The sequence below is a fragment of the Plecotus auritus genome (genome assembly GCF_963455305.1).
Source record: "Plecotus auritus genome assembly, chromosome: 5".
Classification (NCBI taxonomy): Eukaryota; Metazoa; Chordata; class Mammalia; order Chiroptera; family Vespertilionidae; genus Plecotus; species Plecotus auritus.
In genome coordinates, this window is record NC_137776.1 from 116,357,394 (window position 1) to 116,478,690 (window position 121,297).

Sequence of the window (121,297 nt, forward strand, 5' to 3'; positions counted from 1 at the left end):
AAGCTATCATTCAGAATTGAAGGGCAGATAAAGAGCTTCACAGATAAGAAAAAGCTAAAGGAGTTCATTACCACCAAACCAGTATCATATGAAATGCTGAAAGGTATTCTTTAAGAAGAGGAAGAAGAAGAAAAAGGTAAAGATAAAAACTATGAACAACAAATACATATCTATCAACAAGTGAACCTAAAAATCAAGTGAATAAAAAATCTGATGAACAGAATAAACTGGTGAATATAATAGAATCAGGGGCATAGAAAGGGAGTGGACTGACAATTTTTTGGGGGAAAGTGGTGTGGGGGGTGTGAGAAGAGAGTGGACAAAAATCGTACACCTATGGATGAGGACAGTGGGGACGGGGGGTAAGGGCAGAGGGTGGGGTGGGAACCGGGTGGAGGGGAGCAATGGGGGGAAAAAAGAGGAACAATTGTAATAATCTGAACAATAAAGATTTATTAAAAAGAAAAAGAAAGAAGAATTTAAAAGATGAGGATAGTTTAAGAAGCCTCCGGAACAACTTCAAGCATACCAACATTCACATCATAGGAGTACTGGAGAGAGTCAAGGAATTGAAAATCTACTTGAAAAAATAACGACAGGAAACTTCCCTAACCTGATGAAAGAAATACACATACAAGTTCAGAAAGCACAGAGAGTCCAAAACAAGATGAATCCAAAGAGGCCCACATCAAGACACATCATAATTAAAACACCAAAGATTAAAGACAAAGAGAAAAATCTTAAGGGCACCAAGAAAAAGACAGTTACCTACAAGGTAGCTCTCATAAGACTGTCAGCTGATTTCTCAACAGAAACACTTCAGGCCAGAAGGGATCAGCACAAAATATTCAAAGTGATGAAAAGGAAGGACCTATATCCAAGATTATTGTACCAAGAAAAGCTATCATTTAGAATTCAAGGACAGATAAAGAGCTTCCCAGACAAGAAAAAGCAGAAGTTCATCACCACCAAACTAGTAATACTAAACTAGTATTACAAGAAACATTAAATGGTCTTCTTTAAGAAATAGAAAAAAAAAAGATAAAAAATACAAATAAAATGGCAATAAATACACACCTATCAACAATTACTTTAAATAGAAATGGATTATCCCTGGCTAGTGTGGCTCAGCTGGTTGGAGCATCATCCCATTCACCAAAAGTTGGTGGGTTTGATTCCCAGTCAGGGCACATACCCAGGTTGTGGGTTCGATTCCCAGTTGGGGTGTGTTCGGGAGGCAACTGATTGATGTTTTTCTCTCACATCAATGTTTCTCTTTCTCTTTTTCCCTTCCCCTCTTTAAAATCAATAATAAATAAATGCAGATGGATTAAATATTCCAATCAAAAGACATACGGTGGCTGAATGGATAACAAGACCCTTACATATGCTGTCTACAAGAGACTCACTTCATTGAAATATACAAACTGAAAGTAAAGGTATGGAAAAGATATTTTATTAAAATGAAAAGCAAAACAAACTGGGATAGCAATATTTATACCATATAAAATAGACTTTAAAATAAAGCTATACAGCAAAAGAAAAAGAAGGACCGAATAATTCCACTTCTGGATATTTATTTGAAGAAACCCAAAACATCAAATAAAAAAGAAATATTCATCCATATGTTCATTGCAGCATTACTTACAATAGCCAAAATATGCAAGCAACCTAAGTGTCCATCATTAGATGAATGGATAAAGAAATGATATATATATGAAATATGACTTAGCCATAAAAAAAAAAGTGAAATCTGCAACAACATGGATGGACCTATAGGGTGTTGTGCTCAGTGAAATAAGTCAAACAAATAATGCCAGAAGATATTACTAACATGTGGAATCTAAAAAACAAAATAAATGAACACGTAGAACAGAAACAGATTCACAGATACAGAGAACATTTTGGTGGTTGCCAGATGGAAGGAGGGTTTGAGGGCTGGGTGAAAAAGGTGAAGGGATTAAGAAATACAAATTGGTAGTTATAGAATAGTCATAAAGATGTAAAGTACAGTGTAGGGAATATAGTCAATAATATTGTGATAACCATGTATGTTGTCAGATGGGTACTAGATGTATCAGGTGATCATTTATATAAGTTACATAAATGTTGAATCACTGGGTTGTACACTTGAAACTAATATTGTATGTCAACTGTACTTGAAAAATAAAAATTTATTTGAAAATAAATAAAATAGATTACTACAATACTTTGGTACGAAGTCCATCTTGATTTCATCTTACTTAATTTCATCTAAATGTTATTTGCAAAGGTTGTTTATGTTGGTTACATGTAGCAAAAGGAAAGAGCTACAGGGAAATTGAACAGGGGGACAGCACCTACCGCTGGAGCACTAGTAACTGGTGTTTCTTTTCTAGTGTGAATGGCATTACTCCATTCTCTAATCCTGTAACCCTGAAATGAAATTTATACTGTATTTATTTTTTGTTTGTTAATCCTCAACAAAGGATATTTTTTCCATTGATTTTAAGGGAGAGTGGAAGGTGGGGAGAGGGAAAGAGAGAGAGAAACATTGATGTGAGACACATGGATTGGTTGCCTCGCACATGTGCCCTGATTCGGGCTGGGGATGGAACCTGCAACCCAGATAGGTGCCCTTGACCAAGAATTGAACCCATGACTCTTCAGTGCAAGGGTTGATGCTCTAACCACTGAGTAACACTGGCCATGGTAAAATTTACACTTTAACATGAGAGCAGAATATACAAATAAAAGACTCCCTGGTTAGTGAAAAAGTATCAAGAACTCATGTTTATTTATTGATAAAGGATAAGGATGGGAAAAACACGACTTGCTAACTTTCCCATGTTGATCTTTAAAAAAACAACAACTACTCAGCATGTTTTTTCAGTCTGCAGCTTCTTTTCACATGACTTACAAGGTGTTATTTTAACAGGAGTGGAACTCACTGAGCAATGTGACTGACTGAGGAAGAGCCGGGTCATGCAGATAGTAGCCTCCAGTTCTATCCTAGCAGAGAGAATATTCTTGTTGGATTTGTTGAAAAGTTCTGAGAGGAAGGAAGAGACATTAGTGAGAATTTCCCTCAGATAACACATGTTTTAGTTTAAAGAAATCCTGCTCAATTATGTTCCCCAAATATCATACATGAGTAATTTAGAACGGAAGTTGGAAACCTTGCTTTTTTTTCAATAAATTTTCATTTTTTTTCTCTGCCAAACTTCCCATTGCTAAAATGGAAACACATACTGTATATTTAATGGATAGACTATCTCTCTCTCTCCTGTTGTTTTTTTCTGGGTGAAGATTGGTTCAGTTCTAGTTCGATGACTACACAGTTGTCTTACTATCATATCTCCTTTCCACCAGCTAAAGTGCTAACTTATTTGAATTTTTATTGCATTTCTAAGTAGTATTATGTAAATCATAGATAATTATGGAAGTACCAAAAAGTCCAAGAAAAATTAAAACCCCACAACCCTACCACTCAGGAAAAAAATCTTTATTATTAATAGTCTAGTATTAATATGCACTTTTTTTTTAACTTATTACACATTTGCATATTAAGGGCTCTGAGCAGCCAAGAAGAAAGAAAACAATTTACCTTTTTTTTTTTTTTTTAACACAATGAATCTCTTTTATTTCGGTATGCATCCACATCTCAGCAATTAGTGGTCCTGAACAGAAAAGTGGAAAAGTGCAGCAACTGGTCAGGAAGTCAAGTCCTCCAATTTCGGGGTTCTGCCATGCACACCGTGTTCTTTCTTCATCCCTGCTGAGGACCGTGAGAAGCTGCAGCACCGAAACCGAAGTATGCACCGAATTCAACATTCTTTTTGTGACAGTTGTCATATTCCAATGTAGACCCAAATGGACTGCAAAGATGACCACCCGAGAGCCCTGTTTAAAATTTCAATTTGTAAAAGCAATGATAGAAACACACAAAATAATTCATTCACAGGGAGCATGTGTGCTTACAAGTGTCTTCTGTGGCCTTCCTGAGCTAAAATAAAAAACAATGTATCAGCTGATGATGACAGCAGAGTGTGGCCAGGCTGTGGACCCATTTATTTCCTGGGCTGGTGGAGAGTAAATGAATGTGGTTCCCAAAGTAAATGAGGGAAGTCAGACTCTTTCCAACCTTACCTGCTGGCTTCTGGCCAAAGCAAGGGAGTGTCATGGAAAGTGTTGGGTGGTGATGGTCCAAGAAAGGGACTTGAGGAGGGGGAAGGAGAAAGCAGCACCCTGTGATATAAAGGGGGGTGGGGGAGGGAAGGACACGGGAAAGCCCTGAATTTTCTAAGGGGAGCAGAGGGGGTTACAATGGATGCTTTGGCCAAGATGGTAGTAGAGAGTGGGGAAAGGATGATGGCTTGGAAGTGGGAGGGCATAATTTAAGACTTAAAAATTAAGAAACCGGGGGTGCAAATGAAGTACCCCCACACCCAGCAGTAGTCCCATAGGCAGTGACCTGAAACCTTCACATATACTCTAACAAGCCACCCCAAGCTAGAAAGCTGTTGCAGGGAGGAAGTGGGGGTGGGGGGGAGAGGGAGAAGACAGAGCCCCAGGCCATATAATCAGCAGCAAGGTGATTGTCTTTTCACAGTTGAGCTAGATGTGCCCCACATGTTATGATGGGAATTGATTTAAATATACAGTACTTTCTTGATCCCAGAAGTTCAACTCTGTGAACCGTGGTTACACTTGACAGGGCGATTTCTTATAGTACAACTTACATATTTCAAAAGGACAAAAATTAGTATCATTTACAGTATCTTAACATCAACTGCCTTTGAATGGGCACTACACTTTGATGTCTACAAGACGTATCTAGAACATTTACTGCTGTGGAAAATGAAGACTGCTCAGATGGAATGGGGGAGAGTGGGCCTGTGGTTTTCTTGTTGATTAATTGCTGTAACACTGTCCTTCGGGTGGCTGAGGGAGTTTCATATTTTCTTTAGACATCATTAGGCACCGAAGCCCCTGAAGGACAACTTCGATGCTACGTGAATTCTGCCATTTCGTTAGCACTGATATGGCTCTTGGTCCACCACTCCACTGGAACTATTAACTCCATTCATATTAATTTTTGTTACAAATCTTACAAGGGGGGATGCTTCTGGGTATTTAGGTCCATGCTCTATTTTAAGGCTTTATGTTTGGTTTTCATAAATTGTTCTTGGAGGCCCAATGATCATCCCTATGCAACTTGTAAGTGTTCTGTCTTCCTCATCTAGACCCCAGCTAACTACCATCTCCTAGTCCTTTCTGGCCTTCTTCGCGTTCTTCCAACAGTCGAAAATTGCGAGGGACTTTTACTCCCCAGACCGTGGTGGTTGCCATCTTGCATTGCTGGAAGGCTGGCCAACAATTTACCTGTTTTTTTAAACAGTGTTTCTCAAACTTCGACCATGAATCCTTTGGTAGAATAACCATTGTGACCTGAGTAATTCAGGATCTGAGGAACACATTTTAGGAATGCCACCTTAATGGACTTATCACTGCCCACAATCTTCAGTCACATTAGTGATCCAGAGTTAACCAAACTCACCAATGTTCACCCCTCTACCTCAACTCACACAGACTAAAGTTGAATAATTTAATGTGCTAACTTTACTTCAAGAAAGTAACACGCATAGGTAATTTTATATTATGTAAATTATATCTCAATAAAGGCTTTTTTTTTTAAAGACACCAATATGCTTGCATTTTAGGAATACTGAGTAGAGTAATCTGATGAACACAAGAAACAGAAAACGATAGTTTTCAGGGCTATTTTATGAGGATCAAGGTGACTCATTCCTACCCACAAGAGAGGATAGATACATCTTTAGTTACAATGATGTATCCTGGATTCATACTTAATAATTACATCTCTTCCAACTTTTCCTTTCAAATGTTCTGGCAATGTTTGAAAATTAATCTACTTAAGTTCTCCTACTGCACAAAAGGGTAAATGCATATACCAGGGTAAAAATGAACAGCAACAGCTATATTCCAAAACTGCACACTGTAAGTGCAGTATTTCTTTTAAACTTCATAATTTTCCCAACATATACATGTAAGGAAATATATTTAAAGTGCAGAGGTTAAATGTTTTAAATTTCAAATCTTTAGGAATAACTGATTTATAAAGAATATGTGTTATACATTTACCTGTGCCTTTATATGCCTTAAAACACATCAAATATACTCTATTTAAGCACTGCTCAAAGCTAAACACCTCTTTCTAATTTTACCATCTTTTTCTAGAAGCAAAAATTGACAAGGTTGATATAAGTGCTGAATCAGAATCACACTCCATGCATCCCTCTAGAGTTGACACATGAAAAGATATCATTTACTGCCATAGATCAGCAATGTTTAGCTGGTGAGCTGCAAGAATTTTTAAAACATGCAATACCTGACTATTTAGTCAGGGGCACTGACTTCTTTTCCCTTAGATTGTGAAATAAAAAAATAGCAACAGCCAACACAACACTAGCCATCAGGTGTGCATGCCCTGTCTTAAACCATAAATATATAGGTTATATAAGAGTTGTATCTTATTGGTCAGGTTGCATAAGTTTGTACCTGACTGGTTAATTCCTGCATGTGCCAGGGTGGGGGGGTGGGGAGGGGAGTAGATGAGGCCAGGGGGAGGTCAATGGGGAAAAAAAAAGGAGACATATGTACTACTATTTGTAATACTTTAAACAATAAAATAATTAATTAGTTAATTAAACTTAACAACAAAAAAGAAATCCTTATATACAAGTATAGGCATCTGATTTTTTAAAAAGTCAGTTTGAAGCAAAAAGGTTAGGTAATTACCATTATTATTTTTCTGTAATTCAATCAAATTATATCTATTTTTTGTCAGATCAGCAAAATAATGTTTTTGGTTTTTTTTGGTGTGCCACAGAATTTTAGTAATTAGTTTGTGTGCCATGAGATGAAAAAGATGGTTGAAAATTGCTGCCAAAGATGGATTATACCATCTAAATGACTCTCAATAACCACTTTTAGTTTATCTCATCACCCACACAAAACAACAATATCATAAAAGAAGATCCTTTTAAAAATTTTTTATTGATTGATTTGAGAGAGGGGAGAAGAGACATCAATTTTTTTCTTATCCATGCATTCAATAGTTGCTTCTTGCAAGTGCCCTGACTTGAGATCGAACCCACAACTTTGGTGTATGGGGACGATGCTCTAACCAAGCTACTGGACAGGACAGAGATGATACTTTTTAAATGCAAACTGTTTACTGAACTATTATACTATTTAAAACATCACTCTTCAAAGAGGCCACAAAAAGTATAGCATTCAAACATCTTAGGTAAGATCTTCAAGGGTAAGCTTTTTTATTTTTCAGTCAGCTTGTTTAAAGTTTAATAGCAACAGGATACTTCTGTAGAGACGTGCAGTTGGTTCAGACTCAGTTTCTGCTCATGCTACGCAGAGCATCCATGATGGTTTTATTGTACTCTGCAATCTGCTTGTTCACATTCTTCATAACTGTCTGGTAATCACTCTCTTGACTCTTGGTTGCTATGACTAATTACATGAGTTAAGGGGGAACACTACCAATAAAAATCTATATATATAAGAGCCTAAGCGACCGTTACGGCAGAACGACTGGAACAACCAGTTGACCAGTCACTATGATGCGCACTGACCACGAGGGGGCAGACGCTCAATGCAGAAGCTGCCCCCTGGTGGTCAGTGCACTCCCACAGGGGAGCGCTGCTCAGCCAGAAGCCGGGCTCACAGCTGGCAAGTGCAGCTGCGGTGGCAGGAGCCTCTCCTGACTTCGCAGCAGCACTACTGAGTGGCAGCAGCAGGTGCACGAGTAGTGCAGCTCCTCCCTGGCCGCCTGCCACTTGGCGCACTGCTACATCCCTTTCGCAATCCGGGACCCTTCGGGGGCCTAAACCGCAGTCAGACATCCCAGATTGCAAGAGGGCACAAGCCAGTCTGAGGGACAACCTCCCCCCACCCCAGTGCACAAATTTCTTGTACCGGGCCTCTAGTCCTATATAATAAAGAGATAATATGCAAATTGACCATCACGCCCTTGCACAAGATGGCCACCCCCATGTGGTCACAAGATGGCCGCCACCATGTCATCACAAGATGGCCACCACAAGATGGCTGGCAGGGGAGGGCAGTTGTGGGCGATCAGGCCTGCAGGGGAGGGCAGTTGGGGGTGACCAGGCTGGCAGGGGAGGGAAATTGGGGGGGACCAAGCCTGCAGGGAAGGGCAGTTGGGGGTGACCAGTCTGGCAGGGGAGGGCAGTTGGAGGTGACCAGGCCTGCAGGGGAGGGCAGTTAGGGGCAATCAGGCCGGCAGGGGAGCAGTTAGACGTCCATCAGGCTGGCAGGGGAGTGGTTAGGGGGTGATCAGGCTGGCAGGCAGAAGCGGTTAGGGGTAATCAGACAGGCAGGCAGGCGAGTGGTTGGGAGCCAGCAGTCCTAGATTGTGAAGGGTCCCAGATTGGAAAGGGTGCAGGCTGGGCTGAGGGACAACCTCCCCTCCCCCCGCCCAGTGCACAATTTTCGTGCACCAGGCCTCTAGTAGTAATATAATTGTGGGTCAGAAAGGAACCAAATAATACTAGTATTTTCCTTATTGATAAATGAAGATGGGACAGGAAAAGCACAATTAAGCTATTTTTTAAAAAACATATATTAAACAAATTAAGCTTCAATTGAAACTTAAAAGGCCAAGCAGAACTGGTTTCAAAAAAGTTCTCTTAGGGGGAGAAACCAAGATGGCGGCATAGATAAACACCTAAACTGCTGCCTCGCACAACAATTTCAAAACTACAACTAAAAGACAGAACGGACACCATCCAGAACCACAGGAAAGCTGGCTGAGTGAAAATTCTACAACTAGAAGGAAAGAGAAAAACTCACAGAGAATTGGAGGTACGGCAAAGGGGCTTTGTGCGCGCAGAGAGGAAGGGCGGTTGAGAGCCTGGCTGACTTTCTCTGGCGGAAGGGGGAAGGAAGCCTCCGACCGCATTGAACCCCAGTTCTGACTGCACTGAACCCCAGTTCCAGGCGAACCCCTGGGGACCCACGCTCTTACGGGGGGAGTCTGGACTCTCGGGCGGAGACTCGAGCTGGGAAAGGCAGAAGTCTGAAGGCGCATGCGGGCCAGTGCGCACAAAGGCTGCGGAGGTTGCCACAGGCTTTCCCTAGTGGAAGGGAGTCAGAGGATCCTGACTGCACTGAGCCCCAGTTCTGACTGCAGTGAACCCCAGTTCCAGGCGAGCCCCTGGGGACCCACGCTCTTGTGGGGGGAGTCTGGACTCTCGGGCGGAGACTCGGGAGCCGGGGAAGGCGGAGGACTGAAAGCGCGCTCGCGCCAGTGCGCACAAAGGCTGCGGAGGTTGCCACAGGCTTTCCCTAGTGGAAGGGAGTCAGAGGCTCCTGACGGCACTGAGCCCCAGTTCTGACTGCAGTGAACCCCAGTTCCAGGCGAGCCCCTGGGGACCCACGCTCTTGTGGGGGGAGTCTGGACTCTCAGGCGGAGACTCGAGCTGGGGAAGGTGGAGGACTGAAAGCGCACATGCGCGCAAGGGCAAGGCTGACAGGAAGCCAAGACTGAGACTCCACCCCATCCAAGCTGAGCACAGAGGCTATTGCAATTTGGCAAGTCTAATCCTATAAGGCTGTCTCCAGCACCGAACTTCTCCCAGCATAGACACAGCTGATCCTTACAGCCAACTGGCCTGGAGGTCAATTCTTCCCAGTGATACCAACAACAATAAAGACTTAATTACAACAAGGCTGTACACACAGTCCACAAAGGGGTGCACCAAGAGTGTCCACCTCAGGTTAACTGGGGAAGCAGACCCACTGGGCCATATTGGAAACCTAGCACAAATATCTACCTTACCAACTCAGGGAATGAGTGAAAATGCGGGGTCAAAGAATCAGATCACAAACGAAAGAAATGGAGGAAAACAAACGACTGGATATAGAATTCAAAACCACGGTTATAAGACTTTTTAAGAATATCCTAGAAAAGGCCGATAAATATAACGAGACCCTCGAAGATATGAAAAAGGACCAACTAGAAATTAAACATACACTGACTGAAATAAAAAATATTATACAGAGACCCAGAAACAGAATAGAGGAACACAAGAATCAAGTCAAAGAATTGAAATACAAAGAAGCAAAAAACACTCAACCGAAAAAGCAAAAAGCAAAAAAAAAAAATCCAAAAAGTTGAAGATAATGTAAGAAGACTCTGGGACAACTTCAAGCGTACCAACATCAGAATTATGGGGGTGCCAGAAGAAGAGAGAGAGCAAGATACTGAAAACCTATTTGAAGAAATAATCACCGAAAACTTCCCCCACCTGGTGAAAGAAATAGACTTACAAGTCCAGGAAGCCCACAGAACCCCAAACAAAAGGAATCCAAAGAGGACCACACCAAGACACATCATAATTAAAATGCCAAGAGCAAAAGACAAAGAGAGAATATTAAAAGCAGCAAGAGAAAAACAGTTAATTACCTACAAGGGAGCACCCATACGACTGTCAGCTGACTTCTCAACAGAAACTATGCAGGCCAGACGGGAGTGGCAAGAAATTTTCAATGTGATGAATAGCAAGAACCTACAACCAAGATTACTCTACCCAGCAAAGCTATCATTCAGAATTGAAGGGCAGATAAAGAGCTTCACAGATAAGAAAAAGCTGAAGGAGTTCATCACCACCAAACCAGTATTATATGAAATGCTGAAAGGTATTCTTAAAGAAGGGGAAGAAGAAAAAAGTAAAGAGAAAAATTACGAACAACAAATACATATCTATCAACAAGCGAACCTAAAAATCAAGTGAATTAAAAACCTGAGGAGCAGAATAATCTGGTGAATATAATAGAATCAGGGGCATAGAAAGGGAGTGGACTGATAATTCTCAGGGGGAAAGGGGTATGGGGGGTTCATGAAGAGAATGGACAAAAATCATACACCTATGGATGAGGACAGTGGGGGGGAGGTTAGGGCAGAAGGTGGGGTGGGAAATGGGTGGAGGGGAGCTATGGGGGGAAAAAGGAGAAATAATTGTAATAATCTGAATAAAGATTTATTTTAAAAAAAAAAGTTCTCTTAAAATAGAAAGCTTTTTTATAGTTAACTAGAGGCCCGGTGCACAAAATTTGTGCATGGGGGAGGTGTCCCTCAGCCCAGCCTGCACCCTCTCCAATCAGGGATCCCTCAAGAGATGTCCAACTGCCCACCGGGATCGGGCCTAAATGGGCAGTCGGACATCCCTCTCACAATCCAGGACTGCTGGCTCCCAACTGCTCGCCTGCCTGCCTTCCTGATTGCCCCTAACCGCTTCTGCCTGCCAGCCTGATCAGCCCCTAACCACTCCCCTGCCAGCTGGATTGCCCCTAACTGCTCTCCCCTGCAGGCCTGGATCCCCCTCAACTGCCCTTCCTTGCAGGCCCGGTCACCCCCAACTTCCCTCCTCTGCAGGCCTGGTCACCCCTAACTGCCCTCCCCTGCTGGCCTGATCGCCCCCAACTGCCCTCCCTTGCAGGCCTGGTCCCTCCCAACTGCCCGCCCCTGCTGGCTATTTTGTGGTGGCCATCTTGTGTCCACATGGGGGCAGGGTCTTTGACCACATGGGGGCAGCCATTTGTGTGTTGGAGTGATGGTCAATCTGCATATTACTCTTTTATTAGATAGGATGTTATGCATCTCAATCAAATTCTGGTCTTAGAACAATCAAATGTTCAAAACAACCATGTTCTCTAGAGTATCACAAAGAATTTCAGTCCAGTCTCCAGACTTCACTTGGTGCTGCACAAAACTGGAGTGCTGTGCATCAGCATATTGTGAATGGGAGTCTTTTGCTTTAAAACTAAGTTGCATGGCCACTGGGAACAGAGCCCCTGATGCATCTCATTTGGAAGTACTCTGTGGTCCATGCTGCCCTGAGCAGTGTCCTATAGCAGAACATATGCTGCATGGAGTCAGGATCTAATCCTCCAAGCAGAGATGTCCTTGAAAGGGGACAGGGAATAGAAAACTACTTTGGGGAAATGTTTCTTACAACTCTACAATGCATGTCCTCAGCAGCTGCTTCCTCTTATAGGCATTCAGAAAGATAAGCAAGAAGCAGGGACATAGGTACCATTTTGGTAGAAATAAGATGAAGTTGAATTGGCTGAAACAGATGAGCTTGAAGGTCAAATGTCTCATATGACTACTTAGTTTATCTCCTTTGCTGCACAGATATACAAGTACAGCAGTATAAACAATGATAAACACCCCACCCAACACACACATATGGGTATATATAATTCTCCCAACAACTCTATGAGAGGAACTATTAACTATGTTTGAGATGATAAAATTGAGGGTTAAACAAATTAAGTAAACTGTCCAAAGTCCATAGCATTTAAAATTAGATCTACTGACTCAATATCCTGTATACTTAGTCACTATGCCACACTGACTTTAAGTTACTTTGCTACACACACACACACACACACACACACACACACACACACACCCTAACTATTGTAGAGTGGAAACTAAGTTTTATTCCTCTATTCCCACATAGTTTAGCTCAGTGTTTTGTACATATTAGGTACCTGAAAAAAATGTGCGTTGAATTATTTCATTTCAGTCTGTAAATAAATTCCTAGAAAATAATCACTAGATCAATTTCATTTGCAGCTTTTTAAAGGATACATTCTTTCATCACAAAATTATTTTGTTCATGGTGTTGCCACTTCCTTTCCAAATTTGTAAGCTAAAAACACAAAATAAAAATGTTAACCAGCGTCCCTATTCACAAAAATTATTATACACACTTTTAAGAGGATAAGAAAAAAAAACAAAACACAACTTTAAATCTTATCAACTCTTTGCATGAGATAAAGCTATGGTAGACAAAAAAAGAAATTTAGGGAATATTAAATAATAGTAAATACATTAATAAATACAATGTTGCCTTCAACAATAGGTTTAGTCTATGTTTATTTTAGCAGGAATATATTTAAAATATTTATTATACCAATGAACATGTCAACCGAAAGACAATTTAGTATTTATACCTTTCCTAAAAGAACTTAAAAAAGAACGAGACATGATGGGAATGTCTCCTTAAAATCTGGAAGTCTAATGCCATAAATGTAACGTATATTCTAACACTGTCTAAGGTTCAGCTATATAGGAAAGACTTCCTTATTTCCAGGGCTCACTTCCTGTCTAGTTCTACAAGCTGTGATAAGAGCAGAGCTGCAGTGTGAAGATTATAAGAGGGCTGGTGAAATGCTGGCACTGTTACAATAATTTCTGCATCAACAGGAAGCTAATGTGGATATTATATTGATGGTTGCTTCCTCAGAAGACAATTTTACTGTTATAGAATTAAATTGTTTTTCTGATTTAATTAACCTTGTAACTCTGGGTTACGGTCTTTCTTTTTTAAGACACACATAGTTTGTGTGTTTTTTTCCTAAGCAAAGTGCCTTCTGAAAAATAAAACACAAAATATTCTGCCCAGACATTTCCAAGAAGTAATAATTGTTTTTTAAAGTCCAATAATTAAAGCAGCTTTAGTAACATTTCTTCATACTCTCATGATAAACTTATTTTCGGGGCATAAGTTCAGACTTAATGTAGCATCCATCCTATTGTTTCCTCCAAAGAGATAAATCTAGTTATTAGGATGAATCATAACTAATAAATTATGTGAACCTTATGTGCTGTGAGTTAACACTACTAAATCAGATCTAGCTCCTCGACAGGACCTTGAAGTGATGGTGGACTTAAGGAAGCAGTCAGCACTTTCTGACAATAAATCTAATAACCTTTTGTAAAGTCAAATACCAAACTTTTCCCTCGTTGTTTTACACAAAGAAGTGGCCTTCTTATAAAGCAGCAGATCTCTTAAGTGCTACACGAATAATGCTATAAAGCAACACTGTGCCAGATGGTCAAATTCCTCCCATATTATACATCTATATTTGAGATTTGCCTTTAAATCTCCAAGTCTATCATGAAGCACAATTCTGTTTTTTTTTCTACAACTTATTTAAAACATCTAGTATAAGTTCCTTATATATTCTAGATATTAACCCCTTATCAGATATATGATTTGCAAATATTTTCTCCCATTCCACAAGTTGCTTTTTTATTTTGTTGATTGCAAAAGGAACAGAAGCTTTCTAGTTTGATGTAGGTCACTTATTTCTGCTTTGTGGCTTGTGCTTCCGGTGTCATATCAAAAAATCCTTGTCAAGACTAATGTCATCTATGCTTTCTTCTATGAGTTTTACAGTTGTTCCAATATTAATATGTTTAAATGATTTCAAATAATAGGAATTCATTCAAAAAATAGTCTGTGATGTAATATTGTTTATAGATGTCAAGAACTAGTTTTCCATGAAATACTGTAATAGATAGAGAGATCAGGATTTGATCTGATTATTTGGGATTCAAAAAAGGCAACAAAAGAATACTGTACAGTGTGTCTTACAGACAATGGGGCAGTGAGGGCCTGGGGCAGGGGGGGCGGGGGGTGAGGCAGGCTGGAGGGGGTCAATGGGGGAGAAAAGGGGACATATGTAATACTTTCAACAATAAAAAATTATAAAAAAGGAAAATAAATGCTTAAAGACTGTATGCATAAAATGATTTCATTTTTTGGTAAAAACAATGTAATTAATATGGGTGTATAACTGTAAAGGAAAAAGTCTGTAAAACGTTATACCAAAATGTTAATGATTATCTGTCATGATCACATTATTATATAAAGAAAAGGAAGAAAAATTTTAATGCATTTAGCATTAATAAATCATAGTTGCAAACAGTTACATAGATGTAAATCAAGAAGTTCAAGGATAAGACTGCTCTTTACAGCATTATTTGAGTAGTTATAAAAATTAGAAATAACCTAAATGTCCAATAATATAGAATTGGTTTAGTAAATTATGCTATATTCATGTAGTCAAATATAAAGAATCATTTTAAAAAATGTCTATAGATAATAAGTATTTATCTATAATAATAAAAGCATAATATGCTAATTAGACTGGACAGCCAAACAACCTTCTGGACATCATTCCGGACGTCCTTCCAGATGAAACTGCGGTGAAGGGGGCCGAGGCAGAGGAGGTTAGGGGCGATCAGGCAGGCAGGTGAGCAGTTAGGGGTGATCAGGCAGGCAGCAGAGTGGTTAGGGGTGATCAGGCAGGCAGGTGAGCAGTTAGGGGCAATCAGGCAGGCAGGTGAGTGGTTAGGGGTGATCAGGTAGGCAGGCAGGCAAGCAGTTAGGAGCCAGCGGTCCCAGATTGCGAGAGGGTGCAGGCCGGGCTTAGGGACCACCACCCTCCCCCATGCACAAATTTCATGCACCAGGCCTCTAGTAGTTAATAATGAAAAACTGGAGTGAAATGACTTCTCATTGTAATTTTGATTTGCATTTCCCTAAAAGTTACTGATGTTGAGCATCTTTTCATGTATCTGTTGGCCATTTTTATGTCTTTTTGGGAGAGGTGTCTGTTCAGGTCCTCTGCTCATTTTTTAATTAGATTGTTTGATTTTTTTGGTGATGAGTTTTTTTATATATTTTGAATATTAACTCCTTGTCAGAGCTATTGTTTGCCAATATCTTCTCTCATTTGATTGGTCCTCTTTTTGTTTTGTTGGTGGTTTCTTTTGCTATGCAGGAGTTTTTTTGGTTTGAGATACTACCTTACACCTTTTAAAATGGCTATTATCAACAAAACAAGTAATAACAAGTATTGGAGAGGTTGTGGAGAAAAAGGAACCCTCATTCACTGCTGATGGGACTGCACACTGGTACAGCCACTATGGAAAACAGTATGGAGATTACTCAAACAATTAAGAATACAGTTACCATTTGACCCAGCAACACCTCTTCTGAGTATCTAACCCCAAAATTTGAAAACATTTATTTGCAAAGATATATGTACCCCTAAGTTCACTGCAGCATTATTCATGGTGGCCAAGACATGGAAACAACCAAAGGATCATCCTTCAATAGTTAACTGGATAAAGAAGATGTGGTACATATAGACAATGGAATACTACTCAGCCATAAGAAAAAATGAAATACTGCCATTTGTGAGAACCATGGATGGATCTTGACAATATCATGTTAAGCAAAATAAGTCAGAGAGAAAAAAGTCAAGAACCATATGATTTCACTCAAATGTGGAATAAAGAACTGAAAGCAATGAGTGAACAAATAAGACAAACAAACAAAACCTCATAGACACAGACAACAGCATGGTGGTTACCAGTGAGAAGAGGGGTAGAGGGTAATAAAGGGTAAAGGGGGTCAAATATATGGTGACAGAAGATTTAACTTTGGGTGGAGGGCACACAATACAATATACAGATGATATATCATAAAATTATATACTTGAAACCTATGTAATTTTATTAACCAATGTCACACCAATAAATTTAATTTAAAAAATAAAAAATAAGTTTCTAAATAACATGTACAAAATGATAGCATTTCTATAAGTATATAGAAATAAACGTGTACATATATATGTATGTATAACGTGTATGTACACATCTATACTAATTAAAGGGTAATATGCTAATTAGACCAGGTCGACTGGACATCTTCCAGTCGTCCAGTCCTCCTGCCAGACAAAGCCACGGTGGCGGGGGCTGAGGCAGAGGTGGTTAGGGGCGATCAGGCAGGCAGGGGAGCAGTTAGAGGTGATCAGGCTGGCAGGGGAGGGCGGTTAGGGGCGATCAGGCCGGCAGGGAAAGGTGGTTAGGGGTGATCAGGCCAGCAGGCAGAGGGGTTAGGGGGCAATCAGGCTGGCAGGCAGAGGGGTTAGGAGCAATTAGGCAGGCAGACAGAGGCAGGTAGGGGCGATCAGGCAGGCAGGCAGGTAAGAGGTTAGGAGCCAGCAGTCCCGGATTATGAGAGGGATGTCCGAGGGGTCCCGGATTGGAGAGGGTGCAGGCTGGGCTGAGGGACCCCTGCTCCGTGCACGAATTTCGTGCACCGGGCCTCTAGTATACATATAGATTAGAAGGACCCACACAAAAATGACAAGAATTACCTCTTCTGGATGGTGGAATATTAGTCATCAGCTTTTATTTTCTTTATAGATTTTATGAGTTAGCAAAGTTTCTGCATTAAAAATGCTTTTACTTTTGAAAAAATTTTAAATTATTATCCTGACCAGCTGGTGAGGCTGAGTGGTTGAGCGTTGACCTACGAACCAGGAGGTTAAAGTTTAATTCTCGGTCAGGGCACATGCCTGGGTTGTGGGCTTGATCCCCAGTATGGGATGTGCAGGAGGCAACTGATCAATGATTCTCTCTCATCATTGATGTTTCTATCTCTCTCTCCCTTTCCCTTCCTCTCTGAAATCAATAGAAAAAATAAAAATAAAACTATTATCCTAATGGCTGTGCCCTGAACAGTGCCTAGCATAAAGAAGGCCTTCAATATAGGTTTATAGAAGACAGAAGAGCAGAAGTAAATTCACTCTGAGTGGAGGTTATCTGGCTATCTACAAAGCCATAACATTTGGAAGGTAAATAAAACAGATGGGGGAAAAAGGAAAGGATCATTTTGAGGTGAGAATATTAAGAGAACAGGACAGTTACTCTACAATTAAAATTAATAGCAAAGTTTGTTTTTTTCTTTTTACCTGAGAATGTGTCTCATTTTCTTGCAAGTGTGCTTTTAGTGTCTCATATTCTGTGTTTAGCTTCTCCGTTATTTTCTTAAAGGTATTTCTGCGGGTTGATAATACTGCTCTCTCCTGATGTAATTTCTAGATAGATCCAAATAGAAGTAAATAACAGGCTTTAGCAATATCTAGTAAGTCAATATAAATTGAATTTGACAAATACTTTCAATGATATTCTGACAAAATTCTACCAAGGCTATAATTACTCAAACTATTTGTAAAAACATCCTTTGAACTATAACAAGCTAAATTAATATTAACTATTTTAATAACTCTCTTAAGGCTTCCATATCTATTCCTGCCCCACCAAATTTATATTAATGTAAATGCAATAAAAAGCCACTGACAAATCTTAAACAGGGAAATATCATAATCAAATCTGCATTTAACAAAGTTCATATTTGTTGAAATGCTCTATCCCTTGTTTTTCAATTTGTGCCTTTGGTTTAAAACTTAAATCATACCAGCCAGGCTGGTGTGGCTTAGTGACTGAACATTGACCTATGAACTAGGAAGTCACAGTTCAATTCCCAGTCAGGGTACATGCCCGGGTTGCGGGCTTGATCCCCAGTAGGGGGAGTGCAGGAGACAGCTGATAAATGACTCTCTCTCATTATTGATGTTTCTATCTCTTCCTCTCCCTTCTTCTCTGAAATCAGTAAGAATATATATTTAAAAATAAAAAACTTAAATCCCTCTAATCTCCTACTATATGTGTAAACATCTTTATTTTTTCTTAATACACATCAAATAATCAACTGAAAATAATATATATTAGGTTTGATAAAGAAAAAACAACTTGAATAATTTTGTAATACTCTGTTTACCTTTTTCTTTTCTTCACCTGAAGCTTTTAAAGCTGGCAAATCATTAAATGTCTCTAGATCAATCATCATTTGTTTAATTTTGCTTTTTAGAGAATGTTGCTCCTCAGTCATCTTACTTTCCAGAAGCTCCATTTTCTGTAGATCCAACTGTAGACGTTGACTGTCTGAAACATGGAAAAATTCAAGTTCATAATTAGTCAAAACTTTATTCCTTTCACAAAAGGAAATGCAACGCAACCATTAAAAATCATGTTTTATAAGAGTATTGGCAAAAAAACAAACAAACAAACATATTCACTGCAACCAGTGAGACAATACAAAGATAAATTAAGAAAAAATATACTCATCCCCCAGGTAATCAACGTAACCTGATATAAAATGTGTATTACTTATACCTGTTTCCATGTTCATATGAACATGGAAAAGAGACAGTTCTTTTTTTAATATTATAACAGATGGGATAAAGAGTCATTATTTTAAACTGGAGGCCCGGTGCACAGTTTCGTGCACAAGTGGGGTCCCTCCGCCTGGCCTGTGCCCTCTCGCAATCCGGGACCCCTCAGGGGATGTCAGAGAGCCGGCTTCGGCCCGAACCCCAAAGGCTAGGCCGACAGACCCCACAGGGATCAGGCCAACTTATGTCTGAAGAAAGCTTATCTCCATAAAGCATATCACATCAGGCCTTCTTGTGCTCAGGAACACTAGCCAACACTTACGCACTATGCGCGGGGGGCATTTTAAATAGCAAAATCACCACAAAAAGCACAAAATGTGGGGAAAAGTGGCACTAACTATACCACCAAAAGGACAGGTTTACAGTATGAGAATTACAGCAAGTTCTTGCCTTATTTTGCCTCCATTTGAAATGCTCATGTCAGGCAATTCAAATTTTTCACCAGTCTACACATGTGCACAAATGACCATGAAAGTGCTATAAGTGTTGATTTTGGAATTACAAATTAATTTTAGTGAGTAGGTAAATTCGTAAATATAGAATCCATGAATAATAAGGATTGACTGCACATATGTTCATGTGTGTGTCTCATTTTTTGTTTCAAAAGCATTGAGCATCTATCATGTGCCAGCTGCTGAGGTATAGAGGAAATCAAATAGAGACATTATTTGTGCTCAAGGAGCTACATTCTAGAAGTAAAACCAGGCAATAAAATAAGCATGTACATTAAACTGGATAACTACAGGAGTCCTTCCTTATCCGTGGGGAATATATCCCAAGACTTCCTGTGGGTATATACTGAAACCTCGGATAATACTGAAACCTACATATACTATGTTTTATTTCTCACACATACATACATACCTATGATAAAGTTTAATTTATAAATTAATTTTAGAATTTAAGTTATAAACAAAAACTAATAATAAAATAGAATGCTTATAACAATAAAATAAGGTTTATTTGAACATGAGCATTGCCATACCAAGACAGTTGATCTGATAATGAAATGGCTAATAAATGACTAGCGAGCAGGTAGGATAATACAGGGTGAATATGCTGGACAAAGGGATGATTCATGTCCCAGGCCAGATGAAGGATAGTGCAAGATTTCATCACACTCTCAGAAGGGTGTGAAATTTAAAACATAAGAATTGTTTATTTATGGAATTTTTCATTTAATATTTTGGACCACAGTTTACCCCAGGTAACCAGAATCATGGAAAGCAAAATTACAGATAAAGGGAGACTTCTGTAGAGAGTAATACAGGGTACCATAAGAGCATAGTCAAAAGAGCTCTCCAAGCCCTGGATGGTTGCTCACTGGTTAGAGCACTAGCCCTTGATCGAAGGGTCACAGGTTTGATTCCTGGTCAAGGGCATGTACCTGGGTTGCAGGTTCAACCAACCCCCAGCCCAGTCAGGGGCACATGTGGGAGTTAACCAATCAATGTGTCTCTCTCACCTAGATGTTTCTCTCTCTTTCTCCCCCTTCCCCGACCTTTTCACTCTTTCTAAAAAAAAAAAAAAAAAAAAAAGGAAAAAATATCCTTGGGTGAGGGTTGACAAAAATAAAGAAATAAATAAATAAAAAGTAGTAATAAAGAATTCTCCAAAAACCATCCTTTTTAACTGAGGCCTTAAGGATTGGGAATCAACCAAACAAAAGAGAAAGTAAAAGTGTTCCAGAGAAAACAATCAACACGTGTGCAATGTCCAGAGGTAAGAAAGCATGGTATCTTCGAGTAAATAATAAAGTTCCATGTAACTAGAACTCAAGAGTTTAAAGGGGGTGATGGTAGGAGATAAAACTGAAAAATTAGATGGATTTCAGTTCCAGAAGGGGTTTTTAAGTTAAGATAGGGCACTAGGACTCTGGGCTTGGAGGACAAATCATCAATGAGTTTTAAATCAGAGTGTGGCATAATTAAATTTTAGAAAGTTAATTCTGCTTGCAATGTGGACAATTAGAATAACGTAACTATGTACAGAACAACTGGTTAAGTGTTGGTCCAGCAATCTAGGCAAGAAATCTTAGACTTGGTGTAAGATTGGGAATTTTTTATTAAACAATATTAAATGCTTTTTATGTGCCAGGCAAACTTCTAGGCCTGGAGAAGACAGCAATGAACAAAGCATAGGACTACATATCTGAAATATACAGTTATAGCAGATGGAAATGAGGAAATAATGCAGGAGAGATCTCAAGGGACTCAAGACATAGTAGGTATTTGGGATTAATGAAATAATTGGACACAGTGGTTGAGCAAGGATCAATTCAGAATTCAATTCAACTTGAATAAATGAATGGATGGTGGAATAGGCAGAGAAGAGGCACAAACTTTTGTTTGGGGAATGGAGTGAAATGATGAGTTGAAGTCAATTTAAAATATATTGCATTTGGGATACCACAGAAACATCCAAGAAGTAAGATGTTGATGTATAGGCCTGTTGAAGTCTGAAGACACAGATTTTGAAATCATCAACATAGAGATAACTGAAGCGATGGGAATGGTTGAAATCATTAAGAGAAAAGGATTCATGACGAACTTATACAAATAAATTGACATGAAGAATCCTATAAAGAAGAATAAGAAATGACCAAAGAAGAGGAAAATCAGAAGCTTTAGGAGAAAGACATTTCACGAAGAAGTGGTTTGTAGTACATAATACTACTTAAGAGATTTAAAAAAGAAAAGGCTGCAAAGTATGTGTTGGACTTACTGACTGGGAAGACCTTGATCTATCTGTTGAGAATAAATTTCTTAGAAAGAAACAGGTCCAAGAGTGAGAGGAAGGCTTAATGAATTCTGGCTGTGAAACCTGTGAAAGGGAGTGATGGTAGCTGGGCAGAGAACACTTGGGAAAGGCTTTTTCTGTTTTTGAAGAGGGATAAAATATAGAAAAAAGACTGGAAAGATAAATACCAAATTTCTAATAGTAATAAACTATTGATAATGAGATTAGAAATATTTTTTATTTTATTTATGCTTTTCTGTATCTCCCAAATCCTCTATAATATGAGCTACATTTATAATCAGAAAATATTTAAAAAAATATTTGATTCTAATAAAATTATATCATACCTACCTTCTATATTTCAAAAACTTAACTTTTTGATTCTGACTTTAAAAGTCACTTTTTAAAGGGAGAGAAGGGTATAAGAGAGAACCAGTATTATGGAGTCCCTAAAATGTGCCTGGCTTTACCTGCTATCTGATTTACTTTTCATAATAGACCTAGGAGGTAAATGTTATATGAAGAAACTGAAGCTTAGAAAGGTAGTTTGCATAAGGTCACACAACCAGTCAAGGCTTTGGTGCTCAATTATATTATCATCTTTATCAAAGGTTCATTTTTTTTGTTTTGTTAATCCTCAGAATATTTTATTCCATTGGTTTCTAGAGAGTGTGGAAGGGGGCAGGGGGGAGGAGAGAAAGAAATATAGATGTGAGAGAGACACATCAACTGATTGCCTCCCACATGCACCCTGACCGGGGCTGGGGATCAAACCTGCAAACCAGGTACATGCCCTTGACCGGGAATTGAACACTTGACACTTCTGTGCATGGGCCGACACTCTAATCACTGAGCATACCAGCCAGGGTGAAAGGTTCATTTTTAAGATAGCAAATACTACTTTATGGTTAAAAAAAAAAAAAAGAAAAAAAAAGATGCTTCTATGAGCAACACTGAGCTATGGGAAGAGAAAAACAAACACATGGTCAATTTTGCTACTTCATGCTTCTTTCCTCAAGGCATCATTCTTTGTTTGGCTTTCCTTATATTCAAGTAAAATCAGATTAGAGCTAACTCAAAAATGGGTACTAATATGGAAATGAAATACCTATCCTGCATATTCGGATGAAGAAATCTGAATTCAAACATGCCTTGCCAATTTCCTTTTCTCTTGTGTGCTGTTACACATGTTAATAATCCTATACATCCAATAACTACTTATTGTACAGAGGTATACAGTAGTAATACATTTTCATCTTAGAATATTTTGCCTTCACTTTTCCTCTATTTCAAAGTAGGAATACAAGTGCCCTCAGAAAAATAATGATGATATTTTTACAGTGTCAAAGTCAAATGTAAATATCTTCCTTTTATTATGTATAGATTTCAGGATAAAATATTTTTATATTAAAATAACTTTTTTACAGTAAAATTCAAAATTAAAATTAATGTTTAATGATAAAGTTTAATCTTGTAATGCAATGTATTGTTCCCATATATATTACTCTAACTCCTTTCATTGGTTTCTTGTTTGTTTTTGCATTTCAGCAGTTTGAGTATGATGTGCTTAGGTGAAGGATTTTTATATTAATCCTGTTTGAGATTCAATAGCTTCTTAGATCTATAAAATTAAATTTTTCATCAAATTTGGGAAATTTTTAGACACTATTTCTTCATCCATCTTTTCTCTCCCATTCTCTGTCTCTCCTCTCTTTCTGTTTGGGACACCAATTACATTTATGTTAGATTGTTTGAAATTGTGCCACAGATCATTTAGGCTCTATTCATTTTTATTTCTTCTTCAGACTGGATAATTTCCATTGATTTATCTTCAAGTTCACCAACTCTTTTTCTGCTGTCTTCAGTTAAGGTCAATCAGTGATTTTTATTCACTTACTTATATTTTCAATTCTAGAATTTTCACTTGGTTCTTTTTTTCTAATTTCATTTCTCTGTGGGATTCTCTATCTGTTCACTTATTTTATTTTCCTTTAAGTCTTTAAATATATTTATAAAAAGTCCTTTTTGTTTCAACATTTGGATTATCTCAGGTTCGATGTATAGTGACTGCTTTTCCCTTAACTCACATTTTTCTATTTCTTCACATGTTTAGTAAGTTTTTATAACATAATGGACATTTTAAATGACATGTTGTAGAAACTCTACTGCTCCTTTCAAGAATGACTTGTATCATAAATAAGCAATAAAGTTCACTGAACTAAAACTCTTAACTTTTCTCCTTTGGAACGGACAGCATCTGAAATCTCCATATCAGGTATGTCAACTTCTAGCTGCTGCTTTTTCCTAAGTCTCCTAAAGTCTACCCAGTGCATACATAGCTCAACAGTCAGATCAAAATCTGGGTAGAGTTTATACAGGCATACCTTGGAGATATTACATGTTTGGTTCCAGACCACTGCAATAAAGCAAATATCACAATAAAGTGAGTTACACAATTTTTTTGGTTTCCCAGGACAGATAAAAGTTATGTTTATACTATACTCTAGTCTATTAAGTGTGCATTAGCATTATATCTTAAAAAACAATGTTCATACCTCAACTAAAAATATTTTATTACTAAAAAAAGCTAACCATCATCTGTATCTTCAGTGAGTTGTAATCATTGTGTTGGTCGAGGATCTTGCCTAGATGTTGATAAAAACACAGTATCTGTGAAGTGCAGTAAAACAAAGCACAATAAAACAAGGTATGCCTGGCACTCAGTCTCCTTCTATGTCTCCCTAATATGTAGGCACACAATGATTAAGTTAGTCCGTTTCTTCATATAAGGTTTACCAAAATTTACTTGCAATTAGTTTTATTATCTGTATAGATTCTCTAACTAAAAAATCAAATGTAAACCTTTCCCTTCTATCTAATAAACCAAAAAGATTATTTGATTAAAAATATATCAGGAAGGTGACATTATAATACAAATGTCAAGTTCAAAAATTGGGTGACTCGAATCACAAGTGTAACAATTATCACACAGAGTTTAAAATATCAAATAGTAAAAAAAAAAAAATGCTTCAAAAGATATTGATTTAAGAAAGAAAGCTCTTAGCAACCGAATTTATTTTAAGTTGGTATAACTAAGATTAAACATTTTTTTGTTGCTTTAAGAGTCTTACTAGTAAGACTCAACCATATTGGCACATGTTACTAAAAAACATATATATGTATATGGATTTAAATGTTGTTGACAGAGTTTTGTTTAGTTGGTTTCATATCTCTAAGGTCAAAAAGAGTTCAGACGAGAATTAAAGTGCTAAAAAAGTCACTTAAGCTTATGGTTTCAATACTCTGAATAGGAAATGTACTTAGCTTGTATATTTTGACTGTTGGGTGAAAACAGTTCTGCAAATCTAACTACAAGTTTAATTTGAAGATACATTAAGGAAATATTTAGGAGGTACACAAACTGCTTTTCCTAGCAAAAGGGAGAAAATGGTGGTTGGTATAGTAAAGTTTATCTTCCTGTAACAGCAAGTCCCCATGAAAAGCTAAAGGCTTCTCCCAGGGAAGAGACAGGAAGAGGATGCAGACTAGTTCCTTCTGATATGCTATGAAGTTGCAAAGTTTACCAAGCAGTGTGTACACAGTGGCAAAATCTCAGAAGGAACCACTTTGACCTGGGGAAATGTTTCTCAAATATTCTGCCATCAGTGCATTTGTTTATTCCCTGGAGTTTCCTTTCCAAAAATATAAATAAAAATGATTGCTGTCAGATACCTTGCCTCTTTACTCATGCAATACACCAGTGTTTCTCAAACTTTAAAAAAATTTATTGAATTTATTACGGTGACATTGGTTAATAATATGTTTCAAATGTACAATTCTACAATACATCACCAGTATATTGTATTTTGTGTTCACCATCCAAAGTCAAGTCTCCTTCCATCACCATATAATCCCCCTTTAGTCTCTTCTACATCCCCTCAACCCCTTTCCCGCTGGTAATCTGTAATCACCATACTGTTGTGTTTATGAGGTGGGTTGTTTTTTTTTACATAATACTTTCACCTTTTACATCCAGCACCCAACCACCCACCCCTCTGACAGCTGTCTGTTCTCTGTATCTATCAGTATGGTTTCTATTATGTTTATTTTGTTCATTAGATTCCACATATGAGTGAAACCATATGGTATTTGTCTTTCTCAGACTGGCTTATTTCAGTTAGCATAATATTCTCCAGGTCCATCACACTGTTACAAAAGATAAGATTTTCTTCTTTTTTAAAGCCCAGTAGTATTCCATTGTGTAAATGTACCACAGCTTTTTTATCCACTCATCTACTGATATGCACTTGAGCTGCGTCCAAATCTTGGCCACTGTAAATAACACTGCAATAAACATAGGGGTGCATATATTCTTTCAAATTAATATTTCAGGTTTCTTTGTATATATTCCAAGAAGTAGACTCGTTGGGTCATGAGGCAGTTTCAATTTTAATTTTTTGAGGAAATTACACACTGTTTTCTACAGTGGCTGCACCAGTCTGTATTCCTACCAACAATATACAAGGGCTCCCTCATGGGTCCTCTTACATGAAACACATAGACCAACTGTCCAGGATCTGAACTGTTAGACCACATAAACGTGATTTCAGTAGGCAGGCATACACATATGTAAGACTGAGTCTGCATGTGACAGAGAGAGACAAACTTAGAGAGGCAGAACCTGAGAGATAGCCACTAAGCTACTCATGATAATCACCTGTGCAGTGGGTCTTACAAATCTCTTATCTTCTAGAGGAGATATCTAAAAAAAAAAAAATTTAAATAGAGTGGGGCTCTGCTCTGTGGGGAGGAGAGAGAGAGTTGTCATCTCATTCAAAGTCAGGTCAGGTGGAGTCCATGAATGAGGCTGCCATGATGGGCCACAGTCAGCAACATACTGCTTGTCTGTCCAGAAATGGGAACCCCTAAGCAGAGAACATAGGTCCTCTACTGGTATCCAAACATACACACACACACACATATATATACTCTTAATCCTTAACAATGAGAAAACAAACAACACAATATGAAATGGGCATAAGGGCATAAGGTACCTCCCCACAGAAGACACAGAGATGGCAGGGATACAAGATAGCGGTGGAGTAGGGGAAAGGTACACTCACCTCCTCCCAGGACCAAGTGCAATAGACAACTAAACTACATAAAAAAATCAACCTGAATAACCAAATGAAGACTAGCTGAACAGAAGTCTTATAACCAAGGATTACAGAAGAAGCCACATCCAGAGTAAAAGGAAGGGTGGAGACACAAAAAGGTGCTAGACCTGCACCCAAATGTGGCAGTAGAGAATCCACAGGGACCTCTCAGCTGCAAAAGTACTTTATGAGAAGTGAGGGGTCTCAACCCCATGCTGGGCTCCCAAGCCTGGAGTACCAGAGCCGAAAACAGGTGCCCACATTACATCTGGCTGTGAAAATCAGTGGGAATTCTGTCTGCCAGGAAGAGACAGGGTTCTGGTAGAAAACCAAGTGCCCTTTCAAAGGGTGAGCACACAAAATCTCAGTTGCAGGCACTCATCCCAAGTTCTGGCAGAGAAACAGTGGCTCAGAGCAGAATAGAGTCATACAGGGAAAGGGCCTGAGGACAGCTGCCAAGGTCCCTGTGCTGAGTCCATGTCCCACAATTCCCACAGATGACATCTTTCCCAGTTGAGCACTCCCCTCCATACGGCATCAGCCTGAGGGAACACATTAGGCCCACCCTCCCAGCTCCCTGTGGCCCTGACCTGCCAAACTAGTGCCCTATGGAGGAGTCAGCTGGCTGTGGCCAGCTTGGGCCCACAGTGCAGACTTTCTTGGAAGGCTCTGAAGGAGATCCAGGCAGACTCAGGGGGTGGCAGAGGTAAGCAGTAGGTTAGATGAAGCAGAGGATCAAATCAATGATTTAGAAGACAATGTAGCAGAAAACATCCAATCAGAGCAGCAAAAAGAAAACATCTTCTTTAAATAAGGGTAGCCCTGACCTGTTTTTCTCAGTGGTTAGAGTTTGGCCTGGGGACAGAAGGGTCTCAGGTTTGATTCCTGTCAAGGGCACTACCTCAATTATAGGCTCAATCCCTGGCTCCGGTCAGGGCACATGCAGGTAGCAACCAATCAATGTTCTCTCCTCACATCAATATTTCTCTCTCTCTTTGTCTCTCCCCCTCCCTTCCACTCTCTAAAAATCAATGGAAGAAAATATCCTCGGGGGAGGATTATCAACAACAAAAAAATAAAATAGCCCTAACCAGTTTGGCTCAGTGGATAGAGCATCAGCTTGCAGACTGAAGGTTCCCAGGTTCGATTCCAGTCAAGGGCATGTACCTTGGTTGCGGGCACATCCCCAGTAGGGGGTGTGCAGGAGGCAGCTGATTGATGTTTCTCTCTCATCAATGTTTCTAACTCTCTATTCCTCTCCCTTCCTCTCTGTAAAAAATCAATAAAATATATTTAAAAAAATAAAATAAAAATTAGGGTAGTTTAAGGGACCATTGGAACAACATGAAGTGTAACAACATCCACATCATAGGGGTACCAGAAGGAGAAGAGATAGAGCAAGAGACAGGGAACTTATTTGAAGAGAACTTCCCTAACTGGGTGAAGGAAAAAGACATGCAAGCTCAGGAAGTGCAGGGAATCCCAAAGAGGATGAATACAAAGAGGCCCAAACCAAAACACATCATAATCAAAATGGCAAAGTTCAAAGACAGAGAAAGAATCTTAAAATCTACAACAGAAATAAAGTTAGTTATCTACAAGGGAGCTCCCATAAGACTGTCAGCTGATTTCTTGACAGAAACATTTCAGGCCAGAAAGTGATTAAAAACACATTTTTCAAACTGATGAAAAGCAAGGACTTACAACCAAGACTAATCTACCCAACAAGGGTATTTTTTGAAATGGAAGGAGAAATAAAGAGCCTACCAGGCAAGAAAAAGCTAAAGAAGTTTGTTACCACTAAACCAGTATTACAAGAAATGTTAAAGGGACTGCTTTAAGAAATAAAAAAAGAAAACAGATAAACATAGTGAAAAGAATGAAATGGTAATAAATACGTATCTATCGATAATTACTTTATATGTAAATGGCTTAGATGTTCCAATCAAAGGACATAGAATAGCTGAATGGATAAGAAAGGAAGACCAATATATATGCTGTCTACAAGAGGTCCACCTCAGAATGAAATATACACACAGACTAAAAGTAAAGGGATGGAAAAGAAATTTCATGCAAGTGAAAATGAAGAAAAAAAAAGGTGGGGAGAAATACATATATCTGACAAAATAAACTTTAAAACAAAGGCTGTAGTAAGAGACAAAGATGCACAGTAAAAAATGACAAAGAGAGCAATCCAACAAAAGGATATAACCAATATAAATATTTAGGCACCCAGCATAGGAGCACCTAAATATGTAAAGAAAATCTTGATGGGCATAAAGGGTGAGATTGACAGTAATACAGTCATAGTAGGGAATTTTAACACTTCACTGACATCAATGGATAGATGCTCCAGACAGAAAATCAGTAAGGAAACAAAGGCATTAAATGACACACTAGATCAGTTAGTTTAATCAGAGCATTTCAAAGCAGCAGAGCATTTCAAAGCAGAATACTAGTATACATTTTTTCAAGTACATATGGAACATTTTGTAGGACAGACCACATGTTAGAACACAAAACAAATGTCAATAAATTTAAGAAGACTGAAATTATATCAAGCATCCTCGCTCATCACAATGGTATGAAACTAGAAATCAATCACAAGAAAAAAAAAAAAAAACAGAAAAATACACAAAGACATGGAGGCTAAATACCATGGTACCAAATAGTGACTGGGTTAACAACTAGATCAAGGACAAAATCAAAAGATACCTTGAAACAAATGAAAATGAGAACATAACAACCCAAAACCTATGGGACAGAGCAAAAGGAATCCTAAATGGGAAATCCACTGCATTACAGGCCTACCTCAAGAAACATGAAAAAATCTCAAATAAAAAAATCTAGCTCTACACTTAGAGAAACAGGAAAAAGACAAACAAATCCCAAAGTGAATAGGAGGAAGGAAATAATAAAGATCACAGCAGAAATAAATGAAATAGATTCTTAAAAACAACCCAAAGATCCATGATACCAAGAGCTGATTCCTTGAAAAGATAAACTAGATTAACAAACCTTTAACCAGACTCATCAAGAAAAAAAGAGAGAAGACCTGAATAAATAAAATCAGAAATGGAAGAGAACTACACCAAAAAATACAAAGGATTGTAAGAAAATATTATGAACAACTATATGCCAACAAATTTGGCAATCTGGAAGAAATGGATAAATTCCTAGAAACATACTATCTTCCAAAACTGAATCAAGAAGAATCACAGAATATGAATAGACATATTACTACTACTGAAATTGAAGAAGTAGTAAAAAAAAAAAACACCAAAAAACTTCCAATAAACAGAACTCCTGGACCAGATGGCTTCACAAGTGAATTTTATTAAACATTCAAAGAAGCACTAACACCTATGCTTCTCAAACTATTCCAAAAAAATTTAAGAAGAGGGAAGATTACCAAGCTCATTTTAAGAAGCCAGAATTATCCTAATTCCAAAACTACATAAGGATACTACAAGCAAAGAAAATTACAGGCCAATATCTCTGATGAACATAGATGCTAAAATCCTTAACAAAATATTAGCAAACCAGATTCAGCAATACATTAAAAAGGTTATACATCATGAACAAGTGGGATTCATTCTAGGGATGCAAGGTTTGTACAATATCCACAAATGAATAAAACTGATATACCACATAAACAAAGTGGATAAAAACCACATGATCATAACAGATGCAGAAGAAGCATTTCATAAAACTCGGCACCCATTTATAAGAAAAACTTTCAGCAGAGTGGGAATAGAGGAAACATACCTCAATGTAATAAAAGCAATATATGACAAACCCACAGCCAACACCATACACAATGGACAAAAACTAAAAGCATTTCCCTTAAGATCAGAAACAAGAGACAGGGATGTCTGCTTTCACCACTCTTATTCAACATAGTAATGAAAGTCCTAGCCACATTTCAATTGGAAAGAAAGAAGTCAAACTGTCATTATTTATAGATGACATGTTACTGTATATAGAGAACCATAAAGATGCCACTAAAAAAAACCCACTAATATAACTGATAAATGAATTCAGTGAAGTAGCAGGATACAAAAGAAATATCCAGAAATCAGTTGCATTTTAATACACCAATAAAATTGATCCCATTTACAATGGCTTCAAAAACAAACAAACAAAAACACCTAGGGAAGAGTAGCACCTGATGGTGGGAGGTGGTAGCGTCCCCTTCCCTTTTGCAGGCAGGAAAGTTAGACAGCCACTCAAGAAAACACCATGAAAAATACTGGTATCAAGAGACTACTATATACCCATCTTTTATGTATATTCTCAATTATCCTAAGCATTTTCATTCCATAATTCTTCTTGGAGAGGTTCTAAATATTGGAAACACACCTGATGTGATTGTACATCTGTCCTGTTTTTGTAACTGCCATCAATCTAGCATTATATTTAATGGTGAAACCAAATGCATGCACGAAAAGAAGTTCATTATCATATAAGGTAACCATATTTTTGAAATGCTGTATCTACTTTCTTATGTCTTATTTCATTTTCCATGTAATTTCTGTTCTATGTTGAGCACCATTAATAGAGTTGGTGTTGAAAATATTTTTATTTGTAGTAATCTTGTCTACTTTTACTACTGTATCTTGTTTGTGTTTGTCAGGACCAAATGTCAAAGCATGGCTAAGCGTTTTCCGTAGAAATGGAGTTATATCCGTTTGGGAGAATAGTCTAAAGATCACAATTTCTAGTTTTCTAGGAACATGGTTTGGAGCCTTTCCTATTCCACTTGATTGGGAAAGACCATGGCAGGTATGGCCCATCTCCTGTACGCTTGGAGTGACCTTTGGCTACATGGCTGGCCTTGTTATTTCACCCCTTTAGATATACTAGAATAGAAAGCAACTTACAAATAAGAACAGTTAATTGGAACAAAGTAAGATTTTTTGGGGTGCAGATTCCATAAAGACTGTGCAGAAATGTACTAGTATATGGTCTAAGCCAGGCAGTTCAATTTACAGCACTGTTTCTTTTTTTAAAGCAGTTACATGATGTGATTGTAGCTTTTTAAACTATGAAACTGCTTCTAGTTTAAATAAGGCATTTAAAATAAAAATATCTATGAATAAGTTGAACCATGGATGTAAAAGGCCTGTATTCAGAAAACTATAAGACACTGAAGAAAGAAATTGAAGAAGATACAAGTAAGTGAAAACAAATACCATGTTCATGGATAGAAAGAATTAACATCAGAAAAAAAAAAAGAAAAAAAGAAACAAAAAATAATGAAAAAATTAAAAAACACAAAAAATGATAAAAAGGAAAAAAAGAATTAATATCATTAAAATGTCCACTCTACCCCAAACAACCTATAGATTCAACACAATTCCTATCAAAATACCAATAGTGTATTTCACAGAACTAGAAAAAATATTCCAAAAATTTATATGGAACCACATAGCAGCAGCATTCTTGAGAAAGAAGAACAGAGTTGAAGGAATCACATTATGTGATATCAAACTATACTACAAGGCCGTAGTAATCCAAACAGCAAGGATTATAGGCATATAGTTTAGGAACAGAATAGGGAGCCCAGAAATAAACACACACCTTTACAGTCAATTACAACGGGCTAAAGATAATCCATTCAATAAATGCTGCTGGGACAATTGGACAGATACACTGAGTGGCCAGATTATTATGATCTCTGAACGCATAATAATCTGGCCACTCAGTGTATATCCTATATAATAAAAGGCTAATATGCAAATTGCCCCCTCGACCAGAAGTTCGACCAGCAAGCAGGCTGCCCAACCGCCCATGTCCCCTCCCCCTGGCCAGGCTGGCCAGACCCCACCCATACACGAATTCATGCACTGGGCCTCTAACACACACACACACACACACACACACACTGAGTGACCAGATTATTATGCGTTCAGAGATCATAATAATCTGGCCACTCAGTGTATGTGCCGAAGAGAAAAGGAACTAGACCACCTTCTTACACAATACACAAGAATAAACTCAAAATGAATTAAAGACTTAAATATTAGATTCCAAACCATAAAATCCTAGAAGAAAACATAGGAAGTAAAATATCAGACATTTCTTGTAGCAGAATTTTTTTCTGATAAATCTCCTCAGGCAAGGAAAACAAAAGGAAAAATAAACAAATGAGACCTCATCAAACTAAAAAGTTTTTGCACAGCAAAGGAAATCAGCAACAAAATAAAAAGACAACCCACTGAATGGGAGAACATATTCACCGATACCTCTGATGAGGGCTTAATGTCCAAAATTTATAAGGAACTTATACAATACCAAAACAAACAATCCAATTAAGAAATGGGCAAAGGATCTGAATAGACACTTTTCTAAAGAGGATATACAAATAGCCAATAGACATAGGAAAGATGGTCATTGTCACTAATCATCAGAGAAATACAAATTAAAACCACAATGAGATATCACCTCACACCTGTCAGAATGGCTGTCATCAATAAATCAACAAACAACAGTGTTGGCAAGGATGTGGAGAAAAGAAACCCTTCGTGCACTGTCGGTAGGAATGAAGACTGAAGTAGGCATTGTGAAAAGTAGTATGGAGTTAACTTAAAAAAATTAAAAATGGAACTGCCTCATGACCCAGCAATTCTACTTCTGGGAATATATCCAAAGAAACTCAAGATACTAATTTGAAAGAATATATGCACCCCTATGTTCATTGCAGTGCCATTTAAAATACCCAAGATTTGGAAGCAGCCCAAGTACCCATCAGTAGATGAGTGGATAAAAAAAGCTGTGGTACATTTACACAATGGAGTACTACTCAGCTGTAAAAAAAGAAGAAAATCTTACCTTTTTGAACAGCATGGATAGACCTGAAGATTATGCTAAGTGAAATAAGCCAGTCAGAGAAAGACAAGTACTGTAAGATTTTGCTTATGTGTGGAATTTAACAAACAAAATAAACTAACGAAGTGGAGACAGACTCATGGATACACAGAACAGGTGCCAGCTGTCAGAGGGGAGGAGGTTGGGGGCTGGTTTGAAAGGTAAAGGGATTAAGCAAAGAAAGAAAAAAAAAGACTCCTGGACACAGACAACAGTGTGGTGCTTTCCAAAGAGAAAGGGGTGTAGGGGAAGGTAGAAGAGGTTAAAGGGGGTACATGGTGATAGGAGATTTGACTTAGGTTGGAACACACAATACAATATACATGTGATGTAGTCTATAATTATATACCTGAAACCTATATAATTTTATTAACCAATGTAAAGAGGTTTAAGTTTCAGGTTTGCAAGATGAAAAAGTTCTAGAGACAATGTGCGTACAGTTAACACTTCTATACTGTACACTTAAAAGTGATTAAGATGGTAAATTTTATGTGTTTTTCTCATAGTTATAAAACACTTGTCATCAAATCAATAGTAGGTAATAAAGTTAGAATTTCCTCCTCTAGTGTTTTGGGTACAATTCAAATACACAAATAAAACTGTGACAAAGAAACTCTAAACAAATCTGGGCAGATAAAAAAATACTTAAATATGTAGAATAACAATTGTCCTCTTATATCATCAATCTAGATTTAATTATATATTAACTAGTGGCCCGGTGCACGAAATTCATGCATGGGGGGGTGGGGATTTTCCTCAGCCCAGCCTACACCCTCTCTAATCTGGGACTCCTCGAAGGATGTCCTACTGCCGGTTTACAGGGATCGGGCCTACACCTGCAGTCAGACATCCCTCTCACAATCCAGGACTGCTGGCTCCAGCCGCTCACCTGCCTGTCTGCCTGCCTGATTGCCCCTAACCACTCTACCTGCTGGCCTGCTCGCCCCCAACTGCCCCCCACCACTGGCCTGCTCGCCCCCAAATGTCACCCCGCCAGCCAGATCACCCCAACTGCCCCCCGTGCCAGCCTGCTCACCCCCAACTGCCCCCCCTGCTGGCCTGCTCACTCCAAACTGCCCCCCAACTGACAGCCTGCTCACCCCCAACTGCCCCCCCTGCTGGTCTGCTTACCCCCAATGGCCCCTGCCATCCCATCCTGGCCTGATCACTGCCCCAGTGACCCAAGATCCCAGCCCCTCCTTTTTTTGTTTTTCTTTCAATGCCTCCTTGAGCAGAGGCCAGGGCCGGCTGGAAGCAAGTATCTAGTATTTATTTATCTTCTATAATTGAAACTTTGTAGCCTTAAGTGGAGGCCAGGGCCGGCCAGGGTGGGAAGTTTGGCTTCCTCCATCGTTGGGGCAACCCTAGCCTCCTGCTTGCTCCAGCTCTGTGGCTGGCCGCCATCTTGGTTGGGTTAATTTGCATACTCGCTCCTGATTGGCTTGTGGGTGTAGCAGAGTGATGGTTAATTTGCATGTTTCTCTTTTATTAGTGTAGATAGCATTCAATGTGTATTTTTAGGTGCATAATCCCAGAAATAAAACTCCTAGGGAGTTTGTGTTTTAGAATGCAGAATCCTTCCGATTTTAGAAAAGTAATACAGCACATGTACTGATTCATATATAACTCCCACAGCAGGATCTGAGGCAGCATCTTGACATCAAGTACATGAACACTGTTGCAACAAAAAGTATGAACAGTGACACTAGGTAGGGGAATTAACGAACATAAATGGCTTCATGTTAGTTCAGGTCAGATTAGGTTTTGCTGCCAAGAGCATTTTAGATTTTGGGGTTTCAGATAAATGAATATTATGGATCCATTATTATATTTCAAGAATCTTTCAACATTTTTAAGTTAGCAAGTATTAAGTTTCATTCCTCATGATTTCACTAACAGAGGAATTCCAAGTAGATAAAAACATAGCTAATGCAAAGTTACCACACATGTTAGCACAAAGAATACCTGTAGTTAGAATCCAGTTGTTCAAAACCCAAAGATTCAAGCAAATTTTTATATGACTTTATCCTAGGCTCTTTAAGCTCAATTTTGCGTATTTGTTTCTAACCTCTGCCTGCACTATCCAAACGACAGCCAGTAGCCATATATGGCTTTTGAGCATTTGAATGTGTCTAATACAAAATTAGGTCACGTTTATATACTGACTAGTGACCCGGTGCACAAAATTCGTGCACATTAAAAGGGAATTAGTTAGAGGAAATATTTCAATATTGCTATTTGCCCTTTCTCTATAATAGAAGTGTCAGCAATGAAAGAAAATTAGTAAAATGTATATTGAAAATAATATATAAATTTATTAATAATCACAACATAACAAAAACATGATATAAAAACAACAAAAACATGATGTAAAAATAACACTGATACAAACAATGACTGATAAATTAATTCAACTCATTCTAATATCTCCCTGTATACCACATTAAGAGTGAAAACACTTTCACAGTGCTTGACTAATTTCCCTTGTGATCAAATATTTACAACTTTAACGTCACACGCTCTTTGAACTCGAGAGAAAGCAACATATAACTGACCATGTGCGAAAATGGGTTCAGGTAGGAATATTCCTACTCTGTCTAGAGTTTGTCCTTGTGATTTATTAATAGTCATCGCAAATGCTGGCGTCATGGGAAAATGTCTTCAAATTAATTTAAATGGGAGGCTCGTGTCAGATGGGGACAAATCAATTCTTGGAATCAGAACAACCTCTCCTTCTGCAGATCCTGTTAATACTTCAGCTTTCATGTTAGCTCGCAATCTTTTGATAATAAATCTAGTACCATTACAAAGACCCCATTTACTATTAAGATTTCTCAGTAGCATGATGATTGCACCCACTTTCAATTTCAATTTATGAAACAGCATTCCCGAAGGAGTAATACTATTAAGAAATTCGATGGGAAAATTTTCCTTTTCAGCATCACCCGTTGAATCAATGGAATCATCACTCAAATATGTGTGAAAATCTCCATCAAGTATATCCAAAATTTCGTCATTTAATTTATGAACGTGTTCATTTTTAGGACAAAGAATCGCATGTTTAGATATATTTTTAATATTATCTATAGATATAGTATTTCCAAAGGTAGCTTCAGTAATAGATCCGTTACAAATCATTTCACAGGGGAGTTCAATAACACCCATTCCTAAATGAAAACTGCTATCCAGTTTGCCATCTCCAAGTTTTATTAACCACTCACTATAAGCAGAATCCTCTGATCTCATATTTGTTTTAAGAGACAACTTTCTGAAACATCCCCAAACATTACAGTACTTTAAACTCTTTTGTACTATGGCTAATTGCATAGCATGCGGCACAATACTTAGACATTGTCGAAAATCCCCTCCGAGAAGGAGAATTTTCCCACCAACTGCAACATTCAAATTCATAATTCCTCTTAGTAATCTGTTTATGGCATTTATAGCATGAATGGATGCCATGGTGCATTCATCAACAATTAGAAGTTGGGCCTTTTTAATGGTTTTAGCAACTTCACTCTTCATAGTGAGTCTAGAAATTGAAGTTTCATTTAATGGAATCGGTAATTTATATTGGGAATGAAAGGTTCTTCCACCGAGAAGTACATTTGCAGCAATTCCTGTAGACGCTATGGGTAAAACAGTACCATCCCGACCTCTAATATATTAAAACTTTATAAAGATATGTTTTTCCACTACCACCTGGACCAAGAAAAAGCATTTGGGGTGTACAGTTTGATCTTCAATGGCTGAAGTTATAGTCTGAAAGGCTGCCAACCATTCATCATTCAGAGAATTTATCAAAACCTCTGCCTATTGTTGCTCGTACGATTCATTACATGTATTTGTATCCATTAATAAAGGATAGTCTGGAAGTTTGAAATGTGAATATTTCATTCCATGCAATGTGAATACCTCTTGAATTTTGTTAAGGGCATGCATTGTTTCCATGTCTCCATCCCAGTCTCTCCCAGTCACTGTCTCTCTTTGTTTTTCTCAGCAGTTCTCCAGTCCTCCCTGCCTCCCTCTCTCCCTCTTCCTCTTTCCTGGCTGGAAGGGGGTGGGGCCAGTGGGGGCAGGTCCAACCTCTGCCTGCCCTGGGGCCTCATTCTGAGAGAGGCTATGAGCTGGTGGGTGCTGTGTGTGTCTGTGCGTATGTGCGGTTGTGAGTGAGTGTGAGTGCCAGCCCCGCCTCCCCTGGCCCCGGCCCCGCTGCCACAAGTCCCCACCCACCAGAGCCTGCTGGGCACACGCAGCAGTCCGGGGCGTTAGGTAGAGCCTTCGATAGTTACGGACCCTGGCTCTTTATATATGTAGATTACATGTTAAAATGATCGTATTGTGGACACTGGGTTAAATGAAATATATTATTCAAATTCATCTCTCTCTTTTTACTTTTTTAACATGGCTTCTAGGAAACTTAAAATTATATATGTGGCTGGCATTACATTTCTGCTGGCCAGTGCTGTTCTATTCTCAGATTAATCATCATCGCTGAAACTAATTATAATTAAAACATTACCTCCTCTAGGATACTTCTCCTAACTACCCAAGACTGGGGTGAACATGAATCTTATGTATGTACTTCCATTGCTCCTATGCTTCTATCATAGCACTATTTCATTATATTTTAACTAGAGGCCTAGTGCATGAAATTCATACATAGGTAGGGTCCCTAGCAGCTGCCAGCTGCTGGACAGGGCACCTTCCTTCCCCAGCTGCCTGCTGCCACCGGCCCCGCCCCCTGGTCGAACTTCCAGTCAAGGGGACAATTTGCATATTAGGCTTTTATTATATAGGACTAGAGGCCCGATGTACGAAATTCGTGCAAGAGTAGGCCTTCCTTCCCCTGGCTGCCGGCACTGGCTTCCCTCTGGCACCCAGGACCCAGGCTTCCCTTGCAGCCCCGGCTTCATCTGGAAGGTAGTCCGGAAGGATGTCCGGTCTAATTAGCATATTACACTTTTATTATTATAGATTGTTTACTTTCAATTCCACCAGGTTGAAAGTTCCTTGGGGAAACAGAGTGGATTTTTTTAAAAATATGGGAATAACCAGGTTATAACACAGACATAGAGATTTTAATAAATGTTAAATGAATGATACTATCCAATGAAATACTATTAAGTTGTTGTGAAAAGTCACACAAAATTCTGAGACTATAAATGATTTGAAGCAATAAGCATTCATAAATTATGTCCTCACTCTTTAAAAAAAAATCAAAGAGAATAACAGTAGGTTTTTTTGTAATTTATTACAAAAAAAAAGCTTTTTAAAATCTAGGTTGTTTTCTTACCTGAAGTCAAATTCCTAGCTGTACTTTGTGATTTCTGCATTTCGGTAGATTTAAAATTGAGATCATCCTGCATTATCTTCAGCTCTTGATTGGTGATAGAGGATATCTGTTTCATACGATTTATATTCTGTATTTGAAGAGAAATAAAAATAATTAAAAAATCCATACATTTAACTCTTCAATAAAACTTGTAGAAAACACTGCTAAAGGACTGGATGTTTTGAATAGGTATTCTTTTTTTGAAATACATCATTTATTACATATGTTTCACAGAAGAACAGAGTGAGATGCAAATCAGGTTTTCTCAATAAGGACAGGCTAAATTAAAATTCAGAATTTTAAAAAAGATTTGCTTTATTTCATTGCACAAAAAATTCAACAACACTATTTTAGGAACTGATTTGAGTCTTAAAACACTAAGAATATTGAAAAGAAACACGTATTTCTCCTCTCTTGGTACCAAACACCAGTGGCTGCTCAATAAACATGTTTTAGTGAAATAAGACACTCATTAGATATCTCGTACCTTTTTGTTTATAATATGTATTACAGGGTAAAAATATATTTAAAAAACATGTTAACGTTTTCCAATATCATATATCTGGATTTTGAAGTTTGTGCAAATGCTACTTCTAAAAGTTCAGATAAATTAACAACAGAAGAAAATCTTAATAATTACTCTGAATTAGTCCCTCACTTACTGCTGAATATTGACATCATATATATATATATATATATATATATATATATATATATACACACACACACATATATATATACACACACATATATATACACACACACACACGCATATATATATATATATATATATATATATATATATAATATTGATATACATGTCATCCTTTTCCCCATAATTCAACTAATTAGCTGAATTTTGCTAGAAAGACAAAAATTAATAGCTTAGGGAAACAAAATAACAAGCAAGAGAATTTTAAAGAAACAGTTTAAATGAACAAATGTAGTAATGAACCATGCATTTTTTGAGTTGGATTGAAAGAGGTCATCACAGTAAAAATAATGAGGACACCAGGACAGGTACATGGTACTTACCCGACTACTGTGCTCCAAAAGTGCAACAATGTCGGCTTCTATCTGTGCCTTCCGTTCCAGTTCCTGATTCTTATTTCCCTCAAAAGCCTCAATAAAAGCTGCCAATTGAGAAATATGATGAGAGGCTACTCTTGTTATAGTTCACACTATATAAACTCTGTAGGTCTTAAGAGTAGAAATTAAAAGCAAATTTTAAACTATGTTTAATATTTTATTCCAATGGTAATTACTCAATAAGAACATCTCTACATTCAAACTTTTAAAGCTTAATTGTTATAAACTTATAAGATACAAGTAAAGTAAAAATTTATATAGGCCCAGAAGTAACAGTTGATTTAAACACATCAGAAAAAACCTGTGTTTACATAGGCTCTCCTTGATACATCTACAATTATTAACATCTATGATTAGCCACTAACTTTACTTATGAAAATATTACTAATTACTATATTATCTGGAAATCAGTATGTTACTTATAATGCTGAATTAATCTCAAGTAAATAAATTTAATAATTTGTTCAGATTATAAATATTCTAAGAACGCATCTTTCTTCTTGTCTAATACAGAACCAGTACACAATTTGCTCTTATTTACTTTCTTAAAGTATTCCTACAGATCTTCTAAATATAAAAACTTATAGTTAAAAACAATTTTACTGCTAACATACAACAATGAATTAACCATCAACAAAACAACAAGAAAGCCCAATGCATGGGAGAATATATTTGCCAATGTTATCTCTGATAAGGGTTTAATCCCCAAAATTTACAGGGAATTCATAAAACTTAACAAAAGGAAGGTAAACATGCAATCAAAAAATGGGCAAAGGATCTAAATAGACATTTTTCAAAAGAGGACATACAGAAGGCCAAGAGACATATGAAGACATGCTCAAAGTCACTAATCATCTGAGAGATGCAAATCAAAACGACAATGTGGTACCATCTCACAGCTGTCAGAATGGCTATCATCAACAAATCAACAAACAACAAGTGCTGGCGAAGATGTGGAGAAAAAGGAACCCTCCTGCACTGCTGGTGGGAATGCAAACTGGTACAGCCACTGTGGAAAATAGTATGGAGTTCCCTCAAAAAATTAAGAATGGAACTGCCATTTGACCCAGTAATGCCACTTCTGGGAATATATCACAAGAAACCAGAAATATCAATCAAAAAGGACATATGCACCCCTATGTTCACAGCAGCACAATTTACTATAGCTAAGATTTGGAAACAGCCTAAGTGTCCATCAGCTGATGAGTGGATTAAAAAACTGTGGTACATCTACACAATGGAATACTACTATGCTGCTATAAAAAAGAAGGAACTTTTACCATTTGCAACAGCACAGATGGACCTGGAGAGCATTATGCTAAGTGAACTAAGCCAGTCGGAGAAAGATAAATATCACTTTATCTCACTCATATGTGGGATATAATGAACATATACTGATGAACAAAAATAGATCAAGAGACAGAGAAACACTGAACAGACCATCCAACCTCAGAGAGAAGGCAGTGGGGGGTGGAGGGTTGGGTAAGAGATCAACCAAAGGACTTGTATGCATGCATATTAGCATAATCAATGGACATGGACACTGGGGCGGTGTGGGCTTGTCCTGGGGGGTGGGAGTGGCTGGGGAGGGGGGTCAATCAAGGAAAAAGGAGACAAATGTAATACCTTAAACAATAAAAAAACACACAATGAATTAATTTTGATACTTGCTAATATTTTAAAGAAATCTTGGGAGATTGTTAAATCAGAGTTGGCAATTACTGCTTTACAGCATGCTTCTATAAAGGTAGCTATTGACATCAGGCCTATAATACTTCAGATTTTATAGGTCTAGCAAAATGACACTTTAAGAGAAAACCAGGAATAGATAATTTATATCAATTTTGAAACTTTCGTAATGTACAATATAAGTTTAAGTGAAGATCAATCTACAAAGTAAGATTTTTTTTTAAAGTGAAGAGAATCTACAACTAAAGGCTACTAAATGTGATAGAACTAAGTAACAACAAATAAATATTATAAAAGCTAAAAAAAAAGGTGAAATATATTAAAGTTGAACATAGTGAAGCATATAAAAGAGAACATTCAATATTCAATCAGTAAGTGGTCTATAGTCTCTCTATCTATATATATATAAAACCCTAATATGCAAATAGACTGAATGGCAGAACAACCAAACAACCAATAGCTATGACATGCACTGACCACCAGGGGCGCACGTGGAACATGGCGGGCGTTGGCCACAGCAGAATGGTGGAGCAGGTGAGCAGGGGTGCCAGACCAAGGCGGGGCGCCAGTTGCTGTCATCAGAGCGAGCCTCTGGTTATTACTGAAAGTTCTTTGCTCCCATGTGCTGCAGTCCCACCCGGCGCTCACACCTGCTGCTGACACTGGCCCCGCTCACACCCACTGCCAGTGCCAGAGCCGCCACTTGCACTCGCTGCCAGCGCAGCCCCACTCACACCTGCATCCGGCGCCAATTGCCCCTGAGGTCTTCTCCACTTCCCCCTGCTCCTGAGGGGCAATCGAGGCAGCAGCTGCTGTTCCCACCTGCTGACAGCGCCGTCCCCACTCGCACCCACTGCCAGCGTCAGCCCCAATTGCTCTGTGCCGTCAGTGGGTGCGAGCGGGGCTGGCACTGTCAGCACATGGGAGCAGTGGCAGTGGAAGCGGGGCTGCCGGCAGACAGGGGACTGGGAGCCACAGTGGGAAGAGCCAGGTGGGAGCGCGGAGGATGGGCCAAGACCTGCCCCTATGCCCACTGCAGCCTCGCGGCCCAGAGTTCCTTTCAAGGTGCATGAATTCATGCACTGGGCCCCTAATATAGACTATAAATAAATACTAGATTTAAAATCTGTCCCTAACATACACTAATACATACACTTACACACATACAAACCTTCTTAGAATTCTCTACCTATCCCCTAACTAGGCTAGATATTTATATAATTTCTAGAGGCTCGGTGCACGAAATCTGTGCATGGTAGGATCCCTAGGCCTGGCCAGAGATCAGGGCTGATCTGTGGGGCGACCAGCAGGGCAATTGGGGGGCCCCCGCTGGCACCCGCCTTGGCCGTCCTGGTACTGCCCACTCATTGGCTCCACCCACCGCCACCACTGACACCCACCTTGGCTGGCCTGGGGTCTGCAGGCTGGGGGAAGCTCCTGCATTGAGCATCTGCTTCCTGGTGGTCAGTGTGCATCATAGCGGTCATTCCGCCATTTGGTCAATTTGCGTATTAGGCTTTTATTATATAGGATTCAAGGCAAATACTTTGAATGTCCACACTTCTGCATTTATTAGCCATTATTTCTTCCCAAATGAGATTTCTGATTTGGTAAAATGAACAGTTACCTAAAATTGTAATATTTTCATATCTATAAGACTAACACTTACCATCCATAGTTTCCTCCCTTTTTTTTAGCTCCTTGTACTTCTGATTCATTTCACCTATGATACAAAGTATAATATTAATTTCACAAATTCCAGATACAATATTCTAAATTAGAAACATCTCTTAAGTACTCCATATGTGATTATTCATTGAATATTCAGTATTTTCAATTAGGTGTAATTTTTTTTAATATATTTTATTGATATTTTACAGCGAGGAAGGGAGAGGGATAGAGAGCTAGAAACATCGATGAGAGAGAAACATCGATCAGCTGCCTCCTGCACACCTCCCACTGGGGATGTGTCCGCAACCAAGGTACATGCCCTTGACCGGAATCGAACCCGGGACCCTTCAGTCCGCAGGCCGGCGCTCTATCCACTGAGCCAAACCGGTTTCGGCTAGGTGTAATTCTTATACATTGACTTACAGAATCTTTTAAAACCGCTGTATTTGTATGTTTGACTATTTGGAAAGGACTTAAAGGCTTTCCAATGGTTCTCTATCTCAGTCTCAACTTTGAGCTATTCAGCCTACACATGAACACTCCTGGTAATGGAAATTTAAGCTCCAAGGAAAGATCATTCCACCTTTGAATAGTTCATAGCGGCAAGCAAGATAGCAGGTTACCTCCCCAACAGAGCTTAAAGTCTAGGTATTTAACAAGTAATTAAAATTAAAATGTACTAAGTGCTATCGTATGAAAAATAAAGGGTGTTATAGAAGCATACAACAAGGACAACTAATTTAGTTGAAGGGCTCAGGGAAATTTTCTCTAAAGAAGTAATTATTAGGCTGCATTATAAAGAAAAAATGAATAAGAGTTACCTGGTCAAAGAACAGAAGATTAATTTCAAAGTCAAAGCATTACAAGTAGAAAAATTTGAAGGTAAGGGTGACTATGCCACTGAAAGAGTAATATGGCTAAGGCAGAGAAGGTAAGTGAAAAAGTGGCACAAACATAAGGTAGCTTATGAGAAATCTTGTAAGACACATATAAAAGTTTGGACTTCCTTCTAAGGACAATGGTAAAATCACTGAAGAATTTTAAGCAGGGGAATAAAATAGTCTCTTTGCATTTCTGAAAAAGATTTCTGATCTGGAGAACATAAGAGAAGTGAGATGGAGGTTATAAGACTAGTTAGGCGCTTGTTACAGTAATATGGGTGACAGATGAAGGTTGCCTGGAGTACAGTGGTGGCAAGTTAGGATGTAAGGTGGTAAATATTTGTTTGAGACATTTAAGAGGCAGACAAAGGATTCTGGTGATGGTTAAACAGGGAGGAGTCAAATATGACTCCCAGGTTTCTCCTTGAGTAACTACAGGACATGGTGGCATTATTAATTAAAAAGAGAAGCAGTAAGTTGAAGAAGTTGCTTACAGCAATTTGGGACATGTTTCATTTAATATATGTAAAAAGACATGTTTAAAAGGGCAAAAATCTGAGGACCAGACAGCCGGATGAAATCTGACACAGGCTGCATAAAAGGATCATTAGCAGAGATGGATTATAATTACTTTATACAAACAGGATTTCCAGTGTAACCAAAACTGAGTTGGAGGCACTTGGTATTTTCTTGGGCTAGTGAGACAGCTGCAGCCATGTTTCCCCAGGGCCCCGGGGAGAGTAAGCAGAATAAATTTGGGTTTGCTTCATTCTGGAGAACCTAGGGAAGCTTATTAGGATGATGCCAAGCAAAGAAGGAGGGGATAAAAAGCTAAGGGGGTTCCTGATAAGAAGCCAGCATCTAGGAGGACTTTAGGAAGAAGAGTTCAAAGAAAATGAGGGAGCCACAAAGTCACTAATTATCTGAGAGATGCAAATAAAAACGACAATGCAGGACCATCTCACACCTGTCAGAATGGCTATCATCAACAAATCAACAAATGACAAATGTTGGCGAGAATGTGGAGAAAAAGGAACCCTGGTGCACTGCTGGTGGAATGCAGATTGGTACAGCCACTGTGGAGAACAGTATGGAGTTTCCTCAAAAAACTAAAAATGGAACTCCCATTTGACCCAGTAATACCACTTCTAGGAATATATCCTAAGAAGCTAGAAACATCAATCAGAAAGGATATATGCACCCCTATGTTCATAGCAGCACAATTTACCATAGCTAAGATTTGGAAACGGCCTAAGTGCCCATCAGCAGATGAGTGGATTGAAAAACTGTGGTACATCTACACAATGGAATACTATGCTGCGCTAAAAAAGAAGGAATTCCTACCATTTGCAACAACATGGATGGAACTGGAGAGCATTATGCTAAGTGAAATAAGGCAGTCAGAGAAAGATAAGTATCACATGATCTCACTCATTTGTGGAATATCATGAACAACATAAACTGATGAACAAAAACAGTTCCAGAGACAGAGAAACATCAATCAGACCATCAAACCTCGGAAGGAAGGTAGGGGAGGGTGGGGGTAAGGGGGAGAGATCAACCAAAGGACTTGTATGCATGCATATGGGCCTAACCAATGGACACAGACAACAGGGGGGTGAGGGCATGATTGGGGGGGTTAGAGGGGTAATGGGGGAATAAGGACACATATGTAACGCCTTAATCAATAAAGAAATTAAAAAAAAAAAGATGGAAAAGAAAAAAAAAATGGGGGAGCCAAGAGACTTGGAGACTAAAACCCAGAAGGTTAGCCGGTGCTCCATATAACTTCCTATAGCATAAACAGATCTTCCCAGTACTGGCTGGAGTAGCAATGAAGTGAGGGAGCAGAGGAACATAATCGGGTAGAGCTGCTAATTACACGGAGGCAGGATTTCCACTTGTACACAGACTTGCTTGGTAGGAAGTGAGTTAGGAGTACACAAAGCTGAGGGCAGTCAGAGACCTGGGTCAGCAAACAGCTTTTTTTTTCTTTCTGGTCAGAAAATGTTTTACCCAGGCTCATTCTGATACACAGAAAATCTTGTCAAGGCCCCCAAACAGTGCTGGTAATAAAAAACTGAACTGGAAAGCTACTGTCTACATACCCAGTGGTCATGAATTCCTAGCTAGGGGACACCAGGACCAGCAGGGAACACTGGGTTCACTCAGGCTAAGGCTTTGAATGCATTAACAACTTTACTAAACTACTACTCAGTTTAAAAGATCAGCAATGGTCTCAGAGCATAACTAGTTGTGAGGGGAAGGAAAAGAGAACATTTGTTACCAATGACAAACTTTGTAAATTATTACGTTTTTTAAAGATGGATTAAGATTAGATCTATAAAAATGTCACCAGTCACTTAACCTTATGGCAATGTATTTTGAGTGGGAAACAGAGAAAGAAGTGGCATTTGTAACACACATGATCTGGAATACCCTCATAGGAAGGTGATGTACATGTACTAGTAAATGTTATAAAAACAGCTGAGAAGCAGCAGAAAAGTTAGTATCTGCTGAACCTGTCATGGCCAGGTTTCTGAGTGCTGGTTCCTTGTTGCGGCTGTCTGAGAAGTTGCACTCTTGAGAGATGAGTCAGGCATTAAGGGATTAGGAGGAGGCCTGAAACCTAGGCTTTACAGGAATTTAACTCCTCATATCTTTCCTCTTCTAAAGTTAAGAGAATCTCCTACACATGTTTCCAGTTTCTCATCTTGCTATAAGAAGACATCACAATGAGGCGTCGCCTCCTGCCATTCCGATGAAATTGTTCTCAATAACATTATATTATTCTTTAATTATCAAATCCAAGAGTCAGTTTTCAACTCTTACCTTATTCTGCAATATTTGACACTATTGATCCATCCAGCCTTCTTTCAATTTTTTCCCTTATGTATTTTGTTGGGGCCACTTTCCGGGTTTTCTTACTCTTAGATAATTCCTTCTCTGTCGTCCCTTCATGGTGTTCTCTTTTTTCTTCATTTAAATTTTGAGTTCTGCTATTAACTGACTTCTAATGTTACATTACACCCAAGGAAATCCCACCGATTCTTATAGTTTAAGAACTCTCAACTGTGATTTTTTCCTAATTTTCAGATTGTTTTATCCAATTGTTTTCTAGATATACTCATCTGGGTACCTTTCAGGACATCCCAATACTAGTATAGCCATAATTAAACTCACAGTCTGCACCCCTCTGTATTCCCTAATACATTTGTAAGTCCTTCACCATACACTTATCATGCAAGTCAAGGGAATTCCTCCCTTCTGCTCCCATCAAATCCATGCTCCTAGTCACCATCAAACTGAGCTGGAAAACATATCTGCTCAGCGTCTCCAGCTATACAGCTGCCAGCTGGATTAGATAGGACAGAGATCCAGTACATCTTAGCAGATTCCCAAGCTTCATAAAATCTCCTTCCATATCACTGTTGTCAGGAAAAGAGTTCAGGGCACTAGTGAACTTCACTATTTTATGATTTCTTAATGTGTGAGGGGCTCATGTGGGCAGTCCTAAGGTAAGGGAGTTATCAAATCTGTCCTTAGATTTGCAATCACAGGAGAGGACAAGACATTGATACGGGAAGCTGAAGTATATCCTACTGGAGGTGCAATGCAGGCAAGCAAAGGGCCTAATGTAGTAAAATCAAGAGCAAGGAGATCAAAGGAGAGGAAAAGGACCCAGGGAATTTCAGAGCTATCCTCAAGTTCTGAACACTCGATGTGATCATGGTTGCACATAATATATTCCAAACTTACCGAGTACCTAGTAGTGCCAGACACTGTAACAGGCGCTACAGATGTCAAAATAAACAAGATAGCTACCAGTCTATGCTAGAAGGGTGTACAATTCAAAAATAAAAAGTTAAAATACAATATAAATTATGTATAAAATAATATGGCAACTAGATGGGTGAAAAGAGTTCAGGGTTTTGTTTTTTTTATAAAGAATCATTTCAGCAAGGCACTTTAACAGGTAATGTAGAAATTACAGAGATGCGTAATATATATTCCTTCAAGAAATGTATACACTGCATAGCCAGTGTGGCTGAGCGTCAACCTATGGACCAGGAGGTCATGGTTCGATTCCCAGTCGGGCACATGCCCAGGTTGTGGGCTCAATCCCCAGTGAGGGTGGCCATGCAGGAGGCAGCCAATCAATGATTCTCTCTCATCATTAATGTTTCCTTCTCTCTCTCCCCCTTTCCTCTGTGAAATCAATAAAAATTCTTTAAAAAGAAATGTATACACTACTAAGCAAATAACTCAAAATTTACTCTATAAATACAGGCTTTCTGCCCCCCCCCCCCCCTTGAGGGAGGAAAGAAAAAATGAGAATGAACTGTTATAAAAGAGTTGGGATATTGCAGAAAAGACACTATTGTTCTCTGATACTCTCTGCTAGCCAGCCAGTGAAGTAAGGGAGATATACAAGTAATCCTCTTGCCAAGAGGCTGAATACCACCACAACCACCTTTGTCTTCACTGTCAGTACGCTCATCTGAGTCTTTACTTTTCTTCCATCAAATGATGTTCTCTTGACTCAGGGCTTAGAGTGCTACCTTTACTGTTATACTCTAACAGCGGTCGCCAACCGGTGGTCTGCGAACCACTAGTGGTCCGTGAGGTCCGAAAGGTTGGCGACTGATGCTCTAAGTAGTAGTTCTGACCTTATAAAAGGTCTGATTGCCATTTTCTGGAACAGGTAGCTACCCCAAACTTCTCTTCTGATCAGTATCCAACAAGGCACATGCTAGTGATTCCCCTGGCCTCAAATCCCCAACTTGGCAGGCCTACTGATTTTGGAGGTGAAAGGGCAGCAGAAATCAAATAAAATTAGAGAGGTGGGGCAAGAATAAACCCCCGTCCGGCTGGTGTGCCTCAGTGGTTGAGCACTGATCCATAAACCAGGAGGTCAAGGTTCGATTCCCAGTCAGGGCACATGCCCCAGTTGTGGGCTTGATCCCCAGTAGAGGGTGTGCAGAAGGAAGGCTATAGATGATTCTCTCTAATCATTGATGTTTCTATCTCTTTCCCTTTCTCTCTCTGAAATCAATAAAAACATATATTTTTTTAAATGAATAAGCTCTGAAAGACTTTTACACACCCAGGTTCTTTCCTTTCCAGAACTTGGGGTCCTTTTGAGGCAAGCTAAGTCTCCCAGCACCTCTGAATGTTCCTATGTAGCATGGTTTCATTCTCTTTATCATTCTGTTCATTCTACTCAGTGAGTTCCAGTTCTTCTTTATCACTTTTAAATACGATGCTAAGAAACTTAGGATTCTAAGAAGACTATCACTTCCCATAGTCTACATATTCATCTTTTTGTTAATGCAGTCTAGGATTTCAGCTCTTTTGGAGGCTAAATCACATTAATTCATACTGAGCTGTTACCTGAACCCCTAACATTTATAATAATAAAAGCGTAATATGCTAATTAGACCAGATGTCCTTCCGGACGAAGCCGTGGTGGCGGGGGCCAAGCCCCTTACACGAATTTCGTGCATCAGGCCTCTAGTTTTCATATATTTTAGCGAGCCAGGACACTTCCTCCTCCTCCACTACTACTTCAATTTTAATTAGTTTTGAGGTCCTATGAAATTCCACCCTTTTACCTGGTCTCTCTCTCCCACCAACTTTTGACACATCATTATAGCAGTATATAATAAACTAGCTTATCAACTACTATTAAACTGGTATGTTAAAATTAGTACATATAAATTTATTGTTTTAAAGTAACTTTTGCCTTTAGGTTTAACCCAACTTACCAATCATACATTCTCTACAAATGTCTTAAATTTAATCAGGAAATTTTCTTTACAGCTTAACTAGACAAGATGTGATAATTCTATTTCTATACACTGGAACCACTTTAAAAATATGTAATAATTCTCTAAACATGTAAAAGTTAAATTACTGCTAAAACTCTCAAAATTTTAAAGAAAAAGAAAAAGGACTATGTAGAAGTTGTTTCAACAGAGTAATATCAATAATACCTGGTGGCATAATGAGGAGTCCTTGGCATTTACTAAACACAGCATAACGTTTTAGTTACTGCCTAAAGCAGTGATTATCAAACTTCAATCTGCATTAGAACCATCAGGAGCGTTTGTTGAAACACAAATTGCTAAGCCCTATCCCTAGGGTTTCACATTTAGTAGGCCTGGGATGGAGATCAATAGTTTTTATTTCTAATAAGCTTCAGATGGTGCTGATACACTTGGTCTGGAGATAATACCACCATTCTAATGAAAGACATAAAGTATAGTTTAATCTCCAACTTAGACAATAAGCAATGATCCATTTTTCTTCATTAAATGTGTATTTAGAAACTAGAATAGCAATGAATATATTCCATTTGAAATCTCAGATACCAGAAGATAAACCACTCTGAAATTAGATCATTTTGTACATCCTGGGGAAAATGCTAATGGGAAAATACTTTCCAAAACATGTTTTGGGAAAATCACCAGGAAAGTTATTCTGAGTCACACACACACACACACACACACCATTCATCTAATTCTCACAGCAACCCTAAGAGTGATTTAGCTACTGTTATTATCTCAATTGTAAAGATGAGGAAACTAAGATATGTAAAGGTCAAGTAGCAATTCCAAAATCAGCCAGTAAAATAGCACAGTCCAGATTTGGCATTCTGGTTGCAGAACCTGTGCTCTAAAATAAAGTTATTCTGTTTTTATAAATCCCATTTTACCTAAAATAACCAAAGAACCAAAGCTTCTAACCTGGGTCTTGAAAATCTGAGCATAAAGAAATATCCTAAGTGTTGTGTTTTATATTTTTACAACTCTTGAAAGAAACATATAAATTATGGAATAAACTGCAATGAGTTCATTCAGAGTTTAGGATAGTAACTGAATGATCCTATAGCATTTCATGTATACTCCTATTATGATACATATTTATCACATTGTAGCAGTTAGATATTTAGATATTTGTGATATGTTGTATTAAGAATCATATGGTAGTCAATTTTACAATTTAATCCATCTTTGGGAAGATACTGTAATTTAAAAATGAAGGAATAATTTGTAGTAATTAGTAATAACTCCCAAAAATCCTTCTTGGGAATGTATGTGACTATATTGTATTAACTATTCATCAAACCTTGCCTGTGTATGTAGATATTCAGAAAATTAGCCCCACCTTGTGGATCATGGTAGTACCACAAATTCAGGTCTTTGAGAACAGGGAATTGTCAGAAAAGTGTATATTATCTTGACTGACAAAAAGTAAGAAATTTATAACAACTAGCATTGGTATGGAAGCACTTTCACATACTGCTGTTGATTTTATAAAATGGTACAACTTTTTCGGAAATAATTTGCAAAAGCAATAAAAATTTTGAACATAAGTAACATTCTATTAAAATTTTCACTTAGTTCACATACAACATAGTATTAGTTTCAGATATACAACCCAGTGATTAGATATTTATATAATTAAGAAGTAAACATTCTGATAAGACATACACAGTTATTACTGTAATATTGACTATATTCCTGATGCTGTAACTTGATATTCCTGTGACTATTTTTAAACTGGCAATTTGTAGATCTTATTTACCCATTAGAAATAGACAAGTTAACAAACATGTATGTAGCAAGGCTATTTACTGCAGCATTGCACTTAGTAGTGAAAAATGAGAAACAACCTAAATACCAATATGGATATAGCAAATACTACTTAACAACAATAACAATGACAGCAGATAATAGTTGTTGCAAGTTTGCTAGGTGCTAGGCACCATTTTTCGTCTGGCTTTAAAGCCACTATGCTATAGTTTTTAGAAGGAAGTATATTCATCCCCATATGGAAAAATGTACATTACATATAATTAAATAAAAAAACTCAAGCTTAGAAGAACTATATAGTATTACATATATTTTAAAATATATGCTTGCAGATTTATAGAAAAAGTCTAAAAAGCTAACCATCAAACTATAAAAAATGATTACCTCTGAAGACCAGAACGTGTTTGAGGAGAAAGGAGATAACTTTTTACTTTATATACTTTTTGTACTTCCTAAATTTTTTCACATTAAGCACATACCAGATTCACATATAAAGAGCACAAAATTTTAAAAAGAAAATTAACTGGAATCTTTAACAATTAATTAAAGAAAAGTTTTTTAAAAGCAGAAATGGGTAACTCCTACATGCTGAAGCTAATTGCACAGTTAATGAAAGCACAAGGAAATAATTCATTTTAGGCAAAACACACACACATAAACACAGACACACACAAAATGAAGTACATCCAAAGTGATTAAAACTCTAAGAAATTCTGGGTAAGTGAAGTTATAACCAGTAATTTTCTGATAAAGATGGCAAATTGAACATGTACATCTAATTTCCATCTCACTTCCTCCCTTCCGTTAAATGTCGCAAAAACTATAGAATAAAGAATTTTTAAAGATAAAACTCCAGCAATGAGGAAAATAGAAAAGGAAACAATAGTAATAAATTTTTGGAAGTTGGAAGCAGATGGACAAATGGTAGGAAGCCTAAACACAAGCCTGTGTTGGGTAAAGCTGAGAACCAACTCAATTTCAAAAGGCTCAGGAATTCTGCATAGAAGACTCATCACTTATTTTGTGCTCCTATTCCGTAAAAGATTTTGTCATGTCATAAAGTAATAACACCGTTCTATATAGAATTTAATGTATATAGTGAAGAGTAAGTAAGGGCCTGATTTTAGTGGACCAAGGAACATTTACTTTGAGGGACCTTCAATATGAGCTATATAAACACTCAAGTATTAATTTGTGGTAAGAATAAAAACTTTCTTAGTCAGCAATTACCTTATTAAAAACAAATTACTCAGCTATATAAGTAAACCTTGTGGTAAAAGGATTTTTATTTAAAATGATATCATGTGTTGAGAATATAGGCTACTATTTTCTATTTGTTGTCTTCTTTACCCAAAGCAACAATGCTTTTTCCACTTCTTTACCTTTCTCATACAGATGCAACATTTAAAAAAGCCACAATTAAGTAAATATTCAATGATTGGCACTTCCTCTGAGAAAGGAGAAATCAGGGTGGGTTTGGGCTCTTCTAAAAAGTAGCATGGCACTTGCCCATAATGCTGTGCTTTAATAATCATGCCGTTTGTAGTCAAAATGAACATGTAACAATTTTCAACAGTGTTTTCTCATTGCTTCTAGTTAGCAAAAACAGTAACAATTCCTTCCCCAATTAATATAAGACAGTATACACATTTAAACCTAAATATATTTAGAACCCATATAACAAAATTACCTGATCCATCAATAAAATAAAACTAATATATGGGTGCAGTCTAGCAAATACGTAACATGATAAAATGACATCCCCCAACAATTAAAAAAAAGTAATGATACTTTCTTCTAACAAATATTTTGTTATGAGATTATATTATTTTTTATATCACTTACAACGACTAAGTAAAGATTTGAGAGCAAAGAAATCCATCTAGAACTGGTCAAAAGTCTAAGAGTATTGTGAGGATTTTTTTCTACTTTATTGCAGATTGTCACAGAAACTAATAACTCAGCATCAGGAAACAATGAAGATTTTCAGAGAGAAGTCAAATAACTGTTAACTGATTTTATTTAGTTAACTTGGAGACATAATTATTCAATGTAACTTTTGTAAATCATAGCCTTAAAAACTTATTAAAATGAATAAATATAATGCCCTCGAGGAAGTTGTTTAATTACAAGCCCACCATTAATATCTAGTCAGAACATAACTGCACCTTACCCAGTATAGAAGGCTGCCTTTGAATTTAGAATGAATTATTCAAACTTTTTTTTTTTTAATCCTCACCCAAGGATATATTTTTTTCATTGATTTCTAGAGAGAGTGGAAGGGAGGGAGAAAGAGGGAAAGGAGAAAAGAGAGAGAGAGAGAGAGAGAGAAACATGGATGTGAAAGAAACACATCAATTGATTGCCTCTCACAAACTCCCCTACCGGGTCTGGGGATCAAACCAGCAAACCAGGTACAAGCCCTTGACTGGGAATCGAACCCATGACCCGTTGGTGTTTGGGCTGACACTCTAACCACTGAGAACACTGGCCAGGGCAATGCAAACCTTTTTAAAGTTTATTTGAAAACTAAAAGCAACTACTAACAAAGTCAGATGTGTATATACATCATTTATGGTTTCATGCTATATTAATCTGAACCCCTACTACAAGGCAAAAGGAGACCCAGGATTACACACAGGATTATAAATGAAAGCAGCCAGGTGGCATCTAAGAAATTAATAAAGAGGACCAGAGAGAATAAAGCCAGAAGCAGAGATAAGTATGGACCAGAAAGTCAAAATAATTTGATTATCCTCTACATCTTAAGAAGCAGATTGCCCAGAATTTTGACTCAGGATTACTGAGAAAACAAATGTCAATAAGAAAATCCAAGGTAAGAATTCTCTAGAAAGTGATAAAACCTCTCCTAATTAATCAAACTCTCTGGATAAGAGTGTATACGTACATCTGAAGAACTAGAGGGCCCAAAAAAGTGACTAGAGCCCAACTTTTACTTAAGTTCATTCTACAAACATTTATTGTTTATTTTCCCAGACGTTGTGATGAAAGAGGTTACCAACATGATTAAGACATAGTCCTTGTCCTTGAGAACTTATAACCTAAAGGGAAAGACAAGCACCTAGGAAGACAGTGCTAACATATGTAGTCAGTGTAGATACTTATGCACAATGTGCTCTGATATCAGGGGCCACTCACTTAGCCCAGCCCAGAAAGAGGTTAGGGAGAGAAGTTAGGGATATTATGCTGAATAAAAGGATACCCGAGCTAGATCTTAAAAGATCAGAAAATAGTAAGGTAAATAGCAGGGAAAGGACATTCAAGACAAGGGAACAAATAGTAGGAGCAATGGACTGAGCAGGAAACAGTTCGATGAATGGTAAAGGGGTGAGGTGTGGGATACTACAAGCAGATTCTACCAAAATGTAAGAATAGAGATGATGAGGGGTGGGAGAGGAGGCTGATGACATAAACCAGATTACCAAGAAACTAAAATGCTACTCGAAAATTCTTAAACTTTATCTTGAAGGTCATGGGGACCCGCGGTCAAGCAGGAGAATGACACAATCGCATTTTACATTAATCACTCTGCCAGTAATGTGGTGGATGAATCTATGTGGGGCAAGATTGAAGGTAGGGAGACAAGTTAGGAGGCTACTGCAGGCAAGAAATAATAAGCGACCTTTTAACAAAATCCCCTTTGCTGTTGTGCCAATATTTTAGGATGTTCATTATATGTACATAGAAGCATAATATTTACATATCACCTATGTTTTATATATTCTTATATATAAATGATTTCTGCTATTACATTACAGATTATCTTTTTCTACATTAATAAAAAAGAACAAAGAAGGTTACAAAACAAAAAGGAAAATGGAAGCTAAAATTCAACATTCTACTTACCTTAGAACTAGCAATTAATAATTATTACCTCCAAAATGAGCTATTTTACTAAAAATAAATGTTGTAGAAATTACAATTTATAAAGAGGAAGATTACTTAAAATGTATCCTATAAGGTATCTAAAATCAAGAACATTACCACATGGCCTAGAATAAGATATTAATAAAGAAAATCAAGAATACTAAATCTATATAAGTTAAAAGCAATAAAATAACTTAAATAACATGATCATAGTCTTAACAACTTATTGTGAGCTTACCCTGCCATGTATACCATTTAATATTATAAACCTTAGTTAGGTAGGACCATTATATTAATTTTGCAGATGAGAAAATAAAATCCCAGGTGAGTTTACTTACCTAATAACTGGTCTTTAAAGTTTGTCTGTCTTTAGAGATACCTTCTATAAAGGCATTAGTAGCCATAAGTAAATACAACTATGTAAATATTTCATAAGAATATTTTTGTTTCACAAATGCAGAACTTCGTATCAGAAATACAGAATTTTGTTTGGGCAATACAATGAAATCTTTTGGGTCAAAGAAAACTTGGTTAAAATATAGACTTCACCCCCTTACTAGCTGTGGGAATTTGAGTAACTTCTCTGAGCTTTAACAAGTATAAAAGGGGTTACAAGGCTTCAAAGGGTTCTTTCAAAGATCAGGCAAGTAATCAATCAATAGTAGCTAGTTCTATTATTCATAAATCAAAAAAAGTATAAATACTGAGTACACTGAATTTAAAATTGAAGTAAAAAACTTTAGGGATAGAATACCCTTTTTCCTTGCTAGTAATGTTTCTTTAACCATAATAGGTATACATATATATTCACAGTTTATAATATAATACCTAACTCATAAAAATATAGTCGATTCTTGATAATCCAAGGGCATACTAACTGGTTTGCAATTAATCTATGATTAAAGTGCCATGAGAAACCCACCTTACTCTCCCTTACTACAGAGAAGCTGGTTAAGAAACTATAGTACCCATCCTCTTCCCCTGACTACACTGCAGCTCCCAAATCACCACCACAGCATTTCTACTTGTTCAGACCCCAGGCTTCCCCAAGTGTTCTGGTTCCTTTCTTGGCTATTCAAATCCCACTATTAGAAAAAGTTGAAAGAGGATCAAAAATTTCAGTACTTGTTACATCCCCTAAACAAGTCTTTCTTTCTGGATTATTTGTGACTTGATCTTCACTCCTCCCAACTCTATCAGTTAACCCAGTTAATTAATAATTAATAACTAATAATAATTGACTATATAACTAAAATCTGTAACAACTTGAAACCATTTACTTCATTTTTTAAAGTTGTTTTGCCGCCGAAACCGGTTTGGCTCAGTGGATAGAGCGTCGGCCTGCGGACTGAAGGGTCCCGGGTTCGATTCCGGTCAAGGGCATGTACCTTGGTTGCGGGCACATCCCCAGTGGGAGGTGTGCAGGAGGCAGCTGATCGATGTTTCTCTCTCATTGATGTTTCTAGCTCTCTATCCCTCTCCCTTCCTCTCTGTAAAATATCAATAAAAAATATATTAAAAAAAAAAAGTTGTTTTGCCAAGAAAAATAAATTCTTATCATTCTATAATCATTTTAAGTTATTTCAAGTTTTCAGTTGGCTTAAATAATATTAATTATAATATTTAGTATTGTACTTTAGTATTTTAGTAAAGTTAGTGATGTCATAATTAAATAAATCCTGTATAAACAGTCCCCGAGGCCCAAATTAACACTGTATCAATACTGCTATATAGTTGTTAATATACATTATAAAAAGCCAGAAAAATTACCTTGGTGTTCTTCTAAATCCATGTCAAGTTGTCTAATGTCTTCATGAAATTGATTGATTTTTTCTTTTATATCTGTTAACCTATTGAAAGTATTATTTAATGAATTTATGACAGATAATATAGGTATTCAGTGAAAACATTTAATGATGATGTTAGAAAATCATGGCTTTTCTAAGCTGCATAAATAATATCTAGAAATAATGTGCCCCATTCTCAGGATAATACTACAAATTTAGAGAGAAATGTTTTTTCTAGATCTTTTTTCATGATCCACATTTGAACTGAAAGTATATTCTGCAGATGTTAGGTTGCCTGACTCCAAAAGCTGATGCTTGCCCACATTTTTTTTGAGCATGACTTAAAACATTAAGAAAGTGAAAAATCTTTATTAACTTTTTTTGGTAGGTTTGTATAAACTGAACTAATTGGCAAATTAATAAAAAAAATTTAAAAAATAAGAGAAAATTTGCATTGATACAAGATTATATGGGTTAAAATTCTAGCAAAAGTAGTTGTACTAGTACTTTGGATACAGTAATCATACTGTGGTTCTGGAATATTTATGACTTGGTCTTCACTCCCCCTAACTCTATCAGTGGGATGGAACTATGAGTCCAGATCTTGCATCTATATATAATTGTTTTTTTTTACAAAGGTGCAAGACAATTAAATGGGAAAGGAATATTAAATATCTAGAGGCCCAGTGCACAGATTCATGCACTGGTGGGGTCCCTCAGTCTGGCCTGTGAGGATTTGGCCGAATCTGGCTCTCTGACATCCCCTGAGGAGTCCCAGGGGCAGTTCTCAGGTGACGCATGCCGAATCTGGATTCCTCCTCTCTGGTTCCCAGTGCATCACCTGAGAACCGCAGCTGCCAAGTCATGACAGCTCAGCAGCTCCTGCCTTGAGTGTCTGCCCCCTGGTGGTCAGTGTGCATCATAGTTACTGGTCAGCCAGTCACTTAGGCTTTTCTATATATAGATATTTGTCAAAAAAGAATATTTCAATAACTGGTGCTGGGACAACTGGATATGTACAATCAAAGAATAAAATTGGACTCCTACCTTACAACCATATACAAAAATTATAAAACTCTTAGAATAAAACATAAGCATAGATCTCTGTGACCTTGGATTAGAAACTGATTTCTTTTTTTTTTTTTATTTTTTTTTATTTTTTATTTTTTTTTAGAAACTGATTTCTTATATATGACACCAAAGCACAAGTGACAAAAGAAAAAATAAATAAAATAGACATCAAAATTTAAAACTTTTGTGCTTCAAAGGATACCTTCAAGAAAGTGAACAGGAGGATCCAAGATGGCGGCGTAGGTAAACACCTAAACTGCTGCCTCGCACAACAATTTCAAAACTACAACTAAAAGACAAAACGTCTATCACCCAGAACCACGGGAAAGCTGGCTGAGTGGAAGTTCTACAACTAGAAGGAAAGAGAAAACAGCACTGAAAGGTGCACAAGCGCTGAAAAGCTGAGGTATGGAGGCGCGCACGAATCAGGCTGGCGACGGGCGACTGGGAGTGCTGCTTTTTTTCAACCCGAAGGGAGACAAGCTCCTGATTACTCCGAACTCCAGTTTCTGGGGAGACGCAGGGGACCCAAATTCCTACAGGGAGAAGCTGGACTGTCTGCCATCAAGTCAGAAAGTAAGTGAGGCTTGCTTGCAGGGCTTCGCGCAGGAATAATTGTTTACTGTGCTGGGGCGCGGCAGAGACTCAGTCGGAGATGCAGAGCCGGCTTACTGGCAGCCATCGCTGTTTGCCACGCCCTAGCCTAGTGATGCCCTGAGACCCCACCCTGCACAATCTACAAACCCACCCAAGCTCCAAGCAGCAGCTTTAGCATATGAATGGCCTGCCTTATCGCAGCTTAACCTAGCAAACTTGCAGCCCGGGTCAGACAGCTCCAAAACCTCCAAACCCCAAGCAAAGAGGACAAAACTGTAGCTCTCGCTGTAGCTCCTGCTGGGTGGCCTCAGACAGTAGCTGACCTGCACCCCATTGGAGATCCAGAAGCCAGTGTACCTAGTGGTCAGTGTGAGACACCAGATTTCAACTCCTCACATCCATAAGTGACACATTCAAGAGGCAGACTCAGTGAGCACCAAAGCCCCACTGAAATAAGACCTGCACCATAAGTGTGTCTCCAGCGCAGCAGCTCTTCCATTATAGACACAGCGGGTCCTCACAGACAATTGGCCTGGAGGTCAATTCCTCCCAGTGTACCAACAGCAATCAAGGCTTAACTAAACCAAGACTTTGCACTCAGCCTACAAAGGGGTGTACCAAGAGCGTCCACCTCAGGTGATTGGGGAGGCTGAGCTACTGGCCCCTATAGGTCACCTACCACACAAAGCCACTCCATCAACACAGGGAAGCAGCAAAATGCGGAGACAAAGAAACATGTCACGAATGAAAGAAGTGGAGGAAAGCAAACTACTGGACGAAATAGAGTTCAGAAGCATATTTATAAGGTTACTCAAGAATCTTCTAAAAACCGCTGAGAAACTTGATGAGACCTTCAAGGACCTTAATGAGAATGCCAAAAAAATGGAAAAGGACCAGTCAGAAATTAAGCATACACTGTCTGAAATAAAGAATATACAGAAACTCAACTGTAGATCAACGTACCCCAAGAATCAAACCAAAGATCTGAAATATGAGAAAACAAAAAACACCCAACCAGAAAAACAAAAAGAAAAAAGAATCCAAAAATATGAAGATAGTGTAAGGAGCCTCTGGGACAACTTTAAGCGTACCAACATCCGAATTTTGGGGGTGCCAGAAGAAGACAGAGAGCAAAATATTGAAAACTTATTAGAAGAAATAATGACAGAAAACTTTCCCTACCTGGTGAAAGAAATAGACTTACAAGTTCAGGAAGCGCACAGAACCCCATACAAGAGGAATCCAAAGAGGACCACACCAAGACACATCATAATTAAAATGCCAAGGGCAAAAGACAAAGAGAGAATCTTGAAAGCAGCAAGAGAAAAACGTTTAGTTACCTACAAGGGAGCACCCATACGACTGTCAGCTGATTTCTCAACAGAAACTATGCAGGCCAGAAGGGAGTGGCAAGAAATATTCAAAGTGATGAACAGCAAGAACCTACAACCAAGATTACTCTACCCAGCAAAGCTATCATTCAGAGTTGAAGGTCAGATAAAGAGCTTCACAGACAAGAAAAAGCTAAAGGAGTTCATCACCACCAAACCAGGATTACATGAAATGCTGAAGGGTATTCTTTAAGAAGAGGAAGAAGAAGAAAAAGGTAAAGATAAAAATTATGAACAACAAAATGACATCAAATACATACCTACCAACAAGTGAATCTAAAAATCAAGTGAATAAAAAATCTGAAGAACAGAATGGACTGGTGAATATAATAGAATCAGGGACATAGAAAGGGAGTGGACTGACAATTCTCAGGGGGAAGGGTGTATGAAGGGTTCAGGAAGAGATTGGACAAAAATCTTACACCTATGGATGAAGACAGTGGCAGGGGGTAAGGGCATGGGGTGGGGTGGGGAATCAGGTGGAGGGGAGCTATGGGGAAAAAAAAGAGGAACACCTGTAATAATCTGAACAATGAAGATTTGTTTAAAAAAAAAAAAAAAAGAAAGTGAACAGGTGCCTAACTGGTATGGCTCAGTGGTTGAGCTTTGACCCAGGAAACAAGAAGTCACCAGTTCAATTTCAAATCAGGGCACATGCCCAGGTTTCAGGCTCAATCCCCAGTAGCAGGCATGCAAGGAGGCAGTCAATCAATGATGTTTCTCTCTCACTGATGTTTCCATCTCTCTTCCTTCTTCTCTAGAAAAGACATCTAGTCAGAATGGCTGAGTTGGTTGAGTGTCGTCCTGTGCACTGAAGGGTTGTGGGTTCAATCCCCAGTTGGGATATATACAGAAGGCAATTGATCAATGTTTCTCTCTCACATTGTAGTTTCTCTGGCTTTCCCTTCCTCTCTCTCTCTCTCTCTCTCTCTCTCTCTCTCTCTTCCTCTCTCTTTGTATGTCCTCGGGTGAGGATTAAAAATAAAATAAAAGATCAACCAAAGGACTTGTATGCATGCATATAAACCTAACCAATGGACACAGACAACAAGGGGGTGAGTGTGGGGGGGTAATGGGGGAATAAGGACACATATATAACACCTTAATCAATAAAGAAATTAAAAAAACAAAAACAAAAAAACCTTAATAAAATTTAACATAGGAGCAATAAATAAATAAATAAATAAATAAATAAATAAATAAATAAATAAAACAAAAAAGAAAGTGAAAAGATCATTCAGATTGGGACAAACATTTTGCAAATCATTTATCTGTTAAGAAAATTGTATCTAGAATAAATGAAGCCATTACAATTAAATAAAGATAAATAGACCAATTTAAAATGGGCAAAGCATCTGAAAATAGATTTCTCCAAAGAAGATATACATATGGCCAATAAATTAAAGAAAAGAAGCTCAACATCATTAATCATTAGGGAAATGCAAGTAAAAACCATAATGAGATCCCACTAGGATGACTATAATAAAAAAAGATAACATCAAGTGTGAAGACAGGGAGAAATTGGAACCCTCATGCACTGTTGGTAGAAGTGTAAAATGGTGCAGCTGCCCTGGAAAACAGTCTGTCAACTCCTCAAAAAATTAAATATAGAGTTACTATATGAGCCATCAATCCCACTCCTAGGTGTATGCCCAAGAGGAGTGAAAACATATGTCCATGCAAAAAGTTGTACATGAATTTCATACCAGCATGATCACAGCCAAAAAATGAAAATAATTTAAACATCTATCAATGAATAAACAGAAATATGGTATATCCACATAAGGAATATTTGACAATAAAAAAGAAATACTGATACATGCTACAATACAGATGAACCTTGAAAACATTATGGTAAGTGAAAGAATGCAGCCACATTGGACCACATATTATATGATTCCATCTATACTAATAAAAGGGTAATATGCTAATTAGACTGGGAGATCTTCCAGGAGACCTTCCGGACATCCTTCCAGACAAAGCCATGGTAGCAGGGTCGAGGCAGAGGAGGTTAGGGGCGATCAGGTCAGGAGGGGTGGGCAGTTGGGGGCGAGCAGGCCGGCGGGGGGGGGAACAGGCCTAAACCGGCAGTCAGACAACCCCCAAGGGGTCCCAGACTGGAGAGGGTGCAGGCACGAATTTCGTACACCGGGCCACTAGTTTATTATATAAAACTAGTAGCCCTGCGCATGAATCCATGTGCCATTAGCTCTCTGCAGGGCCTGGCCGCTCCACGCCTGCTGCCCAGAGGCTCTCCATGGCCCAGAGGCCCATCCATGGCTGGGCACGGGACACTTGCCTTGTCGCTGGAGCAAAGACACAAGTGTTCCGCGCCCCAGCCTGGCCAGAGGCCCATCCATGGCCGGGTGCAGAACGCTTGCCTCATCGCTGGAGCGACGACGCAAGCATTCTGCCAGGCCACTCACGCTGTCCGCTCTCAGCAGCCGTCCCCCTGGGACTGGGGGACTCCGGCAGGGCTGAGAGGACTGGGTGCCGCCATCTTGTGGCTATGGGCGCCACCATCTTTGTGATAGAGTGATGGTTAATTTGCATATTACCCTTTTATTAGATAGGCTGTCCAGAATAGGCCACTGTACATACATAAAATAAAAGTGGTTCTCTAGGGCTAGGATGAGGTGATGATTGGGTGTGGATAACAGGAAGTGTATAATTAAGATTACTAAAGAGATGTAAAATTGACTGAAGGGATGCTTGCATAACTCTGTGAATATACTATAAAACTCTGAACTGTATGCTTTAAATATGTGAATTGTATGAAATGCAGTTAAAGCTGAAAAGAAGATTGAAAGTTATGTCAATATTATCAGTGTGAACCACACCAAAATCACTATGATAATATGCACTTGTAAATTTAGAATATAATTTAAAAGATGAGAAAGGGATGCAAAATGTCCTAGTATAAATGTACTTACTGTCGCTCCATACTGGCTATTTCCTGGTTATCTTCTTTAACCTATAAAGGCATAAAAAGAAAATAGTGTTTAAAGAATTATTCATTGTTAGGCAATCTTAAAAATAATTTCCTTCTAAGATATGTTGCACTAAAATGTCAAATCTTGTCTCTTAAAACTTACTTAAATTTCAATCTTTGAAGTTAAAAGGAACATCAATAAGGAACTATTCACAAATTTTTATTTCTTCCTGAAAGAAAGGGTGGTGACATACTTTCACAGTAATCCACATGGTACCATGAAGTTAACTAGATCAGTTTACATAAATATCTAAGATATAAACCCCCAATATATAAGGTGGGGTTGACAGATTTGTCAATCCCACTGCATTTGAATTTCAGATAAATAAATTTTATGGTATATATACATCATGCGATATGAAATATACTTATCATATACTTATCATACACACACACACATATATATATACTAAAAGATTATTCTTTGCTTATCTGAAATACAAATTTATTATATTTTATCTGGTAACCTGTCCCAACCAAGACCACTCTTCCCTTAATTTCAATGATCTCTTTCCAAGGACCTTCAGAGAATCTAGATTTTAATACTTTTCTAGAATGATCCTAATACTTAAATAGCTCCCGAGTTGATCCCTAAGGTTCCTCCAAACCCGTTGGGTTCAATCTAAGACTACAAAGGAGTTCCATTTGTAGGCTCCTGACTAGCTGTTTTCAAATACACATGCAGTTCTCCTAAGGGCCCTATAGTTAGGGTTTCTCATGATAAATAATAGGCTAATTATAACTTAGTATTAAATTAAAGCCAGCCTTGGGGTAGTAAGAAAGCTAGTGAATATATGTGACATGACCGTATGACATATTATGATTTCATAGGAGATTTTATTTATTTTTAATAATAATAGCAATATATTTTTTATTGATTTCAAAGAGGGAGAGGAAGAGAGAGAGAGAGAAATATCAATGATAAGAATCATCAATCGCCTGCCTTCTGCATGCCCCCTACTGGGGATGGAACCTGTAACCCCAGCATGTGCCCCGACCAGGAATCGAACCATGACCTTCTGGTTCATAGGTCCATGTTCAATCACTGAGCCACAGCTGCCTGGCTCTTTATTTATTTTTTAAACCTCACCCTAGGACATGAGGTGGGGAGGATGGGGGGGAGGGGGAGAGAGTGAGAGAGACAGACAAAGAGAGACACATCGATGTGAGAAACATGGATTGATTGCCTTTTTATGTGCCCTACTTGGGGATCAAACCCACAACCTTTCGGTGCACAGTACAGCACTCAACCGACTGAGTCACTCTGACCAGGCAGATTTCAGAGGAGATTTTAATTTCATTAAATAAAGTCATTAGCTGTGGGACACTTCATTTCTAAATATGAAGCCCAAAATAAATAATGGAAGAGATCTTCAATAAGGTTATCTAGTTATTTATTAACTAACAAAGAAAAGTTTTAAGTTTTCCTCATAGAATCCAAAACATGAAAAAAAAATGGCCATAATATGCATGAACACCACATAAAATTAATGTTTACGTAAAAAACCCATTTATGTCAGATGATTTTTACTAGATTTTAATGGTCAAGTAGTTCATACTGATTTAGGTGAAGCTCACTTTTCACTGTTTTTTAAAGACACAATAAACTTATTGGCTTTCTGGTCAATTCATATGGCTTAAATAAAATAAAAACATTCACAAATCCTGACATATTAAAATAAGTATGTTTGTTTTTCCTACCTGCTTAAGTAATCTCTCTCTCTCTTCCATTGGGGATCCCATGCTTTTGTCTTCAGCAACCATTTGATCTCGATGGGACTCTAACTCATAAAGTTTTTCATGCAGCAATACAGCCTCCTGTTTTACCTGGGAGTGTGCTATTTCCTGAAGGGAGCAAAAAAAGGAAAAATGTATTAATTCATCAAAAATTATTTCAAATAGATTTCAGTTTGTAAGAATAGGACACATTTAAACCACCAGCATCTTTAAATCCTGATAAAAGAATAATATGCAAATTAACCGAACCTCCACTACACCCACAAGCCATGCCCATCAGCCAATCAGGAGTGAGTATCCAAATTAACCCAAACAAGATGGCTGCGGCCACAGAGAGAGCAGGAGGCTTGGGTTTCCCCGGCAATGGAGGAAGCCAAGCTTTCCGCCTGCCCTGGCCTGCCTTAGCCTCTGCTTAAGGCTACAAAGTTTCAATTATAGAAGATAAATCAATCCCAACAAAAATGGCGGCAGCAGCGGAGCTGGAGAGAGCAGAAGGCTCGAGTTGCCCCCTGGTGATGGAGAAAGCCAAGTTTCCACAGCCCTGGCTTGCCTTGGCCTCTGCTGAAGGCTACAAAGTTTCAATTATAGAAGATAAATAAATCCCAGATACCAGGGCCTCAGCTTGGGTCGCCGGGGGGCGTGGCCAGCCTGCAAACCACCACAGGCCCCTCGCCCAGGCTGACCCACCCCCCAAGGGAACCCGCACCCTGATCTGGGACACCCTTCAGGGCAAACAAGCCAGCCCCCACCCGTGCACCAGGCCTCTATCTTATCTAATAAAATAGTAATATGCAAATTGACCATCACTCCAACACAAAAGATGGCTGCCCCCATGTGGACACAAGATGGCCACCACAAGATGGCCAGCAGGGGAGGGCAGTTGGGAGGGACCAGGCCTGCAAGGGAGGGCAGTTAGGGGTGATCAAGCCTGCAGGGGTGGCCAGGTCGGCAGAGGAGGGAAGTTGCGGGCAACCGGGCCTGCAGGGAAGTGCAGTTGGGGGTGACCAGGCCTGCAGGGGAGGGCAGTTGGGGGTGACCAGGCCTGCAGGGGAGGGCAGTTAGGGGAAAACAGGCTGGCAGGGGAGCAGTTAGGCATCAATCAGGCTGGCAGGGGAGTGGTTAGGGGGTGATCAGACTGGCAGGCAGAAGCAGTTAGGGGCAATCAGGAAGGCAGGCATGAGAGCAGTTGGGAGCCAGCAGTCCTGGATTGTGAGAGGGATGTCCGACTGCCCTTTTAGGCTCGATCCTGGTAGGGGTCCCAGATTGGAGAGGGTGCAGGTTGGGCTGAGGGACACACATCCCCGTGCACGAATTTCATGCACCGGGCCTCTAGTAGATACATAAAGTATCTAGGTTAATCAATAATGCTACGAAACACATTTCTAAACTGGAAGAATAAAAATAGATCCCTGCATATTTTCTTCGTTTTTTTTTTTTTTTTTTACTTTTTTAAATTTAAATTTATTGTTTAAAGTATTACATACATCTCCTTTTGCCCCCATTGACCTCTCCCCAGCAGATCACACCCCCCAGCACATGCCCTCACCCCCTACTGGCCATGTCCATTGGTTATGCTTATATGCATGCATATAAGTCCTTTGGTTGATCTTTTACCCCCCCTCCCTCCCCTGCCTTCCCTCTTTGGTTGGATGGTCTGTTTGATGCTTCTATGATTCCGACTCTATTTTTGTTCATCAGTTTATGTTGTTCATTATATTCCACAAGTGAGTGAGATCATGTGATATTTATCTTTCTCCAACTGGCTTATTTCGCTTAGCATAATGCTCTCTAGGTTCATCCATGCTGCTGCAAATGGTAAGAGTTCCTTCTTTTTTACAGCAAAGTAGTACCACAGTTTTTTAATCTACTCATCTGCTGATGGGCACTTAGGCTGTTTCCAAATCTTAGTTATTGTGCTGCTATGAACATAGGGGTGCATATATCCTTTCTGACTGGTGTTTCTGATTCTTGGGATATATTCCTAGAAGTAGGATTACTGGGTGAAATAGCAGTTCCATTTTTAATTTTTTGAGGAAACTCCATACTGTTTACCATAGTAGCTACACCAGTCTTCATTCCCACCAACAGTGCACGAGGGTTTCTTTTTCTCCACATTCTCACCAGCACTTGTTGTTTGTTGATTTGTTGATGATAGCTATTCTGACAGGTGTGAGAAGTTACCTCATTTGTTGTTTGATTTGCATCTCTCAGATGACTGGTGACTTTGAGCATGTTTTCATATGTCTCTTGGCCTTCTGTAGGTCCTCTTTAGAAAAGTGTCTATTTAGGTCCTTTGTCCATTTTTTTGAGTTCCCTGTAAATGTTGGAGATTAAACCCTTATCAGAGATAACATTGGTAAGTATGTTCTCCCATGCAGTGGGCTTTCTTGTTGTTTTGTTGGTTTCTTTTGCTGTGCAGAAGCTTTTTATTTCGATGTAGTCCCATTTGTTTATTTTCTCCTTAGTTTCCATTGTCCTAGGAGCTGTATCAGTAAAGATATCACTACAACATATGTCTGATATTTTGCTGCCCATTGATTCTTCTAAGATTTTTATGGTTTCCCATCTTAAGTTTAAGTCCTTTATGCATTTTGAGTTTATTTTTGTGTATGGTATAAGTTGGTGGTCTAGTTTCATTTTTTTTTGGCATGTATCTGCCCAATTTTCCCAACACCATTTATTGAATAAACTGTCTTGACTCCACTGTATGCTAAAACCATTTCCCCTAAGAATAGGAATGAGACAGGAATGCCAACTCTCACCATTCCTGTTCGACATAGTACTGAAAGTGCTAGCTATAGCAATCAGACAGGAAGAAGAAATAAAAGGCATCTAAATTGGAAAAGAAGAAGTAAAACTATCATTATTTTCAGATGACATAATATTGTATGTAGAAAACCCTAGAGACTCCATAAAAAAATTGCTAGACTTAATAAATGAATTCGCAATGTAGCAGGATACAAAATTAACTCCAAGAGCCGAGACCGGTTTGGCTCAGTGGATAGAGCGTCGGCCTGCGGACTCAAGGGTCCCGGGTTCGATTCTGGTCAAGGGCATGTACCTTGGTTGCGGGCACATCCCCAGTGGGAGCTGTGCAGGAGGCAACTGATCGATGTTTCTCTCTCATCGATGTTTCTGGCTCTCTATCCCTCTCCCTTCCTCTCTGTAAAATATCAATAAAATATATTTTAAAAAAAAACAAACAAACAAACAAAAAAACAAAACAAAATTAACTCCAAGAAATCTATGGCATTTTTATACACCAATAGTGAACTTACAGAAAGAGAGATTTAAAAAAAATCTTATTTTCCATTGCACCAAAAAAATTAAGATACCTAGGAATAAACTTAACTAAGGAGGTAAAAGACCTGTACTCAGAAAACTACAGGACACTGAAAAAAGAGATAGAGGAAGACATACTGTCTTCCATAAACAGATGGAAGAACATATTGTATTCATGGATAGAATCAACATCATTAAAATGTCCATATTACCCAAAGCAATCTATAGATTCAATGCACTCCCCATTAAAATACTAATGGCATATTTCACCGACGCAGAACAAACTCTCCAAAAATTCATCTGGAATAAAAAAAGACCCTGAGGAGAAACCAAGATGGAGGCATAGGTAAACACCTGAAATTGCTGCCTCGCACAACCACTTCAAAACTACAACTAAAAGACAAAACAGACATCATCTAGAACCACAGGAAGGCTGGCTGAGTGGAAATTCTACAACTAGAAGGGAAAAGGAAAGCACACTGAGACTCACAGGAGCTGCGGAAGTAAAGTGTAGAGGTACGGAGGTGTGCGTGCAGAAAGGGCTAGCAAGTGAGTACGCAGTTGTCTTTTTAAATCGGGAGGGAGACAAAAGCTCCAGACTGCTCTGAACTCCAGTTCCAGGCAAGACTCTGGGGACCCAGACTCATATGGGGAGAAACTGGACTGTCTTGCAGCAGGCGAAACTTGAGGGCGGCTTTCTCTCAGAGGTGCTTGCAGCGATTACTGTGGGACACTGAGAACCGGGCCTCTTAGGGGAGGGCTGACGGGAAGCCATTGCTGTTTGCTCCTCCCTGTTGATACCCTCAGATCCCGCCCCACCCAAGTTGTGTGCAGAGGCCTTTCCATATGAATGGCCTGGCCCTTTGCAATCTAAAATTACCTAACAAACTGCAGCTGGGTCAGTGAGACCAAGAACACCCAAAAGAAGGCCCAAGGCCCCGCAGCAGCTTGCATTGCTTCACAGCTGGGCCTCATCTGGGCATCTCCAAAACCCAAACAAAGAAGAGGAATAGGCAGATCTCTCCGTAGCTCCTGCTGGGTGGCCTTAGGCAGAGGCTAAATTAGCACCTCCTTGGAGATCCAAGAGCCAGTGTACCCAGGGGTCAGAGTGGGACCATCCAGATTACAACTCCTCAGATCCATAAGGGACACACTCAGGGGGCAGACTCAGTGAGCACCAAAACCCCACTGAAACAAGTCTTGTCTCATAAGGGTGTCTCCAGCACAGAAGTTCTCCAAGCGTAGACACAGCTGATCCTCACAGCCAATTGGCCTGGAGGTCAATTCCTCCCAGTGATACCAACAATAATCAAGGCTTAACTACAACAAGACTGTGCACACAGCCCACAAAGGGGTGCACCAAGAGTGTCCACCTCAGGTAACCGGGGAGGCTGGGCCACTGGGCCCTATAGGACACCTAGCACACAAAGCCACTCTATCAACTCAGGGAAGCAGCCAAAATGTGGAGACAAAAAAACAGGTCACAAATGACAGAAATGAAAGATAACAAACTACTGGATATAGAGTTCAAAACCACGGTAATAAGGTTTTTAAGAATTTTCTAAAAACCACCGATAAATTTAGTGAGACCCTCGAGGATATGAAAAAGGACCAACTAGAAGTTAAGCATACACTGACTGAAATAAAGAACAATATACAGAGATCCAACAGCAGACTAGAGGATCACAAGAATCAAGTCAAAGATTTGAAATACGAAGAAGCAAAGAACACCCAACCGGAAAAGAAAAAAGAATCCAAAAATATGAAGACAGTGCAAAGAGCCTCTGGGACAACTTCAAGCGTGCAAACATCCGAATTATGGGGATGCCAGAAGAAGAGAGAGAGCAAGATACTGAAAACCTATTTGAAGAAATAATGACAGAAAACTTCCCCCACGTGGTGAAAGAAATAGACTTACAAGTCCAGGAAGCGCAGAGAACCCCAAACAAAAGGAATCCAAAGAGGACCACACCAAGACACATCATAATTAAAATGCCAAAAGCAAAAGACAAAGAGAGAATATTAAAAGCAGCAAGAGAAAAACAGTTAGTTACCTTCCAGGGAGTACCCATAGGACTGTCAGCTGACTTCTCAACAGAAACTATGCAGGCTAGACGGGAGTGGCAAGAAATATTCAAAGTGATGAATAGCAAGAACCTACAACCAAGATTACTCTACCCAGCAAAGCTATCATTCAGAATTGAAGGGCAGATAAAGAGCTTCACAGATAAGAAAAAGCTAAAGGAGTTCATCACCACCAAACCAGTATTATATGAAATGCTGAAGGGTATTCTTTAAGAAGAGGAAGAAGGAGAAAAAGGTAAAGATAAAAATTATGAACAACAAATATATATCTATCAACAAGTGAACCTAAAAATCAAGTGAGTAAAAAATCTGATGAACAGAATAAAGTGGTGAATATAATAGAATCAGGGGCACAGAAAGGGAGTGGACTGACAATTCTCAGGGGGAAAGGGGTATGTGGGAAGAGACTGGACAAAAATCATACACCTATGGATGAGGACAGTGGGGGCAGGGGTTAGGGCAGAGGGTGGGGTGGGAACCGGGTGGAGGGGAGCTATGGGGGGGGGGGGGGGAAGAGGAACAACTGTAATAATCTGAACAATAAAGATTTATTAAAAAATATATATTTTAAAAAAGACCCCGAATAGCTGCAGCAATCCTGAGAAAGAAGAACAAAGTAGGAGGGATCTCAATACCAGATATCAAGCTGTATTACAAAGCCACTGTTCTTAAAATTGCCTGGTACTGGCACAAGAAAAGACATATAGACCAATGGAATAGAATAGAAAACCCAGAAATCGACCCAAACCACTATGCTCAATTAATATTTGACAAAGGAGGAAAGAGCATACAATGGAGTCAAGACAGTCTCTTCAATAAATGGTGCTGGGAAAATTGGACAGATACATGCAAAAAAATGAAAATAGACCATCAACTTACAGCATACACAAAAATAAACTCAAAATGGATAAAGGACTTAAATGTAAGACGGGAAACCATAAAAATATTAGAGGAATCCACAGGCAGCAAAAATCTCAGACATATGCTGAAGCAATATCTTCATCGATACAGCTCCTAGGACAATGGAAAATAAACAAATGGGACTACATCAAAATAAAAAGCTTCTGCACAGCAAAAGAAACCATCAACAAAACAACAAGAAAGCCCACTTCATGGGAGAACAGATTTGCCAATGTTATTTCTGATAAGGGTTTAATCTCCAACATTTACAGGGAACTCATACAACTTAACAAAAGGAAGATAAACAACCCAATCAAAAAACGGGCAACTGACCTAAATAGATACTTTTGGAAAAGTACATAAGGAAGGTAAAGAGACATATGAAAACATGTTCAACATCACTAATCATCCAAGAGATGCAAATCGACAGTGAGGTACCATCTCACACCTGTCAGAATGGCTATCATCAATAAACCAACAAATGACAAGTGCTGGTGGGAATGCAGACTGGTCCAGCCACTGTGCAGAACAGTATGGAGTTTCCTCAAAAACTAAAAATGGAACTCCCATTTGACCCAGTGATCCCACTTCTAGGAATACTAGTTGTAGGTATTTCTCTCTTTCTGCGTCCAGCACGGCTGGAGAGCGGGTCCAGTTCCTGAGTAGGGGCGGCTGGGGTTTGAGAAATAAAAGAGAGACAAGACACAGAGATAGAAGGAAAAAGCTGGGACTGGGTGGGACCACCGTCCTCTTCTGATGGAGAGACAGGGACCCAGAGCCAATCCAGTGAGTTTATTTTATATCCCAAATACCAGGAAGTTTCACCAAAAGGTCAAGACAAAAGGAGATTATTTGCATTGAGTAGGCCCTGAGCATTCCTGGTGCTAGGCTGGATTTAGATATCAAAACTACTTCCCCACACCACGGGCTGAAATGAAGGTCAAGCTGACAACACCCTTGCCCTTTTGGCAAGACGTGTTCCCAGGTCGTGGCTTTACCTATTGCCTTGGGTTCAGCTGACAATAATTAAATAATGCCCATGTGCCTTATCAGGCGCTGTCTACAACTAGTATATCCCAAGAAACTAGAAACACCAATCAGAAAGAATATATACACTCCTATGTTCAAAGCAGCACAATTTACTATAGCTAATATTTGGAACCAGCCTAAGTGCCCATCAGCAGATGAGTGGATTAAAAAACTGTGGTACATCTATACAATGGAATACTACGCTGCTGTAAAAAGGAAGAACTCCTACCATTTGCAACAGCATGGATGGTCCTGGAGAGCATTATGCTAAGTGAAATAAGTCACTCAAAGAAAGATAAATATCACGTGATCTCACTCATTTGTGGAATATAATGAACAACATAAACTGATGAACGAAAACAGATCCAGAGACAGAGAAGCATTGATCAGATGCTCAAACCTCAGAGGGAAGGCAGGGGAGGGTGGGAGTAAGGGGGAGAGATCAACCAAAAGACTTGTATGCATGCATATAAGCCTAACCAATGGACACAGACACTAGGGGGGTAAGGGCATGAGTGGCGGGAGCGGGGGAGGGAAACAATGTGAGGATAAGGACACATATGTAATACCTTAATAAAGAAAGAAAAAAAGAAAAGTGAATGCTTAAAACTTCATAGGCAAAGAGTTATAGGCAAAGATCAGTAATGGATTAGCTTCAGGTGAAAAGGCATGACAAAAAATACAGATAAGCTCTGGCTGGGGTTGGTAAGTGGTTAGAGCATCGCCCTTGCTCACTCAAGGGTTGCTGGTTCAATTCCCAGTCAAGGGCACGTACATGGGTTGCAGGTTCGATCCTCCATCCCATTTCGGGGCATGTGCATGAGGCAAGTGATTGATGTGTACCTCTCACATGGATGTTCCTATCCCCCGTTTCCATTCTCTCCAAAAATCAATGGAAAAAATATACTCGGGTGAGCAGTAACAATAAAAAATAATACAATCTGGCCAGTGTGGCTCAGTGGTTGAGCGTTGACCTATGAACCGGGAGGTCATGGTTTGATTCCCAGTCAGGGAACATGCCCAGGTTGCAGGCTTGATCCCCATTGTGGGGTGTGCAGGAGGCAGGCGATCAATGATTCTCTTTTATCATTGATGTTTCTCTCTCTCTTCTTCTCCCTTCCTCTCTGAAATCAATAAAATGTATTTTTTTAAAAAAAATAATAATACAGATAGTATAAATGCATGTATTTTGAGGTATCCCTTTTCATATCTTCCCCTTCCTTTATTTAAACATCTTACAGATTTCTTCAAATTGTGTCTTGATAAAACTGTTCCTAAAGACTCAAGCTCATGTTGATCCTTTTTTTTCAGACCCCTGTGAACTGAATTAGTAATACTTAGCATAGTAGTGAGCACACAGTAGATTTTTAAATTCTAATTGATTAATATATGACACAATGTTTTCTTGAAGAACAAGTTAAAAATTACAAGAAATCTGTCAATAGAATTAGTGACTTACATTTTCTTGATTTGAGAATACTGCAAATTTTTTAAAATTCATATTATTTTAGGCATACATGTACTGATGCCAAAAAAGGGTGGCATCAATACAAACAGTAAATCTAATGTTATAAATTACACCTTTTCCTCTCTCCCACATGCCCTAAAAAAAAAAAGGTAAGAAATTTTGCAAGCTGGCTGTGTTATTACTAAATGTTGTCCTTATGTGTACCTACATATGGGTAACCTGATACAAAATAAAATCTTAATTTTTTTAATCTTAATATTTTTAAGCAAACTTTTTAATAGCAAATTTCCAAAAGAATGATTACAAAACATTCATATTTATTTCTTTTGCAAGATAGATGCCAACAATCATGGCAATGTTCAATTGTTACTAATTTTATCATCATTGTATCTACCTGACTCCATAGGAAAGCAGGAAAGGAAGGCCAAGTTTGAGGTACAGGCAGTATACTGAAGTGCAAAGGACATGAAAATGTAGTTCACAGAAAAAAGAAATACAATGACCAACAAATATATAAAGAGAAGTCAATTTCATGCATAAATAAATGAAAATTGAAACAAAATAGTAATTTTTACCAATTACACTAGCAAATATGGAAAAGATGGGTAATGCCTGCTGTGAGTGCAGTGAAAATAGGCACTCCCATATGTTGGGTCTAGGAGTAAAAATGCAACAACCTTTTTGGAAGGCAATTTGGTAATCTCAGATTTCAAGTGTGTAATTTATGACCCATTGCAAAAAATCTATCTTAAGATACACTCATATAACTTTGCATAAAATATATGCAAATTTTTCACGCCAGCATTATTTATAACTCCGCCAGTCTATTCATTACAAGGCTTTACTACAGTCATACAATTTAATACAAAGTAGTGATTTAAAAATGAGGGAGCATTATAAGAGTTGATGTGAATGAACATTCAAGAGCAAATGTTAGGTGAAAAACAAAAAAGCTGTGGACAGCATACTAATGTGAATCCCACTTAAGGTTTTCCACAACAGTAAAACCAACTTAGGATTACAGGATTATTATGAAAACTAGAGGCCCGGTGCACGAAATTCGTGCACGGCTGTGTGTGTCCCTCAGCCCAGTCTGCACCCTCTCCAATCTGGGACACTTCGAGGGATGTCCGACTGCCCGTTTAAGCCCGCCCGGTGGGATCGGGCCTAAATGGGCAGTCGGACATCCCTCTCACAATCCAGGACTGCTGGCTCCCAACTGCTCGCCTGCCTGCCTGCCTGATTGCCCCTAACCACTCCCCTGCCAGCCTGATTGATGCCTAACTGCTCCCCTGCCAGCCTGTGTTCCCCTAACTGCCCTCCCCTGCAGGCCTGGTCACCCCTAACTGCCTTCCCTGCAGACCTTGTCCCCCCAACTGCTCTCCCCTGCAGGCCTGGGTCCCCCCCAACTGCCCTCCCCTGCAGGCCTGGTCACCCCTAACTGCCCTCCCCTGCAGGCCTGGTCCCCCCCAACTGCTCTCCCCTGCAGGCCTGGGTCCCTCCCAACTGCCTTTCCCTGCAGGCCTGGTTGCCCCCAACTTCCCTCCTCTCCCAGTTTGGTCACCCCTAACTGCCCTCCCAGCAGGCTTGATCACCCCCAACTGCCCTCCCTTGCAGGCCTGGTCCCTCCCAACTGCCTTCCCATTCTGGCCATCTTGTGGCAGACATCTTGTGTCCACATGGGGGCAGGATCTTTGACCACATGGGGGCAGCCATCTTGTGTGTTGGAGTGATGGTCAATCTGCATATTACTCTTTTATTAGATAGGATAGAGGCCTGGTGCACCGGTGGGGACCAACTGGTTTGTACTGAAGGGTGTCCCGGATCAGGGTTCCCTTGGGGCGTGGGGCAGCCAGGGCAAGGGGCCTGTGGTGGTCTGCAGGCTGGCCACGCCCCCTGGCGACCCAAGCGGAGGCCCTGGTATCTGGGGTTTATTTATCTTCTACAATTGAAACTTTGTAGCCTGGAGCAGAGCCAAGCCTTCTGCTTGCTCCGTGGCGGCAGCCATTTCTATTGGGATTTATGTATCTTCTATCATTGAAACTTTGTAGCCTAAGCGAGGCCTGGGCCGGCCAGGGTGTGCAGAAAGCTTAGCTTCCTCCATCGCCAGGGAAACCCAAGCCTCCCTCCTGCTCTCTGTGGCTGTAGCCATGTTGGTTGGGTTTATTTGCATATTCGCTCCTGATTGGCTGGTGGGCGTGGCTGGTGGGTGTGGGTGTAGCAGAGTGATGGTTAATTTGCATATTACTCTTTTATTAGATAGGATTCAGTGACAATGCTGGTGATATATGTCAAGAATTCAAAAAAGTACATAGTAAGCACTCAATAAATGTAAGAGTAGCTCTGTCTGGAAAGAGGACAAAAAAATCAGGCATTTTTACTTCCATCTTATTCTTTTTTTTTTTTTTTTACCATAAACATGATTAGTTTTGTGAATTAAAATCTTATCTAATAAAGAGGAAATTTGCTAATTGACCGTCACACCCTCACAAAGATGGTGGTGCCCACAGTCAATAAGGAGGAAATATGCTAATTGACTGACATGCCCTCAAAGATGGCGGTGCCCACACCCACAAAATGGCGGCGCCCAGTCAACTCAGTCCCGCTGGGGTGGCAGGCGCATGGCACAGCCAGGCCCACCCCCGAGCGGGTCCAGCCACTCCAAACGCCTGCCTCTGGAGTACCCCAGTCCCCTCAGCCCCCCAGCTGCCCAGGGCCGGCCTGAGGAGCAGGCAAGCTTCGGATGTCGGCTGCCCAGCTGCCCAGGGTTGGCCCGAGGTGCAGGCAAGCCTCAGATGGCAGCTGCCCAGCCGACGCCCGAGGCGCAGGTAAGCCTTGAATGGCGACTGCCCAGCCAATGCCCGAGGTGCAGGCAAGCCTCCGATGGCGGCTGCCCAGCTGACGCCAGAGGCGCAGGTAAGCCTCCGATGCCAGCTGCCCAGCCGCCCAGGGCGGACCCGAGGCGCAGGGAAGCCTTGGATGGCAGCTGCCCAGCTGCGCAGGGCCGCCCAAGGCTCAGTAACCAGGGCTGGCTGAGGCTTGCGCTGCTGGCAGTGGCAGCAGCAGAGGTGTGATGGGGGCGTTGCCTTCCCCTGATCACTGGGTCGCCTCCCGCCACTGAGGGCTCCCAGACTGTGAGAGGGGCAGGCCAGGCTAAGGGACCCCCCTCCAGTGCATGAATTTTCATGCACCGGGACTCTAGTTATTTAAATAAACATAGGAGAATGAATGCAAACTTTTACATCTTTAATGATAAAGTGATCTCTCCTCTTCTTCACTTGTTTTATCTCTTGTTCATATGTCTTATTTGTTTTTTTAATTGCTTAAAGTATTACATATGTCTCCTTGTTCATATGTCTTTAAATTACCACTAGATTATGTGCCCCATTAGACCAAGTGACTTGTTTTGTACACAGTAGGTACTTAATTGAATCTAATTTCTTACCAAATTAGGATATTTATGGCCCTAGTGGGGAAGAAATTATTATACTCTTGTAAGTAAACTGCTAAATAAATATGTACTTGGATGAGTCCATTAATATATTTAGCTGAATTATAGATATACTAGTGGCCCGGTGCACAAAATTCATGCACCAAGGGGGGGTTCCCTCAGACCAGCCTGCACCCTCTCCAATCGGAGACCCCTTGGGGGATGTCCGACTGCCGGTTTAGGCCCGATGGCGGCTGCCCGGGATTGGGCCTAAACCGGCAGTCGGACATCCCCCTTGCAATCTGGGACCACTGGCTCCTAACCGCTCACCTGCCTGCCTGTCTGATCGCCCCTAACTGCCTCTGCCTGCGTGCCTGATTGCCCCTAAACCCTTGCCTGCCTGCCTGATCATCCCTAACCTCTCTGCCTGCCTGCCTGCCTGATTGCCACTAACTGCCTCTGCCTGCCTGCCTGCCTGTCTGATCGCCCCTAACTGCCCTCCCCTGCTGGCCTGATCTTGCCCCCAAATGCTCTTCCCTGCCGGCTGATCTTGCCCCCAACTGCCTGTGCCTGCCTGATCACCTCTAACTGCCCTCCTCTCCTGGCCTGATCTTGCTCCCAAGTGCCCTCCCCTGCCAGCCTGATCTCACCCCAACAGCCCTCTCCTGCTGGCCTGATCTCACCACCAAATACCCTCTCCTGCCGGAATGCCCTCCCCTGCTGGCCAGATAACCCCTAACTGCCCTCCCCTGCCGGCCTGATCTTGCCCCCAACTGCCCTCCCCTGCCAACCTAGTTGCCCCCAACTGCCATCCCCTGCCAACCCGATCTCACCCCCAACGGCCCTCCCCTGCCGGCCTGATCTCGCCCCCAACTGCCCTCCCCTGCAGGCCTGATCTTACCCGCAACTGGCCCCCCTTGCTGGCCAATTTGGTTCTGATTGGTCAGTTTCTATGCCAGTCAGCGTCAAAAGCTCCACCTCCTAGGCAGCCATTGGCTCCTCATAGTTCACCCAGATTTGGTTCTGATTGGTCGGTTTCTATGCCAGTCAGCATCTCCGGGCCTTTCCCTGGAGAGAAACAGAGGCACAGCTGCTGGCAAAGCCAGGAGAGAAAGAGAGAGGCAATAGCTGATCAACAGCTGCGGATCAGACCCTGCCTCTCTCTTTGGGCCTCTCTCCGGGCCTGATCTGCGGCCCCCTTGGCAGTTAATGCTGGGTCTCTGCACCCGCACCAGCGGCAGTCAGTGCTGGGTCGCCTCGGCAACCCAGCACTGACTGCAGAACTGATTTCCAGTGTTTGGTCGAGCCTTCGGTTGGTCGTTACAGACTCTGAGTTTTTACATATTAGGATATATTTATCTTTTGTAGATGAGTAATACAAGAAATCTTATTTAATTTTATACTTACAGCTTCCAGACTGTCTTTTTTCATGTTCAGTGAATCCAGTTGCTGCTGAAGTGTATCTAATTCCTAAATAGAAGGAAAAAAACAAATACATATGTCAGTTACATTAAGAATAAACTTGGCCCTTGCTGGTGTGGCTCAGTTGGTTGGAGTGTCATCCTATGCACCAGGTCGCAGGTTCGATTACAGGTCAGAGCACATATCCAGGTTGCAGGTTCAATTACAGGTGAGAGCACATATCCAGAGCTCCACCCCTAGTCAGAATGAGTGCAGGAGACAACCATCGATATTTCTCTCACATCCATGTGTGTCTGTCTGTCTCTCTGTCTCTCTCTCCCTCCCCCTTTCTCTCTCTAAAAATAAATAAAATGAAAAGAAAAAAAATAACACGCCAGAATAAATTTTTGTTTCTCAACATTTCAAATATATATGTGACAAAGTAAATTTTGTAAACATCTTCAAAACTTATCTTGTGATTTGACTAGAATTTACTAGTATTCACTGCTATTTTTTCCAATTTTTTCATTATTTCTAAAAACTTTGCCATGATCCACCTTTAAAAATACTTTATGCCCTGAGTGGCTCAGTTGTTTGGAGCATCATCCCATACACCAAAAGGTTACAGGTTTGATTCTGGTTGCAGGGCACACATCTAGGTTGTGGGTTCGATCCCCAATCCAGGCATATGGGAAGCAACCAACTGATGTTTCTCTCTCACATCTATGTTTCTCTCTCTCTCTCTCTCTAAAAAAATCAATGGAAACATATCCTTGGGTGAAGATTAAAAAAAAAAATACCCTCTATAAGCTTGTCGGAGGCAGCCTGTCCTTTTCACACTAAATCATCACATCACTGTAATCATCTAATAAGTTGCAGAAGCCTTCAAACTCATTATGTCATTGTTTAAAGTTATGATTTTTAATTTTGATTTTTAAACTATGTTTTCATATTTTTTTGCCTAATTTCTTTTTAAATTTAATTGATTTACTTTTTAAAATTTTATTTTATTGTAGTAAGAAGACTTAACATGTCCCTAATTTCTTTTAAGGCCCAGACCTATAGCAATTTACATAACTCAACACCTTTAAGGGATAAAACGCTTAAACTGATTATTACTCATTTGAGAACCCCTATGCAAGATTAACTATATTTTGACATTTCTGTAATACCCTTTTTTCAATGTTTTATTGTATCTTATAAATCCTGTCTAAAATAAAAGTTATATTGAACTGTCAATGAAGGAATCTAATGAACAAAATAAAATGAAGAACAAAATGGAACCAGAATCGTGGGTACATGGAATAGACTGGAGGGTGCCAGAAGGGAAAGGGCGGAGGTGACCGGATAAAGAAGGAAAAGGGAGCCAGATCGGTGTGGTTCAGTGGTTGAGCATCAAACTATGAACCAGGTCGTCACGGTTCAATTCCTGGTTTTGGCATATGCTGGGTTGTGGGCTCAATCCCCAGTGTGGGGCATGCAGGAGGTAGCCAATCAATGATTCTCTCTCACCATTGATGTTTCTATTTCTCACTCCTCCCTTCCTCTCTGAATGCAATAAAAATATATTTTTAAAAAAAGAAGGTAAAGGGTTTAGCTAAAGAACACATATGCATAACCCATGGACACAGATAGTGTGGTGAAGGCCAAGGGAAGGGGAAGTGGAGTGGGTAGAGGTAGATAAAGGGGAGATATGGGGGACATCTGCAATAGTGTCAACATTAAATATTTTTAATTAAAAAAAAAGATTTGAGGTTTATTAGGCAGGAAGGAAAGAATGTAAATATTCATTTCATATGGCTCAGGTATATTAGGCCTTTTAATGTTGCTATTAAAAGTTGATTAAAATAAGTGTTTTCAGCCGAAACCGGTTTGGCTCAGTGGATAGAGCGTCAGCCTGCGACTGAAGGGTCCCGGGTTCGATTCCGGTCAAGGGCATGTACCTTGGTTGCGGGCACATCCCCAGTGGGAGGTGTGCAGGAGGCAGCTGATCGATGTTTCTCTCTCGTCGATGTTTCTAGCTCTCTATCCCTCTCCCTTCCTCTCTGTAAAGTATCAATAAAATATATTAAAAAAAAAAATAAGTGTTTTCATATGTCTTTATGACATTCAAAAATGAAGGATGCATAGACTGAACAAATAATATAGTAAAAGCTAGGTCATCATATAGCATAAGAAAATAAATTTTTCTAAAGCTGTGCTTCTCAAATTTAAATGTCCTATGAATCATCCGGGGACCTTGTTAAAGACTGAGCAGTAAGTCTAGTCAAGCTCTCAGGGGATGCCGATGCTGCCCATAGTGGCAAGATTGCTATATGCCTGTCCCAAAGGAGTAATTAGTATTACCTGTAATAATTTCTCATTTGTGGTTTTCATGTCTATGTACTTGACTTGTTTTTCAGGAGACATATTTTTTATAATGCCATCTGCTGCTTGTTTTTCCTGTTCAATTTCTTCTTCTACACTTCTAATTTGTTTCTCCTTCCTGAAACCAAAAGTATGCAATATTCCTTACTATACTGAGGGGAAAAAACATTACTTTTACTCAGGTCCTGCTCTCATTTAAATAGGGTACTTAAATTTATTCAATCATAGTTTATGATCTAAAAGTTCTTATAAACGTACAAAATAATTCTATTTGACCTGTACAAAACTTGGCCCCCATCAGCACAGACTTACTTTGTCTTTTTCTTCTCAACCCTCAAATGCTTCTATTTTCTTACTCTCCATTTTACTTACATTCTTATAAGAAAACACAAAAATCATCGTAGAAAATCATTAAAGCCTTCAACATGAGGATGTACTTATAAATTTTTGCTATCATACCTTTAAGACAAATAAGATAGTTGCATTTTAGAAGAGTTGTTTTCAAACATCTCATAGCTACAGAATTCTTTGAACAAATGAAATACAGTATGGAAGTTTAACATGTAAATCATATAAAGTAACACAGCTCTGAGTGAACTGGGAGTAGAGGGACCTATAGTGCAACTTGATTTTTAAAAATCATAGCTTTAGATTAATTTGTTTTGCTTACACTCCCTTTTATCCACTGCTTTAATTAAAATTGGTATTCCACAGATTATCAGCAATATTATAGCACTGCAAAGTAATAATTTCCCAAAAAACAAAACAGAAACATTGCAAGTATAACCATCTATAAGTAGTAGTAGTAAAATTAATTACAAATATTTATCATATAACCACAAGAAATACCAGTGATGTGCTAGTTATTACCCTATGCAAGGTCAATTATCATTAGGATAGAGAAACATTTTGAAAAAAATAAGAAGGTAAGATGCTAGTTACCATGTAAGTATTTCAAGATTTACATATAAAAATCTTTCTTAAAGATAAATTTTAATTCCAATGCCATAAATTTATATTTTAAGTTTCAAAATGATTATTCTACTATTTAATCTCTTTCACAAGTAGAAAACCAACTTCTACAGTTTTCACAATCACTAGCTAAGTCCTATATATCCACATATTGGTGACCTTCACACTCTTTACACACTCATACTCCATTAGCATAAGATAATCTAAACTCAGAAATCTTTCTGTAAAGACATCATAATAATCAAATAAACGGTGAACATAATGAAACAGACTACCTGGAATTTTTATTTATTTTTGTCTCACTCTAGGATAATGAGTGATGTCTTTCTTTATTTTGAACCTCAATTACTACTACAGTGCTTGATGTTACAAGTGTGTTTACTGTTGCTACAATTTATATGGGTATATGGGCTCATAGAACTTTCAAGCAGAAAAGATAATCTATTTCAGTCTTTTTGTTTCATAGATTAAGGAGATATTGAGGCCTAGAGGAGTTAATCGTCTGAAACAAACTCATTCTGAACTCCATGATTACTTGCCTCTTAACCATGTTTCTTTCTGACATGTCTCAATGTAGTTAGATGGGAACTAATGTTGTACAGTATTTCATTTTACAGAGAAGTTAACAGCAAAAGGCAGGTAACAGATTTTCTCAAGGCCACATAATGGTCAAGTGTCACATGTTTTGATATTAGCACTTGGCTCCAGTTATAACCTGGCAGTAAATTACCAATGATGGTGTCATAAAAAACTCAGTGGAGTACTAAACTTGGTATTTTTTCAACTTGTATCTTTCTAAACATAAAATACCTCCAGGAATAACACTTAAATCACTTTAGAATTCTCAAATTTATATACTTTAACTCATAAAGTAAATTTGTTAATATTTAACTTTATTAAGGGTAATTAAACATAAAGATTATGGAAACGACCTTACTTGGTATACTAAAGAAGTCAAAGATGACTTTAAGAAATTATTCTTCTAGTCAATCTTTTGCTAAGGAAGTCCAGTTTTTTTTTTTTTTTAAATCACCTGTTCACTGGGTACAAAGGTTAAAACGAAGTGAAATGCAATCATATGACATAGCTTTCTTTTTAATGGTGAAGAAACAGAATAGATTCCTTAGCACACCAATCTCAGAGACAAAAAAAGGAAAGGTAAGATCTTATATATTTACAGGTTTGGTGGTTGTTGCTGAATTTTTTTAAAAAGTCATATTTGTTTGTTAAATCTGTACAAAAAATTATGCCTTTACTAAATGATGAAAGAGCAGAGAATATGATTATATTTTCACACACTCTATAGATATTAACCTTAGACTAGCCAAAAAATATTTCCCAAATAAAGTTATAATATAATAAAAATTATTTTTCTTTTTCAAAAAAGGTTTCATCCATTCAAATTTATCTGATCTTTTTATTTTGAAATATGTTAATCACACAACATTTTGAGGTGACATTAACTTAAAAACAAATTTGTAAAACAAAATATTACTGGCTACCCGTAGATAATAGTTGAAATTGGGTGATGACTATTCTCATTTAGAGGTTTTTCTTGAAGTTTTCCATTACAAGTTTTTAAACTGGAGGAAAATAAAAATCTATAAAATGGTTAATTATAAGAGTGAAATTAATTGTGAATTATTAACATCTTACTTCAAAATACATTGATTTTTGGCATAAATATCTAAAATACTTAATGGCAAACTATAAATACCTTTAACAAAACCAAAATAATTGCAGCATATTTTTACTTCATAGTATATAACAGTCATATATAGCAAATAATCAAAAACTCGTAAGAAACTTGTACTTGAAAACTGCGTAAGAACAACACTGTTTCTTTTTCAATATCTATCATTTCCTCTTGTATAAAGCTTTTCTTCCCCCCCCCTCTCTCTATGTAGACTGTAGGCTATGTAAAAGGGCACTTAGTTTGTGAAATAAAATAAACTGATATATGTGTTCTCTATTTTTTAATTACTATATTTAAACCCAAATTTCAAAATAAATTTCTAATTGAGAAAAAAATTCAACTTTTTAAATGGGGTAAATTGACTCAAGAACATTTTCTTCATAATCTACTGGCTAGCTATTCTGACAATCTGATTTCTTCAAGATAGCCAATAATGCTAGCAAATGTTTCCTCTGTCTAGGGATTTATTCATTCAGTGTCTGGTCAACATCTACCCCCTTTCTCAATTTTCCCCCTCTCAAAAGATATACAAATATACAGAAAGCCTCATTGATCATGGAGCTCAATCAATGCATTTCATGACTTTAGACCTAATGTTTTAGATTGTTGAATGCTTTCTTATATAGAATCTACTTTAAGCTCTGAGTATATACTGCTTCTAACTTAAAAATGTATTCAAGAGAAAGAAATACTTCTTTTCTAATTCTTATAATTTTATTTCCTTTAGCACACTGGAGAAAATAAGTATTAGTATTAAATAGATGATAAAGATAATAAACACAAGATGACCCTATCTCTATTTTTATATAGGCTCACGGTCCTGCCTGACCCCCATTACCTTCTTCAGCTACTTCACTCCATATCAACTTTTTACTTAAGTTCACAAAATTTTCTTTCTAGTCTAATTGCTTCCTTTAATGATCCCTATCCTTTTTATTCCAGAAAAAAATAGAACTTCTCCCTTACCCACATCTGGAACCTGCCAGAGACAACAGTAAGAACTTCACACCACCACTGAGAAATACTGAAACGAGAGAACGAAGAGGCTGCACACACTCCTAGAGACCACTAAACATGGGCAAAATACCTTTTATATACGATTTGGGGATATCCTTTTGTGGGCAGTGGTCTGGAAGAAGTGATAACTTGAACTCATTTCTGACTCTAAAAGGGATTCTATTATGATCTATATCCAAGTTGTAATATCTAGGAGGAATAGTGGCTTTTTCTAACAAATTTGATTTAGCTACAGAAAGGGAGAAAGAAGGGAAATAAGTATAAACACATAAACAAATTGAAGGCAAAGAGTAGATTAACTAGAATAGGGTAGTATCAAAATAACAATAAATACCTCTTTGCTAACGAGGTAACAAGACTTTAGTAATGTGAAATGAGTCTTGCTCATTCTGAATAGTTTTCTACTTCCTGCTCTAGTAGAATAACTTTTCCTTAAAAATCATTAAGCAACATGCTATAAATTAAAAGGCTCAAAAGAAAAATAAGACTCAAATTATAGAAAATCACTAAGGGTGGTACTACATGATATATTCATACCTTTCAAACATCATTTGTTTGCAGCAGTTTTAGTGTTGACTTAAAAAAATGCACATATAAAAACAAGAAGCATGATTGTCATGAGTAAAATCACTAAATGGATCGTAACTATTAAGCAAGAAGAAATTATTCCAATAAATGGCAACTTCTAGTTAAAGATGGTATAATGAATGTATCCATTAACTTTGACTTCTGCCCCAAACCTGACTGAAATGTAAATAAAAGGCAGGAAGGAATATAAACTCTTAAGAACAATGAGAATGAAAAAGGACGCAACAGCAATAAAACCTAGAAACTAGACAGTTAATAGTTAAGTGGAAACTGACTGGGAAAGCAAAATTTTCTCCAACTAGCAGAGTGGAAAGCTGAGGAGCCACAGGATTTACACTGCAAAATGCCAAACTGGCCAAAAATTGGCAGCACCAGGTGTTCTGGAAGTAGAGGAGGGGCTAACAGGGGTGCGCAAACTTTTTGACTCGAGGGCCACAATGGGTTCTTAAACTGGACCGGAGGGCCGGAACAAAAGCATGGATGGAGTGTTTGTGTGAACTAATATAAATTCAAAGTAAAGGAGCGGAGGGGAGAGCAAGAGAACCGGATAGAATAGCCGGATCTGGCCCACGGGCCATAGTTTGCCCAAGGCTGGGCTAGAACATAGTTTAAAGTTTTCCTACCTGTCTCTGCCCTGTCAGGTAAAGCTCCTTGCCCACATAAACAGAAGATTAAGGCTTTTTTTCTCCTCAAGGGAGAATAAAAAGGGAATCTGGCAATAAGCACAAATGAGTACAGGATTATTATGCCAGAAAAAAGGGGAAAGTAAGTTAAGGTTTACATACTAATTATTGAGATAAACCCACCTTTTCCACCATTCAGCTATCAAAATGCTAGTCATTTGGCTTTATCTGTTTTGGCCCTAGTACATTTGCTCAGTGGTTAGAACATCAGCCCTAAGACTGAGGGGGCCTGAGTTCAATTCCAGTCAAGGGCATGTACCTCGGTTCCAGGCTCCATTCCCGGGCCTGGGGACCTGGCTGAGGTGCGTGCAGGAGGCAACCAATCGGGGAAGGGGGGGGGGGGTGTGAGGGTGTGTGTGTGTGTGTGTGTGTGTGTCTCCAACCCGCCTCCCTTCCACTTTCTCTAAAAATCAATGGAAAAAAATATCACCGGTAAGGATTAACAAAAAAAGAAAAGTCATTTTGGGAATCCAACTAGTCCAAGGAAAAGATCTCAAGATAATGACATTTAGGGATTCCCCAAAGAAACAGTCCAGGACAGCCTTGGGCAAACTACGGCCCGCAGGCCGGATCCAGCCCATTCGGCTGTTCTATCCGGCCCGCGGAGCCGAAAGAGCAGAGGGTTCTCTTGCTCTCCCCTCCGCTCCTTCACCAGCAGCAGTGTTAACATGGCAACATCGGGAAACACGGCGGCAGCTCCTTCTTCTGAGTGGGGGATTTATATCCGCCCATTCAGTAGAAGGAACAACCTCTCAATCTTCCAGAGGCTCCTTGTAATGCCCGCGGACGCGTCTCCCAACATCACCCTGGGAATGCGTAGACAGGTTATCGTGGTGACGTAGGGAGACACGCCCCTGGAGAGCACAGTATCAGAGCCTTTCTGAGGTAAGATTAAGAGCTCTACTCAAACACAATTTTTTCCTGTTCCCACATTCTGTACATCACAATGACTTGTTAATAAAACAACAAATACTTTCAGCTTTTAGGGCTTGTATCCACTGCAGTTTTTTTTCCCACTGCGGACGCGCGCAGCAGGGAAAAAGACACACAGAGGACATGTCACACTAGCCATGCTGTGGCTGCATTTTTTTGCTGATACGGATGCAGTATCAGTAACGCTACCGTGGCCACTAACTGCATTTACTGTTTACACATTTTGTTCTTTTCTATTTGTTTTAGTTTTAAATTATTTTATTATATTTAAGTTTAATTTGAAAGGTTTTTGTACCTTTCCTTTGTTAGGCAATTTTATTTTGCCTTTGCCATCTTCAATATAAGGTATGTTATTGTGCTATGATTCCTCCATTTTTTGAAGTTTCAAATTATAATAATTAGTGTTTACATTCTTCTTGTTAAAATGTTTGAAATGAATAAAACTATTGAAATAAAAAAAAAAGACCGTACCCTTTTATGTAATGATGTTTACTTTGAATTTATATTAGTTCACACAAACACTCCATCCATGCTTTTGTTCCGGCCCTCTGGTACAGTTTAAGAACCCATTGTGGCCCTTGAGTCAAAAAGTTTGCCCACCCCTGGTCCAGGAAGTTTTTTACTCTACAGAAATAAGACCTATATAAATGTTGTATCCAAATAGCTTTTTTGTTGCCCAGTCTTATCTGTAAGTTCCAAAGCAAATATTAACAGATATATGAAGACAGATTGTCTCTAATATAAAGGATACTGACCATTACAAAATGGAAAAGCATAACAAGAAGGCATAGAGGCTATTAAAGAAAAAGGAAAATAAAAGATACAAGAGATAATAACTTATGCTATAGGATACTATTAAAGAAAATTTTCAGAAAACAAAAAGAGCTCTTAGAATTAAAATGAGTGGAAAAGGAAAACTTTAAAGAGTTTAACAATAAAATTGAGGATATATCCCCGAAAGCAAAATAAAATGAAATATAGGCAAGTCAAGATAAAAAATTAGAAAATCATTCTAGGAGATCCGACACCCAAACACTCAATTAAAGCAGTTCTAAAGAGTAGTGAGACTAAGAAAAAAAAAAAATGGGGAAGAAAATTATCAATGAAACTAGAGGCCCAGTGCATGAAATTTGTGCACGGGGGTGTATGTCCCTCAGCCCAGCCTGCACCCTCTCCAATCTGGGACTGCTGGCTTCCAACTGCTCTCATGCCTGCCTTCCTGATTGCCCCTAACCGCTTCTGCCTGCCAGCCTGATACCCCCCTAACCACTCCCCTGCCAGCCTGATTAACGCCTAACTGCTCCCCTACCAGCCTGTTTGCCCCTAACTGCCCTGCCCTGCAGGCCTGGTCACCCCTAACTGCCCTCCCCTGCAGGCCTGGTCACCTCTAACTGCCATCCCCTGCAGGCCTGGTCACCCCTAACTGCCCTCCCTTGCAGGCCTGGTCCCCCCCAACTGCTCTCCCCTGCAGGCCCGGTTGCCCCCAACTTCCCTACTCTGCCGGCCTGGTCACCCCTAACTGCCCTCCCCTACAGGCTTGATCACCCCTAACTGCCCTCCCTTGCAGGCCTGGTCCCTCCCAACTGCCCTCCCCTGCTGGCCATCTTGTGGTGGCCATCTTGTGTCCACATGGGGGCAGGATCTTTGACCACATGCGGGCAGCCATTTTGTGTGTTGGAATGATGGTCAATTTGCATATTACTTTTATTAGATAGGATAATTCAGAAAATTTCCCAGAACAGAGGGATAGTTTTCAGATTGAAAGCACCCACCAAGTAAGTACCCAGTTTCATGAGTGAAAACAGACTCTCAGGAAGACCCATGACACTTCAGAATATTAATTTTAAAAGCTTAAGAAGAGGCAAGTTATATAAAAGGATAAAGAACTAGAATGGCATAGCATCATAGTCCTTCACAATAATACTACAAACCCTACGACAATGGGGCAATGCCACCAACAGTTTGAGAGAAAACTATTTCCTATTTATAACTTTACTTCTAACCAAATTATCTTTCAAGGTCTAAAAAAATTTCTCGCCTATAGACCTTCTTAGGAAGCTATTGCAGGAAACTCCATTAACAAAACAAAACAAAAAAGTAATCCAAGACAGGCATTCTAGAACACAGGCAACCAACCATAAAGACAAAAGGGAATGTCTTCCATAAGGGTGGAAGGAGAGTGGAAGTCAGCAGCTGTGTAGAGGGTACAGTCATCAGCTCCTCTAAGTTATAGCATGGCAACAGGCTCTGGGAGAGACTTCTTTAAGTAGATTAAATATCAGAAATGCATACAACATTGGGTGATTTGTTAAAGAAGGGTTTGGGTATAAATGCACTTAAAAAAAGAAAACTAAGCACATAAAAAAAAACACAGTACATTTAATTTAGTGATAAATTGTGAGCAGGAATAGAAAAGTAATCCTGTTATATGGCTCAGACATTGATAGCATTTACACATTTGTTACACACGGAATACTCATCTAACCCAAATTATAAGTAACTATGTATGAAGACTAAAGAGACAGGACGTATATATATTTGTTGTGTTAGAGATGAAAGTAGGGAGTGTTTGAAAGAGAATCAAAGACTCTTATCTCCTACACTTGTAGGTAAATGGATAACACCAATAAAGAACACCTAAAATTAAAAAAACAAAAACAAGAAATAGCAATATAAGAATTTACTACTCATTGACATGGACAACAGTGTGGTGATTATGGGAAGTGGGGATGGAAGTGAAAGAGGGTAGAGGGGAGATAAATGGTGATAAAAAATATAAAGGAAAAAAGAGTATACTTAAACACATATACATAAATACATATTCTTCTGGACCTTATTTTCAATAGATCTAGGAACTAATGAGACACTTAAAAAAAATACTTCCATTCTCCACAGGAGCTTTCTAGTTTGTTAAGATTTGAGTACAGGGATGGTTAACGAACATGTAATTGTTTCACATTTTATATATTTTAAGAAAAAATAGATTTAAAAGGAGAAAAAAGGAAAGCAAAATGTCTTCAATAATCTCTGAAGTGCTAGTCATCTACTGACATGACAATACTCTCTTTTCCATCAGGCCTGCAATATGAAAGCTGCATGCATACCGATCTTGTTTTGGCCCCTCTTCATGCTAATACTATCAGATGAAAGCCAGACTTTTAAAACAGTAAGTTTTTACAATTAAGACAGTGAAAATATTTTCAAAGGTACACTTTGAATGTCCCAAAGTAATAAAAGAAAGCAAAAAAACAAAAAACAAAAAATCCAAACCAAGCCATCAAAACTAACTCTTTAGTTAGCTGGGTATATTCAAAATCTGTGATCTCTGAGCCAGATTCTAATTTGACAAAAGCAGACTTCATTTTTTAACAGAATTATTATTCATCATGTATTTCCACATATACAAATGGGAATATACCAAAAGTCTTTCTTTCTGTAATGATTAGAAGATAATAACAGTTAGAAGATACCTGTATGACAAACTAGGATCTCCTTGCTCAATAAATTATATATATCAGAATTTCCTTAATCTTCAATATTTCAGCCCAATAAAGAAATAAAAGCATCTGCTTTTCCTTTTTCAAACTATAATACTGAAAGATTGGACAGTAGATATTTTTCTAAACTATTTCCTTCCAACGTTTAATTGATAGAATATGAAATTTAGAAAATTCTGTTAATATTTTTCTGATTAATACATTTCTTTTTTTATTTTTTAGGAAGTCAAATGCAATTTCACTAAACAGAATTATTATTTGATTCCAGCGGATATCAATAAAGAGGTTACTATACTTGATCTCAGTTATAACCAAATTACTCTGAATATTTCAGACACAAGTATTCTACAGATGTATTATTTACTCACTGAGCTCTACCTGATTGAAAACAGTGTCATCATTTTATGTAATAATAGTTTTGGTAACCTCTCCAATCTACAAATTTTAAATATCTGTAGAAACTCCATCCACACAATTCAACAGGGTGCATTTACAGGCTTAACTAAACTAAAACAGTTATATCTATGCCAGAACAAAATATTACAACTGAATCCTGATATATTTGTGCCTCTTAAAAACCTGAAACTTTTGAATCTGCAAGGCAATTTGATAAGCTATTTTGATGTACCACAACTGTTTCATCTAGAATTAATCATTTTACATGGAAATCCATGGAACTGCTCCTGTAATTTACTGAATTTGCAGAATTGGCTAAACACATCCAATGTAACGTTAGGTAAGCTATCATTATTAAATTAATCAAAACCAAATGAGATTGAGTTTTGGTTGTTTCGCCCCAGAAAAGACTCCCATTTTCCCCAGATTTTCATTACAATCTGAATTGTAACATCTTTACTATTACAAACTAAACAACATATAGATACTGTACTTAAACTACATTTAATAACTTAATAAACAGGAATGTGCATCTTTCCCTTGTGTTGCTAGGTAATACAAGAGTTTCTTATAGTACCAATAATGACACGTCAAAAAATTCTAATTTAAATAACTATAAAATGTTATTAACCATAATATTTTATTTTCCATAATAAATCATAATTTATTCTTTGATTTACTAGAAAATGAGAACATCACCATGTGCAGCTACCCAGATATACTGAAATGCTACAGCATCAAAACAGTACCTTATAAGGCTGAATGCTACTCAAAACTTCCTTCACCTATAACTGAAGACCTTCAGAATAATTTTCAGTCAATTAGCAATTCAACATTTAATAGCTCTTTGAACAACTTAACAAGAAATTCAGGTAATGTACTGGTATTGAATATTAACATTGCTGAAGATAGCATACTAAAAAATTAAATTTTAAGTTACTGGAAACAATGTAAAATTCCTCATGTCAACAAAAGATTTACAAAATACTGGGTTTCCAAAACAGGCTCTGCTAATTACCAGGCAAATGCCACTAGGCATATTACTTAACTACTCTTAGGCTTAATTTTAACTAGTAAAGTCACAATTCTTTTGTTTTGCTAATCCTCACCTGAGGATATTTCTCCACTGAGTTTTAGAGAGAGTAGAAGGAAGGGGGAGAGACAGACAGAGAGAAACATCAATGTGAGAGACTCACATTGACTAGTTGCCTCCCACACGTGTCCTGCCTAGGGGATGGAGGCCTGGGGATGGAGCTTGTAACTAAGGTCGGAGCCCTTGATCTGAATCAAACCCCGACCCTTCAGTCTGTAGGCCAACTCTAACCACTGAGCCAAATCGCCAGGGCAAGTCACAATTCTTATAATGTTCCTAGGTGAATGGATAAACAATCCCTGTAAAGACAGGAGTTATTCTTTTACCACTCTAGGAAATATCTTTATATTTTTATGTTGTAGTTTTATTAACTTTTGCTTAAAGAAAATTATAAAGTACATTCATTTCTAATACCAATATTGGGGAGTTATTAAGATATGTAATTTTTGTTGTCAATTTAACGAAATATCTTCCCTCTCTCCCTCTCTCATTCTCTCTCTCTGTCTCTGTATCCTATTTAAGAACATGGACCTCTTGGAAAAAGCTGGGCTTTTCTTGTTGGTGTTGTAATGACTGTACTGATGACTTCTTTCCTCATTTTTATTGCTATCAAATTGCCAATATGGTATAATTTTCTGCTTAGTTATAAACATCATCACCTGGAAGAACATGAAGTAGAAATCTATGAAGATGGTTTTACTCAAAATCCAAGTTCCCTTTCACAGATACCAGATACAAACTCTGAAGATACTACAGTAATATTTGAACAACTACATTCATTTGTAGTGGATGATGATGGGTTTATTGAAGACAAATACATAGATACTCATGAATTATGTGAAAAAAATTAATTTCTTTCAATTTTTGATTATTTTAAAAATGTTACCAGTTCATTGACTGTTTAGACATGGAGATTTTTATATGTGACATACCTAACTATAGCTCGTAGAACCTTCATATTAATTGCAACACATATTAATATCATAAAATTATGTTTTTCTCATTGGTATTGAAAAAGTTAGTCCAAATACAGTAACTGACACTCCTTGGTAGCTAATAGTTACAATACTATTCTCAGCAGTATACAGAAGACTATACATACTAGTGAAAAAAAAAAAAGCCTAAAGTAAATTATTAATTAATTAAAATAAACTGATTCTCATATTAGTTCAGATATTGGATATAATACAGATAAGTTATATTCAAATTTTACTTATTGGAATCAGTAGAGAAATAAAGATTTTGGATTTATATCATGAGTCAGAGTAAGGAACAGAGATAGCTTAAACTGACAATGCACTTGGATTGATTTTTTTAAGCTCACAGAATGAATTCAAAGAATTGGAAAACATTTTCTTAATGCTTCCTGAATTAGCACAATAATTCCCTGAAAACTTAGTAGCAATTCAGAGCACAGCACAATGTCCAGGCACAATCCCTAATAAGTTACTACTGATCTGGGTTATAAAGAAAGATTGTCACCACAACACAGCGTATCAAAATTATCTATAAATAATCTTATTTTTAAAAATACATATGTCTGCCTCTCTTAGGGAGATTTCTATTCAAATAAGTTGTGTTGGGGCTGAGAAATCTTCAGTTGGTCCATGAACAACTGTTTGGGATCCAGATCATGGAGGAATGTTTCCCAAACTATTTTCTAGAGCATTAATTTCCAGAGAGACAGTCAGAAGTATTGACGGGGGAAATACGTACATGGTCAAATTACTAAAGAATTACTAGAGGAAATACTAGGTTTAAACAAAGTGAAACAAGATTCTTTACTATATAGGACTCATCCGAAACTTTACTAAGCTAAAGGCAAAGTATCAAGAATTTTCCAACCTTTCTTTGAGGTATGCCTACTAAGAGCTCATAGCACAATAAGGGTCCAAAGAACATAGTCTGAAAAACACTGGCCTTGGGACTATTATAGGAAGAGTCTAAAAGTCAATTCCTTATAATCAATTGGCTGTAATCATAATTTTATTAATTTAATGGAAACAGTGGCATTAAAAACTGTAACATGTGGAAAGGTTAAATGTATTTATCTCTATATTTTACAGGAAATATCTCTAAAACACTGAAATATATTCATGGGTGAAATGATGTTTTAGATTTTCTTCATAGTACAGAAAAGGGAACAACGGCTAAAGGTGTAGATGAAGCAGGGTTGGTTGTGGACAGATGGAGCTGGGTCATGGGTACATAGGACTATAGTACATTATTTTATTTTTGTTCAAACTTCTCTATAATACAGTTTTTAAAATGTGTATTTACTTGTTACTTTCTCAGAAAAAAAAAGACTACAAATAATGTAGATGTACGTTACATTCTGCAGTCATTTTAAAGGTTGTATCAATACATAAATTCAGTTCAAATGTCTATGAGGAGAACAAAAAATGTTTAGGATGATATACCCAGTGAAATAGAAAATGAACTCATTTATCATGTATATTTGCTTGTGTTTATCAAAATGTTTTCAATATTCATTAAAGAATATAAATGCTTTATGCATACTATTTTCTAATAGGTATTATCAATTATACTTAATTATTTTCAATCTCAAGTATAAATGAGATAATAGAAACATGAGGAATCTTTTTCTAAATAATCTATCATTTTACCAAATATGTCATAATTTAAGAGGCAAATATTGAGAAACAGAGTAAAATGAAATTTAATTATGAATCAGTAAAGACTACATCAATCTTATATTCAATAGCCTCTTGTAAATGAATATTAGGTAGTCAATAAATATCTGACTAAACAAAAGTAAATAAATGGGCTTGAAATTATAATTACATATGTTTTTAAAAGATAACTGATTTTGACTAATACCGAACTAGAAAAGTATCTACATCAGAAGTTGAAAAGAATCGTTAGCTCATGCAGCTGTATGTAACTGAATTAAAGTCAGGTATGTAAGAATTGTAGTAATATATCGAGGCTATATATTATAACCAACTTATTATGAAGAGATGTTCAGTAATAAACCAGATGGTCATGCCATACTAAATGATGAGATTAAGGTAGAAGAGTGTGAAAACAGAAGTTTTTTACACCTGCCTTGGAAAGGTATGGCATTTTCTGCTCCCTTTGAATGAAAAGTATCAAGGTAGATCTTTGTGTTATTGAGATTTTGGTTATCTGCTTAACACATAAAGTAAATCTATTCTCCTGCTGCATATAAAAGTAAACTTCATAAAAATAACTTTTGTTCATAACTTAAATTTCTTCTTAAAAGGGTCAGCAGGAGAACCTATTTCATTCAGCCTCAATTACAAACTATAGATATGAAGTTTTGAAACTGCTGACATTTTTAGAACAAACTTGCATATTTTAAGAACTATTTCTTCACCAAATGAACCAAATAGAAATAAAAAAACCATAACATTCTCAAACTTACAACCTGTGATTTATCATTTAGGATGAAATATCTATGAAACATGTACATATAATATTTACAAATCTGACCTAGGTATTATGTAAGTTTGTAGATAAATGATGAAATAAATGAGGACCTAAATATTATAAATATCATAAGGTCTTCAATGGGCTATAGCTTATTATTTCTTATTCTTTAGGTACCTAGAAGAGTATCTTATACAAAGTAAGTGGTAACTATTTGCACTAAATAAAAGAACAACAATAACAAAAAGGAAAGTTTTCATGTAAGAGCTGGGTCACCAGGAATATGGAATTTTCTTTGTACAAGGGAAGACACTTCCAGCATATGTAGTTGTTAAGACAGCATTTTACAGGAGCATCAAATAATGGGGGGGTGGGGGGGAGGTTTCTTTGTTTTTGATCAACACAAGAATAATATTTATCTTTCAAAAGTTTTATTATTATATTTTAACATCCTAGTTTTCATTAAATATTTACTATACATGCAGAGGTAATATGACAGTATATTTGGTGTTACAGAATTTTGGTAATTTTGGTAAATTATTATCCTTGCTCTCAAAGAGATTATTATTGATATATTTTTGGGACAAAATGTAGATAGTACATGTATGTACAAAATAGCTCATCTATGTTTGCATTGCCTTAGACAATATTTAAGGTAAAAATGCAGCTGAAGAAAATTATATTAACCATTGCTATTGTCTGAATATTTGCATCCCTCTAAAGTTCGTGTAAAAATCCTAACACTAAGATATTAGTAGGTGGGGACTTCGGGAGATAAGTAGGTCATGAGGATAGAGCCCTCGTGAATGAGATTAGTGCCCTTATAAAGAGATCCAGAGCTCCCCAGACCCTTCCATCCAGTGAGGACACAACCAGAAGGCTCCAGGCATGAACCAGGAAGAGGGCCTTCATAGGAAAGGGACCATATGGTGCCTTGATCTTGAACTTCCCAACCTCCAAAACTGTGAACAATAAACTCCTAATGTTTATAAGATACCCAGTCTATGATATGGTGTTATAGCAGCCCAAATGGACATCCACTTATTATTTTGTAGGCATTAGTGTCACTGCCACAATTCCCTTGGTATTTAATCTTTAACCAGTTATATATCAAGATGCACATATAATCTAAATCTATGATATGGATTACTAATATAACTATTATCAATTAATAATTGGATAATATATGAGATAATGAAATACGACAAGTAATGTGTCTTTCATTAGACTGGGGTTTAAACCTCATAATTCAAATTAGTTAAAAAGCCCAGGTTAAAATTATAAACCATAGAGATAAGGATGTTTTGATCCATCTTAAGACTTTTAAACTCCTAGAAGTATAAATTATAGCTATCTAATCTATACAGTGCTTTTATTTGTACAGAATTTCAGTACTTAATAGTAAATAAAGATAATAGCTAAGTAAATAATAATTTGCATTGCAAATATTCAACTTTTTTAAATTAAAAAATGCAACAGGGAGAAACAAGAAAATCTGTAAGGAAGTACATGACTCAGAAGTTAAACTACCTAATACAACTCATAAATGTTTTATTTCTATATTGATTGTACTTACGCTTGTCTTTCTGTAAATATGATATCCATACTTTGTGTTTCTCGATCATTTTGAGCTTTAAGCTAAATAAAGAGTTAACACAAAAGTGAGGGATAAGAAATTGCCATTTAAATCAAACTATTTAAAGTTTATTCAGATTGTGAACTAATTGAGAGATTGTTATAATAATTCTAATGCCACATGAAAAATTTAAAAAAATATATAGTATTTATTTCAATTAACAAATCACCATACCAGATTTTTTTTTTTAGTCTTTCTTACAGGCATGGTAATCTCACATCAAAAGTATTCATTTTGTCAAATATTCCAATGTAAACTTAATTTATGAAATGAAAATCTCAAGTATTTATTGGGTGTTCCACAGTTGGTTAATAATATGTTAAATTTAGACCCAACACAAATTTTATTCTTAAATAATTCAGCATTTTACCTGAGCACTCCTAATTGACTCTTCCTGTACATATTCAGTCTAAAATTTGGACCTATCCCAAATAACTGACAAAACACATGAAGATGTGTTTTGTACTTTTTACATTTGGCATTAAAAATAGTTTTCCAATTGGGACTTCTCCTGTGTTCTAAAAGCCAAGAATAACTTCACTAAATTATCATGCTTTTAGAACCCAATTTAGGAAAAAGTCATTTTATAAATTCTACTAGAGGCCTGATGCACGAAATTTGTGCAAGGGGCTCAGCCTTCGCAGCTGCCACGGTTTGCCTCGGCCCTCACAGCCCAAGCTTCGTCCAGAAGGTCGTCCGGCTGTCCGGTCTAATTAGCATATTACGCTTTTATTATTATAGATGGTTTCATAGAACTTTGAATGTGTAAATAAATAATAAGCTATGTAAGTTATAAGTTGCATGTTATTTTCATCAAAGTGTTTATAATTAAAATAAACTAGCTGCTAACATCTCATTTACCAATCAAAAGTAGTATTAATGTCTGGCATCATGTAACTATTTGTTTTTCCTGCTTTCTTATAAAACTCTATACAGGTACCATAATATGTCCATTGAGTACTCAGCTCCATTTATGCAAATATTAAATCAAATTAATTTATATGCAAACTAATTTATATATAAGAAAATGTGGATGGGACTCCCTAACTAATGCTAAATGCAGGACCTGTTAAAACATAGCCTTTTGAAAGACACTATGGTATCATCCACTTGGAAGAGCCAGTGAACAGGAAAATAATTTTAAAAGCACAACTAGGGAACTCAATTATAATAGTGGTATTTGGGATCAGAGTAATACCTATCTCTAAGGTCCATAAGGTTTCATCAAACTATTTCTAGCTATAAATGCTTTGTTTTGGAGGATATGATCTAAATTGATCTACAGCTCATAAATTTTCTTACCATGTTGTAATCATTCATTACTTCTTCCATTTCAGTATTGGTATTAAGTTTATCTACCAACTAAAAATAAAAAATACACAAAAAAATACATTCTGTTAGTGTATAAATTTTCTCTGAATCCATCATATAGGTATTCAATCTTATAAAAAATAATCATCTAAGTATGAATACTTCCAAGTATTTTATCTTCTAAGATAAAAACAAATAGTAAGCTACCTAAGTAAGCGTACACTGTGCTTTTGGCCAATCAATAAACTACATTTTTAGGAATGTAAAAAAGTGAGCAATAATGAACTACTACTGTTCCTGCAGATTGTACCTTGAAAAGTTTTGCCTGCTCTGAGATGTCTGAGCTTATAAAGAAAGGTCCAGAGAAAACAAAAGTTTGGAGAAGATCTCTCTTTCTCTAACTACTCCCCAGTTTCTTCCCCCCCTCCCTCCCCTCTACCCCAGGGGAGATGGATTTTAACTGATTATAAATTACACCAGTAAAAATGTAAACAATTTATTAAATTTTTTATTGATTGTCTTTTAGAGAGAGAGAAGAAGGGAGAGAGGAAAAAAGAAAGAAGAGAGAGACGTCATTTTGTTGTTCCACTTATGTATTCATTGGTTGCTTCTTGTATGTGCTCTAAGCAGAGATAAAACCTGCAACCTTGGCGAATCGGGACAACACACCAGGCCAAGGCCACAACACTTTAATCTCTACACTTTCTATAGTTTTAATCTTTTACAATATGCATGTATTCACGTATTATTTGGTATTTAAAATGACACATTTCTAAGTGATAAAAAGCAATGAAAATATTCAAAGAAAATCTCTATGAAAAAGCAAATACCATGTTGTAGTCTGCTAGTTGTCCTTGAAACTCTTTGATTTCAACAGCTAAAGTCTCAGCTCTGCAAGCATAAAATAAATACACTCATAAATACATAAATAAACAAATTAACATTATGAACAAATTCATTATAAAACTCCTGAAATATATCACATTAAATGCTACTGGTAAAAAAGATCTTGCATATTTTAGCTGCAAAATTACTCACCTCTTTTCATATGACAAATAAACTGAATTCTCTTGATTGTACATTTCTATTTCTTTCTGAAGTTTATTAATTTCTGTTGTAAGTTCATTTATTTTACTTCTAAATGAAAAGAAATAAGTCAGAAATACTTCTAGTCAAGAAAAGACTTTCTAATCAAACAAAGAAACTTTTCATAAATGTGTAATAATATAAATGGTTTTGTGAAATTTCACTTAAAAATAATTTAAGTGGCTTATTTAAGAATGAGGTATATCCCAACGGATAAAAAGCTAACATAGATTCTCTACTCAATTAGAAAGATGACATAGGACCAGAATGGAAACCTGGTCAAACTGGTACAATCTAGAGACAGAAGTAGATGCCTAATGTCACTCTCACAGCTCCTGCTTCCCTCTAGGACAGGGTGTCTCAAGAGTGAGATGACTTACTAAGTAATACCTTGGCATGGGGTCAGGGGGACTATCCTCTGCACTGTAGGATGTTTAACAGCATCCCTAGTTTGGATGCCAGTAGCATATCCTCTGAACTTCAATTATGACAACCGAAAATGTGTCTAAAAATTGGCAAATGTTCCCTGGGGAGCAAAATCACCACCAGTTGAACACTGCTCTAGAATCAAACAATTACACAAGTAGCTAGAACTACTCTTCTTTGATGCAGAATCACAAATCTTGGAGAAGAGAGGCAATGCAATGATGACAAATGGCTTTATTTTGTTTCCTTCTTTTGAATAAAAAGTGGCTGGGTATCAAGAGATGCTATACAGTGATGGCCTCACTTTCTCATTGATGTTAGCTTCAAGGATAGATGGGGAAAACACACTTCTCTTTATCCTAGAAGTTGGAGAATCAAAAAGCCTCATGTAATCGAGAAAACAATCAAGAAGGACTAAGAGAAAAATGAACTTTTAGGACACAATAGAAGGATAAGGTGAAGTGGAAATAAGAGAGAAAGAAGGTATAGATGAGGAGCAAAGAAGAAAATAAAGTAAAATGGGAAAATGGAAATAAGATAGTAGGACATCTGAGCAGAGAAAAAAGGTAGGTAGAAAATAAGACATATGTTCTTGATTTAGAGCTGCATAGAGATATATAACAAAGCTTAGGAATTAATTAAAATTAGGCCACATTTGTAACAACTCACCAAATCCACAGGGTGTCCCAAAAACATGTATACACACTTTAACTGCTGACAATTCAATTGATGTTTCTTTCTTTTCAGCCAGACTACCAGTAAGCTTTGAACAAAGAAAATTCATCCTAAAATGTTACTGGAAGTTTGACAATGCAATTGAAGTACAAGCACTGCCTTCATAATTATTCAAAATGTGTATACATTTTTTGGGACACAGGTCCCCCCCAAAAAAAATGTATACACACTTTAACAGCTGATAACTCACTTACTTTTCACTCATTTTCAGGTTTGACTGATTTAAAATAATGGGTGAAGCCAGAATAAGCTTCAAACAAAGGTTTATCCACTAGAATATTTTATGAGGTTACATAAAAGATAAAGTTTATGGTACCAAACCGGCAACAGTTGACAAATTGAGGGTGCACAAATACCCAATGAAATGATTCTTTTTTTAAAAATATGTTTTTATTGAATTTTTTGTTTTGTTAATCCTCAACAGAGGACATTTTTCCCATTGCTTTTCAGAGAGAGTGGAAGGGAGGGAGGGAGGGAGGGAGAGAGAGAGAGAGAGAGAGAAATATCGATGAGAGAGACACGTTGACTGGATGCCTCCTGAACACAACCCAACCAGGGGACAGGGAGCAAACCTACAATCCAGGCAAGTGCCCTTGACCGGGAATTGAGCCCTCAACCCTCCAACCATCGAGCCATACTGTTTTTATGGATTTATTGTTTTTATGGATTTTTTTTTAGAGAGAGGGAGAGAGAGAGAGAGAAACATCAATGTGAGAGAAACATAGATAAGCTGCTTTCTGCATATCTGCCCCCACCCCTCCACCAGGGATTGAGCTCACAACCTGGACATGTGCCCAGGCTGGGAATAGAACCAGACCTCTTGGTGCATGGGTCAACGCTCAACCACTGAGCCACACAAGCCGGGCCAAAATGATTCAGGATATTTGCAATTCCATTGCTTCACATAGTCAGCAGTGCCTGGACCAGAACGGTCATCAGTTTGAAAACAGGCATTAACAAAAAAAAAAAATTATTTATTTCTGTAGATTTTTTTAAATTTTGAAAATGAACTGTATATTAATAAACACTGACTTTATAATCATTCAAAGTGCATATACATTTTTTGGGACACCTTATATATTTAGGTAAAACTTTGTATTAAGTAATGTTCACAAATAAATATATATATATTCATTTTCTTGTTAGATGTAACTGGTGACATTTCAATAGTATTTCAGAACAAGTAGTGAAGCATAAGATATTATTTTTATCATTAGAGATTTTAAAAGTGAACTTGAAATATATAGCTTACATGCAAATATATAAAATTTAAAATCTCAGCCTAATTGCATTATACATGTATTTTGTAATACAGCCAAATTATCCAAAAATTATGTTAGAACACAAAATAATTCTTATAAATCAACATATACCTAATTATCTTAATAAGTACAAGTTAAAACTTCATGTAATACATAGAAAAAAAAAACACATTTATTTTTAACATACCGAAGAAGCCCAAGATAATAAGATTTGTCTAAAATTTGCCTCTGGGGACCTAAAAAAAAAAAAAATGTTTTTAAGCATTAGTATTCAGTTTGGAAATGCCACCAAAACAGCCAATCAAAAGCACAAACAGAATTATACTACACAATTCTCTGACAGTCCTCATGAATGTGCCAATAAATCAGATAATCAAGAAGAATCATTGCAATGGAAATGAGAACTAATACCTTACCATTATGATATAATAGAAGCTTGAGTTAAGTCCACAAAAATGGGCTTAAGACACAGGTTGACTGAATGGAAACTGGGTCAAAGAAGAGTCTAGAAAAGGGCTATCAAAGAGAACTTTCCGCAATAATGAAAATATTCTATATCAGTACTGCCCAATAGACGAATTACATGGGATTACCAGCACTTGAAATGTGGCTGGAGCTATTGGGAAACTCAAGTTTTATTTTACTTAATTTTAATTAATTTACATTTAAATAGCTACATGTAGTTATTGGCTAGCATGATGGACAGTGCAGATTTAGACTGAATTTCTCAATGCAAGTAAGAGATGATGATTTTTCATAATTTGTCTCAGAGACTTTTTTATACACATGATCTTATATTTCAGAAGGACTACCAAAAGTACTTCTAGGTTAAATGTCCCAAATCTTGAGACAGATGAAGTGCCCTGCAAGGTGTGAGGTGTAAAGCTAGGGAGGTCTTAGCGGAGGAGAGGGAGAGAATGTCTTATTAGAATGGGAAATGGGGCACTAGAATAGGTCAGGACAAAATCACAACAGATAGTGGTAACAATAAAAATGTTTACGCAAGGCTTTGCAATATATTGGTAGAAACTGACTAAATGATATTTGGTCCTGTTTTGAAGGAGAAATTAATAAAGTATAAATACTTACTGAATTATTTTTTAATCTTTATTGTTGAAAGTATTACATATGTCCCCCTTTTTCCCCCCACTGACCTCTTCTAGCCCACCCCTCACCCCCACCCCCAGGCCTTCACCATACTATTGTTTGTGTCCAGGGGTTATGTATACATGTATACAAGTTTTTTGGTTGATCTTTTCCCATTCACCCACCCTCCCCTACCTTTCTTTACTGAATTATTTATAGAATTTCATGTTTCTACCTTTAATGTTTAATAAGTAATATTAAACACCCAAACATTTCCATGAATAGAGTTTTAAAGACTAAACAACTACATAATTTTGACTCATTTTTTTTCACAGTATTGATTAATCAAGCATTTCTAAATAATCTATTGGTTTTTAATATTTCGTGAGCTAAGTTTGTTATAATACAAGAAAATGAAGTCTCCTGAAAGTCTCCTAATAATCATTCACATTATTACTTCAGGTCTACAATATTATAAAGGGTATTATATCTTATAGTTAATTTTGTACCAGTAAAATATCTTCATTCCTCATAAGTCCTTTGCCACAAATATAGAAAATAAAACAGTTCACCATGCTTTTATATATATATATATATATATATATATATATATATGTATGTATATATATATATATATACACATATATGTATACACACACCAATTATTTGAATCATAACATACAGTGTATTGTTATGCCTTTCTTTTTTATTTTTGCTTTTTCTGGTTATGGCTTTCTACACTCATACAGAAAAGCATAATGAGAGATGTGCTATAAATCTATGGTAGCCTCATTTTCTTACGTATTGTAATGCAGTATTAATTATTAGAAAAGTAACACTTCTTGACTCCTCATACACAAATATCTTAATAATGTAATTTTTAGATAGAAACAATAAAAAATATTTCAGAATATTTTCATAGAGTACTAGAAATCTAATTTTCATTCTTAAGCTTTTCTTCAATTTATTTCAAATTTCTTGAATTTGTAGCAAACCTCCATGTTTAGAAATGAAGATCAAAATACCTCACATATGTAAACTAGAAGCCTGGTGCACAAAATTTGTGCACTGGAGTGGGGAATCCCTCAGCCTGGCCTGCGCCCTCTTGCAGACCAGGAGCCCTCGGGGCATGTCTGACTGATGGCTTAGGCCCACTCAGGGCAGGCCTAAGCTGTCAGTGGAACATCCTGAACACTGCTGCAGAGGTGGAAGAGGCTCCCGACAGCACCGCTAGGCTCGCCAGCTGTGAGCCCAGCTTCTGGCTGAGCAGTGCTCCCCCTATGGATTTGTATAATAGCCTTTTATTATATAGGATAACTCTACAGCTCATAATGTTATTCTCTTATTTTGTGAATCGCAGAATAAGAACTGAGTAAAACTGCCTCTTTCACTCTGTAATTCTGATTTAGTAATATGGTACTACAATATTTCTTATACAAAATGTACTCATCTTCTTAAAATAGATACCTTTAATCCCAGTTTTCATTCCACTCAAACCTTGTTGTGTTACTGGACGATCTGCAACTTTAATCTGAGAAGACAGAACTCCTCCTGTCCCTATGAGGCCACCACGGGAGCCTGGTCTTGCAGTTCCAGGTGATATCTAAATAACAAACAAGATTTCACCTTTAATAAACTAGAAAAGCACTGTAACTCTTACTGTTAAGACCGAAAAGAGAATATTAAATTTCAGTTTGACATAATTTGTAAAATAGTCCCATATTTTTTGTTTGAAATATAAAATAGTGTTAAGTAAAATTCTTTAAATTTTAAATTTCTATGTGTAGACTTCATAATACTTCAAAACTGGAAAGAAGTTAAATGTCCAGATATTTTTCCTCATATAACCATAGACTAATAGCTAAATAAGTTGTAGTATATAACAAAATAGTTTACAAAAAAGTATTTTATAATTTCATTTTCTAAAACAGAAAGTCTGGAAGATTATACAAAAAATAGTAACAATGGTTTTCTCTATATAATGATGTTATAGTTCATTTTTATTTTGTCATCTGGTATTTTCAGCATTGATACAGAAAGTACATATTACCTTTAAAATCAGAAAAAAATTTTCACTTTTCAAAAAAATTAGATATAATACCATCACAAGATAGCCCCACATGAAAGGGTTTAATTCATACAGCAAGCATTCACATTATTACTTCAGGTCTACAAAATCCAATATAACACTACACACCCTGAGGAAAGAGCAAGACTCCCTTCTTGTCAGTGCATATAGTGAGCACGGGCATGGGAAGGTATAAAAGATAACCTGAAACTGCTCCAAGTTACCCTTCTTTTATCTTCCTTTTCCACTTTTCTTTTTCCTGCCTCATTTCCAAACAGTAAAGTAATAAATTAAATATGTAGTAGAAATTTTATACTGAGGTTGGATACAACCACTGTCATTCATTTTGATTGTTTTTAATTGTTAGCGGTAGCCTCTAATCCTATCAGCTAACATAGTTCTTAAGTGATTCTGAGGATTCCTTGGTAATTATTTTGAGTACAAGAGGGCAGCAATAGTGACACATTCCAGAAGAAATTGTTGGACACAAGAACACTGTCAACAAATTCAAATGTAATTAATTCAAGCTTATTGTGAATGATCCTTGTGAGAGAATGCTAAATCTCTCCCTGGGTAATTCTTCTAAATAATTTCCTCTTCAGCTCTATCCTATCTAATAAAAGATCAATATGCAAATTAACCATCACTCCACTATACCCACAAGCCACGCCCACCAGCCATGCCCACCAGCCAATCAGGAGGGAATATGCAAATAAACCCAACCAAGATGGCTGCAGCCACAGAGAGCAGAAGGGAGGCTTGAGTTTCCCTGGCAATGGAGGAAGCCAAGCTTTCCGCCTGCCTTTTCCGGCCCAGGCCTCCACTCAATGCTACCAAATTTCAATTATAGAAGATACATAAAGCCCAACAGAAATGGAGGCAGCCATGGAGCTGGAGAGAGAAGGAGGCTAGGTTTGCCCGCGGTGATGGAGGAAGCCAAGCTTCTGCAGCCCTGGCCTGCTTTGGCCTCTGCTTAAGGCTACAAAGTTTCAATTATAGAAGATAAATAAATCCCAACAGAAATAGCTGCCACCAAGGAGCGAGCAGGAGGCTTGGCTCCACTCCAGGCTACAAAGTTTCAATTGTAGAAGATAAATAAATCCCAGATCCCAGGGCCTCTGCTTGGGTCGCCGGGGGGCATGGCCGGCCTGCAAACCACCACAGGCCCCTTGCCCAGGCTGCCCTACACCCCAAGGGAACCCCCACCCTGATCCTGGACACCCTTCAGGGCAAACCAGCTGGCCCCCACCCATGCACCAGGCCTCTATCCTATCTAATGAAAGAGTAATATGCAGATTGACCATCACTCCAACACACAAGATGGCTGCCCCCATGTGGTTAAAGATCCTGCCCCCCTGTGGACACAAGATGACCACCACAAGATCGTCAGCAAGGGAGGGCAGTTGGGAGGGGACAGGCCTGCAAGGGAGGGCAGTTGTGGGCGATCAGGCCAACAGGGGAGGGCAGTTGAGACGGACCAGGCCTGCAAGGGAGGGCAGTTGGGGGCGATCAGGCCAACAGGGGAGGGCAGTTGGGAGAGACCAAACCTGCAAGGGAGGGCAGTTGGGGGTGATCAAGCCTGCAGGGGAGGGCAGTTAGGTGTGACCCGGCTGGCAGAGGAGGGAAGTTGGGGGTGACTGGGTCTGCAGGGAAGGGCAGTTGAGGGGGACCCAGGCCTGCAGGGGAGAGCAGTTGGGGGGGACCAGGCCTGCAGGGTAGAGCACTTGAGGGGGACCAGGCCTGCAGGGGAGGGCAGTTAGGGGCAAACAGGCTGGCAGGGGAGCAGTTAGGCATCAATCAGGCTGGCAGGGGAGTGGTTAGGGGGTGATCAGGCTGGCAGGCAGAAGCGGTTAGGGGCAATCAGGAAGGCAAGCAGGCGAGCAGTTGGGAGCCAGCAGTCCTGGATTGTGAGAGGGATGTCCGACTGCCCGTTTAGGACATCCCACTGGGATCGGGCCTAAACGGGCAGTCGGACATCCCTCTCACAATCCAGGACTTCTGGCTCCCAACTGCTCTCATGCCTGCCTTCCTGATTGCCCCTAACCGCTTCTGCCTGCCAGCCTGATCACCCCCTAACCACTCCCCTGCCAGCCTGATCAACACCTAACTGCTTCCCTGCTGGCCCGATTGCCCCTAACTGTCTTCCCCTGCAGGCCTGGTCGCCCCGAACTGCCTTTCCCTGCCGGCCCAGTTGCCCCTAACTCCTCTCCCATGCAGACCTGGTCCCCCGCAACTGCCCTCCCATGCAGGCCAGGTCCCCTCCAACTGCCCTCCCCTGCAGGCCTGGTACCCCCACTGCCCTCCCCTGCAGGCCTGGTCCCCCCCAACTGCCCTCCCCTTTAAGCCTGGTTGTCCCAAACTGCCCTCCCCTGCAGGCCTGGGTCCCCCGCAACTGCCCTCCCCTGCCGGCCCAGTAACATCTAACTGCCTCCCTTGCCAGCCTGGTCACACCTAACTGCCCTCCCCTGCTGGCCTGGTCACCCCCAACTGCCCTCCCCTGCAGGTCTGGTAACCCCTAACTGCCCTCCCTTGCCAGCCTGGTTACCCCTAACTGCCCTCCCCTGCTTGCCTGATTGCCCACAACTGCCTTCCCCTGCAGGCCATCTTGTGGCGGCCATCGTGTGACCACATGGGGGCAGCCATCTTTAACCACATGGGGGCAGCCATCTTGTGTGTTGGAGTGATGGTCAATTTGCATATTACTCTTCTATTAGATAGGGTATGTGTCAGTGTTTGTAAATAGATAAAGTCTGGAAGGATACATGTCACACTGTTGACAATGATCATACCTGGGGTAGGAGGAAACGCTGACACTTGTTTGTTTCTATATTTTACAATGAGCATTACTCTTTTAAAAACTGCAAACATTTAATAGGTAAAGCACCTGGCAAATATTAGGTGGCCAATAAATGTCACATTCCTTTTAATAATATTTAATTAACAAGCATAAATTCTTACTAGAATAAAAAAGATATCCTAACTCAGTACTACATATGACTTTAGAAAAGTCATTTCAATATAAATTGATGATGATATTACCTGAAACTCTAGAAAAATCTCAAAAATGTAAAAAAACTGATTTCAACAAAATTATTCCCTCCCCAAAATACTGCTCTTGTGAATTAAGCATAGGACCCAACATTATCTTATAGTCCAAACTATATATGTACCTTATGAGGTAGTAAAACCATTTGTTGTAAACATCAGAGAAATTATCATGAATATTTTGGTGTATTCACTTCTTTCTGTGTACATATAATTTTATACTAAATTACATCACACCTGTGTTTTTTTTTTTCAATTTAATACTATATTACATATATTATTTTCTAAAATCTGCTTTAAAAAAATTTTAACGGGTACCTAATAGTCTATGATAGGGATAGATATATAATTTTTTTATGATTCATCTGTTGCAAACCCATTTAGGTTATATTCAAATTTCACTATTATAGTTATAATGAAAATGTAGCCCTAACTGGTTTGGCTCAGTGGAGAGCGTCAGCCTGAGGACTGGAAGGTCCCAGGTTCGATTCCGGTCAAGGGCATGTACCTTGGTTGTGGGCACATCCCCAGTGGGAGGTGTGCAGGAGGCAGCTGATCGATGGGAGTCTGAGGAGATTGCCTGACAGGAGCCGGGACTGCAAAGAAGGAAGAGGAAGCGGCCATGGGGAGCTCTTCTAATCCCCCTGCACGGACACCCAACCCCAGCCCCCACACCCCCGGGGGCCTGGGGAGGTGGACCTGACAGGGAGAAGACCCAGCCTTGGGGGTAGCTGCAGCCTGCACCTCCAACTCCTGATCTCTTCCCCCACCACCCCCACCAGGGGCACCCACAACAATAGCACGCTGGCGACCACCCGTCAGCACCCCTGAGGCACCCGGGGCCTGCAGTCCACCGCTGCCAGGCCGCCTCAGCTATGGCCAGGCACACCTCTCATTTCTACAACTCCACACCCGGGGGAGGCAGACCTGAGAGGCCGACCATAGTCAGACCCTTCCCCTACCCCCAGCAGAATCAGTGCGGTCTCCACAACGGAAGCGTGCCACACCTCACTGGGGGCGCACCTAAACCCACCCTCCTAGCCCACCTGGCTCTGCCCTGGCCCACCCCCCACCCAGCTCCAGGAGATTGGAGCTCCACTGTGAGCAGGTACAGCTGCGAAACAGCCATGTACAATTTAAAAAATGGCGCCAAGCAGGAAGGTTTGACAGTTACTCCCCCTTCAGCCTCGCCGCCCCCCTAACGCCCTGCCCCCCACCAGCGCCTCCAGGGATGACCACTGCTACAGGGCTGCTGGCCAGAGCCTGCCCCTCCAAGGCCTGAGGAACACTCTGCAAAGCTTCCATAGCTACAGTCCCAGGAAACATTCATGCCCTCCTCCCCTAATCAGCACCTGCTACCTGCGAGAGTATCCGTGAGCTTAAAAATAACAATCCCTTCCCGTTTAGACATCACTTACTTGATGAAACATTTCTGGGTTTACTAGCTCAGAACCTCCTCATGACAACCCAGTGAGGTAGGCGGAGAAGAGATTACAATTCCCATGGTATATGCGTATGTATTCAGAAATGAAGCTCAGAGAGGAAAAGTGTCACGCCCAGTGGTTCCCAAGGTGCAGCACACGCCCCACGGGGGGTGGGGGAGAAATTTTATTTTAAGTGGGGGAAATTCGAGAATGAGTTAACAGTGAATTTGTTGCATTTCTTATGGTTCTAGGGGGCCTCATCTGCAGCGTATCCTACATAATAAAAGGCTAATATGCACATGACCGAATGGTGGAATGACCGGTCACTATGATGCGTGCTGACCACCAGGGGGCAGACACTCAACGCAGGAGCTGTCCCCTGGTAGTCAGTGTGCTCCCACAGGGGGACCGCCGCTCAGCCAGAAGCCGGGCTCATGGCTGGCGAGCACAGCGGCAGTGGTGGGAGCCTCTGCTGCCTCCGTGGCAATGCTAAGGATGTCCGACTGATGGCTTAGGCCAGCCGTGGGCAAACTATGGCCCGCGGGCCGGATCCGGCTGTTCTATCCAGTTCTCTTGCTCTCCCCTTCACTCCTTTACTTTGAATTTATATTAGTTCACACAAACACTCCATCCATGCTTTTGTTCCGGCCCTCCAGTCCAGTTTAAGAACCCATTGTGGCCCTCGAGTCAAAAAGTTTGCCCACCCCTGGCTTAGGCCCACTAAGCCGTCAGTCGGACATACCCCAGGGCTCCCAGACTGTGAGAAGGAGCAGGCCAGACTGAGGGACCCCCCCCAAGTTCATGAATTTCATGCACCGGGCCTCTAGTCTTACATATAAGCTCTTAATATTTTTTAAAGTTTGTTTCTAAACTGCTGTGGCAACCAGAACATTGTTTTACTTATTATTTATAACATATTTTTATATTAAACTATAGTACTTTCTTATTTTTTTTTATTGTTTCAGATAAATTTTAGTTTTATAATGATATCCCCCCATGCGTGTGTGCGCGCACGCACACATACCCACACACACTACCACCAGAAGAAAACTCATTGAATTTAGATTGGTTTATAACTTTAATACAGAAAGAACTCTTAAATATTCTGAACTCTATGTATGACATATATATTGCAAATATTCCTTTACCAGTTTGTCATTTTTCTTTTAGCTGTTCAATTGTGTTTTCAATATAATAAATTAAAATATAAAAATACCCTCTTTGTCAGTATTTGTGTCATTTTACAAAGTCCTAGCCCATACTAAGTTTATATGAAATACTTGCCTATGTTTTCTTCTTGTACATTTGTGATTTCCCTATTTTTAAATATAAAGTTTCTAACATATCTAAAATTTTGAGTGAGGAAGGGATCAATTTTTTAAAAACAAATGGTTTTCAGTCATTTGAATACACTACTTAATACTCCATGCTTTTTCAACTAATTTGAAATGCCACCTTAGTCATTAATTAAATTCTTACATGTCTTAATTCTGTTTCTGGTCTATCCATTTCATTTGATTTTACACCAATACACTACACCACTTGAATACTTGTAGTTTTAAAATACATTTGCATATCAGCATGAGCATGCCTCTTCTCTCTACAGTGTCTTCCAGACATTGTCCCACATTTATACTTCTCAACATTTTCAAAAAACAAACATGTAGTCTGTTCATAAAGTAAAGAAAGAGCAAAAAAGAATTTATTATTATAGACAGGCTTTCCAACTTTACCAAGATATATGCACAAGAATTCAATAGATTTATTTTAAACTTACTCCAGTTGCCACTCGAATATTTCCTGATGGGGGTCGGATTCCAGAAGGAGGCCTTCCTGTCAACCCAATTCCACCTCGTGAAACAGGGCGAGCGGCTGCTGAAGGTTTGTGATTACTGGCCATTGTTTGTTCACTTTAACCACTGTTTAGAAACAAGGAATAGTTCAATTCTCCTTTGATATCTTCTATAGCTAGAAACTAGTGACCCACATACCCTTCCTTCAAACATTTAATCCACAATGATTTTTCTTATAAATTGCCATTCCAGGTATTACTACAAGGCTGAGCCTGATTTAATTTTGTTCAAATTTGACATTAATGTCCCATTTAGAACCATAAAATCATTTACTACAACATGACTTCCCCATTTCCTTATCTACCGTGTTTCCCCGAAAATAAGATATCCTCCAAAAATAAGACCTACCTACAGGTTTCCTTCTGAGTGAAATATAAGGCATCCCCCGAAAATAAGGCCCCAGGCTCTGTCTCAGAATGAAAATTAATTTACCGTAAACTGGTCGCTAGGGCCGCCCCGACTGGCGTCTAGCAACCAGTGACGTTATGCGGAGTCCTGACGTCACTGCTGTGTGGAGGCGGAGCAGAGGTCGGAGTGAGCGGTGAGCGCGGGGCGGGAGAGAGGAGGAGACTTTCAAAGATGCGTGTAGAAGAACATGAGGATTAGAGCGGACGGAACACGGCGAAGGTGGTGAGTGCTGGTCTGTCTCTGGTGACACTACCTGATGCTCGCGGCCGCCTTCATGATGACTGAAGGTTCTCAGTCAGTGGCAGACCCTGCTCCAGCCCAGATCCAGGTCCCAGCAAGCCCAGTGACAGTCCCCAGGCAGGCCCCAGGGGGTAAATGTCTGATAAAGGGATAGGGGGGATGTCTGGTGAAGGTGTTCCGTGGCACAGGGGTGGGGGGAGGGGGATCACTTAAAATGACACAGGAGGATCAGAGGGGGCAATCAAAATGACACAGGAGGATCAGAGGGGACAATCAAAATGACACAGGAGGATCAAAAAAGGTTACTAAAATGGCAATCCCCCCTCTGATTCTCCTGTGCCATTTTGATTCCCCCCTGTGTCATTTTGAGTGATCCCCCTCCCCCCACCTTGATACCCCAATTCCTTTTTTTTTTACCCCTAGAAATGAGCGCAAAAAGAAAAAGCTACTCCGTGGAGTACAAGAAAGGAATCGTGGAAGACTCTTGGGGCCAAAATCTTACTGCTTTCTGCAAAGAGAAGATGTTGAGTATCCAATTGGTCCGAAAATGGTGAGCAGAGTATGGTAACCTCATTGAACAAGTGGACAAGGGAAATGCTAAAAAGCGCAAGTGTGGATCAGGTCGGCAACCATTATTTTCCGAGCTGGAAGACCTGATCTGTGAATGGGTTGTTGACAGGAGAGCAAAGGCTTTGGTTGTGAATAGGGCTCAGATTCAAGAATTTGCCCTTGCAATGGCACCACAGTTTGACATAGCCCCCGAAGTCTTCAAAGCATCAAAACACTGGCTGGATAATTTCCTTCAGTGAAGTGAACTGTCTTTAAGAAGATCTACAACATTGTTTAGGTTGGAAGATACTCAAGTTATTAAGCGAGCACTTGCATTCAAGTCCTTTATTGATGATGCTGACTTCTCTAAATACAATCTTTCCAACATGATTGCTATGGATGAAACTGCAGTGTTTATGGGCCAATCATCTCAAACAACAATTGAACAGCGGGGTGCCTCCTTAGCGTACATTCCCTCCACTGCTTATGAACGTGCATGTGTTTCCTGTATTTTGGCAATTCGTCTGGATGGCACTAAAATCCCACCTTTAATCATTTCTAAGGGCAAGAAGGAAAAGATTGAACGTGTTTTGGGCGTTTTTATTCCTAAAACTGAAAAAGCCTGGGCCACACAAGCAGTTATAAGGAAGTGGGTCGATTTAATGCTGCCACTTGTTATGCGAGGGAGCCAAAGAGGTCTGCTAGTCTGGGATGCAGCCAGCACTCACCGCGCTAAAGACATAAAGATATTTCTTCACGAAAGAAAAATAGATCAGATAATGATTCCCGCAGGAATGACGGCCTATCTCCAAACTCTTGATATTGCAATAAACAAGCCATTCAAAGACAATTTGTGCATGGAAATTAATGATTACATTGAAAATAGAATGGAGAGAAATCAGCGTGGAAACTTTGTGAAACCTAAACTGCAAGAAGTTATGACTTGGGTGAAGAATTCATGGGAGAAAATCACTGACAGTTGCATTGCAAATGCACTGCGATCAGGCTACCTTGACAAGAAGTACTCATTTAAAGACAGTGCTATTGCTAAACATGAGAGATTTGGTCCACTGATTCTGAAAGAAATGGAGTCACAAGAAATTCACCAGGAAATTCAGGAATTGGATTGTTATGATGATGTTCCAGAAGATGATGACATGATTGTCATTGAATAAATGAGTAAATTCTTGATACTGTAGGATTCACAGTTTGTCTGGTTTGTGTTGACAACTACCGTACTACCGTACTGTATACAGGTAATAAATTTCCTTTATTTTCATTTAACAATTAATGTGTACCGTATTCTTCTTCATGGAAAAATAAGACATCCCCTAAAAATAAGACATAGCGTGTCTTTGGGGGCAAAAATTAATATAAGACACTGTCTTATTTTCGGGGAAACACGGTATATATAAAAAAGGCTAATATGCAAAGTGACCCCTCGGGAGTTTGACCGGAGACCGGGAGTTTGATCACTCGCTATGATGTGCGCTGACCACCAGGGGGTGGCGCGGAATGAAGGAAGGCCCTGGCCCACAGCCAGAAGGCCCCAATCGGCCCTGATCACCAGCCAGGCCTAGGGACCCTACCCTTGCACGAACTTCGTGCACCGGGCCTCTAGTTATCTTATCAAAATACGAACCCCTCTAGTTATCTCTCCCATGCTCTTATCCCACAGGCCAGTAAGTTTTCCCTCCCCTGACATATCCAGCTTCTTTCTGATCTCCTAATCTTTTCTCTGTGCTTTCTGGTACATGATTGACTCCCTTATATTCTGAGTCCTGTTATGAAGTACTTCCATTTACTGTTCCCTTTAACAAAATATTGGCTTTCCCAAAAGCACTTTTGGTAATGAATGCTGTTTTAGCTTCCTGTGCTACAATTCCAAAGTTAAGGAAAAGTAGGTGGCATTCTCCTTGCTTTCCAATGTCACTTTCAAAACATTATTCTTCCTCCCTGGCCTGTGTTTCTCAGTGGTTAGGGCATTGGCCTGTGCACTGTAGGGTTCTGGCTTCGGTTCCTGATGAAAGGCCCGTACAACTGGGTTGCAGGTTTGATGCCTGGCTCCAGTCAGGATGTGTGTGGGAGGCAACCAATCAATGTGTCCTCTCACATCAATGTTTGTTTCTATCTCTCTTTCTCTCTCTCCTTTCCACTCTCTAAAAATCAATGGAAAAAATATCCTTGGTTGAGGATTAATAACAACAAATAACATTATTTTTCCAAGCATTTTAAAAATAAACAGAATTCTCTTCCTTTGAGGACCAGGGAATACAACCATATTGCCTTGGATCTTTCCTAGTTGTTTTTATCTAGGTACCTACTACTCTCTCCCCCAACTTCAGTAAGGTCTTTATACCTAGTTTAGTCTATTCTAGTCCCACTAACATCCTGGTTGACTTTCATATGGATACTGGATTCAGTATCTAAATTCTAGTTTCACAGTTTCCTCACCTAAATTTGGCAATCATCTCAACTTCATTTCAGATACCATGGCCAGACCAGGTGCTTGTCACCATCTGGAATTACTTAATCTCAAATATTTAAGTGAAATACTTCATTCTCTGACTTTCATCTCTTCTTTTACCCCTTTCTCATCTTTATTCTCACTGCTCCTCTCTTTAAACCATTTCCCTAATTCACTTATTCTCTCCCAGTTTATCAACCCCTTCCTTTACTCATCAGAATATTAAAGTTTTGGCTGATACTTTAACACTTTTCAAATTATGAATCATGACCTATTAGTGGGGTTGTAAGAACAATTTGGTAGATTATGTTTTCAACATGAAATAAAATAGAAAATGTAAGAGTTCACTGGACATAAAGGAAGGGTATTGTTTCATTAAATTTTTGTTTCAGTTATATCTATATAAATTTACACATATATTTGTACTGGTCTGTAACGATGTAAAATGTATGTCATATTATAGGTCATGTTCAAAAGTTTTAAAGAAACTGATCTAGACTCTTTTCTCCATTTTCTCTCTCTAGATTCTAGAGAGAGAAAATGGAGAAAAAGAGTTCTCAAGACTCTACCTGAAGAGATGGTATAAGAGACTAAAAATGAAGGCCAAGAAAGCAAATAGAAAAACTAGGAGTATGTGTCAGAGATCCCAAGAGAAAGCAGGAATGGTCAGCCAGGCCATTACTGTTGGGAATTCAAATAAGATGAACACTGAAATGTCCATTGAACTCCCCATTGAAAAAAACATTAATGACCTTCACTTCTAAACTACTGTCTCATAAGCACCATCAATTATTTCATATCCTTGAACTTTCCTCAACTAATCTGGCAAAATCAGAAATTCTCCTCTACATCCAACCTAGACTACTGAACATGGCTGGTAGAAATCATAACTATACAGACTGGAATACTGCAAAGTAACAATCACCAAAGCTTAGCTGTACCCTCATCGCGGAAAATTTTATTTATCCTTGACAAGCGACTTTTCTCCTAAATGATTCCAACCCTTAGCCATTTTCCTATCTACACTTTGTTCCTGCCACTCTCAGCATAAGACTCAATTTCCTACTAATCTGACAAAATTCGGACTTGAAATCCATCATGTTTGGAGTACACGCCCTTGTTTAAGATTAATCTCTATTCTGACTTACCCTCTTGATTCCATCTTCTTTGGGACATTAGACTCCCTTTCCTTGTCCCCTCTCCTCCTACCCCAATCTTCTTTGGAATTATCCCACTCCATCCTATATCTTTAAACTTTCTTCATTCTTTCAGTCTGTTATGTTCAATATTTCTTAATCTTAAAAATTAATTTCTTGATCCTGAAACAACTTTTAACTCTGTCCCATATATCCTATTCCAATGTAGCCAAACTCTAAAGAATAGCTTATACCCACTATGCTCTACCTTTTTAATTTCCACTATCTCCTCAATCTCTACTATTCCATTCAAATGGAATATTCCAATGCAGCTAGGGATGTAAATGGCATCTGTTACTGGTGACCACTCCTACATGAAACCATTCCATGACACTCCCCTCTTGTGGTTCCTTTTTCAATCCTTTCCTTTTTCAGATCTTCCTCTTGGTAACACTTCTAGTCACACAAGTCAGAAACTCAGTCTTGATTTCGTCCTCTCCCTTATTTCCCATAGCTAATCACACAGCCCTACTGATTTTATTCATAAATGTTTAACATGTACCTTTTTCTCTATTCCTATAGCACTGTTCAGGGCCTGATGGCCTCAAGTGGACTATTATACTAGCCTCCTTACTGGTCTGCTTATCTAACACACATTTGCCTGTTATCCTTCCTAGAAATCTTTCCACAACTAGTCCATAACCACCCCTTCTTAAATTTTAAGTTATAGGCTTGTCCTATATGCTACTATGCATCCTGGGCATATCTCTCTCCCAGTATATGTCACACCAATTGAAATTATCTGCTTAAATATTTCTCTCTTGAGGACAAGCCCTGGATTTCATTCATCTTTAGGTCCCCAGTATCTAATAATGTATCAGCGCCAGGCAAAAACTGTTCTCCTTTGGTTTTTTTAATCCTCACCTGAGGATATTTTTCCATTGATTTTTAGGGAGAGTGGAAGAAAGAGGGAAAGAGAGAGAAACATCGATGTGAGAGAAACACATCGATTGGTTGTCTACTAGGGCTCTGTTCTCCTTTGTATTTTTCTGAATTTCCTCCCACATTTAGGCACTATAAATTACAAAACTTTACTATATTATTAAAAAAGAAATGAATTGCCCTAGCTGGTTTGGCTCAGTGGATAGAGCATTGGCCTGCGGACTTAAGGATCCCAGGTTCCATTCCAGTCAATGGCACATGCCTGGGTTGCAGGCTCAATCCCCAGTGGGGGGCACGCAGTAGGCAGCAGATCAATGATTCTCTCTCATCACTGATGTTTTTATCTCTCTCTCCCTCTCCCTTCCTCTCTGAAATCAATTTAAAAAAAAAAAAAGAAATGAATCATTTCTTGAACTAAAATGATTTCTCAGTTTCTACACTCCATGCCCACTTCTTGGATTGCTTTTATTCTATAATTTTTCGTCCTTTTTCTTGTAACTCTAACTATGTTGATGATCATAAATCAATGTCTTCAGGTGTGTCCTTTAACCCGGGCACCAATTCTAAATTTTCAACTGTTTATTGGAAATTTCTACTCAGGTATCCCATTATCACTTCCTATTAGCATGTTCACACCAAACTGAAAATCTTCCCATTCCAACTAGCTCTATGGTTCTATTTCCTTGCCATTTTGAACTAGGTGGACAAAGAGAGTTATTATTTCAAATGGAAAAGGGAATTTTATGAAATAACATTTTGAAAGGCAGACAAGGTCTATGGTCAAAATGATTTCTCCCAAAGAAAGCTAACACAATAAACCTTTGTTTCCAGCAGAATTACTCAACCTTACTCTAGCTTTCCTGATAACTTTAAGAAAGTACAATAGCCGAAGTGTTGCTCGGTGGTTGAGCATGGATATAGGAGGTCATGGTTGGATTCCTGGTCAGGGCACATGCCAGAGTGCCGCTGGAGCCCCAGTAGGGGAGTGCAGGAGGCAGCCTATCAATGATTCTTTCCCTCTGAAATTAATAATATATATATATATGTATATATATATATATATATATTTAAAAAAATAAAATTTACAGTATATCAGATTTCTACCTCAATTTCTTTGCCACTGCTTTCTACCATGATAAAAACACAGTATAAGATCAAGTCCTAGGTGGCAATATAAAAGGGAGGGGTCTAGTAACAAAAAAGCCACTAATTTGGGGGTTATTCATACATACTCAAGGAAGCCTGGCCTTTGGCTCCAGAAAGATAAAGGATACAAACTTCAGCTCTGACAGTTACCACCTCCGGGGGTGTATCCTCAGCTATAAAATAGCAGGGGGCCACAGCCTCTATCTTGCAGAGCTGTTAAAATTACAGATAGCATATATAAAACACCTGGCTCCTAATTGTGATTACTATCGCTATCTTCCCTAAACCAGCCATTTTAACACATATAAGGAAGTATTAAATTGCTAAGTCCCTTCTGCTATAAAGGACAGACATACATCTATTATTTTGAGTAAAATCTCTGAACCCTAAGAATTTTTTCTTTGAGGCTCTTGAATCCTTCCCATTGGTCTCTTGGCAGCTCTGCTCAGAGGACAGTGAGAGGTCTCCGCGCACGCTTTGGCCTGGCGACAGGCCTGAGAATCACTAAAAAAAACCGGAGAGATCGGATTTGTTTTGTTTGAGCGCATCAGCATCTCCAAGGTGAGATAATAGGTACGGAGGGAGGGAGGGAAAAAGGGAACTCGGGATTTCTCACCTGTGCCGGCGCGGCAGGAGGGTGGTCGGCAGGCTCGGCTAAGCCACCACCGGGAGCACCAGCCGCCTCACGAACGCGCCCACTCGCCCACCCTGGCACAGCTTTCCTGGGCCCTCAGGGCTAAAACCACTGGAGGATCCGCGCCTCCGCGTATCCCGGCAACGGGGGCGGGGCGGAAGAGGCCCCTCCTCCTGATTGGCCAATCCTTGGCCTCGACTCCTAGTACCTACTGGCCAAGCGAGAGTACAAAGTTCTCGCGAGATTTGAGTCACTCCAGGCTTTTCTGGAAAGAACGGAAGTCAGCCAGCTGACTATTTTATTTGAAAACCTTGTGGGTTTTGTTTAAAATAATCAGAATAACCCTCTGATTGTGTGCCCGACCTGTACTCACAAGTTTTATTACATTCCTATGTACTCTCCCATCTGTTACCTTGTAATACGTTGTTTTGTTTTAATGTTTTGATTTTTTAGAGAGGAAGGAAGAGGGAGAGATGAAAACATCCCAGATGGAGAAACACTGACTCCCTACCTTTTACACTCCCCCTGCTGGCGATCGAGCCTGCAACCCGGGCAGGTGGCCTGCCTGGGAATCCAACCAGTGACCTCTTGGTTCATGGGTCATGAAACTGAACCACTGAGCCACACCAGCCGGGCAGTACGTTGGGTTTTTAATAAACGTGTTTGATGTTATTCTGTGGAGGCAGCATTGCACAGACTTTTTACTTCCAGTTAGTGGTAGTTTTCCTTCCTGTTGGGACTGCACATTGTACACAATACAGCGTTAAGTATGGATGCAATTCTGGTGCCTTCTGTTCTTCCTCATCTTATTGGAAGCTTCAAATCTTTAAGCTTCCTTTCAGAGTTCTTTTGATTCACGTTTGTGAGAATGGCTGAAAAAAAACTGCAAGTCGTTTTTTAAAAATTATTTTAAAATTATGAGAAACACCTGGCAACTTTATCTTTCCAAGTCTGGAGACTGCTGGCTTCTCTGCTTAGGCCCTAAGCCTTAGGGAGTAAAACTTCCCTTTTTGTCCTTTCCCCTTTCCTCCTCCCTTTCCTTATTCTCTCATTAGGGAGGTTTTGTTGACCATTTGCTCTCATGTGCTTGGCTGGGAAAGATCATGGCTTGTTAGTTACAAGCTGGCTGCAGATTGCCCATACTGTTTGGCCTTGTTTTAACTTTCCTGTCTCAGTTTCCCTATTTCTCCTGCCCTGGAATCTTGTAACAAAATAATGTTAGGGGGCTGAGTTCTCACTTTAAGTTTGTAAAATATTTTCATTAAACTATACAATTTGATCCCAACATATTCGTAGTGGTCATTTTTTCCTTTTGGTCATTGTAGTGAAGGGTAGTCGAATTTGCCACCTCAGAATATGTCACTTTGGTATAAGGATTATTTTGAGCTGAAGGCAATTGAAAAGCAGATACAAGAAAAGCTCTTTAAAATTCCTCTATTTCCTCAAAAGAAGACATAGATTTTCAAAGATTTCCCTTCTTGCACATGAGGAACCTACACAACCAACTTTACTAATTCATCTTTACCTACCATATGTTTCTCATATATTTGCCTTTCCATAATTTGATGCCTGTAAATATTTAAGGTCCTTTTCTTTTTGTTGCTTACATAAAAAATTTACCGTTCCTTTGTTAAGATACTCTAGCCACCTTTGTGAGTTACTCATCCCTGAGTTTTTCTCTTGAATATATGACATATTAACAAACTTTTTAGTTTTTCTCCTGCTAATCTTTTGTTACAGAGCCCCAGCAGAAAACCTAAAGGGTAGAAAGAAAAGATTCCTTCCCCTACAAACTTTAACTGTCCAACCACTCCATATATTGTCGGAGAGGTTATTGATGTTATGCATATTTCTCCCCTTAGCGCTTTTATTGTTTTAAACTTTTTTTTTATTGATTTTTGAGAGAGGGAGAGAGAGAGAGAGACATGATTTGTTGTTCACCTTTTTATGCATTCATTGATTCTTGTGTGTCCTGATGGGGATCCAACCCACAACCTTGGCTATCTGGAGGACGTTCTAATCAACTGAGTTACCCAACCACGGACTCCTCCTTGGTGCTTTTATTTTTTTCATATTTTTAAATGTTTTTATTGATGTTAGAGAGGAGGGAGGGA

The 121,297-nt window shown here is 38.8% G+C and overlaps 2 protein-coding genes and 2 pseudogenes across 7 annotated transcripts; 2 read left to right on the top strand and 2 right to left on the bottom strand.

The window, feature by feature from the left end:
- Window positions 1-4,410: 4,410 nt before the first annotated feature.
- Window positions 4,411-5,331, bottom strand: LOC308248050 (ubiquitin-conjugating enzyme E2 variant 1-like; annotated as a pseudogene). Its single transcript has one exon. The product of its transcript is annotated as a ubiquitin-conjugating enzyme E2 variant 1-like (transcript).
- A 424-nt stretch (window positions 5,332-5,755) lies between these two features.
- Window positions 5,756-119,362, bottom strand: IFT74 (intraflagellar transport 74). Of its 4 annotated transcripts, XM_080667993.1 has the most exons (20): window positions 119,166-119,362; window positions 111,586-111,727; window positions 104,739-104,874; window positions 102,373-102,421; window positions 99,715-99,813; window positions 99,507-99,567; window positions 98,668-98,727; window positions 97,306-97,367; window positions 81,420-81,558; window positions 79,080-79,142; window positions 65,443-65,586; window positions 63,683-63,723; window positions 57,674-57,753; window positions 43,535-43,588; window positions 40,123-40,220; window positions 39,049-39,175; window positions 18,534-18,697; window positions 17,665-17,790; window positions 12,701-12,761; window positions 5,756-7,530 (listed from the first exon to the last, which is right to left on the bottom strand). In XM_080667993.1, exons 2-20 carry the CDS (start codon window positions 111,706-111,708, stop codon window positions 7,412-7,414), a joined length of 1,806 nt encoding a protein of 601 aa, XP_080524119.1. In that variant the 5' UTR covers window positions 111,709-111,727; window positions 119,166-119,362; the 3' UTR covers window positions 5,756-7,411. The 4 variants fall into 4 exon arrangements, with proteins under 4 accessions (XP_080524119.1, XP_080524120.1, XP_080524121.1 ...); XM_080667994.1 differs by lacking the exon at window positions 99,715-99,813 and having other exon boundaries at window positions 6,660-7,530; window positions 119,166-119,351; XM_080667995.1 differs by lacking the exons at window positions 81,420-81,558; window positions 97,306-97,367; window positions 98,668-98,727 and having other exon boundaries at window positions 6,660-7,530.
- Window positions 31,125-31,753, top strand: LOC308249228 (phosphatidylinositol-glycan biosynthesis class F protein-like; annotated as a pseudogene). Its single transcript has one exon. The product of its transcript is annotated as a phosphatidylinositol-glycan biosynthesis class F protein-like (transcript).
- Window positions 90,415-93,422, top strand: LRRC19 (leucine rich repeat containing 19; the record flags this gene model as incomplete). Its single annotated transcript, XM_080667998.1, has 4 exons — window positions 90,415-90,495; window positions 91,049-91,562; window positions 91,906-92,094; window positions 92,838-93,422. The coding sequence occupies 4 exons, from the start codon at window positions 90,415-90,417 to the stop codon at window positions 93,164-93,166; spliced, it is 1,113 nt and encodes a 370-aa protein (XP_080524124.1). The 3' UTR covers window positions 93,167-93,422.
- Window positions 119,363-121,297: the final 1,935 nt, after the last annotated feature.

Bases quoted from the DNA above. Each gene is read 5' to 3' on its own strand.
- IFT74 (XM_080667993.1), bottom strand. From the start codon at position 111,708: ATGGCCAGTAATCACAAACCTTCAGCAGCCGCTCGCCCTGTTTCACGA. The intron at 65,587-79,079 runs GTAAGTATAAAA...TGCTCCCTTCAG, and splicing joins AAAAAGACAGTCTGGAAGCT to GAAATAGCACACTCCCAGGT. The intron at 39,176-40,122 runs GTAAGTACCATG...CTTCAAATACAG, and splicing joins TTTTGGAGCACAGTAGTCGG to AATATAAATCGTATGAAACA.